Below are 123,537 nucleotides of genomic sequence, written 5' to 3' on the forward strand. Positions count from 1 at the left end.
GTCAAGGTGCCCGACTCTCGGAAAGGGCGTCTAAAAAGCAGAGGCGGTCAAGGTGCCCGACTCTCGGAAAGGGCGTCTAAAAAGCAGAGGCGGTCAAGGTGCCCGACTCTTGGAAAGGGCGTCTAAAAAAGCAGAGGCGGGCGAGATACCGGACTCTCGGAGAGGGCGTCTAAAAAGAGGAGACGTGCAGGGGACCCGACTCTCGGAAAGGGCGTCTAAAAAGCAGAGGCGGTCAAGGTGCCCGACTCTCGGAAAGGGCGTCTAAAAAAAGCAGAGACGGGCGAGGTACCCGACTCTCGGAAAGGGCGTCTAAAAAGCAGAGGCGGTCAAGGTGCCCGACTCTTGGAAAGGGCGTCTAAAAAAGCAGAGGCGGGCGAGATACCGGACTCTCGGAGAGGGCGTCTAAAAAGAGGAGACGTGCAGGGGACCCGACTCTCGGAAAGGGCGTCTAAAAAGCAGAGGCGGTCAAGGTGCCCGACTCTCGGAAAGGGCGTCTAAAAAAAGCAGAGACGGGCGAGGTACCCGACTCTCGGAAAGGGCGTCTAAAAAGTAGAGGCGGTCAAGGTGCCCGACTCTCGGAAAGGGCGTCTAAAAAGCAGAGGCGGTCAAGGTGCCTGACTCAGAGAGGGCGTCTAAAAGGCAGAGGCGGTCAAGGTGCCCGACTCTCGGAGAGGGCGTCTAAAAAGAAGAGGCGGTCAAGGTGCCTGACTCAGAGAGGGCGTCTAAAAGGCAGAGGCGGTCAAGGTGCCCGACTCTCGGAGAGGGCGTCTAAAAAGAAGAGGCGGTCAAGGTGCCTGACTCAGAGAGGGCGTCTAAAAGGCAGAGGCGGTCAAGGTGCCCGACTCTCGGAGAGGGCGTCTAAAAAGAAGAGGCGGTTAAGGTGCCCGACTCTCGGAGAGGGCGTCTAAAAAGAAGAGGCGGTTAAGGTGCCCGACTCAGAGAGGGGGTCTAAAAGGCAGAGGCGGGCAAGGTACCTGACTCTTGGAGAGGGCGTCTAAAAAGAAGAGGCGGTCAAGGTGCCCGGCTATCGGAGAGGGCGTCTACAAAGCAGAGGCGGTCAAGGTGCCCGGCTATCGGAGAGGGTGTCTACAAAGCAGAGGCGGTCAATGTGCCCGACTCTTGGAGAGAGCGTCTAAAAAGAAGAGGGGGGCAGGGTGCCCGACTCTCGGAGAGGGCGTCTAAAAATCAGAGGCAGGCAAGGTACCCGACTCTCGGAGAGGGCGTCTAAAAAGCAGAGACGGGCAAGGTACCCGACTCTCGGAGGGAGTGTCTAAAAATCAGAGGCGGGCAAGGTACCCGACTCTCGGAGGGAGTGTCTAAAAATCAGAGGCGGGCAAGGTACCCGACTTCTTGTCAAAAGTACAGATCCCACTGGTCAAATATTACTCCTTCTTCCAGTACTAGATGCTGTCAATCTTGACCGCTATGTCTAGGCGGGCATACTAGTTAAAAACATCAAGCAAGGTAAAAATTTATTGACTTCAAAACAAGTTTGTGCAGATAAAATTGATAAAAAGTGTGGCCGCCTAATGGCTAGATTTCAGTGCCTCCTGGAAAGCCTTGACAGATGGTGCTGTGATGACAGCCTCCAGCAGCTGGTTCCACTCAACAACTGTTCTTGGAAGGAAAGAGAATTTGTGGGCATCAGATGTAACTTGAATTTGCCTGAATGATCTTGAGTTAGTTGTTCTAGATTGGTGTTTTTGTGGGTCTAGGTGGATATCAACCACAGCACTGTTGCTTAAGATTTTGTACAGAAAAATTAACCTGAAATGTTTTCTTCTGGTCTGTAGGGTTTGCCATCCAAGGGATTCGATCATCTCGGATATGCTGGAAATGTTATGGTAATGTGAGGTTACCCATCTGGCTGCCCTTCTCTGAACCATCTCAATGCGATAAATATCTTGTTGGTGGTGAGGGTCCCAGACTGAGTACGAGTATTCCAGCTTTGGGCAGACAAGGGTATGAAACGCCTGTATTTTGATGGCAGTGTTTGAGGTCCTGCTATTCCTGCGGAGGAAGGCCAAGGTGGAGTTTGCAAACTTTGAGATACAATTTGTGTGTCCATTCCATTTGAGGTCTCTGCTGAGGTCAACCCCAAGGTATTTGGCTGATGTCAAAGTGGTTAAGGTCTGCCCCTGTAGTTGCTATGCTGGGGGGGTGGTCATCTTGTCTTGACCTTGAGAAGACTCCGATACAAGTGAAAGTTGTACAGTCAAATTTTTACTTAAAATACTGAAGTACTTGCTTTTAAAAATACTTAAGTATTAAAAGTACATTTTCTGTCAACGCATCGTTGTATTATTGCCACAATGCTTACAAAACCTAATGCTGTTACCAAAGACAGAAATGTGAATTCACAAAATGAACGCATGCTGTGCATCATGGTGGTTTAACGTTAAGTTAGCAAAACTCCACCTGACATGCTAACAAACTTATCAAGCTCGAAATCATATTGGGTAGCTAATGCTACTAGAAAAGAAATATTTCTACATTTTGTTTATTTAGCAAGATTATGCTAAAACATTTCTGAAAGGACTTCAGATAAGTTAACGTTATTCATGTTTGTATAACTGTTTTTACATGCTAACTAACAGTGTCCAAGTTAACTAGCTATGTGTTAACATTAGTCGTGGACAAGGCAATGGCAACTTGGTGGGCAAATCCATAGAAAGTCATTTGACCAATCAGACTGCATAGCTATTGCAACGTTATCGCTAGCTCTAAAAGCACAGACAACTTCATTGCAAACTTACTCTTGGAATAAAATCTGTGTTTATATCCCTCAATATGCTTCCGCAGGTTGGACAGCAAGTTTTTGTAGGCCATGATGTGGTTCATTTTAGGCAAACAAAGCAATCCTTTCAGAACACTGAAACATGAGTGTGTGCCTCTCCAGAAGAACTGCCTCCTTCCATTCTGCCATCATCTGATTATGTTTAAATAACACTGCTGAGAAATCACTGATCTTGATTTTATACAGTTTATGGACACGACGCAACCCTAGTGATTACTGACAGGCTGTCTCAGTGTCACCTGCGAAAAAACCAATCACATTTTAGAAAAAAAAAAAACCAAACAAACAAACCCACCACTTTCAAAGCTGCTTCATAGTAACGAGTAACAAGGACCTTGACAGAAATTTAGTGGAGTGAAAAGTATGATATTTGTCTTTCAAATGTAGTGAAGTCATAAGTTAAAAAAAAAAATAAAAATACTCAAAGCGTACTTGAGTACATTACTCAAATAAATGTACTTCGCTACTGTCCACCTGTGGTAAAAATGCTGCATTTCAGGCATTTAAATATCTAACCAAATCAAAGAAACTCACTCAGTCTAAGAGCATCAAATCAGGCAATACTTTTATTTATTTTTATACAAGAAATTCTGCTGGATTGGAAAATAGCTTTAAAAAAAACAGCATTTTTGTTTTGATAGAAAGTTTGCTCTTCTTGTTTCATAATACTCTAATAACACACATCAGAATTAATTACATTGCAATAACAAACTTCATTCATGAACCACTTTATCCTGATCAGGGTCATGGATCCGGACTTTATTCCAGGAACACTGGGTGTGAGGTGGGAATAGAAGTCGTCCATTACGGTGCACCATGCATGTACAAACACACAGACTTTAACAGAAAGGGTGTGGCAATTTAGAGTCAGCAATCCATCTTTTGGAAGATGGGAGGAAACCTGAGAGAACATGTTAGGCAGCAGAGCTACCTGCTGCGCCGCCATGCCGCACCTTACTACAAAAGTAGACAGAAAAATATTTTTCCCCTTTAGCTTTAGGTTTTTGCAAGTGAGAATCCCACAAAGGCTACAAATCATACATTGGAACATTTAATAAACAAAATCATTAATAAATTATAATTGGTCACGTTCAGTATCCGCTCTATCCTGTTCAGGATAACCATGGATACGAACACGCAAATATCTGGACATGCAGTAACCTTAGCTTGGGTTCCGTTCCAGGACCCTGGAGCTGTGAGGTGGCAATGCTACCTGCTACACCATCGTGAGACCTGGAATAAATATCTACTATGTAAACCATTTTCATTTTCGTCACGCTCACTACGCAGCTTCAAGGAGAGACATCAATCTTCTTTTGGCTTGTGAAAATAAATGTAGGCAATACTAGAAATTAAATAACATTAAAACAAAGTTAACAAGCACAAAGAAAGAACAAAGCCCAGATAACACCTCATAAACGTGCAATGTCCAAAAGTTTTTACACCCATGAGGCAAAGCTGACCCTGCAGACATCAAACCGAAAGTCAGTTTTCGACAAAAGTAGGTGCTTTTATCCAAAGATGATTGTAGTAGATACTCAGCTGGACTATCCACAGACCCGCATTATTATTAAGATTTCATCACTGTACCCCAGTCCTTAAGGAAGCAAAAATGGTTTCAGTAGTAAAAACGCCACGGTGTATATAGCTAAATTATGAGGTACGTTCTGCATAGACCTGTAGCACTGCATTAAACAGCCCAGTGAATGAACAAAAAAAAAGCCTAAGGCTCCCATTGGTGGCCTGTTTGATCCTCTTTGGAATAAAAGATGAAGAAATCTGAAGGTGTTAACCAAATCTGCCATTTCATTACCAGTTCCACAGTCAGGACAGATTTTATGCTGGAACAAAGCACTGGAATAACATCTAGTGATCTTGGTTATAATTTTTTTTTTAATATATTTCTCAGTGCAGTGAAAGCTTCCTTTGGGCATCAAATAAATTATGATGCTCTTGATGGCTGTTAGAGCTTTATGAGGAAGCCAAGGTTGAGGCTTTGGGGGATCTGGAGGCTCTCGAGGGCCACAGGAGACGGGTTAAAGGGAAAACTGAGGGGGAAGATCATTTTGCTGTCCATGAGCAACTGAGGAGATTCCTGACGGTCCTTTAACAAAGCCTGTAGAGAGCAGATGGAATAATTACAAACACGTATGCACCCACTCACACAAAGTCTTGCATGCACGTGCGCGCGCACAGACTTTACCTGTACAGATTTTATAAATGATGCAGACACTCTTTCCTCGAACTCATTTACTGGTGTGTACAGGTTGAGGATCTTCTGAATCTGTTGCAAAAATAAATAAATAAAAAGAATTGTATTTTTACACAACAGAAGACTCAACATTTTACACAACTTGGTGTTTGAGAGTGGATGTAAACCTGTGTGGCAGTGAGCGCTGTGCACATCGTGGCAATGGCCTCTGCATCTTCCTGACTCTTTTTCTTGATCTGCAGCAGCTGAGCAGCCTGAATCAGAGGCTCCAGAGTTTCCCGCACCCCACCACTCTGCACTCCCTTCGCCATCAGCCACTCCTCCAGCTGACTCAAATTATACCTGCACAGACACAGTAAGCTTATCAAATGTCCTTATCTCTAGAACACAAATACTGCCATCTCATTTAAACAAAAGCAATGTCCCCTGGGCCACAGATGAAGGTTCACATTGTAGAAGAATTATTAACCCAATAATTCTTCTACAAATGCAGCTGCTCTGTAGCGAGCCCTTGTGGCCAGTACCTGATCTGCAGCCCTTTGCTCCACGAGCACATGTCCTTGCGCAGGAGCAGGTTGTTGAGTGTAGTGGCACAGATGATGTAAAACTGTTGTTTGAGCACTTGTCTGATGACTTCGGCATCGTTTCCATGCTGGAGCAGAGTAGAGTGGAATGAATCGAGGTGTTTCAAAATGGTCTCCAGTGTGAAGGAGCAAGAGGAACGCTTCCTGAACCCTGTGGGCTTGATCCCCAACACGCCAGGAATGGTGTCCTGCTCCAACATGGCTGCCACTGAAGACCAGGAAAACAAAAAAAGGATAAGCATCAATTCAATAAAGCCAGAGGCACAAAACAGTAAATGCATACGAAAGAATGAAATGATACTGTGTTAAGGAAGAACAAACAAAATTTATAGAGAAACACCAATGACACCAAACTTTGTTCTTGTTGTCACAGTTTCCTTTGCCACTGTGATGTAATCATAGCTGGGTCAACCATAATGACCCCATGTTCTCAAATCTGATTGATCAGGTGTTGATTAATTTTCTATAACAGCAGCTCTGGATGCAAGGCAAAAATCGCTGGTTTATACTAACGCACTCACTCATTCTAATACGTTATTGGAACAAGTTCGAGTTGCCATCATAACACTTTCACACAGAATCTAAAACTAATTATGAACACGTTTTTAAAAATGTGGTGTTTAACGAAGAAAAGTGAGTACTTGTTGATTTGACGAGGCTTTCTAGGAGATGTTTATTAAGGATTGTGTTTCAGAAGTGTCTGCGGTTTTTTTTTTTTGGCTTCTTAACTGTTGATCGAATTGCCGTTTATAGCTGCTATAACATACAAGTAGGTTTTTGTGTTTGACCCACCCATGAACACACTACAGTGGCAAAACTGTAAGGATTAAAACATAAAACATGCTGTTACAGGAAAGTAAATCAGTATCAGTACCACCCTGAAGTGGATTATTTTGTTTTAATCCTCTTTTACCACAGCAATTTGCAAATGATTACAATTTGTTTTACTAATGAATGTAATTCGTTTTAAAAGTAATTTTTTTTGCCTGCTATTGGAAAATAATCAACTTCAGGTTGGTAATGAGAACGCATCACGACACTGAAGAGATACCGTACATGATTCTTACCAATCATAGGCTGAAGGACATCCTCCATGCATTTGATGAGCTGATGGTAGGTCTGGATGATCAAGTCACTCAGAATCTGCCTGTAGTCAGTCAGGTCAAAGTTCAGCAGACACTGTTTATTCTGCTGGGGAGTGTTGTGTTTAGTGTAGACCTGAGAAAGCAGATACACAGAGTAAAAGGTGAGAGATCATCTGTAAAAAGCAACAAGTGTATCTCTCTCTCTCTCACGCACGCACCTCTTCTCCACTATACTGTTTCAGGCAGTGCAGGAAGCGGCATGTGCTGGCCAACCAAAATGACACCATTTCAAAATCACAGCTTCTTTTCTGCAAGGAAATACAAGTTACAAATACAGATTTAACTTTAATCCTTATTGCACTGAAACCAATTTATCACAAAATCAGTAACTGAAACCACACCACCTCATCATTCAGTACATTTTGCATGCACACTAATAGCGGAGCCCCAGGTCAGAATGCATCAACCTGATTTTTGATGGCTTGACCGTACAACACCTCATCCCATTCTCATGATCTCTAGCCGCTTCATCCTGTTCTACAGGGTCGCGGGCAAGCTGGAGCCTATCCCAGCTGACTACGGGCGAAAGGCGGGGTACACCCTGGACAAGTCGCCAGGTCATCACAGGGCTGCACATAGACACAGACAAATCATTCACACTCACATTCACACCTACGGTCAATTTAGAGTCACCAGTTAACCTAACCTGCATGTCTTGGACTGTGGGGGAAACCGGAGCACCCGGAGGAAACCCACGCGGACACGGGGAGAACATGCAAACTCCGCACAGAAAGGCCCTCGTCGGCCACGGGGCTCAAACCTGGACCTTCTTGCTGTGAGACGACAGCGCTAATCACTACACCACCGTGCCGCCCGACTGTACAACATCTGTACGAAAAAGTGTACTACCAGAGGGAACCCAAATATAAGTGCAAGACAACGTATCTCAAAACACTTGACCACCAGGCAATGAAATTCGTATCTATTTGCATAAGATAAATGAGTTTTTAATCCAGTACTTTAATTTGCTTTTTCAAAAACTACCTGGGATTATTTACCAACACATTTTATGGAAAATATTCATGATAGTTTCATATAAAACTAGTTAAAACAGTTTTATTAGTCCACTAGCTTGTTGGACAGTTGACTGTTTCGGTCACGTAAGGGCAGTAAACAGATGTAAGTGCAGGAAGAGTTTTATTGAAAACGCACTAGTAAACAGATCCAAAACAGAGTCCAAAAAAAAAAAAAAAAAAAAAAAAAACAGGCAGTGGTCAAGTGAGGCACAGACAGGATATCAGAGGTAATACAATACTCACAGTCCAAAAACACAAACAGTTGACCCTGTAAACCAGAAAAGTGATTCAAAATACAAGGCTTGGTAACATCAGATGCAGGGTACAGAGTGAATACGTCGCAAAGTCTGTGATACTGAGAGTCCTTATATGTATGCACTGAGATTGTGCTCTAATCAGGAACAGGCGTATGGTAACTAGTCCTATTGGCGCTGCACGTGTTGTAGTCTGCGGCTACACGCTCCTATTATTCTATTCAGGTCGATTTTATGCCTTTGCAAATATTCTGCTCATACACTCATCAGGAGCTATGCTTTTAGGCAATGCCTAAATATATACAATTATTCCACTATTAATCCTATCTCCGTTTCTGTAGCCCTCGGCCTCTCGCCTATTACATAGCTAGGGTTACAGTAGGGGGCTGGTCCTCTGGTAACCACGCCATACGGTGCAGGAAGGACTTTAGATTTTAGACTATTAATCCAAACATGACAATATTTGGATTTAGAAGCGGGTCATGTAAACAGCATTTTTCATTTGGATATTCCAAATTTAGCATTTTCCATTTTGGAAATGCTGATATTATAATATTATGCTGATATTTGATTAAGGGCATTCTTTGGACATGTATACAGCGTATTTGGAATTTTATGGCATTTTGCCTTCTGTATATTGACACTGCTGTAAACAGCCTGTTCCCAGTTTACAGTCAGCTGCATGTAAACAGGAATATTAGTGGAATATTCATGTTCATTAGCCATGTAAACAGCCTACTAGGAATATTCTGAGCCTCACGCAAGAACATTTTTCATATAATTATCTTAAATTCCTCTTACTCATACAAATGCACCATGTCATTCAGCAAATGCTCCTAACTTTAGATAACTGTGTAAATGTCCCTGTGCAAACATGAACGCCACCTGTGTGCAATTCATCATGCGCTCATGAGAATTGTAAATTAGCATAATTAACACCCCAATAATACCATACAAGACTACACATCCTGCCCCATATGCCAGGAAGTGTTCATTCATGAAAATGGTATCAAAAGACTAAAAAGGGAACTTTACAAGCTCAAAGACTGACCAATTAAACTTAAATTATTGCATAATTTAAAGTTGTTTTGCTGTTTGAGATGTACATATTGATATCGTACTGTTCTACACTAGCATCAACAGACAATTTAAATTACTGATGTTATTGTTAAGCTGGGGCGGCACGGTGGTGTAGTGGTTAGCGCTGTCGCCTCACAGTAAGAAGGTCCAGGTTCGAGCCCCGTGACCGGTGAGGGCCTTTCTGTGCGGAGTTTGCATGTTCTCCCCGTGTCCGCGTGGGTTTCCTCTGGGTGCTCCGGTTTCCCCCACAGTCCAAAGACATGCAGGTTAGGTTAACTGGTGACTCTAAATTGAGCGTAGGTGTGAATGTGAGTGTGAACGGTTGTCTGTGTCTATGTGTCAGCCCTGTGATGACCTGGCGACTTGTCCAGGTTGTACCCCGCCTTTCGCCCATAGTCAGCTGGGATAGGCTCCAGCTTGCCTGCGACCCTGTAGAACAGGATAAAGCGGCTACAGATGAGATGATGAGATTGTTAAGCTGCATGAATAAACTTAGAGTGATAGAATTTGAATTATTCTATCCACATTCACTGGATATGAGCAATCATGTGCTCTGATTGGCTACTCTACTACTAGGCTATCAGCTGATGAGTAGAGAAAAACAAAATGGCAGAGCACATCAAGTCAGATATATCACTTTATCAAGTATTTAAAAGAAACAGAAATAGCTAAAAGAATATAGTCCTCTCTCCCCCAATATCCCCTGTTCCACATTCCAGCCCAGTCAGTGGCGGTAGTGCACCTTTAAATTGATTTGCCAACCACAAAAAAAAAAAAAACCTAAAGAAGAAGAAAATGGCAGACCGTGTTGCTGAACCAACCGAGGATGAAATAAAAACTCAACTGAAAAACAAAATCCCCCCCCCCAAAAAAAATACAAAAGCAACAAAAAGTATTTCATGGTAAGAACACTTTTTTTTTTTTCAAGAATTGTCACCACATTTTCCCCAAATTGCTACCGTCATTTCATCGGTTTGTTTACATTCTAAGCAGAAATGATTTCGTCAGATGTTTTGTACAAGGATTTTATCTATCGAATTTTCAAAAAATAAAAACGTTCAGTTTCTCAAAATCCAGTGAACGTGGATAGAATAAGACATTCCAATCACTCAATCTTGTCGTACAAATTCAGCACTACGCACCTTGTTGGCTATCAGCTCATGTACGACTCGATTTCATGGAATAACTTAGAGTCAAACAGGATAATGTCAACATAATTATGACGTATATCAGATTTTCAAGCTGAAAATTGCTTCAAAGTAATGAAATATACGACTCATTATTGAGAAACTTGGGTTTGGATATCAGCAGACTAACTGCACATGACTCTTCCAACAGGTCTTGACCACTCGTAAATTATGTTCATGTTTAAGAGAAAATTCCAAACATGAGAGGATGAATGATGAATGCGACAAAACATCACTTGTACAAGTTACTCAAGAATGAATCTACGAGTGCTTCTTTTATAAGGTCCATCGTCTTTTTTGGAACAATGGCCAAAGCTGGAATATTTTGTGCATGTAAACGTAGTGATTGATTACTTTTCTATAACAGTACCCCCTGTCTGTCATGTTTTAACTTATAAACCACTGTAAATAACCGACTACTTTGCCCTGTGGTAAACTCACCTTTAGCACATTCTTGATGCTGCTGATTGAGGAGTTGAGCAGCGTGCGGACTTTCTGGTCACTGTTAGTGTAGTCAGCATGGCGGAGGCACATGAAGAGAATATAAGCTGGTAGGCCTGGGATCAGGTTCACTGCAACCCCTCTAGGCTTTAGATCTAAGGTCATAAATATAATATCGTGTGTTATTCAGGTTGTTCAACAAACAACATTTCAATTAATCCTGAAAAAATATACATCACCAGTGATTAGGGTCCTAAACAGCTTGGCCTCATCCTCCTTTCTGTACTCCAGCATGCCCTGACAATGTCGCTCTTTGCGCAGGATGTTCACCTCTGGCTGAACATCTCGCTCTCTGTTTTCTGTACAAGGCTGATCCAAAGAGATATCTGTAAACACCAATAACACAGCTCACTGAGATTTTGAACGATTTTAAAGAAACTCACAGGTAAAAGTCAGAGGTGGACAGAGTCCCCAACTTCATTACTTAAGTCAAAGTACAGATCCTACTGGTCAAATGTTACTCTGATACAAGTGAAAAAGTTCTCCAGTCAAATTTTTACTTAAGTACTGAAGTACTTGCTTTTAAAAATACTTAAGTATTAAAAGTACATTTTCTGTCAACACATTGTTGTATTATTGCCACAACGCTTACAAAACCTAACGCCGTTACCAAAGACAGAAATGTGAATTCACAAAATGAACGCATGCTGTGCATCATGGTGGTTTAACGTTAAGCTAGCTAGTCAGTGAAACTCCACCTGACATGCTAGCAAACTTTTCAAGCTCGAAATCATATTGGGTAGCTAACACTAATAGAAAATAAATATTTCTGCATTCTGTTTATGTTTTAGTATAATCTTGCCAAATATTTCTGAAAGCACTTCAGAGAAGTTAACATTATTCATGATAGCGTAACTCCGTTTTTACATGCTAACTAGCAGTGTCCAAGTTAACTAGCTATGTGTTAGCGTTAGCCGTGGACAAGGCGATGGCAACTTGACGGGAAAATCCATAGAAAGTCATTTGACTAACCAGACTGCATAGCTATTGCAACGTTATCGCTAGCTCTAAAAGCACAGCCAACTTTGTTGCAAGCTTTCTCTTGGAATAAAACGTTTAGATCCCTCAATATGCTTCCGCAGGTTGGATGGTGAGTTTTTGTAGGCTGTGATGTGGTTCGTTTTCGGCAAACAAAGCAAACATTTAAAATGAAATGAATCTTTAATCCTTTCAGAAAACTGAAACATGGGTTCTAGGTAAAGCCATGAGTGTGTGTGCATTCCCCAGAAGAACCGCCTCCTTCCATTCGGCCATCAACTGATCATGTTCAAATAACGCTGCTGAGAAATCATTGAACTTGATTTTATCCAGTCTATGGACGTGACCCTAGTGATTACTGATAGACTGTCTCAGTGTCACCTGCGAAAAAAACAATCACGTTTTAGAAAAGAAAAAAAAAAAATCCACTTTCAAAGTTGCGTCATAGTAACAAGGACCTTGACAGAAATGTAGTGGAGTAAGAAGTACAATATTTGTCTTTCAAATGTAGTGAAGTCATAAGTTTAAATAAATAAATAAATAAAACCTCAAGTAAAAGTACAGATACTCAAAAAGTGTACTTAAGTACAGTACTCAAGTAAACGTACTTTGTCACTGTCCACCTCTGGTAAAAGGTCACCAAAAGATTTCTATTGGATATACGGTTTTGTAAACGCGGCCTGTTAAGACCCAATATACTCACTATCAGGCTCAAGCTTCCTCATGTAAAATTTCAGCTGTTTCTTCAGCTTGCAAGTGGTCTTTTCCTGCTTGTCCATTTGTTCCATTAGTTCCTGTATTCATTCAAAATATTTTCATTAAGTTCTACAAAAATCCTAAACACAAAAGATAACAGTTACTCTCTAAAAACAGTTCATCTCCTTCCACACTTACCAGATTGTGTTTGGTGAGGCGACTGATCTCGCTCTGGAGGGCTGCAGTTAGATGACCATCCTGAGGCAGTTGTAGTGCATCAGAGAGAGGATACTTCTGCTGCTTTTGCTCCCCTTTGAAGACCTGCAACTCTGCTCTCAGGGCTTCCAGCTCCTCTGTATGACTTTGCCTTTCAGCTTGCAACTGAGACTCCAGCACCCTACAAAAAGGAGGGGGAAAAATAATAAGCCACCACATATGATTGCTATAGATGAAAAAGTATGGATGCTTTTCTAAAAATACTACTGTACAAGTTTGTATGCTTACGGCTCACCTGTTTGTTTCCTTCAATCCCTCGTATACCATCCACAGCTCTCCATCCTCATTCAGCTCACGTAGATCTAGAGTGGAGGATCTGAGCGCAGAGAGAGAACTGAACTATTAAAAACTTTCACAGACACTAAAGGAGAATATAATTGGAGTGTGTGAAGAAATACCTGCTAGTGTCACTCAAGTTACTTTCCATTGCTGCTTCCTACAAGAGGACGAAAATATATGAAAAAGCAACTAAGACAGTGAGTTTATGATTTTAAATAAATAAGTGTAACATTAGTAATATGCAAGTATGGAACAAAGATGAAAAAGGAGGAGTTTTCACTACAATTTAAAGGCTTCATACAAATACAGGATATAATTTTCTTATACATGTTCATTTAGCGCCCTGTGATGACCTGGCGACTTGTCCAGGGTGTACCCCGCCTTTCGCCCGTAGTCAGCTGGGATAGACTCCAGCTTGCCTGCAACCCTGTAGAAGGATAAAGCGGCTAGAGATAATGAGATGAGATGTTCATTTAGCAATGAGAGAGGAGAATGTTGGAAGGAGAATGTTGAGGATGGAGCTGCCAGGCAAACGAAAATGAGGAAGGCCAAAGAGGAGATACATGGATGTGGTGAGAGAGGACATGAAAGTGGCAGGTGTGGTAGAGAAGGATGCAGAAGACAGGGAACAATGGAGACGAAAGATCTGCTGTGGAGACCCCTAATCGGGAGCAGCCAAAAGATGTTCATTTAGCAATGTATGCGTGTAAGAAGTTATGTGAAATTCATCTGAGGATATCAATTCTTTTGAAAATACTTTACAAGTCTTCAGCCTATGATCAAGAGATCTCAAGCTCAAATCCCGATGATGCCACAGCCATCCATGACCAGGAGCCAAATGAGCAAATTTGACCATGCTGTCTGGGCAGAATGGATGGTGTACTCTTACTCCCACATCAAATCACAGAGACACTACCCATCAACTCTGAACTCATGTATGCAGTGAGGGCAACAGGTGATTGCGATCATGATTTAGTACAAAATCAGTGTCCAGGAAAAGGCCTAGTTTTTGAGGAGCCAAGATGGGCTGAGGATCTCCAGTTTATCAACAAATGTGAGAGAATTATTGAAATGTTTAAAAACAATGTTCCTCAAAGAAAGATAGGAAGGGATTTGGATATTTCATCCTCTACGGTGCATAATATTAAACGAGTCAAGAAATCTGGAGGAATTTTAGTGCGTAAAAGGCAAGGGCTCAAGCCTAAGCTGAACACCTGTGATCTCTCAGACAGCACTGCATCAAGAACCATCATTCCTCTATAACTGATAACCACATGGGCTTGGGATTATTTTGGCAAACCTTTGTCAAGCTCTACAATACGGAGTTACGTCCACAAATGCCAGTTAACTATGCAAAAAGAAAGCCTTTTGTTAACTGTGTCCAGAAGCACTGTCGACTTCTCTGTGCTCGGAGTCATCTGGGATGGACCATCACACAGTGGTCAGATGAATCAGTATTCCAGGTCTTTTTTTTTTTTTTATAAGAAATGGATGCTGTGCGCTCTGGACCAAAGATAAAAAAAGGACCATCCAGACTGTTACCGACAACAAATCCAAAAGCCAGGATCCATCATGGTATGGGGTTGTGTCAGTGCCCTTGGCAAAAGTAACTTACACTTCTGTGATGGCAGCATTAATGCAGAAAAGTACATACAGATTTTGGAGCAACATATGCTGCCTTCAAGACATGTTTTCCAGGAATGTTTCAACAAGACAATGCAAAACCACATTCTGCACACATTACAAAGGCATGGCTGTGGAAGATGAGGGTGCCTGTCACCTCTGTCCCCAATACAGGATGTGTGGCAAACTTTGAAATGAAAAATATGACATCGACCCCATACTGTTACACACCTTAAGACTTGTTTACAGGAAGAATGGGCCAAAATAACACCTGAAACACTTCATCACTTGGTGCCTTCAGTCCCTAATCATCTTTTAAATGTTGTGAAAAGGAATTGGAACATTATAAAAGTGGTAAATGCTTTAGTGTTCTGACTTTTTTTTTTTTTTAAATATGGTGCAAGAATCAAAATTTGTTTATTTTGAAAAAACAAAAGTTCATGCGGTAAAACATCAAATAATGTACTGCTGTATTGTTGAATGCAATACAGGTAAAAGATCATTTACAAAGCATTGTTTTAGTTTTACAACCCTGTCCCAACTTTTTTGGAATCGAAGTACAAATTGTAAATAAAAAGGGAATGCAATAATTTACAAATCTCAAAAACTGATATTGTATTCACAATAGAACATAGACAACATATCAAATGTCGAAAGTGAGACATTTTGAAATTTCATGCCAAATATTGGCTCATTTGAAATTTCATGACAGCAACACATCTCAAAAAAGTTGGGACAGGGGCAATAAGAGGCTGGAAAAGTTAAAGGTACAAAAAAGGAACAGCTGGAGGACCAAATTGCAACTAATTAAGGTCAATTGGCAATAGGTCATTAACATGACTGGGTATAAAAAGAGCATCTTGGAGTGGCAGCGGCTCTCAGAAGTAAAGATGGGAAGAGGATCACCAATCCCCCTAATTCTGCGCCGACAAATAGTGGAGCAATATCAGAAAGGAGTTCGACAGTGTAAAATTGCAAAGAGTTTGAACATATCATCATCTACAGTGCATAATATCATCAAAAGATTCAGAGAATCTGGAAGAATCTCTGTGCGTAAGGGTCAAGGTCAGAAAACCATACTGGGTGCCCGTGATCTTCGGGCCCTTAGACGGCACTGCATCACATACAGGCATGCTTCTGTACTGGAAATCACAAAATGGGCTCAGGAATATTTCCAGAGAACATTATCTGAACACAATTCACCGTGCCATCCGCCATTGCCAGCTAAAACTCTATAGTTCAAAGAAGAAGCCGTATCTAAACACGATCCAGAAGCGCAGACGTCTTCTCTGGGCCAAGGCTCATTTAAAATGGACTGTGGCAAAGTGGAAAACTGTTCTGTGGTCAGACGAATCAAAATTTGAAGTTCTTTATGGAAATCAGGGACGCCGTGTCATTCGGACTAAAGAGGAGAAGGACGACCCAAGTTGTTATCAGCGCTCCGTTCAGAAGCCTGCATCTCTGATGGTATGGGGTTGCATTAGTGCGTGTGGCATGGGCAGCTTACACATCTGGAAAGACACCATCAATGCTGAAAGGTATATCCAGGTTCTAGAGCAACATATGCTCCCATCCAGACGACGTCTCTTTCAGGGAAGACCTTGCATTTCCAACATGACAACGCCAAACCACATACTGCATCAATTACAGCATCATGGCTGCGTAGAAGAAGGGTCCGGGTACTGAACTGGCCAGCCTGTAGTCCAGATCTTTCACCCATAGAAAACATTTGGCGCATCATAAAATGGAAGATACGACAAAAAAGACCCAAGACAGTTGAGCAACTAGAATCCTACATTAGACAAGAATGGGTTAACATTCCTATCCCTAAACTTGAGCAACTTGTCTCCTCAGTCCCCAGACGTTTACAGACTGTTGTAAAGAGAAAAGGGGATGTCTCACAGTGGTAAACATGGCCTTGTCCCAGCTTTGAGATGTGTTGTCATGAAATTTAAAAATCACCTAATTTTTCTTTTTAAATGATAAATGTTTAAACTGAGAAAATGTGATGTGTCATCTATGTTCTATTCTGAATAAAATCTGGAATTTTGAAACTTCCACATCATTGCATTCCATTTTTATTTACAATTTGTACTTTGTCCCAACTTTTTTGGAATCGGGGTTGTAATTTCAGCATACCATCCCAACTTTTTCTGATTTGGGGTTGTAATATTAAACCAGCACAAACTCTTTTGTCCTTGAGCTGTTTGGACCGAAGGAAATGCACTGAATTGCCAATGTTCACTCTCTGGACAGACTACACAAGTGAGCTCTTGTATTCTAATGGTTTATGCCTTTCAATTGTACGACTGAAAGAAAGCAACAGGCCCAGATCTAGCAAAGTCTACTTTATGGATGCACTTCCACAACATGACTCCGTGATCGCCTTGCTTAAACACATCTGACAAATGAGCAGTAAAATCATAACTGTGCTGAACTTCAGCTGTACAGGTAAATGCATCTCTATTTATATACCATACCTTATACTTGAAGCCCTCTAGATTGACCAGCTGAGTGCGCAGTATAAGCACTTCCTCTTTGCGCATTTCCAACTCTTCAGTAGTGGAGCGCAGCTGCTCCAGGAGCACGTTAATGGCTGGTGCGGACCCTGAGCCCTTCCTTGCAGTGAGAGACACACGCAGCTCATTCAGATCCTTCTTCAGCTTCTTATTTGCGGACTCCAGCTCCTGTCGCTGGTAGGAGAAAAAGGTGGGTGGAGGAGAAGAAAATGGGTGCATATATTTAAAATGCCAAAATAAACCCAAGCATCCTGCTACTATGATTTTTACTCCTAGCTTGAGTGAGGCACTTCAATAGAAATTGCTTCAGGGCAATAGTTCCAACTAGGGACTATAAAAAACATTGAGCATAACACTAACCATAATCTTTACACTCAAAAATATTTAAAAACAAAAAGTGATATCTTCAGCCAAAAAGTAGGCAAATCCCTAATGGATTTATCCCTAACGGATTTAGGTTTATTCATAGAAAACTGCAGCATTTGCTACAAAAGGAAGGAGTCGTTCTATATAGTTTTACCTTCTGGGCCTCGTAGTCTCTTTCAGCTCCTAATGTTCTCCGATACTCATCCAGGTCCTGAATTAGAATACACAATGTAGATTAATATTCTCTTTAAACCTATACAGTATGTAGGTCTGGCCCTGCTAGTTAACCAACAACTAGTTTCTTCATGATGAATACCATATAACTTCTCAACTCCTTAAAACGAATAGTTTTCAAACCAAATGGCCAAGCTCTACAGGTGGGAAAGATGGTCTACTCTCTGTCCCCAGTCAATTACAAAAGCTCTAGCCAATTGTGTGCATCTGTGAGGTCGTGCATGTGGTAAACATGCAGTTGGTGCTTTTCTCAGAGTGTGCATGAGCAGCAGGCAGGTCGAAAAGGTGCAGTTAGCTGGCTTCATGTTAGCCTTCACCCTCCCGCGTTGGTAACTCATCTGAACACTGAAGTACCTTAAGTTTACTGAAACTGCAGTAACAAATGCGACCATCCCCATGTCAGTTTCTATGGTACACTGGAACTGGGCTGAGGGACGAGTACCTTGGTGTATTCCTGCTGAAGCTGCTCCTCTCTGGAATCCCATTCTCTTTGCAGGTTCATCTTCTCCTGTTCCAGCTCAGCAACTCTCTTCTGCAACTTCAGCAGGAGAGCCACATCCAGACTTCCTTTTACCTCATCCTGCAGCAGAGAGCACAGACATGGGCTGGTGTAGAGGAGAAAAGGAGCCTTTCTGCAAAGTGCTTTTCTCAGTCTTTTGGCAATGGACTGGACAGAGCTCTACTTGGATGTGCTACACATTCTGTTATCACTCATGCGACGCAACTACAGATACAATAATTAGTCAAGATAAAGTAGAGCAGGCTATACTTCCTGAGGAGGCTGCAGTCCTTTAACATCTGCAGGAAACTCCTGTGGATGTTCTATCAGCCCGTGGTCACCAGTGTCCTGTTTTACACCGTGGTGTGCTGGGGGGGCAGCACATCCAAGAAGGACACATCCAGGCTGGACAAACTGATCAGGCGGGCCGGCTCTGTGGTCGGCATGAAGCTGGACTCTCTGGTGACGGTGGCAGAGAAGAGGACTATGGACAAACTACTGAACATCATGGATGATGCCAGTCACCCTCTGCACACCGTCATCAGCAACCAGAGGAGCCTGTTCAGTGACAGAATGCTCCTTCCCAAGTGCAGGACGAACAGACTTAAACTCCTTTGTCCCTCACGCCATCAGACTGTACAACTCCTCTCTGGGGGGGAGGAGGGGTAACAGGAGGACAGAGGACGGGAAGGAGCAGTAGCCTAGCCTGACAATAAGCAATACCTTTCCTGCTGGACTTTTTTCATATCTTTTTAATACATTTGTATATGCAAATACTTAATTTATCTAGAAGTTGTTTTCTAAAGACTTAATTTATCTAGAAATTCTCTCTTTTCTATTCTATTCTCTGTTTATCCTATAATGATGCTACTGGAATTTTAATTTCCCTGAGGGAACCCTCCCAAAGGGATCAATAAAGTTCTATCTAATCTAAACATTGCCCATGTTAATGTCTGACCATATTTCCATAATGGAGACATGTACTATACTAAAAATGTTTCCCCTCACTTACCACACACATTTGCAATGGTTTAAAATATGAAGCCAATAGCGTTAATTGTTTATAAATGGCTAAACGGCAGGTTAAACCAGTCAAGAATCTGAGATACGCCAATTCGCTGGTGAATCTAAACAAAACCTGATGGCAGCATAGCAAACTAACCAACTATTCAGAACAGCAAAAAGTTTAACAAAAACCTTTAACTCTTACTGATGCAGATGACGATGTATAAAAACAAATCATGCTAAAAAGCCCAAGTTTGTAAAACACTTCTGAAAAGCACACTGACTTCATACAAAGTCCACTTTCTTCAAAACGAAACCAGTATTTTCTCTCCAACCAAGTGATGGTTGGAAAAGTGAACAGTGTGTCGGAAGACGCATAGAATAAACACACCAACGAACCAAGTATACTGCTACTACTGCAACTAATGTACTACTACCTTATAGCAAGTACTAGGGTGCATCAGTTGCTCCCTAAAAATGAAAAGTTCCTCCGATCATGATGCATTTTTGTTTTTATGTTCCTTTTGGTAAGAAAACACACTGGGTGAAATATTTTGACAAAATTCAAAAGTTTAATGGTGGCACCAGGAGCTCAAAGTTATGGAAAAAGCTGCCATTTTATGACTTTTATGACAAAATTTCGATCACTTTTCATGAAACATTATGGCACCTTATAGAGTATACCAAATATCTTAGATACACATTTTAGTACATATTCTAAATATATTATCAAGCACAGTTTGAGTTTTAGCTGTTCATTGAATCATTGTTCAACTACTTTAATGCTTCTCAATCCCTTGCAAAGGTTCTTAACATGATCTCTGGGTCACAAGAAATCAATAAATGGAGTCCAACATTGTGATTCAAACCTTACGCAAAAACATAAAATAAGTGTTTTTTTGGCAAAAAATGAACCTCATGGTGCCACCATTAGACTTTTGAATATGGTCAAAAAATTTTACAGGATGTCTTTATTGGTGAAAAGGAACACCCAAACAAAAATGCATCAGATTTTATGAAAGTGAGGGCAACTGATGCACCCTAGCAAGTACACACTATTGCAAAGGAGACACCTGGTTCTAGAGAGCATTTAAGTGGACGATCACCAAGTTATGAATCTCAATTTTTTTTTAAATCATTTTCCTGGACATGATGAACTACAGAATTAAATGAGAATCTCTAAAACTCCCCCCCAGATATAGTAGTGTCATATCAGGGGTCCGTGACACTAAGGGACTGGAACAAAAATTGCTTAAAAACCAGTTTTGGATTCAGAGTCATGTTAACGTTCAAACAGTGAATACGGACACTTACCTCTTGAACCTGTATGCTGACATCCGACCCTGTGAACTCAGAGCAATGAGTGTATTCTGATTCATTGCTACTGAAAGCAGAGTCTTTTCTTAAGTGACCCAGTTTGGTAGTATACTGCAGGGAGAAAAGAAAATCACATTTTTTCCCCTTCCACTACATTTCTATCAACTGTACTGGTCTGCTGAGATTGCTGATGTATTAACTTTTTAAATGTCTAAATGCATAGCCCTTACTGTTGCAGCCTCTCGCTCAGATTTCAGATCAGTGTACTGGGCCTCCAGTTTGATGTGTTCAGTCAGAAGGTTCTGGTAGTGAGTACGCGCTTCATTAAGCTCCATTTGCAGATGCTTGGTGTATTCCTTATGGGCCTCCTGTAGCTGATCTATGAATGTGCGTGTTTGGTAGATGCACCCAAAAAAAAAGGTCATTTAAAGACAGAGCTAGTTTTCTTGTGAAAATCAACATTTCCACGAGATTTGAAGAGTCAATCAGATTACAAGTGTTTCACCCTCCGAGACCAAATACAGCAGCTCTCTGTCTCCAATCCAAGTCAGGCTTTTGTGTGAGGTGTCGCTTGTACCCCTTTCTCAATCAAGGCAGTTCGAGGGCTGGTTCAGAGCTGGTGCCTAAACTCGAACCAGTTCTTCAAATTTTGACAGCCAAAGAACTGGTTATCAGCCAGGAAAACTGGTTCAAGAGCAGCACCAACAATTTGTTGGTCTAGAACCAAGAACCACTTACGTCAGGGGCTGGGGTGGGATTATTGTGACCAACAAAACCAGTTAAAATTTTGTGACTACCATTTGTGCCATTGTTGACATGCTTGGCATTGGTGGTTTAACCCACTCCAAACCAGTACTAGCACCTAGTTCCCGTTGCTGGAAAAGTGGGTATTGGAGAACAAAAGTGGTTCCTAAATGTTAGAAGTGATTGGCTACAATCTACGTCCATTCCGGAAATGAAGTTGGTAGAAGATAAATTTTGCTTGGATTTTAAACACCTGATGCTTACATTTAAACAAAATCTGCTCATGACATCTCATCTCATTATCTCTAGCTGCTTTATCCTTCTACAGGGTTGCAGGCAAGCTGGAGCCTATCCCAGCTGACTACGGGCGAAAGGCGGGGTACACCCTGGACAAGTCGCCAGGTCATCACAGGGCTGACACAGACACAGACAACCATTCACACTCACACCTACGGTCAATTTAGAGAACCTGCATGTCTTTGGACTGTGGGGGAAACCGGAGGATGCGGACACGGGGAGAACATGCAAACTCCGCTCAGGACATCAATTTCTGAAAAAATGTTTTATTAAATTATTAGGATGTAGATTTACCCCCTGGTGAAGTTCTCCTCTTCAGGCCCTCAGGTGACAGTACATTAAAAATAGGTACCCTATGGGTACATGTGGCTACTGCTTATAAATAAAATTGTTTTCTGATCCCATGTCCAGACAGTAAATATGGCATATATATTTACTCTGGGCGGCACGGTGGTGTAGTGGTTAGCGCTGTTGCCTCACAGCAAGAAGGTCCTGGGTTCGAGCCCCAGGGCCGGCGAGGGCCTTTCTGTGTAGAGTTTGCATGTTCTCCCCGTGTCCGCGTGGGTTTCCTCCGGGTGCTCCGGTTTCCCCCACAGTCCAAAGACATGCAGGTTAGGTTAACTGGTGACTCTAAATTGAGCGTAGGTGTGAATGTGAGTGTGAATGGTTGTCTGTGTCTATGTGTCAGCCCTGTGTTGACCTGGCGACTTGTCCAGGGTGTACCCCGCCTTTCGCCCGTAGTCAGCTGGGATAGGCTCCAGCTTGCCTGCGACCCTGTAGAAGGATAAAGCGGCTAGAGATAATGAGATATTTACTCTGAGGCAGTAGCCACAAAAATGAAGCGTAATGCAAAAATGAACAAGTAAAAAAAAAAACAGAAGTAAAATACACCAAGTGTCTGTACTTTATATTATTCTACTCTTACAGTTTTCGAAACTGAAACCTCCGAACCGAGGCTGACATACACACGCTGTTGCCATGACCGAAACTCTTATTTCCCGGGAAAGGCCCGGCGCTAGAGCTCAGTGATCTCAAGACTCTTTTTGATAACTTCCCATAACAACTTGGTAATGCGTCACATCGACATCACACATGGGACCACTGGCTGAAGGTGGTGAGGAAAGGGGGACAACCTGGAGTACATTTTAAAATACGAACGCACTTTCCCTCAGTAATAAGCATAAACATATCCCTAAGCGATTTCTTTAGTCTAGTCCATTTATTTCAAATGGTGAACCGAATTGTATACACTCACCGGCCATTTTAACAGGAACACCTGTGTGTATGCGCAGTGCGCTATTGTTACACTCATTCTTACAATACAATGACATAGTGGTTCCACCTCTATGAGGCAGTAGCCACAAAAACAGACACAATCCTGTAGTGTAAATTGCTGCATGGGCTCAGGAACACTTCCAAAAACCATCATCTGTGAACACAGTTCGTCACTGCATCTACGAATGAAAAAGTTAAAATTCTACCATGCAAAGAAGAAACCACAAACAATAGCTAGGAACACCACCGCCTTCTCTGGGCCTGAGCTCATTTATGACTGACCTGAGGCGAAGTGGAAAACTGTCCTGTGGTCTGATGAATCAAAATCTGAAATTCTTTTTAGAAAATCAGACACACCACATCCTCCAGGCTAAAGAGAAGATGGACCATCCAGCTTATCATCAGTGCACAGTTCAAAAGCTAGCATCTGTGATGGTATGAGGGTGCATTAATGCACATGACATGGGTAGCTTGCACATCTGGGAAGGCATCATTAATGCTGAATGATCGATACATATTTCAGGGCAATATGTTACCATCCAGATGACGTCTTTTTCAGGAAAGGCCTTCCTTCTTTCAGCAAGACAATGTCGAGGACAAACTCCATTCTGCATGCATTACAACTGCATGGCTCCGTAATAAGAGTTCGGGTGCTAAACTGGCCTGCCTGCAGTCCAGACCTGTCTCCCGTTTAAAACATTTGACGCATTACAAAATGAAAAAAAACAAAAAAAAACAAAAGGAGACCCCGAACTGCTGAACAAATGAAACTGCATAAAATCAGGCAAGAAAGTGAAATGTCCCAATCAAAACTAAAGCAAATGGTCTCCTCAGCTCCCCAATATTTACAGAGAGAGTGTTGTTAAAAGCAGAGGTGATAAAACACAGTAGTAAACATGCCCCTGTTTACCTTTTTTTTTTTGGGGGGGGGGGGGGGGGGGGGGAGACAGTGTTATAAGCTAGCTAGTTTACCACACCATGTGTTAAGGAAAACAATATGACCTTTGTTCCTGGTTCGAATCACACTGTTGTATATTGCTGAAATATTACTACACAGTTGTTGCCCCATATCTCTGAGCTCTACTTAAAGTAGCAGCAGAGTTTTTTTAGTCTTCTAATCTCATCATCTAGGAATCTCATCTCCTCATCTGTAGCCGCTTTATCCTGTTCTACAGGGTCGCAGGTGAGCTGGAGCCTATCCCAGCTGACTACGGGCGAAAGGCGGGGTACACCCTGGACAAGTCGCCAGGTCATCACAGGGCTGACACATAGACACAGACAACCATTCACACTCACATTCACACCTACGGTCAATTTAGAGTCACCAGTTAACCTAACCTGCATGTCTTTGGACTGTGGGGGAAAACGGAGCACCCGGAGGAAACCCACACAGACACGGGGAGAATATGCAAACTCCACACAGAAAGGCCCTTGCCGGCCACGGGGCTCGAACCCGGACCTTCTTGCTGTGAGGCGGCAGCGCTAACCACTACACCACCGTGCCGCCCTCATTTAGGAATAAAGGTGCAAATATTAGGCAAAAGGTACACATGTAAATTTCACAAGGGGGTCATCCTACACTCTATCAACTAATAAAATATCTGTTTGGCAACTGTGGCTGATGTCCTGAGCAGATTTTGCTTAAATGCAAGTATGTATCAGGTGTATTTAAGCTCATTTTAAGTAGTTTAGATGAAGGTCTTCGTTGGCAATACAATTTATTTTCATGAATCCCAAGTATCATCAATTATAAAAGATAGCAATGATTTATACCTACCAGTAATCTGTTGGCTCTGCTCCTGGATCAGTTTGTTTAGCTCATCTTTCTCAGACTTCAGCAGACAGTTTGTCTCCTTCAGCTCAGCAAGCATCTGCATTACCAAAGAAAACATGATTTTATTACTTTTGCTTACCACCGATTTCATTTTAGGTGGTCTTTTTTCCAGAATCGAATCTAACAGAATAAAATAAGACCAAGGATATATCAGAAATTACATGTTAAAGTGCATATCACGGGTAAATTCAGGAGCAAGATCAATGCAATTCTCCTATTTTATATTAAACTTTGGTCAAATATCTGTCACATTTTGTGCAATTTTTTTTACCTTGCGCAATACCAGAAAAATTCAGTTGAAATCAAGCCATTTGATGCGAATTGGTCCGCCTCTGAAAAAACTTGGCATTTCGATTTCCCAGCAAACACTGATTTTCGTGACGTCACGTGCGGGACGCCTCCTTCTGAATCCTACATCAGCGCTGGTTTGTTTATGAGAAAACGACCTGGTGTTTTTCTGCAAATTTCTTCGACGTTATCACGCAATTATTAAAATGGTTAACAGATGTATCGTAGGAGGGTGTAGCAACACCAATCTTGATGGGATTAGTACTCATCGTTTCCCAAAAGACCGGACAATGAGAGAGAAATGGGAGCGCTTGGTCTACACAGGCTGTGCACTGAAATTGTGCAAAGCTCTCGCAGCCTGCTGGCGCTTCCGCAGGTGACGCCACGAATCTGGCTCCAGACTCCCTTGGGATTTTTCCAGACGTGTTTTGTTTTGTTTTTTTCTGCTGTAGACAGATGGCCTTGTGCAAAATTACCCTTCTGGATGAGTGTGTAAAGGGACATACTTTCATATAAAAAAACAAACAAAATTGGTCCAGAATATGCCCTTTAATGTAACCAGAGGAACTAGAATGCCCCATGTTTACTCAGTAGGCATTCATACACGGAGATGTAGAATCCGATGAGCCTAAAGATATCGTTCCTAGTTTACGCTGCTATCTATCTATACTACTAAAGGAAGGCCGTCTATCTGTCTTTTCATCTGTGCAAATTGACATGGCTGGATGCACACACTCCATACTTTGCATATGGATTGGTGACACCACAGAGGAGCCTAAGAAATGTTCGAATTTCCAAAACACTGGATTACTGCTAATCCAACACACTATTCATTTCCCGTAGGCTACATGCTCACACTAATGCCGCTTTTCCACTACAAACGCGGCTGAGTCGGGCTGAGCCGTGCCGTGCTGAGTCGGGCTGAGCGGGGCTGTTGGAGTTGCATTTCGACTACAACCGCGCTGAACCATGCTGGCTGGAAGTGGGTGGACACATTGGGTGGAGTTAGCGAAAGTGGGTGGACGTCAGGTGATGTCGTTAAGCAGCGCAAACAGTGACATCAGTGAGCTTTTAAGCGGTAGTCTCACAACCCAGAGAGTAAACAATAAACATGGAGGACATGGAGTCGTTAGTGTTGCTGGTCTTGGTGCTGTGGCTTGTTGTCACCGACAACGCGGACAGATACTGGCAAGAGCGTATAGATGAGGCGAGGCGCATAAGGCTTCAGAAATTCTCGTAATTCGTAATTCTTCTCCTTCCGGGTTTGCGGTGTTTACAGATCCCAGCGCGCTCGCGGGGCGTGTGTGGGCATGTGAGGACACTCCTCCTCACCAATCAGTGCACAGGGGAGTGTCTGCTCACGCCCCCAGCCTCACTCGGCTCGCTTTGGCTCGCTTCAGCCCCACTCCAAAACGGTGCGAGTTTTAGGGGCTAAGCAGGGCTGAAGCGAGCCGAGTCGTGCTGGTTTTCGGTAGTCGAAATGCGAGCCGTGTCGGGCTGAAGTGAGCTGAAGCGAGCTGAAAAAGGGTAGTGGAAAAGGGCCATATCATACTGCGTGGAGCCTCGGCTGGGAACCCCCCTCCCCCACTCCCCTGAGGAGTTTCGATTGTACGGGACCTCGCAATCGTGCTCCTTGCCGGAGACTTCCGCTAGGGCTGAGTCTATGTCGCTGAGGAGACGTGGGGAGCGATTTATGTCGTCATTTTGACAGAACACAGTGAAAAGGTACATCACGTGTCCACTCAACTCCCCACTATTTTTGCTTAACAACTTGAGTAATATAAATATACAAATTCTCCCTAGAGTGCCTCCCACCTTTTTGCTGGTTTCCAGTTCATGCCGGGTTAATCCCAGCTCCTCCTCCAGAGCAGATACCTGACCGCTAAAACGACGAGCTTCTTCCTCCGCCCTGTGCAGAGTTTCCAGCTGGGTGCACAATTTATCCATCTCTGCCATACTCCAGCTCTCAACTGCACACAAGCGCTCGGACAGCTCCCTGTTCTCTTTATGCTAGAGATTTCATCACACACACACACACACACACACACACACACACCCCTTCATCAGTCTCCACAGTACTGGACCGAAAAAGATAAATTAATCAACATGATTAAAAAGTGAACCAGCATCAGTAAACCTTCTGGCTATGCTCCAGGCCTTGTATTTCCACAAAAGCTAATTTAAGAGAGATCATACCTGCTCATCCACTTTCCTCTGTAACTGCATTATCTTGTTCTCCATGCCTACGCTGAGTTTCTTGTAGTGCTCAACTGAACGTGCCTCAATCTTGAGTTTCTTGAGCTCTCGTCGAGCCAGCATTCGGCGCACACAGCACTGCAGATACACCACAGCCTGAGCAGTGCGTCTGTAGTGCAGCCGTGCTAGCCATCCGCGCACCCAGCGCTGCACCACCACCACCTTCTGCTCATACCATAGCTGAGCAGGACACACAAAAACACAGGAGTATAGACACGAGTTTTTAAAGGTCCCATGGCATGAAATTTTCACTTTCTGAGGTTTTTTAACGTTAAAATGAGTTCCTCTGACCTTCTTAAGTCACCTCAGTGGCTAGAAATTTCATAATGTGTAAACCAAACTATGCCCAACATTTGAGAATGGCGCGTCAAAACGGCGCGTTGATAAACTCTTCCCTTTACTACGTCAGCAAGGGAGATGATCCCCACGCCCCCCCTCTGGATTCCCACCCACTGTATGGATTGCCCGCCCAGCTCAAAAGTTGCCACCAAACATGGAAGTTGCGCTGTACATGGATGTGACAACACAGAAAGGAGTCTGTTTTTACTGCCGACGGGAGAGCCCCTGAAGACGCAGTGGCTTAATTTTATTTACTCCAATAATACGCCGTCGAGTCTACCTAAGACGGTGTATGTTTGTCGGAAGCATTTTCCTGATGAATGTTTCCACAACTTGGGACAGTACAGGGCAGGTTTTGCACATCAACTGTCACTGAAGCCTGGGTCCGTACCAAGCATCCCTGCCGCATCAGCCACAAACACCGAACAAGTAAGTGTATAACTGTTAAGTCGTTTTGCCATGTTTTAAAATCGGTGCCACGTTAGCCTTGCAATGGCTACATTAGCTGTGCAGCTAACCGCTTCCTGCAGTTAGCCAGGTACTCTGCGCTACAAAACCAAAAAGCATGCAGCATGCTCTGTTATAATAGCCAATCAAAACAGTTTTTACAAAGACACCCACATTCTTCTTTTTTTAAGTCACTCGTTCATTTTATTTATTTGTTTGTTTGTTCAGTAAAAACCCAAATATTTGTTGAATATTTTATTTCCTCGCGTCGCACCTTAATGACGTTAGCGCGCGGTATTTTTCCCTTCGCGGTTTGTTCCTTCTCTCTCACCATAGTAAGACACCCACATCCGCTTGTTCTGACCCACTGGAGGTAGCGTCACAGTGCTGTTAGCCAATCAGAGGTAACACGTTTACATGTCATGAATATTAATGATAAGACCCGCCCCCACCCTCTACCCTTCCCCGCCTCCTGCTTCTCATTAGCAAAACGACGCACTGGGAAAAGCGCTGAAATGGGGCTTTCTCCCAGGAGGCTATATCTACGTGCCGAGGGTTCATTTCGAGAAAGGCTGCAGATATAACATCCGGAAACCTCCACGAGCCCGTTTAAAGCATCAACAAACCACCATGCCATGGGACCTTTAAAGGTGCGATGCTTTTTTTTTTCCCCCCTTTGGATCAGTGATCCAAACTTCTTATCTGCATGCATGATTTTTTTTTTGGCAGGGGCAGGGCAGGAGACTGGTGGTATGCTATGCACACATTGAAACGTCAATGTAATGATTGCTTTGCTTCATATGACGCACTCTTTCTATTACTCTGTTTCACTGCCTCCGAAACTAATGGATGTAGCCTATAATTACAGTCTAGTGTCAAACTGTGGGAAAACTGCAATTAAAAGTTTTCCAGTATGACATGAACTCCATACCTGTCGATATCGCAGTCTGGCTCCATGTCCACGAAGCAGGCGTTGCAGGAGTACTGCTGCTGCTCGTTTCTGCTTGTAAAGTTGCCTGGCTGCATACCGTCGCTGGTATTTCTGGATCACCACAGCTGCTTTTGTCCTCCTCAGAGACTTATACAAGCTGAGGAGAATCAACAGAATAGTGTTATCAGTCCAGAAATAGCACGTAATGTAACAGTAGGTAGAGATTTGTAGCGTCGTCAGCCTTAGTATAGTACAATACAAACGCAAGTTGTGCACTCACGCCCGAGCCTGGTGTCCACGTGTGTATCTCTGCATGGTGACTGCTGCTCTGCGCAGACGCAGGTATTTCTTGCGGGCGAGCCAGCACCGGATGGTCTTCTGGATCTGCACACAAGCCTTACGGAGTTTATCGGCCCGTAGTTTCTCCAAATATGCCACCTGCCCTGCCCGAAAGAAGATCTTGGTTTTCCCAAACTGGTACTTATCTGCGTCCTGAAGAGAGAAATGATCAATTTCAAGACTTGTCATTAGGTATACTATGAAAAGTTATAACCGAATGAAAAACTAAGCCTATAATGTTTACATTTAGCATGAAACTCCATAATTAATTTTGGCGTATGAAGGAGAGATACCTGTATCAGCTGTTCCAGAACATTCTGGCAGGTTAATTTCATGTCTGACATCACATCCTTCTGCTTCATCAGAACTCGGTACCGACTGAAAAATTCCTCATAGGTCCACCTGAAAAGAACATAAATTACACGACCTACTGTAAGAACATACAACCCATTTAAAGTATTGGGAAAGCAAATAACATTTAGCAATTATTCGCAGAAGGCGAAGTGAATATCGGTGAATAATAACAGCGACAACGTCAAGGTTATTATTCATTGATAATCACTGAGCCTGAGGCGGATATTTGTTTTAGTATAAATACACAGATGATTAATTAAAAAAAATTTTTAAAAATCATGTTTTTTTTATTTCAAACTTCAAAAGTGGCATGCAACTGTAATAACGGTGCACGCAGACTTGTCACTTCTCTACACTGAGTCGCATAAAATCCTTTGGTTTGAAACAGATTAAAAAAAAAAAAAAAAAAATCACAATTCCACCTTCCCTTTGAAGAGTTTTAGACCAAACTTCGGAGCATCTTTAGTGCTTTTAGGAACAGCATTTTCTTTCATAATTTGTAATTCTTCCTCATTTACAGTGACAAAGTAATTGGCCGCCATTTTGTCAAGTCACTCGAGGTGATTGGTCGAGAGAGTTGGACTATTTCTCGATAATCAGCACGCATGATTTTCTATAATCACCTCCGTATTTATACTAAAGAAAATTAAATACTTTGCCAGTTTGTCTGTACACACTTTATCCTCAGTCCTCTTGTACCACACACTTGAATTTGTGGACTGATTTTAAGTATTATTTTTTTTAGTCACCCTTAAAAATGACCTTTTTACTGCATCAGAAATAATGAGAACTAGCGGAGTTGCCAAGATTCGAGACACTGTACGGGCGGGTGGACGGACGGATACAGACGTGCCCACCCTTGCTGTGACCTTAATCTATTCGGGTCAATTTCACAATCTAAATCAGCTCATCTGCAGGTTATAATGATAATTTCACATAAATCCTACAATCATTCAACCACTTGTTCTCAAGATAAACACAATGCCTCCACCACAAGAGGCATAATTACAACAAGCCATTTACAATGAAAGGTGAAATACACAGACATTAAAAATTCACCAATTATTAATAATTCTCACACACACACACAAGAAGAACAGTAATCTAAATAAGCATATTTTGAACAGTTGAACCTGGATGGAAAGCCTGCTGCAGAGATGCGGATGGTCTCCAGTACGCCACATGCCCTCAACTGCTGTGCTGCTCTAATGGGGTTCATTCTAGAGTGAGAGAGAGATAATAATATGAAACAGGAATAAGACCTTTTTAAAAAAATGATATGTCTAAGATGAAAGTCCAAGGTACTAACACAAAAGGAGTTTTCTGATCATTGGGCTTTATGCAGCGCACATAATGAGGAGTTGTGGCATTTAAAGTGTCCATCAACAACTGCAAAGAGTTTCGGAACTAAAAGGAGGAGAAAATACAGAAACTATTTCTTGCCATAGTATTATAATGTTGGTCAGCAATAGTGCATTTAACAAAGGACAAATGTATTAAAACAAGGCAAAGCATCAGTAAAAGGTCATCCCACATACTTGCAGTCCAACAGATTTCTTGTGCTCTCTGACAGACTGGCCCATTTGAGTCATCTTTGTGCGACTTGAGGCTACTTTACCTGGGGCTCTTTTCTCTTCCTGGAAAAGCTCCAGCAGCAAAGCAAACTAAAAAAAAAAGCACATGGGAAGACAGATGCTTTTTAACATGGAAAAAAGCTGAAAGAACACTTACACTTTGATAGGTCAAATCTCAAACGTCGTGTTTTTCCACTGTTTCTGGGATGGACAAACCTTACTCGATTTCAGCACATTTATCTGTTCCTCATTCACCGTGTCTTTGTTTTTCTCCAGAAACCCAACACAATGATACTCTACCTGAGACAGAATCAAACAGAAAGAGCAATAAAAAGAGAAGCCAGATGAATAAAAACAGTATTATAAACTCATAAAACGGTCATTATCAAACAAACTATGCCACTTCTGAAACATCCAAGTTCTATACCCTGTCTGCAAAATGATGGATGATGAAGGCCTTGTTGGACATGCGTGGTTTGTCAAAGTGCTCGCTCTTCTTCCAGTGGGTGTTATAGAGCTTTTGTGCCCATGAATTATCTGATCCTTTTGGCATCTGAGGGTTTTGTGGCAGGTTAAGAAATGAAAACAGACAGGGTCAACTGATAAAACATGACAATGTATCCATTTGTATAGGTATTTCCTTGAACCTGAAGAAAACTTAAGCATGCAATAAAACCAATTAACAAGTCATGGATGGATGGACGAGCAAATCAGAAAATCACTTTATTAATCCCCAGAGGGAAATTCAAATTTGCTACCAAGCTCCTGAATCAAAGAAGTAGTAAACATGTCTAAAAAAAAGAAGATAAAATCGTCTGAAAAAAAAGAATAAATAAAATAAATTTAAAGTTCAATAACTTAAAGGACCCATGGCATGGTGGTTTGTTGATGCTTTAAACGGGCTTGTGGAGGTTTCCGGATGTTACTGTATATCTGCAGCCTTTCTCGAAATGAACCCTCGGCACGTAGATATAGCCTCCTGGGAGAAAGCCCCATTTCAGCCCTTTTCCCAGTGCGTCGTTTTGCTAATGAGAAGCATGGAGGCGGGGAAGGGTAGAGGGTGGGGGCGGGCCATGGGGGGAGGGGCTTGACCAAGCTGCGCGCACACATACTCACTGCTATCAGCGCCTGTAGCCACGCTGCTAAGACAAAACCCCGTTCTCCCTCGGACTCCTTTCGTAAACTCAACGTGACACAGAGAACAGAGAGTGAGAGTGTTCGGAGTGGTAGTTTACGAACGTATAATACCCTAGGCTTGAACACGCACTCTATAACCAAAGAGGATAGAAGCAGCAACTACAGCAACATATCGCTTATCCAACAGAAGACATGCATTGCGGAGCAATAGTCTAACATAAGCTCATAAGTTACAATCAATTTCCAGACTAAACTCAGTTTAACAGAGCATGCTTTTTGGTTTTGTAGCGCAGAGTACCTGGCTAACTGCAGGAAGCAGTTAGCTGCACAGCTAATGTAGCCATTGCAAGGCTAACGTGGCACCAATTTTAAAACATGGCAAAACGACTTAACAGTTATACACTTACTTGTTCGGTGTTTGTGGCTGATGCGGCAGGGATGCTTGGTACGGACCCAGGCTTCAGTGACAGTTGATGTGCAAAACCTGCCCTGTACTGTCCCAAGTTGTGGAAACATTCCTCAGGAAAATGCTTCCGACAAACATACACCGTCTTAGGTAGACTCGACGGCGTATTATTGGAGTAAATAAAATTAAGCCACTGCGTCTTCAGGGGCTCTCCCGTCGGCAGTAAAAACAGACTCCTTTCTGTGTTGTCACATCCATGTACAGCGCAATTTCCATGTTTCGCTCGCTTAGGTGGTGCCATGTTGTTGTGTCCTCTATGGTCTCCTCACTACAAAATTGAAAGTGACGTATCTATGGTGGCAACTTTTGAGCTGGGCGGGCAATCCATACAGTGCATGGGAATCCAGAGGGGGGGCGTGGGGATCATCTCCCTTGCTGACGTAGTAAAGGGAAGAGTTTATCAACGCGCCGTTTTGACACACCATTCTCAAATGTTGACAAAGGGTGGGCATAGTTTGGTTTACACATTGACATTTCTAGCCACTGGGGTGACTTAAGAAGGTCAGAGGAACTCATTTTAACGTTAAAAAACCTCAGAAAGTGAAAATTTCATGCCATGGGACCTTTAAGTAAAAGCAAAATGAAGTGATTTTATATACAATGATTCCTATATACATATATTGCACCTGAGTATGGGTGAATGGATGCATGGCATGGACGGGTTAACAAATGAGTGGATGGATGGATGGATGGATGGACGAGTGGATGGATGGATGCATGGCATGGACGGATGGATGGATGGATGGATGGACGGACGGACGGACGGACGGACGAGCAAATGAATGAGTGGATGGATGGGTTAAATAAGTGAGTGGATGGATGGGCATTCGGCTGGATGGGTTAAATAAGTGAGTGGATGGATGGGCATTCGGCTGGATGGGTTAACAAATGAGTGAGTGGATTTATGGATGGATGGGCATTCGGCTGAATGGATGAGCAAATGAGCGAGTGGATGGATGGGTGGGTTAAATAAGTGAGTGGATGGATGGGCATTCGGCTGAATGGATGAGCAAATGAGTGAGTGGATGGATGGGCATTCGGCTGAATGGATGAGCAAATGAGTGAGTGGATGGATGGGCATTCGGCTGGATGGGTTAACAAATGAGTGAGTGGATGGATGGGTTAACAAATAAAGTGAGTGGATGGATGGATGAACATTCGGCTGGATGGGTTAACAAATGAGTGAGTGGATTTATGGATGGATGGGCATTCGGCTGAATGGATGAGCAAATGAGTGAGTGGAAGGATGGGTCAACAAATGAGTGAGTGGAAGGATGGGTCAACAAATGAGTGAGTGGAAGGATGGGTCAACAAATGAGTGAGTGGAAGGATGGGTCAACAAATGAGTGAGTGGAAGGATGGGTCAACAAATGAGTGAGTGGATTTATGGATGGATGGGCATTCGGCTGAATGGATGGGTTAACAAATGAGTGAGTGGATTTATGGATGGATGGGCATTCGGCTGAATGGATGGGTTAACAAATGAGTGAGTGGATTTATGGATGGATGGGCATTCGGCTGAATGGATGGGTTAACAAATGAGTGAGTGGATTTATGGATGGATGGGCATTCGGCTGAATGGATGGGTTAACAAATGAGTGAGTGGATTTATGGATGGATGGGCATTCGGCTGAATGGATGGGTTAACAAATGAGTGAGTGGATTTATGGATGGATGGGCATTCGGCTGAATGGATGGGTTAACAAATGAGTGAGTGGATTTATGGATGGATGGGCATTCGGCTGAATGGATGGGTTAACAAATGAGTGAGTGGATGGATGGATGGGCATTCGGCTGAATGGATGGGTTAACAAATGAGTGAGTGGATGGATGGATGGGCATTCGGCTGAATGGATGGGTTAACAAATAGGAAGGATGGATGGATGGATGGATGGGTTAACAAATGAGTGAGTGGATTTATGGATGATGGGCATTCGGCTGAATGGATGAGCAAATGAGCGAGTGGATGGATGGGTGGGTTAAATAAGTGAGTGGATGGATGGATGGATGGATGGATGGATGGATGGATGGATGGATGGATGGATGGATGGATGGGTTAAATAAGTGAGTGGATGGATGGGCATTCGGCTGGATGGGTTAACAAATGAGTGAGTGGATGGATGGGTTAACAAATGAGTGAGTGGATTTATGGATGGATGGGCATTCGGCTGAATGGATGCGCAAATGAGTGAGTGGATGGATGGATGGGTTAACAAATAATGTGAGTGGATGGATGGATGAACATTCGGCTGGATGGGTTAACAAATGAGAGTGGATTTATGGATGGATGGGCATTTGGCTGAATGGATGAGCAAATGAGCGAGTGGATGGATGGGTGGGTTAAATAAGTGAGTGGATGGATGGATGGATGGATGGATGGATGGGTTAAATAAGTGAGTGGATGGATGGGCATTCGGCTGGATGGGTTAACAAATGAGTGAGTGGATGGATGGGTTAACAAATGAGTGAGTGGATTTATGGATGGATGGGCATTCGGCTGAATGGATGCGCAAATGAGTGAGTGGATGGATGGATGGGTTAACAAATAATGTGAGTGGATGGATGGATGAACATTCGGCTGGATGGGTTAACAAATGAGTGAGTGGATTTATGGATGGATGGGCATTTGGCTGAATGGATGAGCAAATGAGCGAGTGGATGGATGGATGGATGGATGGATGGATGGATGGGTTAAATAAGTGGATGGATGGATGGATGGATGGGTTAAATAAGTGAGTGGATGGATGGACGAACATTCAGCTGGATGGGTGGTTTAACAAATGAGTGGATGCATGGGCATTTGGTTGGATGGATGGGTGGTTTAACAAATGAGAGTGGATTTATGGATGGATGGGCATTTGGCTGAATGAATGGATGTGCAAATGAGTGAGTGGATGGATGGATGGATGGATGGATGAACATTCAGCTGGATGGGTTAACAAATGAGTGAGTGGATTTATGGATGGATGGGCATTCGGCTGAATGGATGAGCAAATGAGTGAGTGGATGGATGGGTTAAATGAGTGAGTGAGTGAGTGGATGGATGGACAAATGAGTGAGTGGATGGATGGATGGGCATTCGGCTGGATGGGTTAACAAATGAGTGAGTGGGTTTTATGGATGGATGGGCATTCGGCTGAATGGATGAGCAAATGAGTGAGTGGATGGATGGGTTAAATAAGTGAGTGAGTGGATGGATGGACAAATGAGTGAGTGGATGGATGGATGGGCATTCGGCTGGATGGGTTAACAAATGAGTGAGTGGGTTTTATGGATGGATGGGCATTCGGCTGAATGGATGAGCAAATGAGTGAGTGGATGGATGGGTTAAATAAGTGAGTGAGTGGATGGATGGACAAATGAGTGAGTGGATGGATGGATGGGCATTCGGCTGGATGGGTTAACAAATGAGTGAGTGGGTTTTATGGATGGATGGGCATTCGGCTGAATGGATGAGCAAATGAGTGAGTGGATGGATGGGTTAAATAAGTGAGTGAGTGGATGGATGGACAAATGAGTGAGTGGATGGATGGATGGGCATTCGGCTGGATGGGTTAACAAATGAGTGAGTGGGTTTTATGGATGGATGGGCATTCGGCTGAATGGATGAGCAAATGAGTGAGTGGATGGATGGGTTAAATAAGTGAGTGAGTGGATGGATGGACAAATGAGTGAGTGGATGGATGGATGGGCATTCGGCTGGATGGGTTAACAAATGAGTGAGTGGGTTTTATGGATGGATGGGCATTCGGCTGAATGGATGAGCAAATGAGTGAGTGGATGGATGGGTTAAATAAGTGAGTGAGTGGATGGATGGACAAATGAGTGAGTGGATGGATGGATGGGCATTCGGCTGGATGGGTTAACAAATGAGTGAGTGGATTTATGGATGGATGGGCATTCGGCTGAATGGATGAGCAAATGAGTGAGTGGATGGATGGGCATTTGGCTGGATGGATGGGTTAACAAATGAGTGAGTGGATGGATGCATGAATGGGCATTCGGCTGGATGGATGAACAAATGAGTGAGTGGATGGATGGATGAGAATATTTAAAAAAAAAAAATGCTTACCATGCACTCCTCATCAAGCAGATCAAACACTCCCATCTTGGCCTCAATCAGGCTAATACATGGCTTATTGTCATAGAAATCAATCAGAGTCCATGGAATCTTCTCTTTTATGTATTCCTCTTGCTCCAGTTTGAACACATGCTTTGGGTGAAGCAATAACAAAGACTTTTGGCATTTTGCACATTTGGTGTTTATAAACTACTTTAGCTAAACCTGACAGGTTTGACCACTGATAAAGTCAGGTTCTCTCTTCCAGCAGGTTAAGAGTTTGGGGGTCATCCTTGACAGTACTTTACACTGGGAAAGCACACATCAGTAATCTCACTCAGTCTGCATATTTCCATTCATGCAATATCAATTGTTTGCATCCGTCTTACACCTCACTGCATTGCTATTCTTATACATGCCTTAATTACATCTCGTATTGACTACTGCAACTCAATCCTCTCTGGTCTTCCTCACAAACTTCAACTGGTTCAGGATAAGCTACCTGTATTATCACCAGAACCGCTTCCAGAGAACATATTACTCCTGTCCTCCAGCAACTTCACTGGTTCCCTGTCAAATACCACACTGATTTTAAGATTCTGCTTCTCACCTTCAAGACACTTCATAACCTAGCACCTTCATATCTCTCCAATGTCCTACTCATCTGCACACCTTCTTGTAATCTTGGATCCTCTTCTTTCATTAATTTCACTACACCTCCTGCTCACGTGACTACTATGGGGTTTAGAGCTTTTAGCCACGTTGCCCCTCGCCTCTGGAACACTCTTCCATGTGACATCCGTAATACCGGTCTGTAATCTCTTCCAACCTTCAAATCCCACCTTAAAAAAAAAAACACCTCTATAAATGTCTAACACTGTTAGAACAATGTCTTGCTACATTCCTGATCACTACCGTGTGTTGTAAGGTGTCCTTGTGTACCTTGAAAATCCAAGTTATTTAAAAGTGCCTATCATCATCTCATCCGGCCGACAGGCAATGAGCTTATGCCATGTGTGGGCCGTTGTCGTCGTCCACATTTCATGAAAATTGCTTCCTCTCTCTCGCTCTCTCTCAATTCTTCACCGATTTTTATTCTTTTTGGCAGGAAGGTAGGTCTGCCTGGGGTGTATATAGCTTCTACCCAGATTTGCATAATTACAATTAGTAATGAAGATATGGAGTAATTAAGCCCTAATGAGTAGTTTCCACACAAATTGCTTCTTCTCCCTCAATTATTCACCAATTTTGATTCTTTCTGGGATGAAGGTACCTAGGGTTCATATAACTTCTACCCAGATTTGCTTAATTACAATTATTAATGAAGTTATGGACTAATTAAACCTTCATGAGCAGTTCAACAAAAATCGCTTCTTCTCAGTCAATTCCTCACCTGTTTTGGATTCTTTCTGGCAAATAGGTCGGTATTCCTAGGGTGTGTATATATCTTCTATGTAGTGTATATAGCTTGCAACATTTATCGTGCAAGGTGGCCCACTTTAGATTGTTCCTTTTGGATTAGACAGGGCTGGAATGAGCTATGCCCTCATCGACAGTCTCTATTTTTATTATCATTATAGCAGCAAAAGCTGATGCAAAGACCAGGGTATAAATGCAACACACTTACCATGTTAAACTGCTGTTGGAGTTTTTCATTAGCGTAGTTAATACAAAACTGCTCAAAACTGTTTATTTCAAACGTTTCAAACCTGAACACACAAAGTACATGCGTTAACAGCAAGATGGCTGCACTACATTTCCTGTAACAATACAATTTTAAAAGGTTACTCAGACAACCATGTAACTCCATTACTTACCCATAGATGTCCAGCACCCCAATGAACGATTGCTGCTTGCTGGATGAATACAGAGCTTTATTGATCTGACTGACTATCCATGTAAAAAGCTTGGCATAGATGTGCTTAGCTAAGGCGTCACGGCCGTCCACAGCCTCCGTTTTGGCCAGAGGCTTACTGAAGGTTTCTGTCGCAGTCTTCAGTTTTTTATGACACAACCAATGGGCCATGGCCTCAGGAGACACCATCAGCAGATCACAGAATATAGTAAGGTGACTGTTTTCAGCCTGAAATCAAAATGCAGGAAACATTCAAAGAACATAAATAAAGCCAAGTAGAAAAATATATTTAAAATAAAAAAAAATTGGCAGTGTAAAAGGTATAAATGAAGCCAGTAAACATTTGTAAAGGATGTCTACTATGATAAAGTAAAACCACAATGGAAGTTGTTCTGTTGCTTCAAAATGTTACTTGCTGCAAATCACCACGAGTGCCATTTTTCTTGAGACATGGACAGTTGGTTTCTGCTTCGCAGGGAAATTCGCATGCTCATTTACATCTTGGAAGAATTTTGCAGTCTCAATACACCAAGTATGAGATTTGGGAGGAAACCCAGAGGAAGTCCAAATAGACAGGAGAACATGTGAAACCCCACACAGACAATAACCCAAGCTCAGGATTGAACCGGGAACCCTAGGTATTAAAATTCCATCAATTCTGTGGTGCCTTAAGTTTGTAAAAAGAGTCCGGTAATATTAAATAATGTGAATTTAAAGTGCTGATGACACGTTTTTGACATCTTTGGCAATGTTTTATAACATAAAAAGTAATTCCCGATGATCCATATATTAATTCACGAAGGCGCCTATTTTACAAGTTATGATGATAAACGCGGCTATTTGGGCAAATTTGACGGGGCTGCAGCACCCAGGAGACGAAGGAGGAGGAGGGGCTATATGACGTCAGCGAAAGAACCTTCCTCCTCACTTACCAGTTTGTTGTTGATGCGACAGGTGTTCAGTTTATCATTATTAGTATTTTTATTAGACATTATTATACATTATTATATATATACATAGTTATTATGCCTTCACGTTGTGTTGCCGGCTTTTGCTCCAAAACCCAAAAGGATGGGGTAAGTTTATTCAAGTTTCCCAGAGATCCCGAGCTGCATGCGAAGTGGGTGAAGCAAGTCAGGCGCACTCATGACAAGTGGGAGCCCTCACCAACATCCGTCCTGTGCTCTGAACACTTCAATTTGGATTGTTTTGACACCCTTCCCAGCTTAAAAGAATCTCTTGGGTGTTCAGTTCAGCACAAACGTGTGTTACTACCATCAGCAGTGCCTACACAGTGTTGCCAGATTGGGAGGTTTCCCGCCCAGTTGGGCGGTTTCAAGTGCATTTTGGTGGGTTTTGAACATATTTTGGGCTGGAAAACGTCAGCAGTATCTGGCAACAGATACTGCTGACGTTTTCCAGCCCAAAATATGTTCAAAACCCACCAAAATGCACTTGAAACCGCCCAACTGGGCGGGAAACCTCCCAATCTGGCAACACTGCCAGTATTCCGGAGGGGGTCTACTAGTACTAGCTATGCTGAATCCAAAGACAGTCCTCCTGTCAGAACATGTGTTGTGAAATGACACAAGATAAAGGTGCGTAGAGCTATAGATTCTACATGATACTCATAAATGTAATCATAAAGTCGGCGTGATATCAGTCATGTATTTGCTTGTGAAAGCTTGCAGCTTTCATGTAACTGCCGCCTAGCAACGAGAGGCAAAGGGTAAAGAGGGTAGGCTATCATAGATTCTATTCGGAAGAGATCAACACAATTCTAGACTCCCAGAAGAGGAAGAGCTAGCACTAGAGAGTTCACCAGCGTTTTCATGCGCCATTTCCATTGAGTAGAACCAGAGTAGAACAGCCAGTGAACCGCAGCGTGTTCGTCTGCTGACGTCACAACATGGCCACGAGCCACAGACCCAGTTTTCTTGCGCTGTGCAATTAAAAGTTGGATATTTGCATAACAGCTTCTTTTCACGTAATTATAACAGAAATCTAACATGTTTGCCATGTTGTATAGTTTATTTAAGAAATTGCATAGAGTCATGTTTGTGTCATCAGCCCTTTAAGCCACTTAAGTTCATCTCATCTCATTATCTCTAGCCGCTTTATCCTGTTCTACAGGGTCGCAGGCAAGCTGGAGCCTATCCCAGCTGACTATGGGCGAAAGGCGGGGTACACCCTGGACAACAGTCGCCAGGTCATCACAGGGCTGACACAGACAACCATTCACACTCACACCTACGGTCAATTTAGAGTCACCAGTTAACCTAACCTGCATGTCTTTGGACTGTGGGGGAAACCAGAGCACCCGGAGGAAACCCACGCGGACATGGGGAGAACATGCAAACTCCACACAGAAAAGGCCCTCACCGGCCACGGGGCTCGAACCTGGACCTTCTTGCTGTGAGGCGACAGCGCTAACCACTACACCACCGTGCCGCCCCACAACTGCAGTGGTAGCATCAAATCTTTGATACCAAGAATAAAAAAAGTGCACAGCCTGGAGTAAAGTGCTTCAGGCCATTTAATATATTGTTCCCTCACAAATGCGAGACTAATTTCATGCCAGTTAAACTGGGAAACTAAGCACACAGCCTGAAGGAAAAACACGGTTACCCTCAGCTTCACATCTGTGCACTGAATGAAGCTTAGCTGTGTGCATATTTCACCATCATCATCTCCTCACTCATACTCACTGAGACGCTGCAGTTTCCTGAGCCTTTCCCCATCATTTCTACATTTCCCAGGTGAAGAATGGCAGCCAGGATTTGGAACAAATCCAATTGTTGACTTTCACTAATACCTGTGATGGAGATTAAAACAATTTATCAATCTCTCAACATTTTATAATATTTCCAATCCTGACCTCATTTTGAGAGACTCACGCTCTATAATAAAAACAAACAAAACCAAAAAGAGTCATTTTACCCAGAAGTGAGAAAGCCTTCCGAGTGACTTGCATTTCCTGGACATCATCCACTCCGTCTATGACTGGGTTTTTGCCTTGATTAGTACAGTGAAACTCAGCCGCGCTGCCTTCAAACACAGAGTGATTACTCAGAGGGGTGGTACAATAAAACTAGTAATAGAAAATCAGCCTAGTAATCATTTGGTCATGGTAGAATGGTGCTGGTTACGAACACTGCAGCCAAATGAAAAAGGTGACTTGAGATAAATTAATATCTGTGACAACCACAGCTGTGATTGCTATAATTATTTTCCTTTTCGAGACCCGAGTCAAGTGGAGTGCTCTTGAATCAAAATCTTAAAACTCATAAATCAGACAAAATAAGAGAGAGAGATATACCTAAGTGCAGAGCTTTGAATTCAGGTAAATGGGCAGAGGCACACAGCTGGTAGAAGATATGATAGTTGCGCTCTTCAGTTGTCTGAAATGAGGAATCAGACTTGACTTGCTTGTATATGCCACAGATGTAATTAACTTGTAAGGAATTCAACAAATCACAACTGTTGCCACTTTTTTTTTTAAACTCACCTGTCCATTTTATTAGGAACACATGTATATTTATGCAGTTATCCAATTCGCCAATAAGTCATGTGACTGCAGCACAATGCATGGGGAGGGGAAAGTATGCAGATACAGGTCAAGAGCTTCCGTTAATGTTCACATCAAATATCAGAATGGGAAAAAAAAAAAAAAAAGATTCAGACTCACCAAAACTGGACAGTTAAAAGACATGAAATTTTTTTTCCCTTCCTAGTCCTCAACTGTCCAGTTTGGAGCAGTCTGTGCCCGTGATAGCCTCAGATTCCTGTTCATGGCTGACAGGAATGAAACCCAACTGTGATCATCCGCTGCTGTAGATCATCCATAACAAAAGTTGATGTTTTGTGCATGCCGAGATGCCTTTCTGCCCACCACGGTTGTAAAGAGTGATTATTTGTGTTGCTATATCCTTCCTGGCAGCTCAAACAAACTTCCCGTTTTGCTCTGACCTCTCTCAACAAGGCATTTCCACCCACAGAACTCTCACTCACTATCTTTTTTTTTTTTTTTGTGCACCATTCTGTCTAAACTGGAGAGACAATTCTGTGTGAAAACCCCAGGAGATCAGCAGTTTCTGAAATACTCAAACCAGTCCATCTGGCACCAACACCCATGCCACGGTTAAAGCCACAGAGCTCATGGTGATGTTTTCCTTCATTCTGATGTGAACATTAACAGAAGTTCTTAACCTGCAGCTGCATGATTTTATGCATCGTGCTGCTGCCACACGATTGACTGGTCTGCATGAACGTGGAGGTGTTCCTAATAAACTGAATGGTGAGTATATTAGGGGTTGCAGTCGGAGGATTTATCAGAGGTGGACAGTAACGAAGTACATTTACTTGAGTATTATTTTTTTCTGGAAACTTAGGACTTTAACTTCACTATATTTGAAAGACAAATATCGTACTTTTTACTCCACTACATTTCTGTCAAGGTCCTCATTACTATGAAGCAGCTTTGAAAGTGGATGTTTTTTTTCTTTTCTTAAAACATGATTTGTTTTTTCGCACGTGACACTGAGACAGTCCATCAGTAATCACTCGGGTCACGTCACGTCCATAGACTGGATAAAATCAAGTTCAATGATTTCTCAGCAACATTATTTGAACACGATCAGTTGATGGCCGAATGGAAGGAGGCGGTTCTTCTGGGGAATGCATACATTCATGGCTTTACCTAGAACCCATGTTTCAGTTTTCTGACAGGAATAAAGAGTTTTGTTTGAAATCTTTGCTTTGTTTGCCGAAAACGAACCACATCACAGCCTACAAAAACTTGCCGTCCAACCTGTGGAAGCATATTGAGGTTTATAAAACGCTTTATTCCAAGAGAAAGCTTACAACGAAGTTGTCTGTGCTTTTAGAGCTAGCGATAACGTTGCAATAGCGACACAGCCTGGTTAGTCAAATGACTTTCTATGGATTTGCCCACCAAGTTGCCATCGCCTTGTCCACAGCTAACGCTAACACATAGCTAGTTAAATTGCACGCTGTTAGTCAGCATGCAAAAACAGACGCTAACATGAGTAACAAACTTATCTGAAGTCCTTTCAGAAATACGTTTTAGGAAAATCTTGCCAAATAAACAATATAAAAATCTCTCTTTTCTAGTAGCATTAATTACCCAACACGATTTTGAGTTTGAAAAGAGTTTGCTAGCATGTCAGGTGGAGTTTCACTGACTAGCTAGCTTAACGTTAAACCACCATGATTCCACAGGCAGGTTTATGTGCGCATGAATACAGAAATGCATTGACAGAAAATGTACTTTTAATACTTAAGTATTTTTAAAAGCAAGTACTTCAGTACTTTAACTTGAGTAAAAATGTGACTGGACAACTTTCACTTGTATCGGAGTAACATTTGACCAGTGGGATCTGTACTTTGACTTAAGGAATGAAGTTGGGGACTTTGTCCACCTCTGGATTTATACACATCCTCCTCCTTGTTAAAGCTAAAACCTTTTATTTGCAAAATACTGAATCACACTGCCTGATGTCCTAACACATCAAAACAGCTCTAAATCACATGGGTTGATTTTAAAGGTCCCTCTCACAAATCACTTGCATCACCTTTCATGTACCTTTCCTGCATAATTGGAAAATATCACATTTTTTTTCGAGGTCCGGTTTCCATCAAAACCTGCGCTCTGATTGGCTGGCAAGCGAGTCCGTATCCTACGATACGGACCTCGGTTACGGACCTCTGGCGACTCGCTCATTCACAACAACAAACATAGTAGCAATTTTTGTCAACATTTATTTGCGCATTTCTCAGGAGAATAACATTAATTTTATAGCATGGATAGCGATAACAACAGTGTTCACAGCGAAAGCGAGTTTTACTACCCTGAGGAAGAAGAAATAAAAGAAAACATTTCAGGAGAAAGCTAAAAACCTGTAACTGTTGCTAACGCCGAGCAAAAATATGCCTGAATCCTGAATGATTAAGTTTTGTATAAATAGGGGACTACATAGGCAGCAAAATGTAGTTTTTTTTTCCTGCCATGGAAGTGCACTTGTATACCGAGGAGGAAGCCATTTGCATTACAGCCGTGAATGAGGATTCAAAATGGCGGCTCGCCTCGGTTTTCCCTTTCGGGCGCTCTCGTTTTCTGTTAGAATTTGGTAAAGAAAAAAATAAACATATTTACCAGCTTAGGGTCGGTCCGTATGGTGAAATACCGTGACCTCAGCCTTGAATACTGACCTCGGCCCAGAGGGCCTCGCTCAGTATTTTCAAGACCTCGGTCACGGTATTTCACGATACAGACCTCCCAGCTGGTAAATAACATATGTATTGTTTTGGAAGAAAGATACACAGTTAAGTATTTCAAATTATTTCAAAAATTTCATTTCGACAAAACATTTTGTCTTGTTCGAAAAACAAATGGTACACATATAATGAGGGGACTTCTTCGAGTTAAAAACAATGATAAGATTCTTTTCATTATATTTAGATCAGTCTTTACTGAAATGTTTACAGAACACAGTGAATTAGTAAAAACACATGTTGGAATTGTAAGGATTGTCGCCCTGTCAAACTTGAACTGAGGGATTTCCTAAAAACAACCACGACAACAAGGTGTCTGACTTGCAAACCAACCCAGAGAAGAAGTGGAGAAAAGCCAGAACATTTAAAAGAGAGAGAAAAAAAATAATTAGTCAGTGACCTGAAACACAACACGGGACTTCTCCAGCAGGTACGTCCTCATGTTAGCCCCAGTGATGCAGCAATTCCGATCAAATCCAATCTCAACATACTTCCCAAAGCGACTGCTGTTGTCATTCCTGGTTGTCTTTGCATTTCCGATCGCCTGGTTTTAAAAGGTATTAGACACATTTAGAGAACTTGCTTTTAGAAATGGGATATATTCATAATATAAAGTACACTCAATACATTTACACCCTTGGTCCACATCACATCAAATGAAAACACTATGAAGCTGTTGTTACAGAATGCCTTTGCAGCGTTATGTACTCTTGTTTGGCAACTTGGTAAAAACAGACTGAAATGAATGAAGAAATTGAAGAATACCTCCATTATAGGGCTGGATGACAGAACTTTCTCCTCCACACGGGTCTCCGTGGAGGAGCCGCTGACTGTGGCAAAGTAGCGCATGGCGTATTTAGCGGATACGGTCTTCCCTGCTCCAGACTCTCCACTCACTATGATGGACTGATTCCTCTCATCTCTTACAGGAGAACAAAGAGAAAGTCATCCAGTCCTCCTGGATATCCTACACTGTCAATCAGGGTATTGTTTTGTTTTTCGTTTTTTAAATTTAGCTAGTGGCCTCATGTAGGCTCTCTTCAATCGCTTATACACTGCCTGCCCCCCCCCAAAAAAGCCCCTCACCATTTGGATTTAAATAAGCAAATACATGAGAGCCTCTGACTGGATGATTACTGCTGTGATTAATGCGTTTTAGCTGCAACAAATTCTTTTAACCCTGACTGATGCAGTGAGTAGCTTCTCATTTCTTAAACAAACATGTCAGAAGACGCATCTTGTGCTCAAGGAAAAGATGTTACTGTGTTTCAGAAGAGTCGAATTATTGGACTGGATCAATCAAAGAAAACAACTAAGGAAATTACTGAAATGACTGGAATTGGGTTAAGAACTGTCCAATGCATTATTAAAACCTGGAAGGATAGTGCTGAACTGTCAACTTTGTGGGGGAGGGAAGAAAAAAAAAAAGAGAAAAAGTGGTTGGAAAAAGATCCTGACTGACCATGATCAGAGATCACTGAAACACTTGCTGAAGTCAAATTGTATAAATAAATAAATAGTCGAGCGGCACGCTGGTGTAGTGGTTACTGTCGCCTCACAGCAAGAAGGTCCGGGTTCGAGCCCCGTGGCCGACGGGGGCCTTTCTGTGTGGAGTTTGCATGTTCTCCCCGTGTCCGCGTGGGTTTCCTCCGGGTGCTCCGGTTTCCCCCACAGTCCAAAGACATGCAGGTTAGGCTAATTGGTGGCTCTAAATTGAGCGTAGGTGTGAATGGTTGTTTGTCTCTATGTGTCAGCCCTGTGATGACCTGGCGACTTGTCCAGGGTGTACCCCGCCTCTCGCCCATAGTCAGCTGGGATAGGCTCCAGCTTACCTGCGACTGTGTAGAACAGGATAAGCGGCTACAGATAATGGATGGATGATTTTACATTGTGCTGCTAGTCGAACTTATGGCTATGTTCAATAGTGAAAGTAAGAGCATTTCCACATGCACACAATTCAACGAGAACTCTCAGGATTGGGACTAAACAGCTGTGTGGCCACAGGAAAACCACTTGTTGATGAGACTAATCAGGAGAAACGGTTTCAATTTCTTAGGAAGCATCAAGATTAAAGACTCTGGAGCAATGGAAAAAGGTCATATGGTTTGATAAGTCCTGAGTGATGGGCGTGTCAGGGTAAGAAGGGAAGCACATGAAGGGATGCACCCATCATGGCCACTGTACAAGCCTCTGGAGGCAGTGTTATGATCTGGGGTTGCTTCAGTTGGTCAGTTCGAGGCTCAGAAACGTTATGTGGCAATAAAATGAAGTCAGCTGACGACCTGAATGTGCTGAATGACCAGGTTATAATCACATCAATGGATTTTTTCCTTTTCTGATGGCACGGGCATAAAATTAGGGCTCAGATTGTGAAAGAGTGGTTCAGGAAGCATGAGGAATCATTTTCAAACATGAATCGGCCATCACAGAGTCCTGACCTTAACCCCATTGAGAACCTTTGGAATGTGCTGGAGAAGACTTTACGCAGTTGTTCGACTCTCCCATCATCAATACAAGATCTCAGTGAAGAATTAACACAACTCTGGACTGAAATAAAATGTGATCGTGCATAAGTTTATCGAAACAATGCCACAGCAAATGCATGCTGTATTCAAAGCTAAAGGCAGTCCAACTAAATATTAGAGTGCACGACTTTTTTTTTTTTTTTTTTTTGGGGGGGGGGGGGGGGGGGCAGTGTATGTAGACATTCTGCTTGACAAGAAAACTGAAGATGTAATGCAATTACTTTTTTTTTTTTCCCAGTTGAATGCCTTTGGATGTTAACAGTTATTCTAATCAGACTGATTGAAAACAATTGGCTAGATTTGAAATTCGCATAGACTAACGACAATGGACAGGATGTGCCGTTATCTGTAAGGAGAAAGATTACAAATGGTGCTACACATTGACCTCACATACCTAGCCATCTTTCTGTAGGCCTCTTCAGCAACCGCAAAAATGTGTGGGTCCATGTCGCCCATGTTCTGCCCACTGTATGCATGGATGATGTCTGTACCATAGATCGGCAGCGTCTCGTATGGATTGATAGCCACCAAGATGATTCCTTAAAAGAAAGTGACATTTCACTCAATACTCAACCTGGGAGAGTTTGTTCATATGAAAGTGCACGGACATAGAGACAGAGATGGAACCAAGTGCACTAATGCAGCTACTAAGAGGAGTTTTATTCCCCGTTTCAATTCTAAGCCAACCTGGAACTGCTGCACAATGCTACATACAGTACTAGGTTACTAGAAGGCTTTGTAGCGTGTCATGCACAGGTACAGTCAGTCAGTGTATGATTACTTAACTCCAAAGTCTACAGTTCGCACAGTTTAAGTACACGTGGCTCAAGACCCACTGATATCAGGGACTGAATGGCTCACCGCAGTAGGTGTAGATAAGCTTCGAGTCGATGAATCTGATGCGCAGGTTGTGCAATACGGCCGGTTCGTGCAGGTAGCTCAGAGCGGTGAGGTCATTCTCGCCCACCAGGATATCTGGGTTACGCAGGGGAGGCGGGGTCCTGCTTTGGGGGTCCAATTTGTATTCCAGCTCCTTGGCAATATGTAAGAATCAAAAAGTGTCAGTAATACTCATGAGCAAATCGTCAAACGTTTGGGTGTTAATGTGGAATCTAGGAACTCAGAATACCAATTTAGAAACAGATGTTTTTTAAAAAAAAAAAAAAAGGGAGGGGGGGTGATACGGTGAGGGAATTGACATTGAAGCTCATCTTATGGTGCGAGCCTATCTGCATGTCTTTCATGTACAGTTACGTTTGCAGCACTTTATTGCTGAAGGACAAAACCCCACATTTTCCTTTTTCTGCCATGCACACCACCTCAGCGTATATACGTTTGATTCTGAACCTTTGCAAGCCCTCAGTAACCATCCCACCACTCTGAAAAAATACCCTCAACTCCCGAGCCATCCCAAGACCACCTACTATTCCAGTCCAAAGACACGCAAACTAAATTTTACAGCAAACCTTTCTTTACAGTAGATACAGTGGTGCTTGAAAGTTTGTGAACCCTTTAGAATTTTCTATATTTCTGCATAAATATGACCTAAAACATCATCAGATTTTCACACAAGTCCTAAAAGTAAAAAAAGAGAACCCAGTTAAACAAACAAGACAAAAATATTATACTTGGTCGTTTATTTATTGAGGAAAATGATCCAATATTACATATCTGTGAGTGGCAAAAGTATGTGAACCTTTGCTTTCAGTATCTGGTGTGACCCCCTTGTGCAGCAATAACTGTAACTAAACGTTTGCGGTAACTGTTGATCAGTCCTGCACACCGGCTTGGAGGAATTTTAGCCCATTCCTCCGTACAGAACAGCTTCAACTCTGGGATATTGGTGGGTTTCCTCACATGAACTGCTCGCTTCAGGTCCTTCCACAACATTTCGATTGGATTAAGGTCAGGACTTTGACTTGGCCATTCCAAAACATTAACTTAATTTTTCTTTAACCATTCTTTGGTAGAACGACTTGTGTGCTTAGGGTCGTTGTCTTGCTGCATGACCCACCTTCTCTTGAGATTCAGTTCATGGACAGATGTCCTGACATTTTCCTTTAGAATTCGCTGGTATAATTCAGAATTCATTGTTCCATCAATGATGGCAAGCTGTCCTGGCCCAGATGCAGCAAAACAGGCCCAAACCATGATACTACCACCACCATGTTTCACAGATGGGATAAGGTTCTTATTCTGGAATGCAGTGTTTTCCTTTCTCCAAACATAACGCTTCTCATTTAAACCAAAAAGGTCTATTTTGGTCTCATCTGTCCACAAAACATTTTTCCAATAGCCTTCTGTCTTGTCCACGTGATCTTTAGCAAACTGTAGATGAGCAGCAAGGTTCTTTTTGGAGAGCAGTGGCTTTCTCCTTGCAACCCTGCCATGTACACCATTGTTGTTCAGTGTTCTCCTGATGGTGGACTCATGAACATAAACATTAGCCAATGTGAGAGAGGCCTTCGGTTGCTTAGAAGTTACCCTGGGGTCCTTTGTGACCTCGCTGACTATTACACGCCTTGCTCTTGGAGTGATCTTTGTTGGTCGCCCACTCCTGGGGAGGCTAACAATGGTTTTGAATTTCCTCCATTTGTACACAATCTGTGACTGTGGATTGGTGGAGTCCAAACTCTTTAGAGATGGTTTTGTAACCTTTTCCAGCCTGATGAGCATCAGCAACACTTTTTCTGAGGTCCTCAGAAATCTCCTTTGTTCGTGCCATGATACACTTCCACAAACATGTGTTGTGAACATCAGACTTTGATAGATCCCTGTTCTTTAAATAAAACAGGGTGCCCACTCACACCTGATTGTCATCCCATTGATTGAAAACACCTGACTCTAATTTCACCTTCAAATTATCTGCTAATCCTAGAGGTTCACATACTTTTGCCACTCACGGATATGTAATATTGGATCATTTTCCTCAGTAAATAAACGACCAAGTATAATATTTTTGTCTCATTTGTTTAACTGGGTTCTCTTTATCTCCTTTTAGGACTTGTGTGAAAATCTGATGATGTTTTAGGTCATATTTATGCAGAAATATAGAAAATTCTAAAGGGTTCACAAACTTTCAAGCACCACTGTACTTCCATCATTGCTCGTGTCTGGTTTCATGATTTGATTGCATGCCTCTAGATACACTAGTTTTGCTCGATTAGGGGGATTCTAGTGCTCGAGGATGAAGAATTTCGACTTTTTTTTTCTGCATAATAAGAGAGAACAGGACTTCCATTAAAAGGGATGATGAGTTATGTAGCAGCATTGCACTTTATTACCAGTGTCTCATAAAATATGATATGAAATGATAAAAAAGGTCGTTTACATTCACAAGTTATTAAAAAAAAAGTCCCTAAAGTCAACAAAGCACTGTCAATCTACACAGTGAACATAAATGGAGTATTCATTTATTCAAGGATTTTTTTTTTGAGAATTCACACACTTTCCTACAAGCTGCAAAAAAAATTCAATTCTTTCTCATAAAAGTCTTAAAAGGTTTAACCTCTAAACTAAAGCCAGCTTTACAGCGTGTGATTTTAGTGCCATTTTAAAATTATTATTTGCTACACTGTATGTGATGATCCTAATAAAATGTTGGCCGAATTCTATAACAGACCATGAGACGTCAAATTATATGATGAAGAACCTGTGATTAAAGAAAATGACTGCATTATGCTTACATCAGCCAGCGTGATCCAGGATCATGTGGCATAATTGGAAAGATTCTTCAAAAGTGAGCTTGAGGTAAGGAGGATAGATTTTTTTTCCGCCCCCATTTGCATGCTTTGCCATTGTTAATCATATTTGTAATGTATTTTCGCGTAATCCTGCACGGTCCTTTGCAATGTAGCAAGAATAACACTCACTGCCAGAACTTGGTCGTCAATTATCTTGGCTCACAGTGGCACGCAATTGGCCACCAGTAAGCACATTACATTATGCGTTATAAGGGCACTGAATCCCAAGGAACGCCTTTGGGATTTTTGTTTGTGACTGCAAACTCAGGCGAAAAATCAGAAAAGTCCAAAACCAAATTGAGGTCACTTTTTTTCTGCTCCTCACGACACTTGTTTTTGTTACTTGCTGATGTTCTGTTGTTGTTGACATCAGGTTTCCAAGCCTCAGATACAATGACTCACAGCATGGATACACACATCTACTTAAAACTAATCCTCTGTTACAATTATCCTCTTCAGTTTCATCTCATATACAGTGTGGTCCAAACACCTGAGAGCATTATTGAAAATGCTTTCCTTTCTAATTCAATACAACAATTAGCATTTGGTACGTTTCCTCTTTACTTTAAAGCTGTACTGCCTTTCAGATTTTTCAAGTTTAGGTCATAAAAAGAATTTTCCCCGACACCCAATTATTTTTGTTTCGTGAACCGAAAGCTACTTAATTCGAATCACAGACTTCCAATTTTATTAGTTTTTGCGTAATAGATCAATTAATGAATTCAGGGCCACATGGCCCTAAATTCTCTGCTATTTTTTCCTGCTTCACCATGACCCAATTCAAGATACTACATCATGCATCACATGGTGGGCTTTCCCCATTCGCACAAGGCATTGAGGGATACAAATTTGAAACAGGAGAAAACAATGGAGGACATGAATGTGCGAATGAAATGTGAAAGACCGACTACAGTAACGGAAAACGAGAAGAAAAGACGTTATGTTGCGAAGAAAAGGAAACGCAGGACCAAACTAATAAATATCGGCGGTCAGCGAGCACCTCGGTGTGATCAGCTGTTCGTTTAGCGACAGAATGATGGAACAGTCAGTGCACGGTCAAGGTAAACCTGTAGATGGCAGTAATGCAACACTGTGGATGCCAGCTGCTGTAAAACCCAAAAGAAGAAGGTGGTAAACCTGCGCATGTGCACACGGACTTCCTCTGTCTGCTTGACTGCGCAAACCAAGCGATTTCATGCACATTATTTGTCAGGAATCCCTTCAAATTAAATAACTTCCCAGCCACAGAATGGCCTGATATTTTGTGAGATAAAACGTATATCACAATGACCAAATTTCAGAGGGAACTAAATTTCACTGATTTTATGAAATCGAAAGGCCATCTAGCTTTTAATGACAGTGTGCACTCAAGGTGACACAGATCCACAAGTCTGCGTGAAACCTGGTGATCCATTTTAGATCAAGTCCATCAGAGTGTCGTCTGAATACATGCTTCAGTAGGAGAGATTAGACACGAAGAAACCTGATCTTTTGTACAAAGCTGTTAACATGATCAATATCACACGTTTGCTTACATTTAAATAGGGACCTAGAAACAGTGCATGTTTAATAATCAAGATATTGAACATTTACGTTATTTGCTTGACATATTTCAATAGACTAAAACCTTCTGTTTATTTCCAACTGTAAATAAAAAAATATCTATGTGGCCTCAGACTTTTAGAGCTCCACTGTACACAAAGACAGGCGTAGCTCTTGGCTTATCTGTAGTATGCAAGCACGAGTTTTTATCAAGTATAGAAATGTCACACTGTTGAACAAACCAGATCAGTAACCAGGATACGGATTCATTTACAAGGGGAAGAAATGTTGAGATTCCAGCAACTGATCCAGTGAGTGAATTAAAGTGCAACAATTAAAAAGGCAATGTTACTTTCTTTCTAGCTCACCGTGCCATCCTCAAACTGGAGGTGTAGGACAGTGTCTCCTGGTCTGTAGTCTTTGGTCAGCTCTGCAGATCTCCAAACCTCCTGAGGGTCTGGGATCCAAACTCGGGCAGACTGCAAAAGATCAGGTGGCTGTTAATCTTAGATCAAGGTAATGGAAGGGAAGGGAACACAAGGGACAGGTAAGGAAAGAGAAGGGACAGGAAGGGATGGTATGAGAATGAAAAAGAGAAGGGACAGGAAGGGACGAGAAGGGACAGGAAGGGAAGAGAAGGGACAAGAGAAGGGACGAGAATGAAAAAGAGAAGGGACAGGAAGGGACGAGAATGAAAAAGAGAAGGGACAGGAAGGGAAGAGAAGGGACAAGAATGAAAAAGAAGGGACAGGAAGGGAAGAGAAGGGACAAGAATGAAAAAGAGAAGGGACGAGAATGAAAAAGAGAAGGGACAGGAAGGGATGAGAAGGGACAGGAAGGGACGAGAATGAAAAAGAGAAGGGACAGGAAGGGACGAGAATGAAAAAGAGAAGGGACAGGAAGGGAAGAGAAGGGACAAGAATGAAAAAGAGAAGGGACAGGAAGGGATGAGAAGGGACAGGAAGGGACGAGAATGAAAAAGAGAAGGGACAGGAAGGGACGAGAATGAAAAAGAGAAGGGACAGGAAGGGAAGAGAAGGGACAAGAATGAAAAAGAGAAGGGACAGGAAGGGAAGAGAAGGGACAAGAATGAAAAAGAGAAGGGACAAGAATGAAAAAGAGAAGGGACAGGAAGGGACAAGAAGGGACAGGAAGGGAAGAGAATGAAAAAGAGAAGGGACAGGAAGGGAAGAGAAGGGACAAGAATGAAAAAGAGAAGGGACAGGAAGGGAAGAGAAGGGACAAGAATGAAAAAGAGAAGGGACAAGAATGAAAAAGAGAAGGGACGAGAATGAAAAAGAGAAGGGACAGGAAGGGACGAGAAGGGACAGGAAGGGACGAGAATGAAAAAGAGAAGGGACAGGAAGGGAAGAGAAGGGACGAGAATGAAAAAGAGAAGGGACAGGAAGGGAAGAGAAGGGACAAGGATGAAAAAGAGAAGGGACAGGAAGGGAAGAGAAGGGACAAGAATGAAAAAGAGAAGGGACGAGAATGAAAAAGAGAAGGGACAGGAAGGGACAAGAATGAAAAAGAGAAGGGACGAGAATGAAAAAGAGAAGGGACAGGAAGGGACGAGAAGGGACAGGAAGGGAAGAGAATGAAAAAGAGAAGGGACAGGAAGGGACGAGAAGGGACAGGAAGGGACGAGAAGGGACAGGAAGGGACGAGAATGAAAAAGAGAAGGGACAGGAAGGGACGAGAATGAAAAAGAGAAGGGACAGGAAGGGACGAGAATGAAAAAGAGAAGGGACAGGAAGGGACGAGAATGAAAAGAGAAGGGACGAGAATGAAAAGAGAAGGGACAGGAAGGGACGAGAATGAAAAGAGAAGGGACAGGAAGGGACGAGAATGAAAAGAGAAGGGACAGGAAGGGAAGAGAAGGGACAGGAAGGGACGAGAATGAAAAGAGAAGGGACAGGAAGGGAAGAGAAGGGACGAGAATGAAAAAGAGAAGGGACAGGAAGGGAAGAGAAGGGACAAGGATGAAAAAGAGAAGGGACAGGAAGGGAAGAGAAGGGACAAGAATGAAAAAGAGAAGGGATGAGAATGAAAAAGAGAAGGGACGAGAATGAAAAAGAGAAGGGACAAGAATGAAAAAGAGAAGGGACAGGAAGGGACGAGAAGGGACAGGAAGGGAAGAGAATGAAAAAGAGAAGGGACAGGAAGGGACGAGAAGGGACAGGAAGGGACGAGAAGGGACAGGAAGGGACGAGAAGGGACAGGAAGGGACGAGAATGAAAAAGAGAAGGGACAGGAAGGGACGAGAATGAAAAAGAGAAGGGACAGGAAGGGACGAGAATGAAAAGAGAAGGGACAGGAAGGAAGAGAATGAAAAGAGAAGGGAACCTCTTAACTATCACTAAAAGGTGTGAGTTGTGTTTGTCTGGCCTCCATCATGTGTTTTACTGAAGACTCGCTATTTAGGGTTTCAGTGCATCCTTACATCACTTCACTCATCAGGAAATGACAAGTGATGAGGACACTGAAACCCTTCCGCGTTTAGCCCCATACAAGCTTTTTAAAAAACCCCACAACCTCTAAAGCAGCCTTGATCTCATCCAGCACCGCTCGGTCCAGTATAAACCCGCAGCTGGAGCAGCTGGGAGCCGGAGCGGCGGTGAGGAGGAGGAGGAGGAGGAGGAGGATGAAGGCTGTAACTCTCTCACACTTACTTTCAGAGTGAAGTGAAGTGAATTACCTTCGTGTAGAGAACCGGCGCTTCCATCGCGCTCTGCTTACAAGTAAACTTCCTTCAAGGACAAACAAAGAGGAAAAAGCTGCCCAGCGCCTCCATGCGCGAGCTCCCGGCGGGCTCCTGCGGTGCTGAGTGCGGGCTGAGAGCCGCCGGCGCTGCGGGGGGGGATAAAGGGCTCCGGCAGTGAAGTGGTGCCGCTCTGAACGCTCTCGCCCTCTAGCGGTGAAGAAAGGCAACGTCCATCATGAAGCGCACACTAACGCACTAAACAGTATGTGGAAGTAGTAGGCTCCGGTTAGTACCGATACTGCGGCAGGACTATTTACACATACTGTTTAGTACACTAGTATGCGACTCTCGTACTTTTACTAAAAGCCTGGTTGATGGGATTCAGGGCCTGCTTCTCAAACAGAGACAAGATAATAATCAGAAACATTTAGGCATATAGCACTGTAGACTCAAAATAAAATAAATAATTAAATTGACAACATTAAGTTTAAACAATATTAAGCTGATAACTAAGTTAAGTTAATAATTAAGTTAATAACAGTAAATGGTTTTTATTTCATTTGATAAGGGGGGGGGGGGTTAAAATAACATGCCATTTTATAAAATAAATGAGTAAATTAAACGCTGAAAAGAAATCCTGAAATGTATCATAAATAAATGTTTATATAATAAATTATATTGAGAAAGTTAAACTGGTGCATGTGTGTGTGTATAGATAGATAGATAATGTAGAATGCATATCTTACTTAACACACCTCAAACAAACATTTATACAGCGACAGCACACTTCAAACTCTATTTTAGTTGCTTCAGCACATGTAATTATGATACTGACAGTAGGGGGAGCTGTAGCTCCCTCAGACCCCATTACACCCATCCATCCATTCATCCATCCATCCAGCAATTATCTGTAGCCGCTGACCCTGTACAGGGTCGCAGGCAAGCTGGAGGTGGGGTAGTGGTTAAGCACTGTCGCCTCACAGCAAGAAGGTTCCAGGTTCGAGTCCAGTGGCCGGTGGGGGACTTTCTGTGTGGAGTTTGCATGTTCTTCCCGTGTCAGCGTGGGTTTCCTCCAGGTGCTCCGGTTTCCTCCACAGTCCAAAGACATGCAGTTACCTAAGGGTAGTATCTCACTGGGCTGTGACAGCTTGCGACAAATTGCGAACGTCATTCGCAATAGAGTTTCAAAAGTGTCTTGAAACATTCGCAGGGCTTCTCAGTTTCCTCGCATGAGTCGCTCCTTCATCGCTGAAATTTTGAACATGTTCAAAAAATTTGTGCAACAAAATTTCTCTCAAAATAGCCACAAATGCGTCGCTGGTGTCGCAAAGCCGTCACGAACCCTTCTCAAGTCAGTTTCCGTGAGGCTTCCCCTACTTCCCTGCCTGCTGAGGGAAAGCCGGGCTGCGACAGCCTGCGACTAGTTGGAGACACAACAATTGTGATAAAATATGCGAATATCAATTCAGTGTGTTATTGCCCAAATGAGGATGGGTTCCCTTTTGAGTCTGGTTCCTCTCGAGGTTTCTTCCTCATGTCGTCTGAGGGAGTTTTTCCTTGCCACCATCACCACAGGCTTGCTCACTGGGGATAGATTAGGGATAAAATTAGCTCATGTTTTAAGTCATTCAAATTCTGTAAAGCTGCTTTGCGACAATGTCTATTGTTAAAAGCGCTATACAAATAAACTTGACTTGAGTTAGGCTAACGTGGGGCAGCCTTCGGCTGAAGTGCCCTTAAGCAAGGTACCTAACCCCTGACTGCTTCCCGGGCGCTGTAGTGTGGCTGCCCACTGCTCCAGGTGTGTGTGCATGTGTTCACTGCTTCAGATGGGTTAAATGCAGAGGATGAATCTCACTGTGCTTGAAATGTGCATGTGACAAATAAAGGTTTCTTCTTCTTCTTCTATCCCAGCTGACTACGGGCGAGAGGCGGGGTGCACCCTGGACAAGTCACCAGGTCATCACAGGGCTGATACATAGAGACAAACAACCATTCACACCTACGGTCAATTTAGAGCCACCAATTAGCCTAACCTGCATGTCTTTGGACTGTGGGGGAAACCGGAGCACCCGGAGGAAACCCACACAGACACAACATGCAAACTCCACACAGAAAGGCCCTCGCCAGCCGCTGGGTTCGAACCCGGAACCTTCTTGCTGTGAGGCAACAGTGATAACCACTACACCACCGTGCCGCCCCGCCATTACATTACATGGCATTTAGCTGACGCTCTTATCTAGAGTGACGTACAACAAGTGCTGAACTTCTAGACAAGAAAGTTCTAGTGCCAACTGAACAAGTGTCAGAATAATACCTAGTGTAATATTCTCTTGAAATAACAATCAGCAAACAGCCAACCATACAAATGAAGTGACAAAATACAGCTAAATAGAGAAAAATAAAACCCTAAAGGCTAACACCAAGTCATCATGACCAGGCTAGACAGCACACAGCCTGGGTTGGTGAGGACCGCTAAGACTGGTACATGGTGGCACAATGGGCAGGGAAGCAGGGGAGAGGTGCAGCCTGAAGAGGTGGTTCTTCAATCTGCGCTTGAAGGCAGTCAGGCAGTTGGCAGTTCTGACCTCCATGGGAAGGTCATTCCACCACCAGGGAACCAGGACAGACAGCAGTCTTGAGCGGGCCGAGCAGGAGCAGAGAGGAGCAGGGGCCAGGCGACCAGTAGCAGCAGAGTGTAGAGATCTGGCTGGCATGTAGAGGTGGATCAGTCTCTGGAGGTATGCTGGCCCTGACCCCTTGACTGCCTGGTAAGCTTGCACCAACACCTTAAATTTGATGTGAAGGGCAGCGAGCAGAGGGGTAGTGTGGGAGGAGCAAGGTAACCATTACGTCGCCTGTAACAGAGTAAACAGGGTGAGGTATTGTAATCAGTGCAGTTTGTTTATTACTTGCATTTGCAAGTATGTTGATCTGTCCGTTTGTTTGTTGGTGCTCTAGCGTCGTCATTTCTTGACCAATCTTCACCAAAATGCACAAAACAACTCACTAGGGTCACACAAAGACCTCATTAGTTTTTGGTGGGTCAAGGTCACCAAGGTCAAATCTTGTGAAAACACCTAATTGGCCATAACTTCCATTTCTTTGTGATTTTTGCAAGTATTGTGCTCTGTACGACTTTTCATCTGTTTGTTTTTTGTGTGTCTGTTAACAATCTAGCATCTAGACGGTTGCACCGATTGACTTCAAATTTTCAAGGTAGGTGGGCAATGATCCGTAGATTACCTGATTAAATTTTGGGGGTAATCAGGTCAAGGTCACCAAAAAGGTCAACCTTTCAGTCAAAATAACATTTTCCATTAAAAATCAAAAACAGTTGCTGATAGATAGATGTTTACTATTATGAGCATATTGGAACTCCCATATGGCCTTTCATTTGGCACCATGATCTTTGACCTTGAAAGGTCAAGGTCACGGATTTTTATAAGACTATAACCTGACAACTGATGATTGAGAAATATTACTGTTATCAACACGTAGGTATAAAATAAGTGCTGCCGGGCGAGGTCCAACACTTGTTAGTGATGGAAAGTTCAGTTCTTTTCTGTTGGGAGTTGGATCTTTGGTTCGACTCAGAAATAAGAACCAACTCATTCAGCGACCAAACAGCTCAGTCACTTTTTAACCCTCCTGTCATGTTCACCCCCCACCCCTTACTTTAGTGTTCCTGGTCAAATTTGACCGGTCTGTTTTAACTGCTCTCAAACTAGCACAAAAGCAGTTGCTGATAGTCACCACCAAAGTTTTATTTAACACTTTTTAGCTATGAACAATGCCTCAGAGTAGTGGTTAATATGAATAACTACATTCAAAATACAAAAAGGCACTGAAAATTTATAACAAAATGAATGTAATGTAAAAAAAGAAAGGGAAAACCAGAGACCAAACTCCTCAACATGAAGTGTGTGTGTGTGTGTGGTGTGTGTGTGTGTGTGAATGACTGGTAATTACTAACACTGGCCACTAGGCGGCGTGTATGACTGTAATTACTAACACTGGCCACTAGGCGGCGTGTATGACTGTAATTACTAACACTGGCCACTAGGCGGCGTGTATGACTGGTAATTACTAACACTGGCCACTAGGCGGCGTGTATGACTGGTAATTACTAACACTGGCCACTAGGCGGCGTGTATGACTGTAATTACTAACACTGGCCACTAGGCGGCGTGTATGACTGGTAATTACTAACACTGGCCACTAGGCGGCGTGTATGACTGGTAATTACTAACACTGGCCACTAGGCGGCGTGTATGACTGGTAATTACTAACACTGGCCACTAGGCGGCGTGTATGACTGGTAATTACTAACACTGACCACTAGGCGGCGTGTATGACTGGTAATTACTAACACTGGCCACTAGGCGGTTTGTATGACTGGTAATTACTAGCCACTAGGCGGTTTGTATGACTGGTAATTACTAACACTGGCCACTAGGCGGCGTGTATGACTGGTAATTACTAACACTGGCCACTAGGCGGTTTGTATGACTGGTAATTACTAACACTGGCCACTAGGCGGCGTGTATGACTGGTAATTACTAACACTGGCCACTAGGCGGTTTGTATGACTGGTAATTACTAACACTGGCCACTAGGCGGCGTGTATGACTGGTAATTACTAACACTGGCCACTAGGCGGCGTGTATGACTGGTAATTACTAACACTGGCCACTAGGCGGTGTGTATGACTGGTAATTACTAACACTGGCCACTAGGCGGTTTGTATGACTGGTAATTACTAACACTGGCCACTAGGCGGTGTGTATGACTGGTAATTACTAACACTGGCCACTAGGCGGCGTGTATGACTGGTAATTACTAACACTGGCCACTAGGCGGCGTGTATGACTGGTGGTACATGTACACGGACAAACCACAAAAAATCGACTCGATGGGTTTACCATTTTTTCTTAGGTATGGTGCTCTGCTGGAGCTCCGCCATGATTCACATAAATAAAAATAAAATAAAACGCATGATGGATGAAACTACACATTACCTTATCAAGGCAGTCAATGCCTCCTTTGTTCCTGTTGTAGTCCTGGATCATAAGGGGCTTCCTGTCCTCTGTGGTGCTGACAGTGCTTTGTGTAGCGTGCTCATCAGGATGACATTTCTATTTTTCTTGGGCACATATGACACAAGAGTGTGTGTGTCAGTGAAAGCAAATTTTGATGACAGTGCCTCTCTTCCTCTGGTCGATACCGGTGCAGGGGGAAGTTCAGGCTTGTTCTTCCTCACTGTCCCTACCATGGTGAGCTTTCTTTTCAGCAGCTCCTGACCAAGAGCATATGATGTGAAGTTGTCACGTGATATTATGCCCTTGGAGACCAGTTGTCATGTCCAGCACAACACGCATGCCCTGGTTTTTTTCGGCCCTTCCAGTACTGGGTTTCCCCATGTATACCTGCATATTCCAGGCATAGCTGCTCCTGGAGTCACATGCTGAACAAATCTTTATTCCATACTTCCCTGGTTTGTGTGTGTCTGTGTTGGGGTGGTGTGCATGGGGATGTTTTCTCATTTGATGGATGAATATAATCTGGATACCCATTCATTTCCTATGGCGGCCACTTTTGACCGGGAACACTACAGATGTAACAAGGTCTACTAAAACACTGAAAATTCAATGCAAGTGGTGATCATCACTTTTATATGTTCAAGTACACAGTGTGGAGGATATCATAAGGTCTTGAGGCAAGCAGATGTAAAAAACAATATTTGTGAGTGTTTTAAGTTGTAAATCGGTCACATTTGACCCGAACATGACAGGGAGGTTAAATAAAACCCATGATATTTGCCATATTTTAAGCAGTGACTGTTTCTTCACTGCCGACTGTACAGCTGATACTGTTTAATGAAATCTTTGTGGCCTACCTTTTAATTAACTAAATAGTACGAGTTTGCTTTATAGCAGTGTGCATATACAGAATCTAATTAAATAACTGCAAGCCAATAAGCAACACAATGTTTTCAACCTGCTGCATCACATTATGAAGATTTAGTTTCTATAATAGACTCCGACTACACACACAGCTGAAGCAACAGAGGCAGAGTTTATTTAGCACACAGACGTTACAGCACACTTTCTTCACACAGTATGTCCCAGCTTGTTAGGAAGTCTGGGTCAGCCATGATACAGCACCCCGGGCCAGAGAGGGTTAAGCTGGGTGGTACTGGGCCTTGAACCCTGACTTCCTATTCAGTAACCCAGAGCCTTAACCACTGAGCCACCACTGCCCTCTGTGAGGTTTTCATGGAAGCATTTTAGCAGTTACAGAAAAACAAACGCATAATGACATTGGAACATACAGTATAGGTGATGTTCACCTGCAAGAGTTGGCTCAAATGTACCAACTTGTTCGCGAATAACACGTTAATAATTCTTAAGATTAAATGTAGGTCTGATGAGAGAAGTCACCATTTTCCTCATGCAGTCATTACCTGTATAACAAATTGAATCATTTTAAGATTTATCCCCTGAGCAGGATGTTATTCATGAAGTCAAAGACAAAAAGGAAACTGATCTTAATGTTCTTGTGCAAAACTAGTTTATTTACAAAACAAATGGCACAGTTGTGACAGTCAGTGCTTGTACACAGTTTGAAGAATTTGAATGAGCTGCCCCGAGCAGAAGACCTAAAACACATCGGCACAAGCTTGTGGCTAAACCCCAAATGCTCTCAAAGTGGGCAAATATTGCCTAAGAGAAACTGCAGCAGATATCATTAAGGCAAGTCTCACCAATCACACACAGGAGGCAAGCAGCACACTCAAAAAAAACAAAAAACACCCCTTCTGCGTTTTCCTGGAAACTGTTATAACAAATGAGAGGGATTATAGTTAAAGGTCAGTGTAAATGTCTGAATCGTTGCACGGAAGGGAGTGAGTAAAACTAGTAAAATCCTAAAAAAGGTCTCTGTTCAATTGTTTCAGTCAGATAATAGTGCATTCACACGTGGGAGTAGAAATTGCAAGTACATCTACTTCTACAGCCAAAACGTCGTTTCCACACATGAACAGGTAAACGAGGGCACCCAGCAGCAAACACTTGATCAAAACAGCATTTCTTCGGAGGAATTACACAGGCACTAGAAAGTGAGGAAAGGAAAAGGACACGAAGAAGGAAAATGAGAGACAGATATAAAGCAGAGATCAAAACATCAGGAATGGGAACAGGAAAGTCCTTGCAAAGTTTATATCAAACAGCCAGTTTGCTCGCCACCAGTGAGGTTTTCCTTTGTGGCAGATCCTGAGGAGTCGGGATGTGATCGCCCGTGATCTCGGTTTTCTCTGTTGCAGCTGCTGGGAGCTGTTTATTCTTCATTTTAGCCTTGGCCATGTTGTAATCTCCTGAGTCGAAGTACTTTTGCTGCAGAAAAGAGTCAACACTGATTATATACACACACACAAAAAAAAAAAAAAACCCTCAAGTGATCATATGTGGTCAGCTTTCTTGTATTGCTCATGATCAAAACATCATATGTCCAATATAGAAATAACTTCTGCACAGCACAGACATGTACCCCTTTTTGTAGTCTTTTCCTCAGCAGGTCTGAGCCTCCTGGCTTAGTGCCCAGATGAGGATATCTAGCCTTTAGCTTTGCTTCTTCTGCCTTCTCAGGACTCACGACTTTATCCTGCATCTCCTGGGGAGTAATAAATCACAAGGGAGATTTACTAAAGGGTCACTCCATGTCAAATCGACAGAGGCTTCCTGACTGACCAGCTTGGATTTGCTTCATGCTTTATGTAAATTATGTCATTGTACCCAACAACTAGTGTGCAAAATTTCTAGCTTATATCTTCCCTGGTGTGCGAGATACTCGGGCTTTAAATGTAGTTGTGGCCCGAATAAACAAGTGCGACTAAAAACTCAAAAAGTTCCATAAGGTCATTACTTTTGAACTGTTCATGTTGGATGCCTGAAATTGTCAGAGATTGTTGTACACTATGAGACGTCTAACTTCTAAAATAGCTGGCCCACAGTTCCATGTTTGCCAAATTATGACTTGCTGAAATATATATATATATATATACACAGGGATTAAAGCAAAAAAAAATCCTGAGCCTGAACTTTGTCGACACAGGCAAGAAACTAATATATATATATATATATATATATATATATATATATATATATATATATATATATGTGTGTGTGTGTGTGTACGTGTTTTGGATTGTGTGTTTATTTTCAAGCCATACCAGGGGGTTTGTGGGGGCATGGGATCAGAGATTGCATGAATGGAAAATTAAATTTGACTTTTGAAAATCCAATACCAAAAACGGCCAGAAGATGGCAAAAGTGCATCTACTATATCTACCACCTGTATGTACCACATTTCTTTTGATATCCAGTTTTGGTGCTCAGCGTTGTCCTTAACAAGTAATAAATTAACCTACAGTCACAAGGTGAACTGTTACAAAGGTAGATGAAATTCAGTATGGCATTTAGAGAGCATTAAAAGTTTTAATAATCTCGCCCAGTCTCCTCCAGCCATGCCCAGCGCCATTTATTTTTAACACCTTTCTCTAGGGTCGTCACATCTGCCCCAGAGTTCACGAACTGCATTTTGCCCACGCCACCATGCAATTCCGTTTTCTCTCTCTCTCCCTCGCCCTTCTCTCCAACACAAAAGTTCATTTATTTTATTTTTTTTACTTTTTACCCTCTCTCCGTTGAATGGAGCCGTAACGGCGCGAGGTGACTTTCCGTGTCGATCTTCAGCACTGCACCGCATCGAAGCAAGGAAGAAATGAGAGGAGGGGGTAAAGGCTTTCCTTAGACCCGCCCCATTCTTCTTCTGATTGGCTAATACTGTCAGTTTCAGAGCGCTCCTTTACTACCATTGGCTGACAAACACAAGAGGGATTTCGACGGTCATTTTTTTTTTTTTTTAATTGCCGTCAATTTATTTTCGATTTATTATTTTTTTAAATCCACGGGCAATCACTACAAACCGGAAATCCGGCATGGTGCCGGAGAACTTTAATCCCTTTAATATATATTAAATAAACTTTAATATATATATATATATATATATTTTTTTTTCCCCATGCTTTGGAGCCCATTGTATTTTCACACTGAAACATCAGATCTTTTCACGTTATAATAATTATATATAAAAATACTTATTGTACTCTCTTAGCAACTAGATGCATGTCAGATTATGTGCATTTACTAATTGAAATATGATATTTCCAATGGTATGGATTGTTTTTATGGTAGATTTAGTCATATATTTCAAATGCATATTGCCCATACAAGTGTGAGGGGCCTCCTCCCATTTTTAATGCCTCAAATTAGAAATTTTGATCTTTTACACATGAACCTAGTTGCCAAGAGAGCACTATAACATGAGTGAGATATATAAAATTTTAACCAGCTGATGTGGTTCCATGTGAAGATATAGTGGACATTAGGGCTGTAACGATACACCCAACTCACGATTCGAATCGCGATTTTTGACCCACGATTCGATACGCCCACGATTTTTTTAAAAATGTTTTTTTTAAAGTAGTAAATTTGACTTAACATTTACTTACTTACATTAACTATTTAATAACAAATAATTCAGACCACTGCAGAGAATGAGTAATATGTATGCAAAAATGAACAAATGTATATCCAAAGATTGCTTTATTTCTCAAAATAATACTGTTGAGCCGGAAGCTCTGTTTTTTTCGGTTCTGAAAAAGTCATTTTTCCAAATCGTGTAAATCCGTTAGGGGCGGCACGGTGGTGTAGTGGTTAGCGCTGTCGCCTCACAGCAAGAAGGTCCTGGGTTCGAGCCCCGGGGCCGGCGAGGGCCTTTCTGTGTGGAGTTTGCATGTTCTCCCCGTGTCCGCGTGGGTTTCCTCCGGGTGCTCCGGTTTCCCCCACAGTCCAAAGACATGCAGGTTAGGTTAACTGGTGACTCTAAATTGACCGTAGGTGTGAGTGTGAATGGTTGTCTGTGTCTATGTGTCAGCCCTGTGATGACCTGGCGACTTGTCCAGGGTGTACCCCGCCTTTCGCCCGTAGTCAGCTGGGATAGGCTCCAGCTTGCCTGCGACCCTGTAGAAGGATAAAGCGGCTAGAGATAATGAGATGAGATGAGGTGTAAATCCGTTAAGATTTTTTTTTGGGGGGGTGGCTCTCTCACTGTCTCACTCTCATAGGGCCAATGATTTTCTGTGATCGCGGAAAACAGATGGAAATTACGGAATTTTTATGGTGAAACATTGCTCGCGTGTCAAAATGTAACTGCCGCAGAAGGCTTCCGCCCAAGCAGACATGCCTTCAGTGTTGCCAGATATTGCTAACGTTTTCCACCCCAAAATATGTTCAAAACCAGCCAAAAAGCACCTAAACCTGCCCAATCTGGCAACACTGCATGCCTTTCCGGTCAAGTGATTGTGATTAGCTTGTGGCACACCTAGCCAGCCAATGAGCTGCTTGTTTACAGATTCGCTCCCCGCGTCGCAACCAGAATGGCGACCGCTTAAAAGAAATGAATGCTCTGCCAGTGGCGAGTGTGGACGTTGCGTGACTCGCAGAAGATTGTCGCAGGTCGGCGAAAAAACGACTTACTAATAGATATAAAAAAAATAAAAGTAATTTAAGTAAGTTTAAAATGTAATTTAAATAAAAAGTAAAAGTATTCATAAATTGAAGTTTGGAAGCGCCTCTGTTTTTGGGCTGAGGAGAAGTTTGAAAGGGTGTACCGTGATTCTGCCTTCTTGTATCGCGATATGGATCGTGGCTCTGCGTATCGCGATTTCGATTTGGATACGCATATCGTTACAGCCCTAGTGGACAGCCAAACTATTTTTTAAATATACAAGTCAACAAGCCATAACTTGGCAGATATATAACTGTGGGCCAACTATTTATTTATTTTATTTATATAACACAATAATAAAAAATAAAATAGTGTACAACCATCTCTGACAATTTCAAGCATCTAACATGAACAGTTAAGTAGTGACTTATGGAAATCTGCAATTTCAGCAGCATTTGTTTACAGATGGAGCAATATATAGTGCGATGATAAATTGTAATAAAAATTTGATTCGAATAAATGAAATCAGGATCATCATCATCATACTGCTTAATTTCTTAGTGTATCCTGGCTATAACTACATTGCTTAGACATAATAACAACAACCGGGCAGCACGGTAGTGTAGTGGTTAACGCTGTTGCCTCACAACAAGAAAGTCCGGGTTCGAGCCCCGTGGCCGGTGAGGGCCTTTCTGTGTGGAGTTTGCATGTTCTCCCCGTGTCCGCATGGGTTTCCTCCGGGTGCTCCGGTTTCCCCCACAGTCCAAAGACATGCAGGTTAGGTTAACTGGTGACTCTAAATTGACCGTAGGTGAGAATGTGAGTGTGAATGGTTGTCTGTGTCTATGTGTCAGCCCTGTGATGACCTGGCGACTTGTCCAGGGTGTACCCTGCCTTTCGCCCGTAGTCAGCTGGGATAGGCTCCAGCTTGCCTGCGACTGTGTAGAACAGGATAAAGCGGCTACAGATAATAACCACTTGAAACAGCAGGAATACATGCGACTTCAATGTAGGCAGAAGTAGCACAGCCCTAATGCCACAAAAACACAACTCTAAAATGAGAAAGAGCTGTTGTGTGATTGTATACAAATAGATTTAACAAGAAATCAGAGCTCTCTTTTTACAGACTGGTTAAGTTATGACATTTTTTCATTTTTAAATTTTAATAAAAGTTAACAGACATTTTTACTGCATCCTTTACAAATGTGGGTAAATTTTTTTTTGTTACTTGAAGAAAGTGAACCAAAAGGGTTTTAAAACGTTAATAAGATGAATATTTAAATTGATAAAGAAAAATAAAAAAATGTTGGATTTTTTTTTGGTAATTTTTTTCCCCAAAACTATCGTGGGAAAACCGAATCCTGAACCAAATATCGTGAACCGAATCGGTACATGCGGAGTTGTTTAAGGCCACGAGCCCTTTTTTTTAAACCTAAAAATCTCAGAAACTAAACAAGATACAAGCCGAAAAATTTGCAGAAGAGTTATTGGTCACTTTATATAAATTATGAGGTAAACCTAAGAGGGCAAGCGGGGCGATTTTTTTTGCTAAAATCTGTTGATTTGACAGAGAAATCCCTCAAACAAACTGAGGAAAACAGCAGTGAAGAAAAGTAGGTCAATAAGTGGCAAATCCTGAAAAAAAGAGCAGCAAAGCAGGTTTATGGAGAGATTAGTGAATAATGAGAACATTATATGAGAGTAAAGCACCACGCTGAGCAAATTAATAGTAATATACAGGCCATGATCATCTCCACACGGGGTGATACCCAGCAGGAGGGAAACAGCTAACATGCTAACACACAGCTCCAGTCAGTGCTCGAACTGACCTGCTGCTCCTCGGTGCTCACTTCCTCCACTGCAGCCTGCTCGGGCTCCGTGGACATGTCGATAAACACCAGCTCGCTATTAAACTGCTTGTAGATTTCTTGCTGTATAACCTCCACCACAATGGCTGGACTGCTAGTGCTTGTGAAGTGGATAGATGGATGGATGGATGGCTGTATAGAAGGGCTACTTTGTGCACTAGCTCCCTCTACCGGACCGGAGACATACGTATGAGCCAACCACTGAGCTCTACGTAAAATCTGGAGAGCTCAGAAAGGAATGAAACCATCTGGCCGCCATCTTACCACTCACACAGCGTGTATTTGGCTTCTGTGTTAAATTGTAGTCTCTCATTCTCATTATCTCTAGCCGCTTTATCCTTCTACAGGGTCGCAGGCAAGCTGGAGCCTCAAACTTGCTCCAAGAAAAGTATTTCCTGACTCCCCCCCTCATTACCTCCTCTTATCGTCTCAACTTTATGCACATTCCTTACATATCTTTATAGTGCTTCTCCTTTGTTTTTTTCTTTTCCAGTTTAGTCTTTGATCAGCTCAGAAACGAGTGAAACCATCTGGCCGCCATCTTACCACTCAAATAGCGTGTATTTGGCTTGTGTGTTAAAGTGCATATCACGTGGAGCAAGATCAATGTAATTCTCCTATTTTATATTAAACTTTGGTCAAATATCCGTCACATTTTGCATTTTGTGCAATTTTTTTTACCTTGCACAATACCAGAAAAATTCAGTTGAAATCAAGCCATTTGAGGCGAATTGGTCCGCCTCTCGGCACGGTGGTGTAGTGGTTAGCGCCATCGCCTCACAGCAAGAAGGTCTGGGTTCGAGCCCCATGGCCGATGAGGGCCTTTCTGTGCGGAGTTTGCATGTTCTCCCCGTGTCCGCGTGGGTTTCCTCCGGGTGCTCCGGTTTCCCCCACAGTCTAAAGACATGCAGGTTAGGTTAACTGGCGACTCTAAATTGACCGTAGGTGTGAATGTGAGTGTGAATGGTTGTCTGTGTCAGCCCTGTGATGACCTGGCGACTTGTCCAGGGTGTACCCCGCCTTTTGCCTGTAGTCAGCTGGGATAGGCTCCAGCTTGCCTGCGACCCTGTAGAAGGATAAAGCGGCTAGAGATAATGAGATGAGATGGTCCGCTTCTGAAAAAACTTGGCATTTGGATTTCCCGAGAAACATTGATTTTCGTGACGTTACGTGCGGGATGCCTCCTTCTGAATCCTATGTCAGTGCTGGTTTGTTTATAAGAAAACGACCTGGTGGTTTTCTACAAATTTCTTCAACATTATCATGTAATTATTAAAATAGTTAACAGATGTATCGTACCCCCTGTCCGTGTGGGTTTCCTCCGGGTACTCTGGTTTCCCCCACAGTCCAAAGACATGCAGGTTAGTTTAACTGGTGACTCTAAATTGACCGTAGGTGTGAATGTGAGTGTGAATGGTTGTCTGTGTCTATGTGTCAGCCCTGTGATGACCTGACGACTTGTCCAGGGTGTACCCCGCCTTTCACCCGTAGTCAGCTGGGATAGGCTCCAGCTTGCCTGAGACCCTGTAGAACAGGATAAAGCGGCTAGAGATAATGAGATGAGATGTATCGTAGGAGGGTGTAGCAACACCAATCATGATAGGATTAGCACTCATCGTTTTCCAAAAGACCGGACAATGAGAGAAATGGGAGCTCTTGGTCTACACAGGCTGTGCACTGAAACCATGCAAGCTCACGCAGCCTGCTGGCGCTTCTGCAGATAACGTCACAAATCTGGCTCCAGACTCCCTTGGGATTTTTCCAGACGCGTTTTGTTATTTCATTTTTTTCCTGCTGTAGACAGATGGCCTTGTGCAAATTTACCCTTCTGGATGAGTGTGTAAAGGGACATACTTTCATATATATATATATATATATATATATATATATATATATATATATATATATAAAAAACCCAAAATTGGTCCAGAATATGCACTTTAAACTGTGGCATCCGATCAAACTTGCTCCAAGAAAAGTATTTCCTGACTTTCCCCCCCTTTCATTACCTCATTTATCATTATCTTACTGTCTCAACTTTATGCACATTCCTTACATATCTTTATAGTGCTCCCCTTTGTTATTATTGTTTTTTTCCTTTTCCAGTTTAGTCTCTGATCAGCTCAGAAACGAATGAAACCATCTGGCCGCCATCTTACCACTCACATTGCGTGTATTTGGCTTCTGTGTTAAACTGTGGTATCCGATCAAACTTCTCATCTCATCTCATCTCATTATCTCTAGCCGCTTTATCCTTCTACAGGGTCGCAGGCAAGCTGGAGCCTATCCCAGCTGACTATGGGCGAAAGGCGGGGTACACCCTGGACAAGTCGCCAGGTCATCGCAGGGCTGACACATAGACACAGACAACCATTCACACTCACATTCACACCTACGCTCAATTTAGAGTCAGCAGTTAACCTAACCTGCATGTCTTTGGACTGTGGGGGAAACCGGAGCACCCGGAGGAAACCCACGCGGACACGGGGAGAACATGCAAACTCCACACAGAAAGGCCCTCGCCGGCCCCGGGGCTCGAACCCAGGACCTTCTTGCTGTGAGGCGACAGCGCTAACCACTACGCCACCCCCGATCAAACTTGCTCCAAGAAAAGTATTTCCTGACCCCCCCATTACCTCCTCTTATTGTCTCAACTTTATGCACATTCCTTACATATCTTTATAGTGTTCCCCTTTGTTGTTATTGGTTTTTTTCCTTTTCCAGTTTAATCTCTGATCATTTTTTGAATGGTGCTTTTACGACCATAATTATTTTTATGGAGATTATTTCAGATTTTCTTTGTACAGGAAGTCATATATCGGATGCCACCTGGGAAATAAGCCGTTAACTGGGAAATAAGCCGTTAACTGGGAAATATGACCAACCCTGATTTAAGAGTATTTATCAATATACTTGTACTCAATTTAAACTAAAATCATAGTTAAAACAGACAATCATGCCCATTTTGTCAATTTGTGCAAGTGGCTGTGACATGTGTAGATGATCTACATTGTAAGTTGTGCTTAACCTCAGGTAAATGAAAATAACTACTGACCAAACTAGAACAATAACCTCTCTCTTTTTATTTGTATCCCTCACTGACATTTCTGCCCAAGGTTATGGTCCTTCTTTCATTGAGACTACTGAGGCTAATTTACTCAGTTCATTTGTCTTTTTGAATTTGAGCCGTTGAGCTTGAGCTCTCACATTCAATACCAAACATGTCTAGACTTTGGCTTTGATCTAGTCTGGGACATTTCCATCAAAAATCTGACACAGTCACAGTGTTCATCCCAGATATCAGTGTCAGATTTTCAGCAAAAACAGACAAGACGATGAGACAGATTTTCTGTAATGTTTTTTTCTTTTGCTCTTGCAAACCATCATAAAATGCTACCGGGGATCCACACAAATGGCACTGTGCACACACCATCAATACTCACAGGTCAAATGTCTGCCCACGACCTTTGACCTGACAGTTTGTACAGTTCACTGCTGCACATGCAGGCATTTTTCACAAAACATTTTTCCAATAGCCTTCTGGCTTGTCCATGTGATCTTTAGCAAACTACAGATGAGCAGCAATGTTCTTTTTGGAGAGCAGTGGCTTTCTCCTTGCAACCCTGCCATGCACACCGTTGTTGTTCAGTGTTCTCCTGATGGTGGACTCATGAACATTAACCAATGTGAGAGAGGCCTTCAGTTGCTTAGAAGTTACCCTGGGGTCCTTTGTGACCTCACCAACTATTACATGCCTTGCTCTTGGAGTGATCTTTGTTGGTCGACCACTCCTGGGGAGGGTAACAATGGTCTTGAATTTCCTCCATTTATACACGATCTGTCTGACTATGGATTGGTGGAATCCAAACTCTTTAGAGATGGTTTTGTAACCTTTTCCAGCCTGATGAGCATCAGCAACGCTTTTTCTGAGGTCCTCAGAAATCTCCTTTGTTCGTGCCATGATGTGACAAACATGTGTTGTGAAGATCAGACTTTTTTTTTTTAAAGATATTTTTTGGGCTTTTTCACCTTTATTGGGTAGGACAGTGTAGAGACAGGAAGTGAGTGGGAGAGAGAGACGGGGAGGGATCGGGAAATGACCTCGGGTCGGAATCGAACCCGGGTCCCCGGATTTATGGTATGGCGCCTTATCCACCTGAGCCACGACACCCCCATGAAGATCAAACTTTGATAGAGCCCTGTTCTTTAAATAAAACAGGGTGTCCACTCACACCTGATTGTCATCCCATTGATTGAAAACAACTAAGTTCACCTTCAAATTAACTGCTAATCCTAGAGGTTCATATACTTTTGCCACTCACAGATATGTAATATTGGATAATTTTCCTCAATAAATAAATGACCAAGTATAATATTTTTGTCTCATTTGTTTAACTGGGTACTCTTTATCTACTTTTAGGACTTGTGGGAAAACCTGATGTTTTAGGTCATATTTATGCAGAAACATAGAAAATTCTAAAGGGTTCACAAACTTTCAAGCATCACTGTACTTTTGGCTATATAGTGTATTTTGTATCAAATGGGACAGCATCATTGAAGTATCGCAATTCTTTTGTACTTCAAAATATCTGACTTTTACTGTACCCATGATTTAAGCTGGGATTTAGGAAGGAGCTCGATTTCTTTTCATGGGTGGCAAAAGCAGCAGGATGAATTCTGAAGTGGAAGTGTGCAGGGCTGTGTTATCTACTTGCAATCAGCTACAGTGGATATAAAAAGTGTATACACCCTTTTAAAATGATATTTTTTTTACATCAGAAAAACCTGAGACCATGATTAGTTCAAAACTTTTCCCACCTTTAATGTGACTTATAACCTGTACAATTCACTTTAAAAACAAATTTGTTGGGGGGAAAAACAAAAAAAAGTACAATAAGCTGGTTGCATAAGTGTGCACACCCTTAAACTAATACTTTGTTGAAGCACCTTTTGATTTAATTACAGCATTCAGGCTTTTTGGGTTCACACCTGCCATCAATTAAAATGACTCTGATTAACCCCAAATAAAGTTCAGACATTTACTCCGTTGCCTCCTCCAGCAAAAGCCAGCGTTCACAGAGAGCTTACAAAGCGTCAGAGGGATCTCATTGTTGAAAGGTATCAGTCAGGAGAAGGGAACAAAAACATTTCCACGGCATTAGATGTACCATGGAGCACAGTGAAGACAGTCATCAAGAAATGGAGAAAATATGGGACAACAGTGACATTACTGAGAACTGGGCGTCCCTCCAAAATGGATGAAAAGACAAGATGAAAACTGGTCAGGGAGGCTGCTGAGAGGCCGACAGCAACGCTGAAGGAGCTGCAGGAATTTCTGGCAAGTACTGGTTGTGTACTACATGTGCCAATCTCCTGTATTCTCCATATGTCTGGACTATGAGGTAGGGTCAAAGAAAAACATCCAGGCCCAGCTAAATTTTGCAAAAAAAAAAAAAAAAATCAACTCTCCCAAAAGCATGTGGGAAAATGTGTTATGGTCTGATGAAACCAAAGTTGAACTTTTTAGCCACAATTCCAAAAGGTATGTTTGGCACAAAAACAACACTGCACATCACCAAAAGAACACCATACCTACGGTGAAGCATGGTGGTGGCAGCATCATGTTTTGGGGTTGTTTTTCTTCAGCTGGAACAGGGGCTTTAGACAAGCTGGAGGGAATTATGAACAGTTCTAAATAGCAGTCAGTTTTGGCCCAAAACCTTCAGGTGTCTGCTAGGAAGCTGAAGAGGAATGTCATCTTTCAGCACGACAATGACCCCCAAACAGTTTTGGAACGGCCCAGCCAGAGTCCAGACCTAAATCCAATTGAAAAATCTGTGGGGTGATCTGAAGAGGGCTGTGCACAAGAGATGCCCTCGCAATCTGACAGATCCGGAGCGCTTTTGCAAGGAAGAGTGGGCAAATATTGCCAAGTCTAGATGTGGCAGGCTGATAGACTCCGACCCAAAAAGACTGAATGCTGTAATTAAATCAAAAGGTGCTTCAACAAAGTATTAGTTTAAGGGTGTGCACACTTGCATGGATTAAAGCAAAAAAAAAAAAATCTGACTGAAAAAAAAAAGCTCCATGTCCTTGGCCCCTACCACATCAGCGATGCGTCAAATTTTAAATGCCATGTTGTCCATTATCCCCTAGGCCCCTACTTATAGTATATTTACATAATTTTAACAATGACTAAAGCTTAGGCAAGACTTTACCATTGTCATTACTGGCTATAAATTATGAAACATCAAGTTTTCAGCACAAAGTGCAAATTTATTTCAACAATACTTTAGTAATGCACAAGAGTGGTTAAGAGAAAAGTGCAAGTGCAGTCGAACTTGAACCATGCTTTCAAAAGGGTGGAACAAAAAGAAAAATAAGAAAATCTGTTGAAATAAAACCAGGAAACAAGAAAAGTAAAGTGAAAGTTCACTTTTTCTGCTTCTTCGCAGTGAAGCCAAAGGCATCTAGTTTTTTGCCATTGCTTCCATAGACACTTTTTTTTATGGCAAACTACACAAAAGCACACACCTGCCATTTTCATCTTTTTGCACCATGAACTAAATGGCTTGCCATTATCGCCCATTTCATTTCGCCAAGCCCATCTCCACTTATTCTTTACCGTGTTGTCGATGTCAGACACGTCTGTGCCTTCATTTAAAAGAAGCGTGTCCATGCTGGCAAAACCGAAAGTAATTTGACGCACTCTAGTGATGGAAATCGAAGGGCCTATGTCAGGTGAAATATGGCCTTATACGCAGTACTTGAGTTGAGGGGGGATGTGGGGGGAGGCATCCCCCTTCTGAAATAAAAATCTCAAATCATCCCCCTTATAAAACGGCCATCCCCCCATCACATCCCTTGTGCCATTTTACCAATTATTGTGGAAATTAGCCTACTATTATTTTAACAAATATTACTACCATTTCAGCATAAGAGGCTTTGCGCAGTGATAGCCTACATGTAGCCGGATAAAAAAGACGCATATTTATTTATTCGGTTGCACCTCTCATTCACACTTATACGGAGGTTTCAGTCACTGAAAACAGCTACTTTCGCAAACTCGGGGCAGAGTGGAGATTTCTGAAAACTCCATCTTCAGACACTCGTGTAAATCGGGAAAACGAAGCAACAGTGGGCGAGAGGGCGCGCGTGAATATAATGAGTATGGACCCTTTTCAGTCACATGACCTTCGTAAACACGACCGCCATTTTGGACATGTAGTGGACTTCGGCTCAAATCGGTTTGAATGCGAGGAAGGCGACAAACAAAAGAAAAAGGAGCGAGATGCAGAAAACTGTATTTACTAGTTTACTGTAATTATGATCTGGCAGCTATTTACACCGGATCCAGTGTAAATAGCTGCCGGAGCCAACGTCCGGCCGGGCCGCGAGCGAGCGCGCTCCGGAACCTCGGACGTTGGCTCCGGCGGCTATTTACACTGGATCCGGTGTAAATAGCTGCCAGATCATAATTACAGTAAACTAGAATGGAATGTTAACAGCAATGTAATGCCTTTTCTGGCTAATTTTATTCGTCTTACCTCCAACAAAGTGGTCACTACACAAGCGTTGGTATGCCGCTATCCATCTTCTCCGTCGGTCAGCATCTACCGGGATCCGATAAAATGATAACCCTTGCCTTGTTTGTTGATGGTTACTACATCCAGGTGCACAACAACATGGTGGCATGATGGAAGTCTTGCTGAAAATAAACACTTTCTTTGCTGCCGTTCCTCAATGCTGGCTGTGGTAAACTACTGGTAGTACACGTCCAAAATGGCGGCCGCGTTTGTCGTGACATCACGTGAAAAGGGTCCATAGGTGTGAATCTTTCACCGAATGCCAATTGTCCCGGTTCTTCATGAAATCGCACGCGCAAATTCATTAGGCTAACTTTCAAATAACTGTTCTTGTGCACTTGCGACACCGGAGCCACTTTCCTGAATTTTGAGCTTTGGAGTATTCGCTTCTTTATCTATTTAATCAATGAAATTATTTGTTACATACATTAAATTACTAATGTAAAACATTAGTAGCCTATTTAAGCAATAGCTGTTTTCTCCACTGTTTTCCGACCTTTTGTGCTTAGTGAATGAGACACTTCATTACACTCCACTGACTGACTTCCAATTCCGGACTTTTTTGAAAATGTAAAATATAGGCCTACGAAATGTTTTTTTGGGACTTAATTCGCGTTGGTCCTTCACTATTAATTTTTGAGACTGATGAGGCACTAAATACTGTGGAATTATTTTCTCCTTACTATGAAGTTTGGCATCTTAAACAAGTGTCGGGAAATCTTGCAGCCCGACTCTGCAGCCTCCAATGTTTAAGCGAACTGCTGAAACCATAATGTTTAAAGATTAAATCGTAGGCTAATCAAACCAAAGAAAAATACAGCCTTTCCAGAGCATTGTCTGCCGAAGCCTGTTTAACCTACAAAAGGCTCAATAGCATAGGTCTTGCTGCAGCTTCAATTTTTTCACCTGATCACCTTTCAATACGCAAATATCATTATTACTACTACTACTACTACAAAAGGCCTAGTATTAGTAGTAGACAAGTAACCTAGTTGCCTAGTAGTAGGACAGCCAAATAGTTTCATCAGTGGCCTACGCCGAGCCTCCCCAGGACTAGACAGTAGCGGAGGCTGTATTTATTTATTTAGGCCTATCTAGCGCAACAACTTATTCCTTTACATATACTCAAACATAGCACAAGAAAGGGTTCAACAACAGGCAATCACAACAGCTTGGTGAAGTTCTAAATCACATCGGTGTCAGACCTATGGGCCTACCCCCCCTTTTTTCTTCCTCGGATCTGCATCACTCTCATTATTGACCTTTAGCGCTCCCAGTTGACAGAAATCCGTCGTAGCGACGGAAAACTTTAATCCATGCACTTATGCAACCAGCTTATTGTACGTTTATTTTTTCCCCCAAACAGATTTGTTTGTTTCTCAATTGAATTGTACAGGTTATAGGTCACATTCAAGGTGGGAAAAGTTTTGAAATTATTTATTGTGGTCTCAGGTTTTTCTGATGTAAAAAAAATATATACATCATTTTAACGGGGTGTGTACACTTTTTATATCCTCTGTAAATGCTTCAAAACCCACTTTAGAATGCTGATAGACAATGACCCCAAGCATACTTCAAAAGCAACCCAAGACTTTTTAAGGCAATGAAGTAGCAACTTGATCACCTGACCTGAATACAACTGAGCCTGCATTTCCAAACACCAGGTTCACTTCAATTGTGATGGACAGCAAACATAACATTGCCAGTGGCCAAGTATTTATGGACCTGATTCAATCTGTTAAAAAAAAAAAAAGTTAAGGGCTAAATGTAGCTACAATTGGATGGACAGGCTTTCAGTATTTATCTGTGGTTTGTGAGACAACAAATTACATTAAAATATCTTCTCTCTTTTCTGATGAAAATATATGATTAAGGCTTTTAGAACCAACCATGCTTCAGATGAGAGACCCAGCTTAAATACATACTGCTGCATATAACAAAGCCAACATTGTACAATTTTTTTTTTAAATGAATGTTCTCTCGTGCTCTATAAAACTATGCTAAGCTGCATAAGGATGCCATGCTAGGATTTACAGGACTGTGCAAAAGTCTTAGGCACCCTATTTTTTCCCCCCCATACAAACTGTTATAGATTTCTATTTTATGAATTCTACATTAGGGCGGCACAGTGGTGTAGTGGTTAGCGCTGTCGCCTCACAGCAAGAAGGTCTGGGTTCGAGCCCCATGGCCGATGAGGGCCTTTCTGTGCGGAGTTTGCATGTTCTCCCCGTGTCCGCGTGGGTTTCCTCCGGGTGCTCCGGTTTCCTCCACAGTCCAAAGACATGCAGGTTAGGTTAACTGGTGACTCTAAATTGACCATAGGTATGAATGAGTGTGTGAATGGTTGTCTGTGTCTATGTGTCAGCCCTGTGATGACCTGGTGACTTGTCCAGGGTGTACCCCGCCTTTTGCCCATCAGTTGAGATAGGCTCCAGCTTGCCTGCGACCCTGTAGAACAGGATAAAGTGGCTACAGATAATGAGATGAGACCTCTACATTATCAAGTCAGTAAAAACATTTTAGGGTTCCATACGTAGAGATGAAAGTGGAGCAAAGAAAAAAAAATCCTGAACTTTTGAAAGTCAAACTAAGATGGGGGGCAACGTCCCCTGAAAAAATTTTAATAACACGCAAAACCCTGCATTCTAGTGCATTTTAGTACTTATTCTCACTAAAACAAGTTATAACTTTTAAGCCTTTCTTTCATGTACATTAATGATTAACATGTCAAAAATATAAAATTTAATTCCCCTAGTTAATGAGTAATTTTCAGGAGTGCATTGTTCTAAATTCAGAATTTTCATTATTGGATGTCAAAACTTATGTCAAAACAGTGATGCTGTCACATCTTATGTGCAATTCTGCATACATGTTTAGAAAATAATTCAACTGATATTAAATAGTTCACACTTTTATGAAATTGAATGGATTCAATATCAGTCTTATTAATCAGATATATATTTATTGCAACAGTAAACTCATTCAGAACAGAAAATCAGCCACATTTTCTTGTAAAATTGAGCTTATTCAACAGACTTATCAAAAAGAATATTTTCTTATCACACCACTTTAAAGATTTCAAACTATTAATAATGCACTAAAACTTAACTGGTTTGAACCGTGTATACATGTGAGAGAGAGAGACATGGAATGCACTGCAAAGTTCATAGTTTTGCAAAAATCAAAGAAGAGTCTGCTAGGGTAAGTGAAAACCAGCTGTGAAACGGACACCACTAAATCTAGACCCTCTTCTTCTTCGGTTGTTCCACAGCCTTACAGCTGTTTTGTTTTCTCTTGCACTTTCCCAAATGGCTTTTTTTTTTTTTTTAAGTTTTTTGCTATGCTTTGAACGGACTGTCTTGTCTTGGATTGAGAGGCTGGATTTGGCAGTGCCTTTCCCCCTTTCCTCTCCCTGAGTTTTTTAGCATATCTGCCAGATGCTGTCTGCATGTGGTAGCAAACACTTTTGTCCACAGGGTCCCTGAGGATATCTTCCCTATTATAATAGCCCAGGCTGTTTGTGTGCTGAGCTTTCAAATCATCTTCACAGTCTGAATGGCATTTGTGACTCTTGTGTCACGAGAGAACTCTTGAGCAAACTTTATTAGATGTGGAGAAATGGACAGTGGTAGGGAATGTTCTGCCATGAATGATAATAAAGCAGCCTCCTGGTATGATTTCCGATCAAGAAAGCTAATGACTGGTTTTGTTGGAGTCATCTGACTGGCTGAACAAGAAGCAGCACTGTGAACATTCTCAGAAGGCATTGTGCTAGTACTACTGGTGGCTCCTTTCTCCATTGCATTTACATTGTGAAATACTGCGGGAAGAGTCTGGTTTGTTCTCTTCAGTGTACGAGCTTCAATGTGCTTCTTACACTTACTGTGGCATCGGAGGCCTTTCTTCCCAGATGACTCATATTTAAGCAGGTCATTACACCTGTCAAAACAAAAAATGGAAAAAATACATTCTCTCACACTTAATATTTTAGAGATGAAAGTGGAGCAAAGCAAAAAAAAAAAAAAAAACCCTGAACTTTTGAAAGTCAAACTAAGATGGGGGCAACGTCCCCCGAATAAATTTTAATAACATAACACGCAAAATGCTGCATTCTAGTGCATTTTAGTACTTATTTTCACTAAAACAAGTTATAACTTTTAAGCCTTTTTCTTTCATGTACATTAATGATTAACATGTCAAAAATATCAAATTTAATTCCCCTAGTTAATGAGTAATTTTCAGGAGTGCATTTAGAAAACGCGGTGATTTTCCTGCTACACAGTTCATTACTTTGAAAAAACTCACAGCTGAAGGTAAACTCCGCAAAATCCCAAAACAGTGCTGTTAAAAAGTAAAGGTCTGTTAGAGTTTCTAAAGCTTTCAGGTTTCAGTGTTGGGGACATTGAGCCTCGTTTATCAATCTTTTAGTAGAGTTGTGCGTTTGCAGAAGCTAAAGTGAACTAAACATTTCCAATTCATATTTATCCGAGTTGAAGCCAATTGTTTAAATTTGCAGACAATACGAGCGAATGTAAACACACCAACGAATACCAAATTTCTCATGTAAATCAGGGGCGTAGCTAGGATTTTTCAGGTGTGTGTCACACGCTGACTGGCAGCCTGAGTACATTATGTAACAAAAAATAAAATTACCATTGCTAGTTTTAGGTTGCTTAGAAACCGGCTCTTCCATTATTGCGGTTTCTTCCACGTTTTCTTGATGTGTGCTAGAAATGGCACACTAAAACGGTGGTGTAATGGTTAGCATGGTCGCCTCACAGCAAGAAGGTTCCAGGTTCAAGCCCAGCGGCCGATGAGGGCCTTTCTGTGCGGAGTTTGCATGCTCTCCCTGTGTCTGCGTGGGTTTCCTCCGGGTGCTCCGGTTTCCCCCACAGTCCAAAGACATGCAGTTAGGTTGACGTGGGGCAGTTTTGGGCTGAAGTGCCCTTGAGCAAGGTACCGAACCCCTGACTGCTTCCCGGGTGCTCTGGTGTGGCTGCCCACTGCTCTGGGTGTGTGCGCGCGCACGCGCGCATATGTGTTCACTGCTTCAGATGGGTTCAATGCAGAGGATGAATTTCACTGTGCTTAAAGTGTGCATGTGACAAAGGTTTCTTCTTCTTCGAAGCCACAAAATGCAACTTTGATGGAAAAAATATATATAATAAATTACTTACCTCTTTTCACATCAAAAGAAGGAGGAAAGTTTCGCTTGTTTTGACATGGTGAATTATTATTATGAGGAAATACTTGTAATTCGCAACTAAAAAGACTGCAGCTACACTGGCAGCTTGAACATGCTTTCTAGTGCAATTGTGTTGCGCTTGCGCAGAACGGTGTCAGTCCTGCGCGCCTTAGCACGTGCACTTGAAGGCGCGCCTTGGGTGCGTGCGCCTAATGAGCTCCGGCACGCGCGCCATTAACAAAGAACACCTGTCTTTAATCAATGAACTATGTTTGGGCTATTTAAGGGCCACGCCCATGCAAGGACGATGTGAAGTATTACGCCGTGTCTAGGAACGCGAAAAATAAAAATTTCTCCATTCGGGAAACCAGAGATTTTCAAGAGTTCTGTCAAATTTCCAGGTAAATCCGGAAGACTTTCATCTATACTTAGAGGTATACAAATTCATAAATGACTCACTAAATATAGCTAACCAATTATATCCCAATAAATGGCAAACTAATAAATTATAATAATCACTTATATTGAGTGTATGGTTCACTTTTTATTTTTATTAACATTAACACTTCAATACGCCGATACGGCTTAGAATATCACGCACACTCACTGATAACTACTTTTATTTTTTTCACGGTCCAAATCCTGTGCTCTGATTGGCTGGCGAGCGGGTCCGTATCCTACAGTACGGGCCCCAGTTACGGACCTCTGGTGACTCGCTCATTCACAACAACAAACATAGTAAAATTTGTCAACATTTATCTTTTTTTTTTTTTTTAAATAAGATTATCAAAAATCTTATAAATTTTTGCCAGTATTTCTCAGGACAATACAGGCATGCAAACTGGTCAGGGGTGAAAAAGGTGAGAAGGATGCACGGGGACACGGCACGCGCGCAAAAGTACATTTCGTAGTCTACGTTACAAAAAAAATTGCAACCAGTGACATCTTGAATTTAATACAGTACAAAATAACTTTCCATAAACATGTCTTAATAAGTTACTGTTGAGTGGCCGGTAAATTGTACCATTTATTTGTCAGTGGCCGGTAAAGTTTGATATTTTGTGAAGTTAATTTTCACCCCTGTGTACAACACAGTGGGCTATTTACAAAAAGGTATATATTACTGCCTGTGCTATCTAACAGACCTACCCCAGAGGACACACCTGGCCAATCCCTGTCTGTCAATTTTCTTAAAGACATCACCTATGTGAAATCAGGGGCGGATCTAGAAAAATATTTATGGGGTGGCAAGAGGGGGGCAGGAATTTTTGAGGGGTGGCAACGTATTACAGACATGTGTATATATACTGAATTTAATCACAGTTTGACGACAAATAGTATGTACACTACAAAAGGGCACAGACTGCCATTTACAAACTCATACAGATAAACTTAATCTCATGCCTTTATTGTTCACGAAGAACACACATTCTCAGATGAGGTCTATACCGTTTCTGGACAGTTTTATACTGTATATGCAAAAGAACAGACACTAAAAAACAACAATAACAACACTGCTTCAAGTTCAGCATGATTTAAGCCATTTACACCAGTGTCACATTTTATAGTTTTTTTTCCTCACGCTTTGTAAAGGCTCACCAGTGAGCATAACATGAACTTGTCATGCCTACAACAGCTGAATGCGGCGATTTCCATGTTGCTCAGCAAAACGCTTCACAAATTTATCAAGATCTAATGCTTTTGTGCGCTTTGATTCAATGCTGAGTACAGCCAAACTTGATAGTCTCTTTTCTGTCATAGTCAACCGCAAATAAGTCTTTATGAGCCTGAGAGATGAAAAACTTCGTTCACAGGATGCACTGCTCACAGGCAAGACAACCGCTATTTTACACAACCTGAACAACTCAAAAAAAACCAACAACATCATCTTGGTATGGGTCCAAAAACAGTGAACTCCATGAGAGTGGTAGGACTCTCCTGTTCCCCCTTTTTTCTGTCTAGTACTCTCCTCGTCTGATGTAACTCATGTTTAAGATCCTCAATATTTGAATCATAAGCTTCAGCCAATAGCAATGTTTTCCTTGACAGACGGTGAATCAATATTAACTTTTGTGGCCGACTTTACACAAAACTAATGTCAGACCTAGCTAACATTAGGCCAAAAAAAAAAAAAAGTGTGTTTCAGGTAACATGAAATACTAAAATAAGGTCGGTAGGTAGGAAATTTTTTTCTTCTTAATTTGTTTTATTTTGTTCGAAAAAATTAACACAAGTAAACATCTTACAAAATAGTATTTTGGCACAGAATCCTTTATACCACACATCATAATAAAATAAGTGTTTTAAATCTTTAAACGAATAAAAAAAATATCGCAAGAGTTCGAGTTATGATCTGCGGAAGCGTATTGCTGCCACACTCAAAAAAAAAAAAAATTGGCTTAGACTCAAGTAATTACGTGAAAAGATATTGTTAACAGAGTTATCACGTTTTTACAATATATTTATCATGTAATAACAACACGTAATTTCATGATATTTTCATGTGATAATGTGAAAACACCTTATCAAGAAATAACGTGAAAATATGGTTTAACGTCCTAGGCTAGGCTACTTCCATTAAAAGCAGACGGCCTCGCCTAGCCTACTGTAGAACTTGGGTCGAGCAAAAACACGGAGCAAAAACATGGCTGAATCCTGAATGACTCCTATTTGTATAAAGAGGGGACTACATAGGCGGCAAAATGTAGTGTTTTTCCCTGCCATGGAAGTGCACTTGTATACTGAAGAGGAAGCAATTTGCATTACAGCCAGGAAGGCTGATAGAAGTGGCAAAACATTTTACTTTTTATCGTTTCTTTCACAACTTGAATGCGTTGAAACAAAAAAATTATGACAAACTAACGCTGCTTACACTAAAATATCGAGGGAAATTTGTAATAAAAACTTTACGGTCGGCAATTTCGACGCGGAAATTCTCGATCGGTCGGGTTACCGGAAACACACTTTTTTTTTGCCTTACATGTATAGTTAGCTAAATAACCTTCTCCAACCTGATTTTTATCCTCTCAAAATCAGCATCGCAACTATACTAGCACTGTTCATTCATTATAATTTCATTTTTTGATAGATAGTTAATCAGCTTTTACCCCTTTCCTCCCGTGTCTCCTTTCCTCGCGACTCCTGGCTCCCTCGCTTCGCGCCTCTCAATTTTCCAAAACAACCAATCTCTGGCGTTATCTCGTGCTGCATTCGCCGCAGTCGGACATTGGAAATTCGCGCACGTAAATGTCAAATTGGCCGTAATTTTTCTTTGAATTCGTCGCTGCCAACTGGGGTAGCAGCAGGGGTGGCAAGGCTTTCTTTTAGAGTGGCATATGCCACCCCGGTAGATCCGCCCATGGTTATTCACCCCCGAGCGCGCTGGAAACTGTTCCATTGGTATTCAGATTCAGTCGCGAGATGAGGTTGCCAGATCTCTCTATAAAAAGGTGACTTTGCGGTCTGAATCTGTGGAATGTTCGTAAGCGAGGACTGGCAACCAGCAGTGGGTTGTGCACCAGCTGATCAGAACTCCAATGGAAAAGAAGCGTGTTAGTAACTGTTTATCTTGATTGGCTGTAACCTTGTAAGTGAAATGTTTGGCAACAATAGCATTGTAGCCTGCCTACCCCCCCCAAAAAAAAAATCTCTTCGGATCTACACGATTCACACAAGTGACCTATTTTGGGACCAAAACGGCGAATTTCGCCGAAAGGTGAGGACTTTGCATGTGTGACAATAGCATTAATTTTACAGCATGGACAGCGATAACGACAGTGTTCACAGCGAAAGCGAGTTTTACTACCCTGAGGAAGAAGAAATAAAAGAAAACATTTCAGGAGAAAGCTGAAAACCTCTAACTGTTGCTAACGCGGCGGCACGGTGGTGTAGTGGTTAGCGCTGTCGCCTCACAGCAAGAAGGTCCTGGGTTCGAGCCCCGGGGCCGGCGAGTGCCTTTCTGTGCGGAGTTTGCATGTTCTCCCCGTGTCCGTGTGGGTTTCCTCCGGGTGCTCCGGTTTCCCCCACAGTCCAAAGACATGCAGGTTAGGTTAACTGGTGACTCTAAATTGAGCGTAGGTGTGAATGTGAATGGTTGTCTGTGTCTATGTGTCAGCCCTGTGATGACCTGGCGACTTGTCCAGGGTGTACCCCGCCTTTCGTCCGTAGTCAGCTGGGATAGGCTCCAGCTTGCCTGCGACCCTGTAGAAGGATAAAGCGGCTAGAGGAGATGAGATGTTGCTAACGCCGAGCAAAAACATGGCTGAATCCTGAATGACTCCTATTTGTATAAATAGGAAGTGCACTTGTATACCGAGGAGGAAGCAGTTTGCATTACAGCTGTGAATGAGGATTCAAAATGGCGGCTCGGCTCGGTTTTCCCTTTCGGGCGCTCTCGTTTTCTGTTAGAATTTGGTAAAGAAAAAAATAAATATTTCTCAGGAGAATAGCATTAAATTTTACAGCATGGATAGCGATAACGACAGTGTTCACAGCGAAAGCGAGTTTTACTACCCTGAGGAAGAAGTAGTAAAAGAAAACATTTCAGGAGAAAGCTAAAAACCTCTAACTTGCTAACAGTTTGATCTCATTAGTTAATGAGGCCCATTTTGAACCATGTTATCCTAATACATAATATTACGTTAGGTAAAAACTTTAAACCAGTACAATCTCTTCTTCAAAGTTTCATTAAATGGCTTTATTTATGCAATATAGAGGTTTTCGACCCACGTGACCATTGCCATGTCAACAAGTAGACGGCGCCATTTTGACGGTCACAAATATGGCGACTACCGGTAGCGATACACTGTTGATCATGACGAAGTCTCATTGTCGAGTATTTTATCTGGCGTAGATGACGCGAGTAAGAAGCGATATCACCAGAAAATCAATGATGCTGGTGTACGTGATCCGTACACGTTACCAGGCTATCTTTTTCTGGCTTTGCAGCGCGGGTGATCTTCCTGACCTGCAGTCAGGCGTGTGGGAAATACCAGGGAAAAAACAAAAGAAAAAGGAGCGAGATGCAGAAAACACCTTCACTATCCAGCAACGTAGGGCATTTACAGGGCGAGCAGAGGGAGAGGTATTTGCAAAAATTGAGGTTAGCAGGCTTAGAGAACGACGTTTACCTGCTTCCACCAGGATTGCTCACTGACGTACGGAAGTACACGAAGCCCTCGTCTTTACCTGACTTCGGCCCACATGATCTGTATACCTATGTCGTTAAAAACCAGGCTGGGTAACATGCCTACATCAGCGGGTCGTCCCTGGAGCCGGTGGTCGCCATCTTATTACAGCTAAGGTTTGTTCACATTTTCATTTACTTTCGGTCCTCAGGATAAACAAAAATGTTATTAAATGTCATTGAAATAACTTCTTAGTCTGTTGAGACATGGCCCGTTATAAATTTGCTGTTACCAGGCAATGACCAAGAACTGTATTATTAGGGTCGGTGTAGTTGTAGCAGTGCACTAGCAGCTAGCTGTTAGCACTAGCTAATGTCAACAACAGTAGCTAGTATGTTACTGTAGCAATGTTTACGTTCAGTCATTTGGATGACTGTTAAAACCTTTCAGTCTCAAGTTTTTCCTTTACTGGATTTACTAGTTTACTGAGCTAGCGCGCTCGCTCCCAGCCTGCCCAAGCTAGCGCGCTCGCTCCCAGCCTGCCCGAGCTAGCGCGCTCGCTCCCAGCCTGCCCAAGCGCGCTAGCTCAGTAAACTAGTAAATCCAGTAAAGGAAAAACTTGAGACTGAAAGGTTTTAACAGTCATCCAAATGACTGAACGTAAACATTGCTACAGTAACATACTAGCTACTGTTGTTGACATTAGCTAGCTTGACCTTCAAAATTGCGGACACCGGGGCGTCACGTGACCTGTGATGTCACGTCGAAATCCTCTATAAAGGTCATAATACTGTACAACTTTGGTCGAGCAAAAACATGGCTGAATCCTGAATGACTCAATTTTGTATAAATAGGGGACTACATAGGTGGCAAAATGTAGTTTTTTTTCCTGCCATGGAAGTGCACTTGTATACCGAGGAGAAAGCCGTTTGCATTACAGCCGTGAATGAGGATTCAAAATGGCGGCTCGGCTTGGTTTTCCCTTTCAGGTGCTCTCGTTTTCTGTTAGAATTTGGTAAAGAAAAAAATATATATAAAATTTACCAGCTTAAGGTCGGTCTGTATGGTGAAATACTGTGACCTTGGCCTTGAATACTGACCTCGGCCCAGAGGGCCTCGCTCAGTACTTTCAAGACCTCGCTCACGGTATTTCACCATACGGACCGACCTTAAGCTGGTAAATAATATAAATATTTGCGGTCATTATCAGTCAAGTCAATAAGAATTCATTCACAATTTTCTAAATCAACATGGATCTCAAGTGCAACAAATTAAGAATAAAAAAAAAATGACTTACCACGTGCATAATGCATATCCTGGCCTGTCCACTTTCCTCACATAGTCCGATAAAAAGTCACCGTTTGCATCTTTCTCCTTCAGCCACGACCATCTGAACTTGTTCTTTACCTTTCCTTCTATGCTACGGATATCCGCCGACCTGGCAACTTGCAGGGATGAGAGTGGGTGGTCATCAAAAAAAGCAGAAAACAAGATAAAAAGGTATAACGGGGGGGAGGGATACCCCCCCAGGAAAATTTTGAAAAATAAGGCCTTACAAACCACTTTTCCTGCAGTCTGAGCTGTAAATGTTATTTACATGAAAGTGTATCAAATCAATGAGGTGATTTATCAAAACATATCTACACTAAAATGCATAACCACCACCAGACTAACTAAAAACTAAACATATTCATATAAAATATATTTTAAAAAAAGATTACCATCACCATAAGCAATATTATATGTTTCAAACACACAATTCTTACTGCTGAATTCATGCACATCCTGTAAGTCCTGCAGCAGGGTGCTGGGTGCCAGGGGCGAGGGCTTCGACTCAAAAGCACTTGATAATGAAGACTTGCTCTTCAGTAAAAATGCCTGCTTCCGGTGTTTTGCGGTTACAGCGTGGCTCTCCAGTGCTTTCAGTCCCCTTGACCGGTAGTTAACCACATCATCACACACAGTACACAGCGCTTTTCCCGCGACGTCGAGTTTCTGAATGAAGTGGCCGATGGTAACGGACACGGCTTCATGCTCGCCATCTACTGAAGTTATCCGAACTTTACGATCCAACCAATCCCACCGAAACTTGTTTTTTATACCAGCATCGATTTCACGTACCTTCGCTGCGTCTCGCTTGTCAATTGTCTGCGGCATTTTGAGTAAAAAAGCCGATACGAAAGAGAAATGTATTCTTGAAGAGCAGCGACGATGAACATGTGCAGGTTTCCATATATAAACGATGTGTCCAGGCCACCGCCGCTGTTCCCCAAACGCAGGAATTCCAATCTTGGACGCCGCTACTCTCAACCAATCAGAAAGAACAAAACAATCTCTTTCTTCCGGTCAAATCTGGCGGGCGTTTGAACTGTTGGGGATGGAGAGGGAGATGGGGGGGGGTCGGAGAGTCGAAGTCGGACATCCGGGTACTTTTGACGTCAGGTCACATGACCTTGGAGCCGCCATATTTAACTAGGGGAAAGCCTGGCTTTATTGTGTTACACCAGGGGTGGGCAATTATTTTTTCCATGGGGCCACATGAGAAACAGAATTTTGTGGAGGGCCGGACCAAAAGGCTGAACTAAATTCTACATGATATTAATTGTATTTCTTTATATAAAGCAGTAAATGACATTGTTTTTACAAGCTGCTAAGACTGGTAAGAGTATGGAAAAAACGAGGTTGCCTTACAAAAAATGTCATTTATTCAATCAAATTTCCCAAAACAATGGTTAACAAAATGTGAACGTTTGTACCATTTATTTTCAGTCACATTCACCCCAAAACACAATAAAGACATCACAATATTGTCTTTCTACTCCAAATATCAAGCAAGATACATCATATCATAATAATGATGCTCACGTTTGTAGTCTAATCACCTCATTTGGTGTTTTTCAGTTTATTTGTTCAATGAGAGAAATCTAGTCTCTGTTGGTCTTAAGTCAGGTTGAGGCCCACTTTACACAGGGACGGTATAAAACAAAAACGCAAAAGTCCGTTTTCGTTCTCACTTTTTTCCGCGTCTACACGACCGTTTTCAAGGAGGAAATCTGCGTCTATACGGTGACGCATAAATGTCTCCGCTATGTCTGCACGCATGCGCAACGTCTTCCGTCTTGTCTGATCTGCACATCTGCGCCGCTGTTCTGTCAAGTTATCCTACCAAGCCTACTACACATGCGCGAAATCCAGGAGGGTAGGAAAATTTAACAGTAGTTTTGTCCCACCGATCAGCTGGGCTGATAGAAAATCGGTGAGAATTTCACGCATTTGCCGATTTTTATGTTTTGTGCGTATTGGTCGAGTCTTTGGCCGAGTCAAATAATTTGTAATGACTTGTTTTGAATAATAAAACGGTCTGTATGCGAACTTGCTAGGATAACTTTACAGAACACCGGTCCGGCTGAGGTACTGTAGTGCTCGAGGGAGGAGCAGGAGCAAACCGAAACTCTTTTAATCTGCCTTTATTAAGTAACACTCACTCTTGTTTCGGTGAAGAAGAGAAAAGGCAGTGTCCATCTCAGCAAAATAAATCCGTTCGGCTGCTAGTTTTGTTTTCAGTCTCGGGTTTATGGTTTCACGAGCGGCTTGAATAGGCGGCGCGCGCGTGCACGCACACGCGTGTGTGTAACTTGGCGACACCAAACTGAGGAGCTCCAGCCGGGCGGGTGAGCAGGAAAACACATCTACTGCATTAAAACACAAAGCAGCTTGAAGGTCCGTTGGATCGATGTAATCAGACATGCTCTTACTTTTTTACTTACTTTCTTACTTCCCGGGCTGGCATGTGCAGTATATGACATATGTATGACGTAAACGCGTACCCGACGTGAGCAGATCCGAGCAGAGTTTCGCGTATTGGGTAGTTTAGACGGATATGCAACGGGGGCCATTTTTAACTTATCCACTTTGGAAGGCGTTTTCAATTTTATCCGTTTTTCAGCCTCGGAAACGCCGTCCCCGTGTAAACGAAAGGCACTTCTGATAAAATATTTAGTCGTTTTTACCCGACAGCGTCCTCGTGTAAACGGGCCCTGAATGTCTGAGGTGGAGATGCGAACAGATCGGCTCCGGTGCCTGCTGGTGACGTCACACTGTGATTGGCTGGACCGTTTGAAGGATGACGTACAAGTTTGTGGTTGGTCTGGACAAATTACGGAAGTAGTTATCGCGGGATTAGGTTTCGTGGGATTTCATGTCATTTTCATGTCGCGCGCATTGCGTTTTTGTTGAACACAACTTCAAAATAAAAGCAATGCACATTCAGTCCATGCATGAGGTAAAATTAGAAAATACGTTTATTTTGTAATTTCTAATTAACCTTACGCGGGCCGGTCAGAATGAACCAAAGGGCCGGATGCGGCCCGCGGGCCGTAAAATGCTCAGGTCTGTGTTACAATGTGTTAGCAATAAAATGCCTAAAAGCTGTTGTGTTGTTGGCTACACAGCCAATGCAAACAAGAACCCAACATTAAAGTTTCATATGTTGCCATTAGGTGGGAAAAGACGTTAGTTAGGGCTGTTTTTTAATGTATTTTGCCACTAGTTTTTTAATGTAATTTGGTCGGATTTTGTCTATTAGGATGAGTCCCTTAAAGGTGGGGTACAAGATTTTGGAATAACGGTTCCTGCAAGCCATAATTTGAAAAGAAACATGCCCGCCCTCGCCATGCTCCCCCCCGTCTCCACCCCTCCTCCCCCTTATAAAGCCTGAGAAATTGGAAAAATAGCTCAAACTTTCTCATTTAAACTGTTTTCAGCCCCACTTTTCACTCCACACACAATTTTCTCAAAAGTAGTAGCCACACTTGTCCTGATTCACACAATGTGTCTACCTACACGATAGGACTTGCAGTTTTTGAATGAGAAGCCTGAAAGTGAGGAGAAGACAGGCACTCAGCCCATAGACTGCCATTATAAACTTAGCAGAAAAGTCACTCGTTTTTAACTCGCTCTAGTGACCTCATTTATTACACTACAGACAAAAAAGTTACATCAGTATGTTCAGGAAAGCCTTGTGGCACTCACTGTGAAATAACTTTGTGAATATCTCCTTCCGTTTTCGTGTAAATCCCCGTTGTTTGGAGGGAGCCGCTTTGAGGGAAGACTGCTCTTTTTGTATGCATTTCTCTGTCTCGAATAGTGGTGTGTCGTTCACGAACGAACCGTTCTTTTTGAACGAGTCTTCGAAGTGAACGACTAGAACTAGTTCGCGCTGCCTCTCGTTCTCGGTCGTTCGCGAATCAGCAGTCTCTGCTCGCTGGCAGCAGGGCGGTCGCTGAATCTCGGTCGTTGGCGAATCAGCAGGATCTGTTCAGTAGCAGAAGGGCGTCCAACTTGCATTTTGATCTGTGCAGAGCAGCGCCACTTTACTTCTTTAAGGGCTATCTGAGCCCTATTATCAGAGCGTTGACACATGCCAGGTCTTTAGTTTACAATTTAGAGCTCTCACTCAGCAATACATTTCAGTTCACAGCGAACGAGCTCAGCAGTTCGCGAACGAACGAACAGCCAGCAGCCAGCCAGCCTGCCTGCTGCCATACTGGGCTGGGCGCATAGCAACTAGTGGTGTGTCGTTCACGAACGAACCGTTCTTTTTGAACGAGTCTTCGAAGTGAACGACTAGAACAATGAATGATCATGAATGCAGCAGAGAGACATCGCAGGCTACTGTTCGCTGAATACGATGACTTGTAAAGTTGTTTATTCTCTGAAATGAGTGTTGCTGTTAAATAAGCAATTTTTTTTTGCTTAATGGGTTTGAGAGAACAACTGCATAGCCGGCAGACCATGGCTCTACTAAAATAAATATAATAAATATAAAAACAGCTTTATTCTCATCTACATTTAATTAACTTTCAGAGCTTTGTTTATGTAGTCTTTTTCAGATAATGCTAGGATAATGTTTTTCTTCCATCTTTTTCTCAAGCACACTGTAATGTATGAAAATCTATTGTGGATGGCACCTCTGCCGCCTCTCGTTCACTCAAGATGAACTAAACTTCGGACGACAGCCATTGTTGTGCCGCTTTGGTGTGACGTCATCAAAATGAACGAACTGAACGAACGAATTTCTTTGCTGAACTGACCGACATGAACGAACTGGCGGAAATGAATCGCCATGTCCCACCAATAGTCTCGAAGTGCAGCGGGTGGGGGAGGGGCTACTCGCAGGCTTCAGTCTGATTGACGTGTCAGTATCCAATCATTTTGAGGTGGTACCTCGATATGATTGGATGGCGTTTTTCCTTTATTTTACACTGTAGACTGGATTAAAATATTTCGTTTTTGGGTCAAACCTTCTATTGTACTGCTTGCAACATGGGTGTGAGGAGCTTTTCAAGCAATTTGGAAAAAATTACTCCTGAAAAACATCTCGTACCCCACCTTTAAAATTCACTTAGGCCAAATATTGAACAATATTCTTAATTTAAGAATAAATGATAAATAATTAGTTTTTAGTGTCAAAAATATAACATTTAATGGCCGTTTTTATGAATTTTCGGCGCCGAATTTTGTCTATTAGGATGAGTCCCTTAAACTAAGGCCAAAATTAGAAGTACTTACTGGGAAACCTGATCAAGTAGTGGTATATATCAGGATACTGAACTTGTGGCCACTGCAAGGGATTGTCCAACCACTTGTTTGCAGGGATTTTGAATGGGCAACAATCCAGGCCTAGCAGCAATACCTTAGTCTGATATCTACACTTGTCCTCAGGCAGCAGTCCATCCTCATACTGGAATGCCATGATGTACCAAAACCTAGTAGTGCTGCGTGCTTCCCTATAATTCCTCTAACATGTACGCTCTCTCTTTCCCCTAATCAAATATGGCGGGCCACAATCCAGGCCTAGCAGCAATACCATATGCCGCTTTTCCACTACAAACGCGGCTGAGTCGGGCTGAGCCGTGCCGTGCTGAGTCGGGCTGAGCGGGGCTGTTGGAGTTGCATTTCGACTACAACCGCGCTGAACCATGCTGGCTGGAAGTGGGTGGACACATTGGGTGGAGTTAGCGAAAGTGGGTGGACGTCAGGTGATGTCGTTAAGCAGCGCAAACAGTGACACCAGTGATCTTTTAAGCGGTAGTCTCACGACCCGAATAGTAAACAATAAACATGGGGGACATGGAGTCGTTAGTGTTGCTGGTCTTGGTGCTGTGGCTTGTTGTCACCGACAACGCGGACAGATACTGGCAAGAGCGTATAGATGAGGCGAGGCGCATAAGGCTTCAGAAATATTCGTAATTTTTCTCCTTCCGGGTTTGCGGTGTTTACAGATCCCAGCGCGCTCGCGGGGCGTGTGTGGGCATGTGAGGACACTCCTCCTCACCAATCAGTGCACAGGGGAGTGTCTGCTCACGCCCCCAACCTCACTCGGCTCGCTTTGGCTCGCTTCAGCCCCACTCCAAAACGGTGCGAGTTTTAGGGGCTAAGCAGGGCTGAAGCGAGCTGAGTCGTGCTGGTTTTTGGTAGTCGAAACGCGAGCCGTGTCGGGCTGAAGTGAGCTGAAGTGAGCTGAAAAAGGGTAGTGGAAAAGGGCCATTAGTCTGATATCTACACTTGTCCTCAGGCAGCAGTCCATCCTCATACTGGAATGCCATGATGTACAATGTCAAGGTGTGTCACGTGATCGTGACGTCACGCCGACTTCGAAAGAACATCAGGCCTGGACAGCCGCTGTACAATGCCAAGTACTCCTTATCCTAGGGTTAGGTGGCCGCAAGTAAGATATTTATTTTAGGGAAACAGCGGCGGTGGCCTCAGCCTTCGATAAAATAGAACGGCTGTGGGTACTTTTGTAAGAACTGTTATGATTGGCTATCATGCTCTCGCCATCGATGTTTTGGCCAATTACATTGTAGATAACACGCATTCTACCGCGAGACTTTGCGAGACTTAAGATGGCGAAAATGTAAACACGTAAAATCGTCGTATAAATGAATTACTCTTGAGTATCACGAAGGAACATACCCCAACCCCCTTCAATAAATGAAAAAAAAATTCTCAATGGATTTGGCATAATATAAAAAGGCAGATTTTTACTCAGAAAAAGCAGAAATCCGCCGAAAACGTCTCGCTCAATAGAAAGGTACACAAAAGAAAGACCGCGTTTTGTTTTTAATCTAGTAAGCTTTTTAACTCTAAAGTAAGAGCCATGTTTCAGGATGGCCTCGTCTCTGTCCCACCAGCATCATTTTATTGGGCCAATTTGTGTCTGATATTGATTGGAAAAAAGTTTGGACGTTACCACAAAGATTTTTTTCTATCAAACAAAGTCAAAGAGATCTCATTTAAATTGATACACAAATTCTACCCTGCAAAACAATATTAAGATTTAAGAATGATATTGATGTTAACTGTTCTTTCTGCCAAAAGCATCCTGAAACATCTCGCTTGTTTTGGTCATGTGAATTCACTTATAAATTCTGGAGGGACTTCCACAGCTATGTTGCTGATTCTGTCTTTTCTGATTCTCACCTTTACTACAAGTGTCATTTTTGGTTTTCATAACTTTAATCACAAAGATAAGGTTGCATTCTTTTGTTTATAAACGTTTTTATTTTTAGCAAAGTTTCACATACACAAGTGCAAATTCATCAACAGAAAGCCTGAACTCTTTGTACTTAAAAAAGAACTTGAACAATATATGAGGACAATCTCATTCTCTGTAGCCGCTTTATCCTGCTCTACAGGGTCGCAGGCAAGCTGGAGCCTATCCCAGCTGACTACGGGTGAAAGGCGGGGTACACCCTGGACAAGTCGCCAGGTCATCACAGGGCTGACACATAGACACAGACAACCATTCACACTCACATTCACACCTACGGTCAATTTAGAGTCACCAGTTAACCTAACCTGCATGTCTTTGGACTGTGGGGGAAACCGGAGCACCCGGAGGAAACCCACGCAGACACTGGGAGAACATGCAAACTCCGCACAGAAAGGCCCTCGCCGGCCACGGGGCTCGAACCCGGACCTTCTTGCTGTGAGGCGACAGCGCTAACCACTACACCACCCAGGACAATCTCTTCAACGAAAAATATAAAGGCTTTAAAGACTATCAACATTTGCAAATCGTTAAATTTGTTTACAGGAAATATGCTCTCGCACACTTAATTACTCTCGTCTATTCTGTTTTTTTAAGTCTGTTCTTGAAATGTCTTGTTCATGTCTATATTTTGCTCTTGATTTAGCTTTGTTTAATTGTACTTAAAAGAAAAAAAAAAAAGAGACCGCGTTTTCTAAAGCACGATCTCGCAATAAAATCTCATTCACGTGACATGAGGTATGTATATAAAGTCGATCGAAAACCCATAATTTCTATGAAACGGAACGCGAAAAATAAATTCCTCCATTTGGAAAACCGGAGATTTTCAAGAGTTTTGTCAAATATCCGGATGACTTATCTTTCCAGCACAAAAGTAAATGTTACAGGAAAAAAAAAAGTTTATATCTGAGCAGTATATTACATAACCGACCACTTTTTAGAGTAAAAAAAGAAAACGTACTAGGTTTTGGTTCAAAATTAAGAAGCAAGCGTGACAAAGTGTCCAGAAGAACTGTGGCTGGTTCTGTAAGATGCTCAGTAAAACCTACAGCTCATTTCCTTATAAAACTGCACTCACTGTACCTCAGACTACTAATTTTTTTTAAAGCAAAGGGTCGTCTCACACCAAATATTGACTTTGTTTCATTTATTATGGCTTACTGCTGTTTATAATATTTTTTTAATGTTGAAACATTTCATTATTTTTACACCATTTCTTTACACATGCCTAAGACTTTTGCATGTTAAAGAAGTTACCAGAGCTCAGCAACGCTCTTCACTTCACCTAAAGAGCATATTTAAAAGTAAGCCTGAGAATGAATATATTTAAAGAGAAAAAAAGAAATTTACAGAAGACATTAGAAATAACCTTAATAATAAATCAATATAGGTACAGTATTTCTATACTGTTACATACTACACGATTAGTACAAAAAAGGTCAGTTATAAAGCATTTAGTTCTCATCATATTCCTTAAGCCTTCCAAGACTGATTAAAAAAACCCCTCTAAAATCTTTATTTTGTTACATTTATGGAATATCTTGCAATCAGAGCATGATTAAGTCAATACAGGAAAAAGTAAGCGTCTCCATACAGGATAAACAGGAATCACGCCCATGAGCTTTCAGTTCTAATCACTTTTAATACACCTAGAAGATGAGTGACGGAAAACATCCCCGAAAACATTTCTTTGTATAAACAAAAACATTGAAGTACCGAATTTCCAAAAATGAATCTCATAAAACTGAGAAATCATGTAGTAATAAAATAATGCAGACATGTCAGTTCTGTATCCGTCTGATGAGATAGTAAAGCAGAAAGAACATCAGGACCAGGCCTATTGACACGTAACACAGGAGCTTGCGGTTATCTCTGCCAGAGCGGACCATTGTAGAGAACCTCTTCACGCTGCCCGTCAACAATCCAGTTGCACTAAGGAAATTTGAGTCCTAAAAAAGAAAGAGGAAAAAAAAAGTAGTGTTGAATGTTATCACACGGCCTATTTGAATACTTGATTCTGATTGGTTAATACTACGGCGTGTTATTTCTGTATAAATCCTTTCAGGGTGATTCAAGACCACTCCACGGTACTGAAGCTCCCTGTTGGAGTTTACGTCATGATAATCACCAGCTTGCTGTACACTATTCCTTATGGAGTGTCCTCAAATATTTGACAATTGTATGGCATAAATCCACCAAGTACCACATTTCCCAAAATGTCCGAAAAGACAGGAACCAATGGGAATACAGTATGTTGAGCAAAATCCACATACAGTATGTTACAGTGGCTGAGGGTGAACACCTAGAGCATGTGTTGTAAACAAAATTACACATGTACAGTTTTACTCTCACTGGTTCCTGACTTTTATGCCACACTGCACTGTATATTATTTTCACATGATTGCTGACAGGATCACACACACACACACCATGCCATCCAAGTAGGAATTCTGCTCATCAGCCTCCTTGTCAATATCATATGCCAACTGTAAGGGAGAAGAGACAGAATTCACGCATTTCATTAACACAGGAATCTGTGAAGTAAGGCATAATGTTACTTTACAACCTGGAGTGATTCTAACATACCGATTTCAGTCTGGATACTTTATTTGCAAGATTCTCAGCCATGCGTTTGTTTTCTACATCCAGCATGTCATCCACAGAGCCATGTCCTAGAAAGACAGTGGTGGAAGAGGTACACAAATCCTTTACTTAATTAAAAGCAGAAATTAGAATTTTTTTTAAATCCTGTTTTAATATAAGCCTAGACAATTTATATTTACCAGTTATTCCATGAAATAGAGTTGTACATGAGCTGATAGCTGACGAGGCACGTAGCACCGAGTCGGCTATAAGCCATATATGACAAGATTGAGTGGAACAACTGCTTTATTCTATCCGCATTCACTAGATTTTGAGAAACAGTATTTTTTGCAAATCTGATAAAACCTTATACAAAACATCCGACAAAATAATTTCCGCTTAGAATGTAAACAAACCGGCAAAATGACGCTAGCAATTTGTGAAAAATGCGATAATTCTTTAAAAATAAAGATACATTCTTACCATCAAATACTTTTTCTATATTTTGTTGCTTTATTGTATTGTTTGGGGTTATGTTTTTGAGTAGTTTTTATTTTGTCCCTGGTTGGTTCAGCAACACTCTGCCATTTTGTTTTTCTCTACTCACGGTATACGAGCTGATAGCCTAGTATTAGACTTTGATAGATCCCTGTTTAAATAAAACAGGGTGCCCACTCACACCTAATTTCACCTTCAAATCAACTGCTCACCCTAGAGGTTCACATACTTTTGCCACTCACAGATATTGGATCATTTTCCTCAATAAATAAATGACCAAGTATCATATTTTTTGTCTCATTTGTTTAACTGGGTTCTCTTTATCCACTTTTAGGACTTGTGGGAAAACCTGATGTTTTAGGTCATATTTATGCAGAGAAACAGAAAATTCTAAAGGGTGCACAAACTTTCAAGCACCACTGGATATAAACAACTCTTAAGCATGTATGCTAGGGTGCATCAGTTGCCCTCACTTTCATAAAATCTGATGCATTTTTGTTTGGGTGTTCCTTTTCACCAATAAAGACACCCTGTAAAATTTTTTGACCATATTCTAATGGTGTCTAATGGTGGCACCATGAGGTTCATTTTTTGCCAAAAAACGCTTATTTTATGTTTTCGCGTAAGGTTTGAATCACAATGTTGGACTCCATTTATTGATTCCTTGTGACCCAGAGATCATGTTAAGAACCTTTGCAAGGGATTGAGAAGCATTAATGTGATTCATAATACATTTGTATTGTTTAAAAGTAGTTGAACAATGATTCAATGAACAGCTAAAACTCAAACTGTGCTTGATAATATATTTAGAATATGTACTAAAAATGTGTATCTAAGATATTTGGTATACTCTATAAGGTGCCATAATGTTTCATGAAAAGTGATCGAAATTGTCATAAAATAGCAGCTTTTTCCATAACTTTGAGCTCCTGGTGCCACCATTAAACTTTTGAGTTTTGTCAAAATATTTCACCCAGTGTGTTTTCTTACCAAAAGGAACATAAAAACAAAAATGCATCATGATCGGAGGAACTTTTCATTTTTAAGGGGCAACTGATGCACCCTAATGTATGCGTCAGGTCACAAAAATGGAGATTGCTGATATCCTCAAGCTAATGATTGAAGCTATACGAACAAACCAGTATAAATCTGACTTCCGAACCGGTGCTGATGGTTCGGGAGTCAGAACCGGTGTCACGGTCTGATCGTGCGCTGGTATAAATTTACCATGCGCAGACCGATTTTTTTTTCCCCCCGGTCAACTTCCGGGAAGTCTAAATTTACCATTTCTTGCTGCGATTTTGTACCGAGCACTTCAACACATTTGTGGACTAATAGAACGCGAATTGTGACTACAGTTGTGAGATTTGATTATCAGTAGACAAGCTGTTGAATATGGATGAGGAAACAATCATTTCCCAGCCACAAAATGAAGATCAGCAAAACACACAGTCCAAAGAGACACGAGACCAGGGATTCGCCATTTTCAAAAGAAAGATGATATTTTTACAATTTTTCAGATTTATAATGTGTAGATAATGTGTTTTTGTATTGTGTGAATGGTTTGGATTGAATTTTATTAGTATGTGTAAATAAAGTTTAAGTTAATAAATTTACCTGGTAAATTCAGACCGTGACACCGGTATCACGGTCTGATCGTGCGCTGGTATAAATTTACCATGCGCAGACCGATTTTTTTTTTTCCCCCCGGTCAACTTCCGGGAAGTCTAAATTTACCATTTCTTGCTGCGATTTTGTACCGAGCATTTCAACACATTTATGGACTAATACAGTGGTTCTCAACCGGGGGGGCGCGCCCCCCTGGTGGGGCGCGGAGGTACTCCAGGGGGGTCGCGAGTAGGCTTCATGTATGGAGGAAAAAAAAATCTGGGGCTAACAGGCTATAGTAGCTAAGCAGATGCAACACATTTACCCATGTCAAAATGCAGGACATTGGACTATTACATACAAATCAATACTATTATAAAATCTATCATCAATCTATCATAAAATCTTGCGTGTGTGGCCGCATCAGTCGGGGGAACTGTGATATGTTCCCAAGCCTTGCAGACTTTATCAGTAATGCAGGCACTTCCCACGATTTCTCATCTGTCTTTCAAGCAGCGTCAGAGCACCTGTCGGTAATGAGAAAACAGTTTGCGGCATACTTCACAGAGGATTATCGCTCTTTTGCGTGGGTTTGAGATCCATTTGTGTGTACTGCTGACGAACTTCCAGTTGACATGCAGGAACAGCTTATTGAGCTGAAGAGTGACAGTAGACTTAAGGCAGTCTTCACCTCATGCCCTCTTTCGACATTCTGGGCAGCATTGATGCAGGAGCACCCGCAACTGTGTGACGTAGCCTTGAAACTGCTCATCCCATTCGCATCGACCTACTTGTGTGAGGCAGGATTTTCAAAAATGACTGCGCTCAAAACGAAATATCGCAATCGTGCGCAAATTGAGGATGACTTGAGACTGTGCTTGTCAAACATTTCGCCAAGAATCGAGGATCTTTGTAAGGCAAAGCAGGCTCAGGTCTCGCATTAACGCAAATGCAGATCACAAAGGCACAGTAAAAAGTAAAACCTAAATTCACGCCTGGTCCCAATTCCCAATGATATCAATAGCCAACTAATGATAAGCCTAATAAAATACCTAATAAAAACACTAATAATAATAATAATAATAATAATAATAATAATGCCTATTAATAATAATAGCATAATAATAATATCAACAACCAACAACAGCAATAATAATAATAATAATAGGCCTAATAATAATAATAATGCCTGAAAGAACATAAGTCTTGTACTACTGCCAACATCTTAGTAATGATAATAGGCAATAATAATAATAATAATAATAATAATGCCCGAAAGCAGATTAGAAATGTGGTGCTACTGCCAATTATAACAATAGCCTAATAATGATAATAGGCCTATGTATTTCTATGGAATGGATAATGCTGCTACTGCTGCTACTGCTACTACTACTACTACTACTACTAATAATAATAAAAATAATGATGATAATAATAATAATAATAATCTAGCCCAGGGCTATCTATCTATCTATCTATCTATCTATCTATCTATCTATCTATCTATCGGTCAATATAAGGTGCTGTAGGTCGGGTGGCGTCACTGCGGGTGAGTGTGTTGGGGGGGGGGATGGGGGCGGGGCGAGAAGAGGGGCCCCCAACTGCAATGAACCAGCTTTGGTGGGGCCCAGGTTGCAAAAGGTTGAGAACCCCTGGACTAATAGAACGCGAATTGTGACTACAATTGTGAGATTTGATTATCAGTAGACAAGAATGGTTTGGATTGAATTTTATTAGTAGATGTGTGTAAATGAAGTTAATAAAGTTGTTCAAAACACTTTACATTCTGATTTCGTTCTTTCATATATACTTAAATCAATATTCATGAAGATAAAGTTCATCATTCCTGGCTGCTCCTGATCAGCCTACTTAGTGCATAAACTGGAACTAAAACACGGGTCATTCATTAAGATAAAGTGAAAATTTATTTGTGGATCAAGTATGAACGTAAATCCCATATCATATTGGGCTGGTAAATTCTGACTAGGCCCAATGACAGCAGTCTAATTATACCAGGTTGGTAAATTTGACAGAATAACTAAATTATTATAATCATGAGGAGTCTTGCTTAAATCAATATTCATCAAGATAAAGTGAAAATAATTCAAGTACGAACATAAATCTCTCATTAGGCTGGTAAATTCAGACTAGGCCAAGTTATACCGAGTTGGTAAATTTATACTGTGGTAAATTCAGACCGTGGCTGCTACAGTTTAAATTTACCTGGTAAATTCAGACCGTGACCCCGTGTTTCCCCAGCTTCACGTGCTGCTTCCTGTCAGGAACTCGAACGGGAATATTTTAGATTCTTATTAGTGTATTATATAACTACTTTTGTCTTTTTCTTCCCTCTATCTTAACTGTTCAACCACCAAATCAAATCCCTTGGATGTGAGAGCGGACTTGGCAATAAACTCGGTTTTGACCCTGATTCTAATAAACGACGCTCTTAAGAACTAATAAAAAGAACCTCATGAATGTTTTGAAGTTAGTGCACAGTTTTGTGAGTTTGGACTAAAAGTGTGTGAGCTGTACACAGCTGTATTAATAATGAACTACGTGTCACTTACCCCTGTTCCAGTGATCAGCCATTTTTATAAACAAGCCTGTAAATAATACCCAGAACTCTTTAGCAAACGAGTCAAAAACACCGGAGCGAAAAATAAAACTAAATAACGCTTCTACGAGCAAAATAATTCCACTAGGAGTCAAAACAAATACACGTATACTCTCTGAAACGCTCAGCAGGCTAAAAGGATTGTGGGATATGTTAGTCCGCCGGCTCCGCTCACCTGGATTAGCCGTTAGCTGTCCTGTTTATGACACTGACAATGGTCGCCATCTTTGCTTCGCTGTGATTGGCTAGCAGGTGATCCTCAAACGCGGCGAGGCTGAGCTCTTTGCCAATCCTGAACTGCAAGCCGTGAGCTATTTGACCAATCGTAGAGCAGGGGGCGGGTCTTATCGGGATCCGGGCAACAGCCACAAATACTGTAGCATCCTCGATGTAAAGCGGTGCATCAAGGTAATGCCATTTTAACCGCGTTAATAAATTAATCTTTTATTTTTTCATTTTTAGTAGAATGTGTGCTGTTGTATATGATTTGATTAGGGTTTTTGAATACCGTACAAATAACAGGGATATTAAATTATTATTTTTAAACTTGATTTATCTCAGCTGTATTTATGGCAGCTGTTTTAAAAAACAAACAGTTGTATATTTATTTAGAGAGCTGCTTGAGTTCTAGTTTTGAGGTTATCTAATGCACTCCAACATTGTCTACGACAACATCCAATTGTTTTATCTTTACTGATCAACTGTATATCTTTATTATAATTACCTGGCCTTTCACATTTTATAGGCAGTTTTATATCTGTATTAATGTGATATTGGTGATTATTTGAGTTTAAAAAAAACCTGTAAGTGCTACACTGAAGTTCATCATGATATATATCTTGTTTTGTTTTTCTCCCCCAGGTCCTATCTTGTCTGCTCCCTTTAATCATAAAGACAAACTCAGTGGATGTCTAGTGAATGAATGAATGAATGAATGAATGGACATCCACACCAAATCTGGGATGCCGCTCTGCATCAGTTTAATCAGGATCCTCTGAACTCCTGCGTTGTGGTGATGTATGTATATCTGGTGTACCCCACTATCTTTCATGCTCAGAACAATAACATTGTAGTCAGATTCTTTTAAAATATTCCTATAGATTACCTAATACCAGGGCCGTGTTTAGGGACTGTAGGGGCCCCAGGTGAGAGGTTCTCTGGGGCTCCCACCCCACCCCACCCCATCCCATCCCATTCAATATATATAGTAGAGCTGTCAAAGTTAAACTGCATATCACGGGTAAATTCAGGAGCAAGATCAATGTAATTCTCCTATTTTATATTAAACTTTGGTCAAATATGTCACATTTTGCACAATTTTTTTACCTTGCGCAATACCAGAAAAATTCAGTTGAAATCAAGCCATTTATGGCGAATTGGTCCGCCTCTGAAAAAACTTGGTATTTGGATTTCCCGGGAAACACTGATTTTCGTGACATCGTGTGCGGGACGCCTCCCTCTGAATCCTACGTCAGCGCTGGTTTGTTTATGAGAAAACGACCTGGTGGTTTTCTGCAAATTTCTTCAGCGTTATCACGTAATTATTAAAATGGTTAACAGATGTATCGTAGGAGGGTGTAGCAACACCAATCTTGATGGGATTAGTACTCATCGTTTTCCAAAAGACCGGACAATGAGAGAGAAATGGGAGCGCTTGGTCTACACAGGCTGTGCACTGAAACCATGCAAAGCTCTCGCAGCCTGCTGGTGCTTCCGCAGGTAACGTCATGAATCTGGCTCCAGACTCCCTTGGGATTTTTCCAGACACATTTTGTTATTTTATTTTTTCTGCTGTAGACAGATGGCCTTGTGCAAAATTACCCTTCTGGATGAGTGTGTAAAGAGACATACTTTCATATAAAAAGACCCGAAATTGGTCCAGAATATGCACTTTAATGTTCTTGATCATGTTTTGGGCCAGTTTGGTTGTAATCATTTAACATCAAGGCCCTCTGGCCCGAACCGTGGTTATAAACAATAAAGTTGACATCCCTAATATATGTGTTATTAACATGAGACAATTTTGATAGCCCTAGCATTAACAACAGCTTAATAAGCAGAATAAGATAAGCTACTAAAAAGTTGTTAGAATTGAATTTACAACCAACCTATTTGTTTGCTGGGACAAATTAAACCCTTGGCATAACCAGCTTATTCATCGTAACAGATTCTCACCAACCATGGTTTTGTTTTGTTTTATTTTTTCTTTTCCTCCTCCTCTTGCCTGCACTTTCTTTTTAGATTGTCTGAAGAGTAAGTACACTTCATGGTGTTAGTTTGTAATTATGAAGCCTTTGGCAGCAAGTTAGTAACAGGGTCTCTGGACATGTTACTGTGGTCTCCTGTACATGGTTGAATGAAGTAGAAGTAGGAGAGGATGGAGGATTTACATTAGTCCATAAAGTCAAAGTTCCTCCTGTGCCTGGTTAGTCCCAATACTAACCAGGCCCTTAAGGCGTATTGGGCAGCGCTGATCTCCGCTTCTATAGCCCTCAGCCTCTCGCCTATTTTACAGCTAGGGTTACAGTGGGGGGCTGGTCCTCTGGTAACTGCAAGAGTTTGACTCCCCACTCACATCTGTATTGCAGCGTGCCTCGCCAGATTTCTACCACCTTTATGATGATCTTTGGTATGACCTGACCACGAGTAGAACTCGCGATCTCCTGGTCAAGAGGCGGACATGCTAACCACTAGGCTGGCTCGTGGTCATTAGTCCACAGCAAAGATAATTTCACAAGAACTCCTTAAATTTAGTTTAAGGGGGTTCTTATGAAACTGTCGTTGTTGTGGACTTGTGTAATATGCCATCCTCTGTGTCCCCCTTCCAGCTCAGGGCCCCAGGCAACTGCCTGCTTTACCTCCCCTGTTGCCACGCCCCTGTCTGATACACAATCCTTTTGATGTTAAAATCTATGTAGCAACCCACAGGTGTAAAACCATCCTCTGTCTCCTCTCCAAGGAGCAACCAGTAGTATCTTAAGTGTACTCCAAATTGTTAAATCGGTTTTTGATTTTATTGTAAAGCATTGTTTTGAATAAAGATTATAATTTGTGGTCTTTTTGGATGACCTGTTCCTTGTCAGGGCATTTTGTTACTGAAATAGCTGTACAGTTATAGTTTTAGGGTTTATATAATTTCAGCAACAGTAATTTATTTAATAGTGTATTGTATTATGTTGTTTATTAGAACGAAACTCTGAAAATCCAGTCATGTTGGCCCGGAAAGGCCTGGTGCCTGAAGGATTTCTGTTGACCCGCCTGGCTGAAGATGCAACCCAGCCGAACCGCTGCCGTAGCAAATCACAGCGCGCTCGCTTTATCACCAAGAGCGGATCATGCAACGTGGCTCACAAGAACATACGGGAACAGGTACAGCAATGAAATATTTATTTGCATGTAATGCATTCTCACTTTTTTTTTACAAGACAATTTAATATATGCCATGCTTATGTAGTTTTGTTTTGGTGAAAGTGAGCAAGATTGATATCGCAGGTAATGCAATTTAGCTTTGCTTTTCTATTAATTTCTCCCTCCAGGGTCGGTTTCTGCAGGATGTTTTTACCACCATGGTGGACCTGAAATGGCAGCACTCGCTCCTTATCTTTACCTCAGCATTCCTCTGCTCGTGGATGCTCTTTGCCATGATGTGGTGGCTCCTGGCCTTTGCTCATGGTGATCTGGAGCCACGAGATCCTAGTGAGCCTGGACCTGTTCCCTGTGTCACTGCCATCCACTCCTTCACTTCAGCGTTCCTCTTCTCCATCGAGGTGCAGGTGAGAAACAGGCTGGATAAAATGAAAGATTTATGATAGGTAGCTTACGGTGTCCCCTGTGATGACCTGGCGACTTGTCCAGGGTGTACCCCGCCTTTCGCCCGTAGTCAGCTGGGATAGGCTTCAGCTTGCCTGCGACCCTGTAGAAGGATAAAGCGGCTAGAGATAATGAGATGAGATGAGAGCTTATGGAGTCTTCCAGAATTATTAGCACCTTTCAGAAAGAATGAGCAAAAAAAAAAAAGATTTGGGGAAATTAGTGATTTGCCGTGAACCCTTCTGCTCGGATTGGTCCAGAATATCTCAGCTCTGATGCCTCTGCCAGGAGATTCACACTTGGCCACAGATAGAGCTTTGAAAAAGGTCATGAGCCAAGCATATTCCCAATCAACACAAACATATTACATGTTACTGTATGCACTGTCAGGCTCAGTCTCTCAGTCCTGAATGAAAACTTATCTTCTGAGCTGACACGCATAAACTTAAAAATAATAAATGGGCTTAAAAATGTTCTGCATGGAGGAGTGGACCAAAATCCTCCACAAGTATCTCCAACCATGTTAGACATTACAGCTTCAGTGCTGTTATTCTCTCCAGGGCAGGTGTAATAAAATATTAATTTAAGGGTGGCCATAATTAAGAAACCATTGTTTTAGAGAAAAAAAAATTCAAATAAAAATGATACAACAGGACTCTAAATTGAGCGTAGGTGTGAATGTGAGTGTGAATGGTTGTCTGTGTCTATGTGTCAGCCCTGTGATGACCTGGCGACTTGTCCAGGGTGTACCCCGCCTTTTGCCCGTAGTCAGCTGGGATAGACTCCAGCTCGCCTGTGACCCTGTAGGACAGGATAAAGCAGCTAGAGAAGATGAGATGAGATGATACAACAGCTTGCATTTATGGCAGGGGTGCCAATAATTCTGGAGGGCATTTTAAAGTAACACTTTACAATCTTCAGTACCTACAAGTATTTTAAAAATTTGTGGTTGTAAATACACACACACACACACACACACACACACACACACACACACATATGGACGTGTTTTTCATATGAGCTACATCTGGGACAGGGAAATTCAAAACTGTGACATAAATGTCTGTGTCACTCATGAGGAAATCGATGAATTGTTTTGATAAATTTGTATATTTTTTGTTTGGGAACGTGTCTGTATAATAAAAAGAAAATTACACATTGGCTTGAAGATATGAAGTTTATCTTCTCATGTTGAAAACCTCAAATTTTCCATATGAAATACATCGTGGCTCTGAGTGACATATTTCCAGTATTTCACTCTGATGATGTCATTCCCAGTGTTTTCCTGCTGACTAGATGCACGTTGTCAAAATGGTGAACTGGTTCAAAATTAAAATTATTTTGATTAACTTGCATTTTTTTGTGGATATATCCATATAATATAGAACATTACACGGTGGCGTGGCGGCACGGTGGTGTAGTGGTTAGCGCTGTCGCCTCACAGCAGGAAGGTTCTGGGTTCGAGCCCCATCGCCGGCGAGGGCCTTTCTGTGTGGAGTTTGCATGTTCTCCCCGTGTCCGCGTGGGTTTCCTCCGGGTGCTCCGGTTTCCCCCACAGTCCAAAGACATGCAGGTTAGGTTAACTGGTGACTCTAAATTGAGCGTAGGTGTGAATGTGAGTGTGAATGGTTGTCTGTGTCTATGTGTCAGCCCTGTGATGACCTGGCGACTTGTCCAGGGTGTACCCCGCCTTTCACCCGTAGTCAGCTGGGATAGGCTCCAGCTTGCCTGTGACCCTGTAGGACAGGATAAAGCGGCTAGAGATAATGAGATGAGATGAGACACGGTGGCGCAAATATATGAAGTTGGGGGGGTTGTGGCTCAGGTGGATAAGGCGCCATACCATAAATCCGGGGACCCGGGATCGATTCCGACCCTAGGTAATTTCCCAATCCCATCTCTCTCTCTCCCACTCATTTCCTGTCTCTACACTGTCCTATCCAATAAAGGTGAAAAAAAAGCCCCAAAAAAATCTTTAAAAAAAAAAAGATATGAAGTTGGTCTTAAGATAAATTAAGAATATATCTTCTTGTGTTGAAAATATTTTCACTCGTTCACTTCTTTCACTTGGGATATATACATTCGCCACTCGAGGATAAACTTCATATCTTCATGCAACCGTGTAATATCCTCCCTCTCTCTCTCTCTCTCTCTCTCTCATATATATCTATATTTGTACCATGTTGTATTTTATCATGTATGTTATCAGGTGACCATTGGCTTTGGTGGGAGGATGGTCACAGAAGAGTGTCCACTGGCTATTGTAATTCTGATCATCCAGAACATTCTGGGCCTCATCATCAACGCTGTCATGCTGGGCTGCGTGTTCATGAAAACAGCTCAAGCCAATCGCCGAGCAGAGACGCTCATCTTCTCCCGTAATGCTGTCATCGCGCCGCGCAACGGCAAACCCACATTCATGTTTCGTGTTGGAGACCTGAGGAAGAGTATGATCATATCAGCTACCATTCAGATGCAGGTGAGGAAGAGGTCTGGAGAAATGGTAGACTTCATTGTCCAGGGAGAAATTTTGACCAAAATGACCAAATTAGGAATTCTTGACTTCTTTACGGGCTCTGTCCCATGAATGCTGATTGGTTGTCCTGTCCTGTGCCACTTCCCTCAGGTGATTCGCAGGACGGTGACGGCAGAAGGGGAGGTGATTCCAGTCTGCCAACTTGACATCCAGGTGGAAAACCCGCTCAGGAGCAATGGTATCTTCCTCGTCTCGCCCCTCATCATCAGTCACACCATTGATAGAGGAAGCCCCCTGTATGAGCTTTCTGCCCAGTCACTGGCCACTGAGGATCTGGAGATCATAATTATACTGGAAGGTAGGAGGATGCTCCACTGCAGCTACAATGAGCGATAGGTTGCTTTTTTTTTTTTTACTGGATTATTTCTTTCATGTGTTTTGTATCTAACAGGTTATTTAGGGGACTTTTAGTAAAACCCGTCTCAGTGAGAGTGAGCGGTTATTAATAATGTACAGTGGGTTTTCTGCCACGTAGCAATATAAGATTGTGTTCAAGATAGCAAACAAATCATGGAAATTCCTAGTAAATTTATAGTCATGTACTCAAACACATTTAAAAAAGATTAATTAGTTATATAATAATAATAAACATGTTAACTAATTATGCTTTGGTTAACAGCATCAGTTTAATAACAGAAGCATAATATTTCTCTTTTAGGGTAAGTATCAAAACTAGGGAACCAGGGAAGTTCCTGTTATTTGCAACAAGTCATTCCCACACTTTCTCTTGAAGTTAATAAGACAGAAAAAATGCTTCTTTTTGCTAAGAAACTACAAAATGCAACCTCTTCTGTCCTTAGAGTTTGCTGTGGTGGAAAACTTAATGGAACAGCTTTATTTCTGAGCGTTACAGTTAAATACATAAATGTCACCTTACAGAATAACAGGTTCATCATATTAAAAAAAAATCATCTGATTTTATTTGATAAATAACATTATTTTTTTCGCGGTCCAAATCCTGCGCTCTGATTGGCTGGCGAGCGGGTCCGTATCCTACAGTACGGAGCCCAGTTATGGACCCCGGTTACGGACCTCTGGCGACTCGCTCGTTCACAACAACAACAAACATAGTAGCATTTTTTGTCAACATTTATCTTTTTTTTATTTATAAGATTTATTTATAAGATTATCAAAAATCTTATACATCTTTGCCAGCATTTCTCAGGAGAATAGCATTAATTTTACAGCATGGATAGCGATAACGACAGTGTTCACAGTGAAAGCGAGTTTTACTACCCTGAGGAAGAAGAAATAAAATAAAACATTTCAGGAGAAAGCTAAAAACCTCTAACTTGCTAACGCCGAGCAAAAACATGGCTGAATCCTGAATGACTCCTATTTGTATAAATAGGGAACTACATAGGCGGCAAAATGTAGTTTTTTTCCTGCCATGGAAGTGCACTTGTATACCGAGGAGGAAGCCATTTGCATTACAGCTGTGAATGAGGATTCAAAATGGCGGCTCAGCTCGGTTTTCCCTTTCGGGCGCTCTCGTTTTCTGTTAGAATTTGGTAAAGAAAAAAATATTATTTCTCAGGAGAATAGCATTAATTTTACAGCATGGATAGCGGTAACGACAGTGTTCACACCGAAAGCGAGTTTTACTACCCTGAGGAAGAAGAAATAAAATAAAACATTTCAGGAGAAAGCTAAAACCTCTAACTTGCTAACAGTTTGATCTCATTAGTTAATGAGGCCCATTTTGGACCATGTTATCCTAATACATAATATTACGTTCGGTAAAAACTTGAAACCAGTACAATCTCTTCTTCAAAGTTTCACCAAATGGCTTTATTTATGCAATATAAAGGTCATAATACAGGTAGTCGTCGACTTACGACCTATGCGACTTACGACCGATCGACTTTACGACCGTCTGGTTATGACTGGCAAGTGTTTCCCAGCTGAGCTAGCTGAGCGTATGACAGTTTCCGCCCCAGCTCCTGGCAGCGCCTCTCGCCGTGTACAACAGTTTCCGCCCCAGCTCCCGGCACACGCGCAGTCTCTCTCGCGCTCCCTCGCGCACTCCGTCATACAGTTTCCGCCCCAGCTCCTGGTTTATGAAACGAGCAGCCCGAGCGCTGCAACAGCTGATGATGATGTAGATGACCCACAGCCAAGCACCAGTGATGCCAGCGGTCACTAAGTTTTGTATTTTGCTGTTTTACATTTGTATTTTGGTATGTTATAAACTAAAATGTTTTCTATTTTTCACACCTGTATTTCGTATTTTTTGTTTTGCACATATTAAACGAATTGTACTGTACGCAGTGTAGTATGCAGTGTTTGACTTAAACCAAATAATGAGCCAAGGTAATGAAATAAGAAAATGTTGATAAAATAAGACTTTAAGATGATTACAGGCGGCACGGTGGTGTAGTGGTTAGCGCTGTCGCCTCACAGCAAGAAGGTCCTGGGTTCGAGCCCCGGGGCCGGCGAGGGCCTTTCTGTGTGGAGTTTGCATGTTCTCCCCGTGTCCGCGTGGGTTTCCTCCGGGTGCTCCGGTTTCCCCCACAGTCCAAAGACATGCAGGTTAGGTTAACTGGTGACTCTAAATTGACCGTAGGTGTGAATGTGAGTGTGAATGGTTGTCTGTGTCTATGTGTCAGCCCTGTGATGACCTGGCGACTTGTCCAGGGTGTACCCCGCCTTTCGCCCGTAGTCAGCTGGGATAGGCTCCAGCTTGCCTGCGACCCTGTAGAAGGATAAAGCGGCTAGAGATAATGAGATGAGATGAGATGATTACAATAGCATTACACATCACAATATACTTACGTTCGTTTAACATAGGCCGACTTACGACCAGATCGGTTTACGACCGGTCAGTCATAACCAAACGCAGTCGTAAGTCGACGACTACCTGTACTGTATAACTTTGGTCGAGCAAAAACATGGCTGAATCCTGAATGACTCCTATTTGTATAAATAGGGGACTACATAGCCGGCAAAATGTAGTTTTTTTTCCTGCCATGGAAGTGCACTTGTATACCGAGGAGGAAGCCATTTGTATTACAGCCGTGAATGAGGATTCAAAATGGCGGCTCGCCTCAGCTTTCCCTTTCGGGCGCTCTCATTTTCTGTTAGAATTTGGTAAAGAAAAAAAAAATTATTTACCAGCTTAAGGTCGGTACGTATGGTGAAATACCGTGACTTTACTGACCTCTGCCCAGAGGGCCTCGCTCAGTACTTTCAAGACCTCGGTCACGGCATTTCACGATACGGACCTCCCAGCTGGTAAATAACATATATATACATATACATATATATATATATATTTTTTTTTAATCTATTATTAGACTGTTTATTATTAGCGCATGTGGAGCGTCTTACTATAGAAGTCACTGTTGCTATAGAAACAATACCTTATTAGAACAAATGCATTAATTTTTCTTCTGTTTGGTGCAACCATCAGAACCATGCCGCTCTACAAAACCAACCAACGCCTTCTGACCAATCAGATTCGAAAATTCAAAAGTGCTGTTGTATAGAGACAGAGCAATTTGTAGTAAAAGTGCTGAACTCCTTCAATTGCAAGATTACAGAAGGTAGCAACATCATAAGTATATTATAAACTATCATAAGCGTTTATTTGTTTATAATTTTATTGCTGGTACTTGGGTACAGTGTACATTTCTAGTGCAAACCAGGATCCACTTGTCAGGTGCGCGAGAGAGGCGGATGTAAATGCAGAAGTGTTTAATATTATACAGTGCGATTTATACAAAAAGTGCAGGAAACACACACAACAGCAAACAGTCCAAATCAGCAGGCAAGGTCATAAAAACGAAAATGGGCAAGAGGTCGATCGAGGCGCAAACGGGATATCGGAGGCAAAACAAGGACGAGAACTAGAACCAGGAACAGGAGTCGAGAAACCAGGAAAACCACAAGGATGGGAAACAAGACTCGGTAATGCACACGGAACGTGGCGTAATATTTCGCGTTGCATTACCTTAAGCACAGTCCTTAAATAGCCCAACATTTAGTTCACTGATTCACTGATAGTTCACTGTTCACGGTGTATGTGCTGGAGCTCGTTTGGCGCGCGCTCAGCCTGAGGCACGCCTTCAGGTGCATGCGCCAAGGCGCGCAGGACTGACACCACTTAAGTTAGTTGAAGGTATTATTTTGAAACCTAACAAATGCTGCTCCTCCCCATGAACAGTTAAGTCGAGACATTAATTTTCCTCACCGATTGGATGCCAGTGGTCTGTTTGTTTTTTTTCCCCTCTTGTTAACAAAGCCTTTGGAGCCACAGAGACTGGAGTCTCTCTTCTGAATGGATATTTTATTGGCTACTGCTGTAATATGAGGAGAACCTTTTTTAAGCTTTAAAAAAGAACCTAAATGAAGAAACATTCATCCCATCACCTCAGTGATCACAAGTGGCTTCCTATTCACTACATATACTCACTAGATGGAGTATAACACTAGAAGGGCACTCAGAGAGTGCAGACCTCCACCAAGGACAATAGTCGACTCTTTTATGATATGCAAATCTGCAACAGCAACCACTTTATATGTCTGGATGAGTCGTACTTATTGGCAACGTTTTCACAGCCTGTTTGTTTCACATTAGGACATATTTTGAAACCACTGTCCCCGAGTGCGCCATGACTACTGCTTTCTGTATTATTTTTGAGCAACTAGCCTACATGTGTGTCCCAGAGGATTACTGGTCTGTGAATGTGGATTATGGTATGGAGTCTTCATATTTCTGCATTGGCTATGTTTCGTCACTAATGAACTTTATTGTGGGCGGCACGGTGGTTTAGTGGTTAGCACTGTCGCCTCACAGCAAGAAGGTCCTGGGTTCGAGCCCAGCGGCCAACGAGGGCCTTTCTGTGCGGAGTTTGCATGTTCTCCCCGTGTCCGCGTGGGTTTCCTCCGGGTGCTCCGGTTTCCCCCACAGTCCAAAAACATGCAGGTTAGGTTAACTGGTGACTCTAAATTGAGCGTAGGTGTGAATGTGAGTGTGAATGGTTGTCTGTGTCTATGTGTCAGCCCTGTGATGACCTGGCGACTTGTCCAGGGTGTACCCCGCCTCTCGCCCATAGTCAGCTGGGATAGGCTCCAGCTTGCCTGCAACCCTGTAGAACAGGATAAAGCGGCTAGAGATAATGGATGGATGGATGGATGGATGGATGGATGAACTTTATTGACATCTACTGGATTTTAAGATGCATGGCATTCTTGAGTGCAGACTTCCGCCAAGGACAAATCTCAATTCGTGGATCACCGTGACTCGGATCCATTCCAGAATTTACTGGATTCTTCCTTGGCCCGTGGTACACTCTTCCACCATGTTTCATAGAAATTCGTCCTACAGACAGACAAACAGACCACACCAAAAACATAACCTTCTTGGCAGAGGTAATAATGGCACTATAGAGATTGTTTAGTTCCCTAAATGCCTAGAGTGCTATTTGAGATCACAGATTATTACTCAACGAAGACAAAAGAGGCTTTTGTAGTGCAAATGTGTCTTACAGTTCACAGTATGTTCATAGTACGTATATTTTAGATAAGTCAAAGTCTGTGATTGTAAAAGGGGAAAAACCTTAACTCCTAACAAGCACAGTGTGCTCGAATCTCTCTGCAATATAATTAATACATGGCTTCCTGTACCATATGTTTGTTTCCTTGTCAGGAGTGGTGGAGACCACCGGCATCACTATGCAGGCACGCACGTCTTACACACCGGAGGAGATTCTCTGGGGACGCCGCTTCGTCTCCATCATGACCGAAGAGGATGGCCGATACTCTGTGGACTATTCCAAATTCGGTAACACGGTGCCCGTGCGGATGCCCGCGCTCAGCGCCAAGGAGCTGGACCAGACAAGAGGGGTGCAGGACAACGGCCCTCATGAGGGTAAACCTCAGGGCTGGGGACTGGTGCGGGCAGGACGGGGCGGCTACAGGAGGAGTGCAGGTCGGGCGTGCGAGGATAACCCATCCCGGCCATGGTACGCTCCAGCAGACAAAAACGAACCGGAGAAAAGTAAAGAGAAGAACGGGCAGAAAAAGACTGTGAAATTAGAGGAAATAGGGAGAGAACTGGAGGAGGAGACTATGGAGGATATGAGTGATTAAATATACCTTCAGTATACTGTATATACAGGACATGGATGTGCAGATCATATAGTGTAGCTACTTTATCAGAAAGCTTTTAACGATGTTATTTTTTAATGATTTGGGAAGAATGGACAGTAAGGCAGGGCTGGGTTTTTTATGAATTGTAATTTCCCTTTTCTGGTTACACTGCTGGACATTTGTATTTTATCCAAGCAGCTGTAGTTAGTATGACTTTAATTACACCCACTTCATTTTTAAACTCCATTGTGTTGGCGTTGTGCCGTTGTATCTGTCATCTGTATTCCATTGTTCCACTTGCATGAATCAATATTTTAGATCTTTTTGAATAACACTTTATTGACATGCAGTCTGTGTTTTGGCAGCATTATTGTTGTGAACGTGTGCAATTACCTAAACCAGTCCCTCACTATTCAAGATTGTGGACACTTGTTTTTCCATCACTACTGAATGTTGTTTGGATAACTGTCCTCTCTTTACCATTTAATTTGTATTACTTTACAGTACAAATAAAATTTTATTTTGTTCTTTTTTTCCTCTCAGCATTTCTTGTGTTATACTGTGGATCTAAATTATTTTTTTCACAAAATACTGGTTTAAGTCTTCAAAATGTTTTATGCACATTTATTCTAAATACAGCAACATAATGCAAACTTATGCTTTAGGGATGTGCATCCAGAATTTTTTTTTTTTTTTGTGAATTCACGAAGTTTACTTTTTCATTAGGTTAATTTATTACGGTTTATTTTCTGACTGGGACATATGCTGAGGTTTAGAGCAAAATAAAATTCTACAGCAAATAACAAATTTAGGGTGGTACGGTGGTGTAGTGGTTAGCGCTGTCGCATCACAGCAAGAAGGTCTGGGTTCGAGCCCCGTGGCCGGCGAGGGCCTTTCTGTGCGGAGTTTGCATGTTCTCCCCGTGTCCGCGTGGGTTTCCTCTGGGTGCTCCGGTTTCCCCCACAGTCCAAAGACATGCAGGTTAGGTTAACTGGTGACTCTAAATTGAGCGTAGGTGTGAATGTGAGTGTGAATGGTTGTCTGTGTCTATGTGTCAGCCCTGTGATGACCTGGCGGCCTGTCCAGGGTGTACCCCGCCTTTCGCCCGTAGTCAGCTGGGATAGGCTCCAGCTTGCCTGTGACCCTGTAGAACAGGATAAAGCAGCTAGAGATGATGAGATGAGTTGAGATAACAAATTTAAAAATAAAGGTCAAAGGTAACTTTATTGTCCCCAAGGGGCAATTATTTGTGCAGCCAGCAGACAGGACAAGACACACAACAATACAGCAAAAACATAAAATACCCACAATACTAAAACACAGTAATAAATAAAACTAAAAAAATATACATTTAAAATAATTCAGACAAATTATTTAAAATGGAGATGGAAGATGGGATAAAAGAATTCCTGAGTCTATTTGACCTACATCTGGGCATGGAGTACCTGCGGCCTGAGGGGAGTAGCTTGAACTGGCAAGACAAGGGGTGGCTGGAATCAGCTGCAATAGATTGGGCCTTCTTTGCCACTCTGTTTGAATAGATGTGGGAGAGAGTGGGGAAGTTGATGCCAGCAATCTTGCTACATGTCTTGACAATGCTCTCTAGTCGGTTTTTGTTTCTCATAGACAAACAACCAAACCAGCAGATAAAACAGAAGGTTAAAACAAACTCAATAAAACAGGAATAAAACATTCTCAAAAGTGGGATCAATGTTAAAATTTCTCAATTTGCGATAAAAATACATGCGCTGATGGGCTTTGGCACATACAGCCTCAGAGTGTGATTCAAAACATAACTTGCTGTCAATTATTGTGCCAAGGTACTTGTACTCTTGTACTATCTCAACAAGTTGACCATCTATGGTAGTAGACGGAAGAGGGGGGCACTTTTTCCTAAAATCAATGACTAATTCTTTGGTCTTGGAGGCATTTATGTTTAAAAAGGAGCACTTACACCAATCGCTGAAATCCTTCACTACTGGTCCATGTTCAATCACACTTTCATCCAGAAGAGAGACAATAACAGAGTCATCCGCAAATTTAAAAATTTGACTTCCATCATATTGGGAACGACATTCATTTGTATATAAAACAAAGAGGAGAGGGGAGAGGACACATCCTTGGGGGGAGCCAGTAGAGGATAAGAGATTACCAGATAGGACACCATTTACTTTAACCCTTTGGGATCTGGAGGTTAAAAAGTCAACTAGCCAGGCAATAAGCCCTGGGTTAATGTTGTGTGTCTTTAAAAGTCTGTCTGCTAAAATGTGAGGTTGAATACAATTAAAAGCTGATGAAAAATCAATAAACAGTAAACATGCAAATTTCTTTGCACCTTCCAGGTGGTTAAGAACTGTATTAAGCAGGCTACCTGTAGCGTCCTCAACCCCCCTACCTGCCCTATAGGCAAATTGTAAGGGGTCAAGTTGGGGATGAATTATATCTAAAATTTCCTGTTTAATAATTTTCTCAAAAGCTTTCATAATAAGGGATGTGAGGGCCACTGGTCTAAAATCATTTAATGATTTAGGTCCTTTAGTCTTGGGTACGGGCACAATCACTGACTCTTTCCAGAGGTGAGGAACCTGATGTGATTGGAGAGACTTATTAAAGATGAAAGCAAATATGTCAGACAGTGGCTCTGCACAGCTTTTAAGGAGATGGCCACCAATATTGTCTGGACCAGGGCTCTTCCTTTCTTTCACCCCCCTAAGGACTTTATGAACTCTGTCCTTATCAATAGTGATGGCAACAGGTTGCTCTGCACCTAGTTCCCTGTACACAGACAATTCCTGAGTAAAATCATAAATATCAAAATGGTTATAAAAGGTGTTCAAATCATCTGCAAGCTCAGAATCTGTCTTGCCATCAAAAGAGAGGACTTTTTTATGATTGGATTGCAAGCCCATCATCGACTTCACACCATCCCAAGCGGGGCGTGACTTGCCACTACTCAATAGGGATTCAACTTTATCTTTATATTTAAGTTTGGCTAATTTGAGCTCCCTCTTAACTTGCTTCTGCAAATCTTTATAGATGGTGATATCCCCCTGATTAAAGCTAATATTCCTTTGATTAATAATACTTTTAACGGATTTTGACACCCATGGTTTGTTATTTGGAAAAATGAAGATGGCCTTTTTAGGAATTATTTCATTTTCACAGAAACTTATATAAGCAGAAACAGTCTCAACAAGTTCATCCAAGTTAGAACATGATTCCTTGAATAAATCCCAGTCAGTGCATGAGTAACAGTCCAATAATTCCTGTGTGGATTCCTCAGACCAGACCGGAACCAAACGTCGCTCAGGTTTTGTCCTCCTCAGGACAGTTTTGTAAACCGGAACCAAATAAACAACATTATGGTCGGACGAACCGAGCGGAGCTCTACTAAAGGACCTGTAGGCTCTTTTAACTGTCCCATAGCAAAGGTCTAAACATTTCATATGTCTTGTAGGACAGGTGATGTATTGAGAAAAGTTACTTAGCGACTTTCCAAGCCTACAATGATTAAAGTCGCCCATTATAAAATTCGGTGTATCAGGGGCGATGCTTTGCAGCCTTTGCACCGTCTGTGCTATTACCCTAGATGCAATATCAGCGTTCGCCCTCGGATGAATGTAAACAAGTGTGACAAATATTTGTGGAAACTCTCTCGGCAAGTAGTGAGGACGGAGAGAGACAGACATAAGCTCAATGTCATGGGCGCACACAGTTTCTCTGACCACAACTGTGTTGCACCAGTTCTTATTAACGTACAAGCACAGACCACCACCAAGCGATTTTCCTGTTGCTGCCAGGTCCCTGTCAAGTCACAACGGTACTCCAAAACCATCGATTTACAAGTTGGGCTGGAGATCCTGCTCCTTGAGCCACGTCTCAGTCAGTGCAATAAGGCAGGCATTCCTATAGTCCGATATGAATCTAACATTTGCTTGGAGTTCATCCACCTTACTCCGGAGGGATTGTACATTGGCGAGGATTATCGAGGGGAGAGGGATCCTCCGGTGAACCTGTCTTTTGAGCCTCTGGCGGACCCCACCGCGGCTACCTCTTCTCCTCGCCCTTGTCGGCCTTGTAAGCATTCTGAGTTCACTTTTAATCCAAACTTAAACACTGTTTGGAACGGATTGGATTGCTTATACAAGCAAGGTCATGTTATGTCATCAGCTTACAGTGCAACAGCTGCGCAGAGTGAATTTTAAAAGGTTACTGGGATTTCACAACCTTGTTTTCTATATACTGTAAATGAGTTCAACCCAAGTGTCAATGGAGCATCATAAAAGCTGACATTAAAAGCTTCGTAGGAGCCAAAGCCTCTTGTTCTGCACCTTGTTTTGTGTTTAATATATGATTTCTATTACATTCATTTTATTTATTGGTTGCACATTATTTATCAGAATGAAAAATTATAAAAGGATCAGATACCACATGCTTCCACATATTTGGAGCGATCCTTCTTCAAATAGAAATGATAAAATAAGCATTATGGAGCAGCCAGTATGGAAAGAAGGACTCGTTTAACTTGTAGATTAATTCACAGAGGCTAGAATTATCATTCAAATTGAATAAGAATAAAATGGAACTACTTACACTGTACAGGTGGCACAGGGGTGCAGTGGTTAGCACTGTCGCCTCACAGCAAGAAGGTTCTGGGTTTGAGCCCAGCGGCCAACTGGGGCCTTTCTGTGTGGAGTTTGCATGTTCTCCTCGTGCCTGCGTGCGTGTGCTCCAGGGTCCGGTTTCACTAAAGTAGTTTAGACTGGTCTATGGGTTAAGATTGGTCTTAAGTTTCTTTATAGACCAGTCTAATGCAAGTAAGACAGTTTCACAAAAGTTAAGACTAATTTTTTAAGTCTAATTTTAGGCTTAAAAAGTAAGACACCCTCCCCCCAGTCTAATATGGGTCTAAGGGCTATAAAATTTAATTAAAAAAAAAAAAACAGTCAAGCCACAAGTGCCATCAATGTCAATAACTACAAGAAAGCTTGAAATGTTAAGGCAGTGAAGTTCATTGCAAGTATGTAATACACAAATTTAGGCTATTATAATCTAACTATAAAGTATTCAATAAAGAACAAACAGTGTAATGCCAGCTTATTCATTTTATTACTTATAAATATATATAAATAATATAAATATCAATTCATTTATGCATATAATTACATCACCACTCATCACTTATCTCTCTCTCTCTCTCTCACATACACTCACACTCACACATTACTACATCATTCCTCCATCTGCGCGAGTCTCTTCAATTTAAGTTGCAGTCTTTCCTTTTGGCAGGCTCTTCGTGTAGTGTCACATCCGCGCAGGTACTGGGTGATGACAACTCCGAGGGTGAAGGAGCCTCAGCTTCAACGTTGCTAGCAACGTTGCTAAGGGAGTTGCTGCTGGGTCTGGCGAAGCCAGTTACTCCGCTCTCCTTTCACTCCCCAGAATAAGGGCGACTCGTCGCCATAAATGTTGATGACCATTTTGGTGGTTACTTTTAGTTTCTTCAAACCCCCTCCTCCAGTGGGGGTGTTTTTACGCACGGCAGCAACATCTCTTCTCGCAGATGGATTAACGCTATTCACAGACAACGTTATTTTTTCCCCACACTTCATGTTTTTTCTTATTGCTACATTCTTTGCTGAATTTGCCTAATAAAACGTCTTTGTAGGAATTAAATTCCTCTAATATAGCAAGATTTTCCGAGTGGCTAAACGGCACCGAACAACCACTGTGTCCGCCATTTTTTTTGTTTTGAAAAGAGTCTTAAAATACCCACAATCCTTTGCAGCATAGTACGACTTAAGATAGTCGGAGTCTTAACTGCTTTGTGCAACAGTATTTGTTAGACGTCTATGCTAAGCCCGACTATACCCGCTGTCTAAGTTAAAGTCATAGTCTAACTTAGTGAAACCGGCTGCAGTTTCCTCCAACAGTCCAAGACATTCAGATTAGTTCAATTGGAATTGGCTACTCTAACTTGCCCATAGGTGTGTATGTGTACCCACCACCAGATGAGGGTTTGGGTCCCTCTGGTGTGCTATAATCACCCAAGAGAATTCATGGAAGCTAGTTGATGACTTCCTGGCTCGCCAACCCTCAGTTATGAGGACGACAGACAGACTTAAGGCCAATTTATGCTGACAACGCAGTCCTCGCAGACGGTGTCGCAGATAGCGTCTGCGTAGCCCCCCCACCTTCGCAGACGCTCTGCGCGCACCTCCCAAAAATTGTGACCACTACAGAAGCCTCGCAGACAGCGTCACAGACAAGAGGGCTCTGATTGGTCCACTCTACATCCGCTGTACACGCACTTCCGCTTCCCTACTTTCCCGGTTTGGTTTGGTTTGGTTTGACGACCGCCATTTTTAAAAACACGAGCGAAGATGGAGCAGCATGAAGAGTGGTTGATCGAGGAAGTGAGAAAGTACGTACATCTATACGACTCCAGTTCTAGTCATTATAAGTAACCAGAGGATAAACACTCCACTAACCACACCCACCAACTACTCCTAGCGATTTCGCGACTTCGCGCCCCCTTGCGTTGTAGCGGTGAATAACATCGCGCACACCTATTACTCCCCGCTCAACGATAAATTACAACTGTCTGCGAAAAGCTGTCTGCGAAAGCCTTGTCGCAAGAGCATGCAGAGGCCTTTAAGGCCAATTTATGCTGACAACGCAGTCCTCGCAGATGGTGTCGCAGATGGCGTCTGCGTAGCCCCCCCACCTTCGCAGACGCTCTGCGCGCACCTCCCAAAAATTGTGACCACCGCAGAAGCCTCGCAGACAGCGTCGCAGACAAGATGGCTCTGATTGGTCCACTCCAGGTCCACTCTACATCTGCTGTACACACACTTCCGCTTCCCTACTTTCCCGGTTTGGTTTGTTTTCACTACCACCATTTTTAAAAACACGAGCGAAGATGGAGCAGCACGAAGAGCGGTTGATCGAGGAAGTGAGGAAGTATGTACATCTATACGACTCCAGTTCTAGTCATTATAAGTAACCGGAGGATAAACACTCCACTAACCACACCCACCAACTACTCCTAGTGATTTCGTGACTTCGCGCCCCCTTGCGTTATGGCAGTGAATAACATCGCGCACGCCTATTACTCCCCGCTCAACGATAAATTACAACTGTCTGCGAAAAGCTATCTGCGAAAGCCTTGTCGCAAGAGCATGCAGAGGCCCTTACACTGGATATGTTAACATTTCTGCAGTAAGACTGGTACCTTGATTATTATTATTATCATCTCTATTGCTGGGTTTCACGTGACGTCACATCCGCCTCATTAGTTATTGAAAACTTTAGCTGGTGGTCTACCAAAGCTCAGTTGACAAAGCGTTTGTACGGAGAAGGTGCACTGCTTGCATGAAAATGCCTTACGCTTGCGTTGTTTTAGGTTGTTCGAATTGATCAAACCATGAAACTGATAAAAATTTCTTCAGGGTTCCCCGTGAACTAATAAAAAAGGGTGAACGTGTTAGGACTGGGACTGTTTTGGCCTCTAGAGGCCACTGTTATTTCCTTTGTTTGGTCATGTTTGTTTTGGCCTCTAGAGGTCACCACTGTGTTTTGTGTTTGTCTTATTGCCTGTTTCCTGCCCCGCCCTGTCCTTAATTAGTTTGTGTATTTATACCCCTGAGTTCAGTCCTCTTGTCATGGAGTCTTTGTGCTGTTATGTTTAGCTCCAGTTACCTCTGTACCGTGTTCCTTGCCTTTGTCTTTTTGTTTTTGCACTTTGCTTTTCTTTTTGGACTTTTTGGACTTAGTATTTACTGTTTTTTGGATCTTCTGAGCATTGGTATTTTTGCCTTTTCTTTTCTGTTTTTTTGGCTTTTGTTTTGACTTTGAACTTTTGGATTTTTTTATTTTTCCCTTCATCTTCTGAGCATTTTGGATCATTTCTTTTTGGACTGTATATATTGTAAATAAACTTTTTGATACTTTTCTACTTCTGCCTCACGCCTCTGCATTTGAGTCACCCCCCTGGTGGCCTAGTGGGGGTTTGCTGGATTATCACACCAGCGAACCAGGTTTGAATCCCAGCAAAACCCTAACAGAAAGACTCTGTCATGACTGACTCAGCAGAGGCTTCTTCAACTGTCTACCCGGCTAACCTTCAGGGAATTATGGCTGCTTTAACACGCTTCGGAGCTACCATGGACGTACTCTTGCAAGCCAACATGAGACCCTTACTTGCCACGAGGTACTGCTTCACCAGATTGGAAAAACCCTGGCACAGCTGACTTCTCTGCCTGATTCTGCTCCGCCATCCGCTCCCGCTCCAGTGCCTCTGGCCACGCTGCCTCCTTCACCTCGCGAACCCAGCCTTCCTGCACCACAGAGGTATGACGGCAAGCACAGTGAGTGGCGGGAGTTCCTTACCCAGTGCCAACTCACCTTTGAGCTTCAGCCTACCACCTACACTACGGATTGCCGCAAGATTGCCTTTGTGATAACCTTGTTAGCTGGTAAGGCGCGGGCCTGGGCCACTGCTATCTGGCAGAGACAGGGACCCGAGTGCTCTGATTTCCAGCTGTTTACTGAGGAGATGCTTCGTGTCTTCGATCAAGCAGACATCAGTAAAGACGTAGCCAGAAAGCTCATGTCCATCCGGCAAGGGGGAAGCGTCGCAGACTACGCCATCTTGTTCCGGACGCTCGCAGCAGTAAGTGGATGGAACGAGACTGCCCTGGTGTCAGCCTTCCACCATGGTCTGTCTGACCCCGTCAAAGACGGTCTGGCTTCTATCGGATGCCCAAGTGACCTCGAAACTCTGATCTCACATTCTACTCGTCTTGACAACAGGATGAGAGAACGCCGCCAAGTCCTGAGCCTCCCCGGCCTCCCTGCCTCTACCTGGAGCCCGTCTACCTCCTCCAGTGACTGTCCAGAGCCCATGCAAGTTGGCTGTACTCGTCTCTCCGCAGCCGAGAGGGAGCGCAGAAGGAGGGACAAGTGCTGCATCTACTGTGGCAAGCCTGGTCACTTCTGAGCATCATGTCCCGAGCTCTTGGGAAAAGGACTGCCCCGTCCAGCCAAGGGAGGGTTGTGACGGGGCCTACCCTCTCTCCCGGACTCCCTGGCCAAGGAATCTACATCCCGGTCGCCATTTCCTGGGGTGAGTCCGTCCACTCTTGTCAAGCCTTGTTAGACTCAGGGGTGGCTGGAAACTTTATGGATATCCACTTTGCCCAAAGCATCAATGTCTCGACTGCGCCTCTTGAAGTCCCACTGTCTGTGTCTGCCCTCGATGGCCAAGCGTTAGGTGATGGAAGAGTCACCCAAGTCACTTCTCCAGTCTTCCTCCAGTCTCAAGGTCACAA

General features: G+C 42.3%; 5 protein-coding genes across 9 annotated transcripts; 1 reads left to right on the plus strand and 4 right to left on the minus strand.

The window, feature by feature from the left end:
- Positions 1-3,396: 3,396 nt before the first annotated feature.
- On the minus strand, positions 3,397-55,713 carry myo5ab (myosin VAb). Its single transcript, XM_060914483.1, has 40 exons — positions 55,567-55,713; positions 53,237-53,347; positions 48,445-48,616; positions 47,978-48,122; positions 45,824-45,980; positions 45,459-45,602; positions 42,084-42,165; positions 41,705-41,812; positions 41,473-41,579; positions 38,727-38,992; positions 38,537-38,618; positions 36,922-37,062; positions 31,674-31,799; positions 31,463-31,546; positions 31,211-31,336; positions 30,982-31,079; positions 30,806-30,892; positions 29,612-29,720; positions 29,260-29,471; positions 28,980-29,136; positions 27,203-27,442; positions 26,822-27,016; positions 24,662-24,755; positions 20,799-20,947; positions 20,566-20,679; positions 18,190-18,327; positions 17,668-17,724; positions 17,109-17,321; positions 13,125-13,162; positions 12,962-13,042; positions 12,649-12,847; positions 12,458-12,548; positions 10,956-11,102; positions 10,717-10,871; positions 6,897-6,986; positions 6,661-6,811; positions 5,534-5,801; positions 5,177-5,351; positions 5,001-5,081; positions 3,397-4,913 (listed from the first exon to the last, which is right to left on the minus strand). The coding sequence occupies exons 1-40, from the start codon at positions 55,591-55,593 to the stop codon at positions 4,761-4,763; spliced, it is 5,370 nt and encodes a 1,789-aa protein (XP_060770466.1). The 5' UTR covers positions 55,594-55,713; the 3' UTR covers positions 3,397-4,760.
- Positions 55,714-62,128: 6,415 nt separating this feature from the next.
- On the minus strand, positions 62,129-68,147 carry arpp19b (cAMP-regulated phosphoprotein 19b). 2 transcript variants are annotated; one of them, XM_060908511.1, is made up of 3 exons: positions 67,971-68,147; positions 63,121-63,243; positions 62,129-62,966 (listed from the first exon to the last, which is right to left on the minus strand). In XM_060908511.1, exons 1-3 carry the CDS (start codon positions 68,025-68,027, stop codon positions 62,796-62,798), a joined length of 351 nt encoding a protein of 116 aa, XP_060764494.1. In that variant the 5' UTR covers positions 68,028-68,147; the 3' UTR covers positions 62,129-62,795. The 2 variants fall into 2 exon arrangements, with proteins under 2 accessions (XP_060764494.1, XP_060764485.1); XM_060908502.1 differs by lacking the exon at positions 67,971-68,147 and adding an exon at positions 64,267-64,584.
- A 10,420-nt stretch (positions 68,148-78,567) lies between these two features.
- On the minus strand, positions 78,568-88,296 carry LOC132873191 (uncharacterized). Of its 2 annotated transcripts, none has more exons than XM_060908533.1 (3): positions 87,673-88,296; positions 87,204-87,351; positions 78,568-79,534 (listed from the first exon to the last, which is right to left on the minus strand). In XM_060908533.1, the coding sequence occupies exons 1-3, from the start codon at positions 88,061-88,063 to the stop codon at positions 79,129-79,131; spliced, it is 945 nt and encodes a 314-aa protein (XP_060764516.1). In that variant the 5' UTR covers positions 88,064-88,296; the 3' UTR covers positions 78,568-79,128. The 2 variants fall into 2 exon arrangements, with proteins under 2 accessions (XP_060764516.1, XP_060764506.1); XM_060908523.1 differs by having other exon boundaries at positions 87,664-88,296.
- A 6,432-nt stretch (positions 88,297-94,728) lies between these two features.
- Positions 94,729-102,005, minus strand: bet1l (Bet1 golgi vesicular membrane trafficking protein-like). Of its 3 annotated transcripts, none has more exons than XM_060908553.1 (4): positions 101,942-102,005; positions 97,047-97,132; positions 96,890-96,946; positions 94,729-96,409 (listed from the first exon to the last, which is right to left on the minus strand). In XM_060908553.1, exons 2-4 carry the CDS (start codon positions 97,110-97,112, stop codon positions 96,242-96,244), a joined length of 291 nt encoding a protein of 96 aa, XP_060764536.1. In that variant the 5' UTR covers positions 97,113-97,132; positions 101,942-102,005; the 3' UTR covers positions 94,729-96,241. The 3 variants fall into 3 exon arrangements, with proteins under 3 accessions (XP_060764536.1, XP_060764529.1, XP_060764546.1); XM_060908546.1 differs by lacking the exon at positions 101,942-102,005 and adding an exon at positions 101,720-101,935; XM_060908563.1 differs by lacking the exons at positions 96,890-96,946; positions 101,942-102,005 and adding an exon at positions 101,720-101,935.
- A 706-nt stretch (positions 102,006-102,711) lies between these two features.
- kcnj11l (potassium inwardly rectifying channel subfamily J member 11, like) lies at positions 102,712-114,205 on the plus strand. Its single transcript, XM_060908575.1, has 6 exons — positions 102,712-102,783; positions 104,954-105,135; positions 105,303-105,539; positions 107,786-108,055; positions 108,203-108,410; positions 113,763-114,205. The coding sequence occupies exons 2-6, from the start codon at positions 104,977-104,979 to the stop codon at positions 114,203-114,205; spliced, it is 1,317 nt and encodes a 438-aa protein (XP_060764558.1). The 5' UTR covers positions 102,712-102,783; positions 104,954-104,976.
- The last annotated feature ends 9,332 nt before the right edge of the window (positions 114,206-123,537 follow it).

The sequence above is a fragment of the Neoarius graeffei genome, chromosome 2 (assembly GCF_027579695.1).
Source record: "Neoarius graeffei isolate fNeoGra1 chromosome 2, fNeoGra1.pri, whole genome shotgun sequence".
NCBI classification, from domain to species: domain Eukaryota; kingdom Metazoa; phylum Chordata; class Actinopteri; order Siluriformes; family Ariidae; genus Neoarius; species Neoarius graeffei.

Bases quoted from the DNA above. Each gene is read 5' to 3' on its own strand.
- kcnj11l (XM_060908575.1), top strand. From the start codon at position 104,977: ATGTTGGCCCGGAAAGGCCTGGTGCCTGAAGGATTTCTGTTGACCCGC. The intron at 105,136-105,302 runs GTACAGCAATGA...TTCTCCCTCCAG, and splicing joins ACAAGAACATACGGGAACAG to GGTCGGTTTCTGCAGGATGT. The intron at 105,540-107,785 runs GTGAGAAACAGG...GTATGTTATCAG, and splicing joins TCTTCTCCATCGAGGTGCAG to GTGACCATTGGCTTTGGTGG.
- myo5ab (XM_060914483.1), bottom strand. From the start codon at position 55,593: ATGGAAGCGCCGGTTCTCTACACGAAG. The intron at 27,443-28,979 runs GTATGGAGTTCA...TGTCCTGCTCAG, and splicing joins CCAGACTGCGATATCGACAG to CTATGGTATGAGCAGAAGGT. The intron at 5,802-6,660 runs GTAAGAATCATG...CCTGGTCTTCAG, and splicing joins TGTCCTTCAGCCTATGATTG to TGGCAGCCATGTTGGAGCAG.
- bet1l (XM_060908546.1), bottom strand. From the start codon at position 101,741: ATGGCTGATCACTGGAACAGGG. The intron at 96,947-97,046 runs GTATGTTAGAAT...TCTCCCTTACAG, and splicing joins AAGTATCCAGACTGAAATCG to TTGGCATATGATATTGACAA. The intron at 96,410-96,889 runs GTGTGTGTGTGT...TTTCTTTTTTAG, and splicing joins ATTCCTACTTGGATGGCATG to GACTCAAATTTCCTTAGTGC.
- arpp19b (XM_060908502.1), bottom strand. From the start codon at position 64,338: ATGCGGTGCAGTGCTGAAGATCGACACGGAAAGTCACCTCGCGCCGTT. The intron at 63,244-64,266 runs GTAAAAAGTAAA...ATTACTCCCCAG, and splicing joins CTCCATTCAACGGAGAGAGG to GAGATGCAGGATAAAGTCGT. The intron at 62,967-63,120 runs GTACATGTCTGT...TCTTTTCTGCAG, and splicing joins GGAAAAGACTACAAAAAGGG to CAAAAGTACTTCGACTCAGG.
- LOC132873191 (XM_060908523.1), bottom strand. From the start codon at position 88,063: ATGCCGCAGACAATTGACAAGCGAGACGCAGCGAAGGTACGTGAAATC. The intron at 87,352-87,663 runs GTGTGTTTGAAA...CATCCCTGCAAG, and splicing joins TGAATTCAGCAGTAAGAATT to TTGCCAGGTCGGCGGATATC. The intron at 79,535-87,203 runs GTAAGTCATTTT...TTGTTTTGACAG, and splicing joins GGATATGCATTATGCACGTG to GTGTAATGACCTGCTTAAAT.